This window comes from Phocoena phocoena, chromosome 3, assembly GCF_963924675.1.
Source record: "Phocoena phocoena chromosome 3, mPhoPho1.1, whole genome shotgun sequence".
Taxonomy (NCBI): Eukaryota; Metazoa; Chordata; class Mammalia; order Artiodactyla; family Phocoenidae; genus Phocoena; species Phocoena phocoena.
Genome location: NC_089221.1, coordinates 83,254,675 through 83,378,158, shown reverse-complemented (window position 1 = coordinate 83,378,158; position 123,484 = coordinate 83,254,675). Strand labels below are relative to the sequence as shown.

The 123,484-nt window shown below is 36.1% G+C and overlaps 1 protein-coding gene across 1 annotated transcript; it reads left to right on the top strand.

Annotated features, from left to right (window-relative positions):
- The first annotated feature begins 13,700 nt into the window (after positions 1-13,700).
- Positions 13,701-75,954, top strand: SLCO4C1 (solute carrier organic anion transporter family member 4C1). The gene is made up of 13 exons (XM_065874787.1): positions 13,701-14,046; positions 17,107-17,370; positions 49,453-49,635; positions 55,424-55,520; positions 57,315-57,436; positions 58,601-58,713; positions 60,744-60,888; positions 61,307-61,502; positions 66,939-67,092; positions 70,755-70,945; positions 72,213-72,277; positions 73,667-73,804; positions 75,794-75,954. The coding sequence occupies exons 1-13, from the start codon at positions 13,701-13,703 to the stop codon at positions 75,952-75,954; spliced, it is 2,175 nt and encodes a 724-aa protein (XP_065730859.1).
- The last annotated feature ends 47,530 nt before the right edge of the window (positions 75,955-123,484 follow it).

The following is a 123,484-nucleotide window of genomic DNA, read 5'->3' as shown; positions in this document are numbered from 1 at the left end:
TTATCTTTTAAAGAGATTGAAATAATTTTTTAAAAATCACACATATTTCTCCGTGGGTCTTGAACTCCATCTCCTCATTTCTGGTGTTCTTTATTGTTTTGCATAAATCATTATTTTCACTTGTTATCATTTTCCTTTAGCCTGAAGGACTTCTATAACATGTGTGCAGGTGCTCTGGGTGATGAATTCTTTCTTTTTTTTTTTTTTAATGTCTGAAAACTTCTTTATTTCACCTTCATGTTGTCTTACTGGCCACTGTCCCTCTAATCCCTTCAGATGGTTCTTTCCCTGGACTAGGATAGTTTCTTCCCATACATGTGCTCTCAGTATTCTGCTGAATACTAGAGGGAACCCTCTGCATATCAACTCTGTCCAGCTTTCTCCTCTCCAGTACTCTGTCCTGCACATTCTAGTTGTCTTGTACCTTCAGCTTTGTCTCCTCAACCCAAGAGAGTCTGATGGGTTTTCTATGGATCTCACATCCTGCCCCACCCTACCCATACCATCAGTTGAAAACTCTCTCAAGGCAATAAACTGCTCACCTAGTTTGTTTCCCATCTCTTTGAGATGATTGTCCTTCATTACCTGGTATCCAGTGTCTTAAAAACCTTTTTTTTTTTCTTCATATATCTTTTTCTTTATTTCTTTTTCTTTTGGGTGTTTCAAGTTGAGGTTAAATCCAGTCTCTGTTACTCCATCCTGCCTGAAAGTGAAAGTCCCTTCACTGACTGTTCTTTTAATGCCAGGTTTTTGTACTCCATTTTTCATATTAAAAAAAAATTTGTCTTTATTTCACCATTGCCTCAGAAGTTTTTACTTCTTATAGTTCTTCAGTATTATTTTCTTTTTCTAGTCTAGCAAATTTTCATCTCCCCTGATAAGCTGGAGTATGGAGATCCTTGTACCTCTTCATCAAAGAATAGACAGTTGATTCTGTGAATTTTCTCTGATACTCACTTAAGCAATTCTCTATTTTCATATCTCTCTTGTAGAGTATAAAACATTTGTCTTTGTCCTATAGGAGCATATGCTGAGAGCTTTCACAAGTTGTAAAGTAGAAATGTAAACGTTTTGTTTTGTTTTACCTATGTCAGTAGACTTGAGCTTTGTTCATTAAAGCTCTTATTTACAAGTAAATTATTTTGCTAATTAATAGCAGCCTGCTAGCTCCCTCAGCCTCACACCAGACTTCTCCCAACTCCCAGGAAATTGTGAAAAGATTATTGTGAAAGAATTTATGAAAATTCCTCACTCACTGCTATCGCTTTATCTGTTATTGGCCTATTTTCTGCTTCTGACTGCATTGAGTTTTTGGGTGTATTAATCTTGCTAGAAGCAGACTGCTGGAACAAATGAAATTGGTCTTGTATAGTTTTATAAATCTAAATTTTAGTAACCTTCATTATCTCCTTTCCTTTGTTAAGAAATGGATAGTGGTTAAATTGTGGATGTGATGGGACTATCAAGAGTGGCAGGATGGCTATTTCTCTATTCAGTAAGGTGGCATTTTGTTATGATTATGACATTGTGATTGTGTATATCCTATAGAATCATAGCATGTTGAAGACTGTTTCCAGGCATCAAAATCAGACCTCAAGTAGAAAAGAAATATGTTTTAGAAATAATATCCTAATTACTAATTTACAGTAGGTTAATTTCTTCTAGTTTAAAGCATTTCTTGATATATAAATCCAATTATGCTTTCTTCACTATATCTACTGTTGTGATATTTGATCATAAGTATGCTTTTATAAAGTTCATAGTGTTTTAAGTGAATTATAATAACAATCACTTAGTGAAAAGCTTACCTTGGTACTATATAGTAACTATTATACTAGTCATTCATTTTTCACTTCCTACTGAGTTTGCTTTCTTATGGGATTATTGTATTAAATGTTTACATTATTTTCTTTTTAAAAATTATGATCAGTCATGTTTATGGATGTATCTCTTAATGATTTATGCTTAGTATTACTAAAAGAAAAATGTAGGTGCATTTCTCCTAAATATAAATATATTTTTCTGTGAAACTGCAATTCAAAGCAGTATTAAAAAAATCTGGGGGCTTCCCTGGTGGCGCAGTGGTTGAGAGTCCGCCTGCCGATGCAGGGGACACGGGTTTGTGCCCCGATCCGGGAAGATCCCACATGCCGTGGAGCAGCTGGGCCCGTGAGCCATGGCCGCTGGGCCTGCACATCCGGAGCCTGTGGTCTGCAACGGGTAAGGCCACAATAGTGAGAGGCCTGCGTACCGCGAAAAAAAAAAAAAATCTAGTCAGCATTAAATTTTTTCTTAAGATATAATTTGTGTTTTTTTAAAGTATTTATTTATTTATTTTTGTTTGGTTGTGCCAGGTCTTGGTTGCTGCAGGGAAGCTCCTTAGTTGTGGCTTGCCAGCTCCTTAGTTGCATCACGTGGGCTGCTTAGTTGCAGCAGGCGGACTCCGTAGCTGTGGCATGCGAACTCTTAGTTGACGCATGCATGTGGGATCTAGTTCCCTGACCAGGGATCAAACCCGGGCCCCCTGCACTGGGAGCAGAATCTTATCCACTGTGCCACCAAGGAAGTCCCTATAATTTGTGATTTTTAATTATACATTTTCTAGAGCATTTAAAGTGAAGAATACTAGGAGGATCACTTAGATTGCTTCATTGCTTTTCTGCATTTATTTAGTTAATATAAGATCTAGTGGTGTTAATAAATGTTTAATGTTGGGATTTTTTGTTTTTCAATGCCTCGGTTCTTGCTTTGTTCTCATTAGTAGCACCTACCATCCGTGCCTTTTTTTTTTTTACATCTTTATTGGAGTATAATTGCTTTACAATGGTGTGTTAGTTTCTGCTTGATAACAAAGTGAATCAGTTATACATATACGTATGTTCCCATATCTCTTCCCTCTTGCATCTCCCTCCCTCGCACCCTCTCTATCCCACCCATCTAGGTGATCACAAAGCACTGAGCTGATCTCCCTGTGCTATGTGGCTGCTTCCCACTAGCTATCTATTTTACGTTTGTTAGTGTATATATGTCCATTCCTCTCTCTTGCTTTGTCACAGCTTACCCTTCCCCCTCCCCATATCCTCAAGTCCATTCTCTAGTAGGTCTGTGTCTTTATTCCCGTCTTACCCCAGGTTCTTCATGACATTTTCCTTTTTATAGATTCCATATATTTGTGTTAGCATATGATATTTGTCTTTCTCTTTCTGACTTACTGCACTCTGTATGACAGACTCTAGGTGCATCCACCTCACTACAAATAACTCAATTTCGTTTCTTTTTACGGCTGAGTAATATTCCATTGTATATATGTGCCACATCTTCTTTATCCATTCATCCGATGATGGACACTTAGGTTGTTTCCATCTCTGGGCTATTGTAAATAGAGCTGAAATGAACATTTTGGTACATAACTCTTTTAGAATTATGGTTTTCTCAGGGTATATGTCCAGTAGTGGGATTGTTGGGTCATATGGTAGTTCTATTTGTAGTTTTTTAAGGAACCTCCATACTGTTCTCCATAGTGGCTGTACCAATTCACATTCCCACCGGCAGTGCAAAAGTGTTCCATTTTCTGGACACCCTCTCCAGCATTTATTGTTTCTAGACTTTTTTTTTTTTTTTTTTTCGGTACGCGGGCCTCTCACTGCTGCGGCCCCTCCCGTTGCGGAGCACAGGCTCCGGACGCGCAGGCCCAGCGGCCATGGCTCACGGACCCAGCCGCTCCGCGGCATGTGGGATCCTCCTGGACCGGGGCACGAACCCGTGTCCCCTGCATCGGCAGGCGGACTCTCAACCACTGCGCCACCAGGTAAGCCCTGTTTCTAGACTTTTTGATGATAGCCATTCTGACCGGTGTGAGATGATATCTCATTGTAGTTTTGATTTGCATTTCTCTAATGATTAATGATGTTGAGCATTCTTTCATGTGTTTGTTGGCAATCTGTATATCTTCTTTGGAGAAATGTCTATTCAGGTCTTCTGCCCATTTTTGGTTTGGGTTGTTTGTTTTTTTGTTATAGAGCTGCATGAGCTGCTTGTAAATATTGGAGATTAATCCCTTGTCAGTTGCTTCATTTGCAAATATTTTCTCCCATTCGGAGGGTTCTCTTTTGGTCTTCTTTATGGTTTCCTTTGCTGTGCAAAAGCTTTGAAGTTTCATTAGGTCCCATTTGTTTGTTTTTGTTTTTATTTCCATTTCTCTAGGAGGTGGGTCAAAAAGGATCTTGCTGTGATTTATGTCATAGAGTGTCCTGCCTATGTTTTCCTCTAAGACTTTGATAGTTTCTGGCATTACATTTAGGTCCTTAATCTATCTTGAGATTATTTGTGTGTATGGTGTTAGGGAGTGTTCTAATCTCATACTTTTATATGTACCTGTCCAGTTGTCCCAGCACCACTTATTGAAGAGGCTGTCCTTTCTCCACTGTACATACCTGCCCCCCTTATCAAAGATAAGGTGACCATATGTGCGTGGGTTTATCTCTGGGCTTTTTGACCTGTTCCATTGATCTATATTTCTGTTTTTGTGCCAGTACCATACTGTCTTTATTACTGTAGCTTTGTAGTATAGTCTGAAGTCAGGGAGCCTGATTCCTCCAGCTCCGTTTTTCGTTCTCAAGATTACTTTGGCTATTCGGGGTCTTTTGTGTTTCCATACAAATCGTGAAATTTTTTGTTCTAGTACTGTGAAAAATGCCAGTGGTAGTCTGATAGGGATTGCATTGAATCTGTAGATTGCTTTGGGTAGTAGAGTCATTTTCACAATGTTGATTCTTCCCATCCAAGAACATGGTATATCTCTCCATGTATTTGTATCATCTTTAATTTCTTTCATCAGTGTCTTATAATTTTATGCATAGAGGTCTTTTGTCTCCTTAGGTAGGTTTATTCCTAGATATTTTGTTCTTTTTGTTGCAATGGTAAATAGGAGAGTTTTCTTGATTTCACGTTCAGATTTTTCATCATTAGTGTATAGGAATGCCAGAGATTTCTGTGCATTAATTTTGTATCCTGCTACTTAACAAATTCATTGATTAGCTCTAGTAGTTTTCTGGTAGCATCTTTAGGATTCTCTATGTATAGTATCCTGTCATCTGCAACCAGTGACAGCTTTACTTCTTCTTTTCTGATTTGGATTCCTTTTCTTCTCAGATTGCTGTGGCTAAAACTTCCAAAACTATGTTGAATAAGAGTGGTGAGAGGGGGCAACCTTGTCTTGTTCCTGATCTTAGAGGAAATGCTTTCAGTTTTCCACCATTGAGGATGATGTTGGCTGTGGGTTTGTCATATATGGCCTTTATTATGTTGAGGAAAGTTCCCTCTATGCCTACTTTCTGCAGGGCTTTTATCATAAATGGGTGTTGAATTTTGTTGAAAGCTTTCTCTGCATCTATTGAGGTGATCATATGGTTTTTCTCCTTCAGTTTCTTAATATGGTGTATCAAATTGATTGATTTGCATATACTGAAGAATCCTTGCATTCCTGGAATAAACCCCACTTGATCATGGTGTATGATCCTTTTAATGTGTTGTTGGATTCTGTTTGCTAGTATTTTGTTGAGGATTTTTGCATCTATGTTCATCAGTGATATTGCCCTGTAGTTTTCTTTCTTTGTGATATCCTTGTCTGGTTTTGGGATCAGGGTGATGGTGGCCTCATAGAATGAGTTTGGGAGTGTTCCTCCCTGTGCTATATTTTGGAAGAGTTTGAGAAGAATAGGTGTTAGCTCTTCTCTAAATGTTTGTTAGAATTCGCCTGTGAAGCCATCTGGTCCTGGGCTTTTGTTTGTTGGAAGATTTTTAATCAGAGTTTCAATTTCAGTGCTTGTGATTGGTCTGTTCATATATTCTATTTCTTCCTGATTCAGTCTTGGCAGGTTGTGCATTTCTAAGAATTTGTCCATTTCTTCCAGGTTGTCCATTTTATTGGCATAGAGTTGCTTGTAGTAATCTCTCATGATCTTTTGAATTTCTGCAGTGTCAGTTGTTACTTCTCCTTTTTCATTCCTAATTCTATTGATGTGAGTCTTCTCCCTTTTTTTCTTGATGAGTCTGGCTAATAGTTTGTCAATTTTGTTTATGTTCTCAAAGAAACAGCTTTTAGTATTATTGATCTTTGCTATCATTTCCTTCATTTCTTTTTCATTTATTTCTGATCTGATCTTTATGATTTCTTTCCTTCTGCTAACTTTGGGGTTTTTTTGTTCTTTCTCTAATTGATTTAGGTGCAAGGTTAGGTTGTTTGAGATGTTTCCTGTTTCTTAAGGAAGGATTGTATTGCTATAAACTTCCGTCTTAGAACTGCTTTTGCTGCATCCCATAGATTTTGGGTCGTCGTCTCTCCATTGTCATTTGTTTCTAGGTCTTTTTTGATTTCCTCTTTGATTTCTTCAGTGATAACTTCGCTATTAAGTAGTGTATTGTTTAGCCTCCAGGTGTTTGTATTTTTTACAGATCTTTTCCTGTAATTGATATCTAGTCTCATCGCATTGTGGTCGGAAAAGATACTTGATACAATTCTAATTTTCTTAAATTTACCAAAGCTTGATTTGTGACCCAAGATGTGATCTATCCTGTAGAATGTTCCATGAGCACTTTAGAAAAATGTGTATTCTGTTGTTTTTGGATGGCATGTCCTATAAATATCAATTAAATCCATCTTTTTTAATGTATCATTTAAAGCTTGTGTTACCTTATTTATTTTCAGTTTGGATGATCTGTCCATTGGTGAAAGTGGGGTGTTAAAGTCCCCTACTATGAATGTGTTACTGTCGATTTCCCCTTTTATGGCTGTTAGTCTTTGCCTTATGTATTGAGGTGCTCCTATGTTGGGTGCATAAATATTTACAATTGTTATATCTTCTTCTTGGATCGATCCCTTGATCATTATGTAGTGTCCTTCTTTGTCTCTTTGAATAGTCTTTATTTTAAAGTCTATTTTGTCTGATATGAGAATTGCTACTCCAGCTTTCTTTTGGTTTCCATTTGCATGGAATATCTTTTTCCATCCCCTTACTTTCAGTCTGTATGTGTCTGTAGGCCTGAAGTGGGTCTCTTGTAGACAGCATATATATGGGTCTTGTTTTTGTAGCCCTTCAGCCAGTCTGTGTCTTTTGTTGGGAGCAATTAATCTATTTACATGTAAGGTAATTATCGATATGTATGTTCCTATTCCCATTTTCTTAATTGTTTGGGTTTGTTATTGTATGTCTCTTCCTTATCTTGTGTTTCTTACCTAGAGAATTTCCTTTAGCATTTGTTGTAAAGCTGGTTTGGTGGTGCTAAACTCTCTCAGCTTTTGCTTGTCTGTAAAGGTTTTAATTTCTCCATCAAATCTGAATGAGATCTTTGCTGGGTAGAATAATCTTGGTTGTAGGTTTTTCTCCTTCATCACTTTAAATATGTCCTGCCAGTCTCTTCTGGGTTGCAAAGTTTCTGCTGAAAGACTAGCTGTTAACCTTATGGGGATTCCCGTGTGTGTTAGTTGTTGTTTTTCCCTTGCTGCTTTTAATATGTTTTCTTTGTATTTAATTTTTGACAGTTTGATTAATATGTGTCTTGGCCTGTTTCTCCTAGGTTTTATCCTTTATGGGACTCTCTGTGCTTCCTGGACTTGATTAACTATTTCCTTTCCCATATTAGGGAAGTTTTCAACAATAATCTCTTCAAATATTTTCTCAGTCCCTTTCTTTTTCTCTTCTTCTTCTGGAACCCCTATAATTCGAATGTTGGTGTGTTTAATGTTGTCCCAGAGGTCTCTGAGACTGTCCTCAGTTCTTTTCATTCTTTTTTCTTTATTCTGCTCTGCAGTAGTTATTTCCACTATTTTATCTTCCAGGTCACTTACCCATATTTCTGCCTTAGTTATTCTGCTATTGATTGCATCTAGAGTATTTTTAATTTCATTTATTGTGTTTTTCATCATTGCTTGTTTCATCTTTAGTTCTTCTAGGTCCTTGTTAAATGTTTCTTGCATTTTCTCTATTCTATTTCCAACATTTTGGATCATCTTTACTATCATTATTCTGAATTCTTCTTCAGGTAGACTGCGTATTTCTTCTTCATTTTTTCGGTCTGGTGGGTTTATATCTTGCTCCTTCATCTGCTGTGTGTTTTTTTGTCCTCTCATTTTGCTTATCTTACTGTGTTTGGGGTCTGCTTTTTGCAGGCTGCAGGTTCGTAGTTCCCGTTGTTTTTGGTGTCTGTCCCCAGTGGCTAAAGTTGGTTCAGTGTGTTGTGCACGCTTCCTGGTGGAGGGGACTAGTGCCTGTGTTCTGGTGGATAAGGCTGGATCTTGTCTTTCTGGTGGGCAGGTCCACGTCTGGTGGTGTGTGTTGGGCTGTCTGTTGACTTGTTATGATTTTAGGCAGCCTCTCTGCTAATGGGTGGGTTTGTGTTCCTGTCTTGCTAGTTGTTTGGCATAGGGTGTGCAGCACTGTAGCTTGCTGGTCCTTGAGTGAAGCTGGGTGCTGGTGTTGAGAGGAGGTCTCTGGGAGATTTTCACCGTTTGCTATTACCTGGAGCTGGGAGGTCTCTTGTGGACCAGTGTCCTGAAGTTGGCTCTCCCACCTCAGAGGCACAGCACTGACTCCTGGCTGAAGCACCAAGAGCCTTTCATCCACACAGCTCAGAATAAAGTAGAAAGAAAGAGGATAAAAGAAATTAAAATAAATTAAGATAAAATAAAATAAAATAATTAAAATAAAGAATAATTATTAAGAAAAAAAATTTTTTTTAATTAAAAAAAATACAAAAATGGACGAATAGAAACCTAGGACAAATGGTGAAAGCAAAGTTATACAGACAAAATCTCAAACAGAAGCATACACATACACACTCACAAAAAGAGGAAAAGGGGAAAAAATAATAAACCTTGCTCTCAAAGTCCACCTCCTCAATTTGGGATGATTCGTTGTCCATTCATGTATTCCACAGATGCAGTGTACATCAAGTTGATTGTGGAGCTTTAATCCGCTGTTTCTGAGGCTGCTGAGAGAGATTTCCCTTTCTCTTCTTGTTAGCACAGCTCCCGGGGCTCAGGTTTGGATTTGGCCCCGCCTCTGCGTGTAGGCCGCTGGAGGGCATCTGTTCTTCGCTCATACAGGACGGGGTTAAAGGAGCAGCTGACTCGGCGGTTCTGGCTCACTGAGGCTGGGGTGGGGGGGGGAGGGAGGGGCACCGAGTGCGGGTCGAGCCTGCGGAGGCAGAGGCCGGAGGGACGTTGCACCAGCCTGAGGCGCGCTGTGCGTTCTCCCTGGGAAGTTGTCCCTGGATCCCGGCACCCTGGCAGTGGCGGGCTGCACAGGCTACCCGGAAGGGAGGTATAGATAGTGACCTGTGCTCGCACACAGGCTTCTTGGTGGCGGCAGTAGCAGCCTTGGCGTCTCATGCCCGTCTCTGGGGTCCGTGCTGTTAGCCGCAGCTCGCACCCGTCTCTGGAGCTCCTTTAAGCAGTGCTCTTAGTCCCCTTTCCTCGCACACCAGGAAACAAAGAGGGAAGAAAAAATCTCTTGCCTCTTCGGCAGGTCCAGACTTTTCCCCGGACTCCCTCCCAGCCAGCCGTAGTGCACTAACCCCCTGCAGGCTGGGTTCACGCCGCCAACCCCAGTCCTCTCCTAATGTTGGGATTTAAAAAAAATTTTTTTCTGGTGTTGCTTCCTTCTGTTTTGTCTTGCATTGTTTTATTCTTTTAAAAAAATTTTTATTGGAGTATAGTTGATTTATAATGTGTTAGGTTCTGCTGTACAGTTATACATATACATATATATATATATATATATATATATATATATATATATATATATATATCTCCACTCTTTTCCCATATAGGTCATTACAGAGTATTGAGAAGGGTTCCTGGACTATACAGTAGGTCCTTATTAGTTATCCATTTTATGTATAATATTGTGTATATGAATGCTGAAATTTTAAATTATCTCGAAAATATCTGTGTTTGACAATCTTTCCATTCAGCCTTCCTCAAGATCCCTCCAATTTTAATATTCTATGAGCCTCATAGTGTTATACTGGTAAAGATTTCACAGCAGTCTGAAACTGGAAGGGAACTAATAAGGAATTAAAAGCAAACAGAAAAGAATATGATAAAATACTCAAATAGGCATATAAGTACATTTTCACCCTATAGGCATACCTACTTGGAAGGCAAAAATATAATCCTTATAATGCTTTTCAGCATGGAATCAGAGCAAGGGGAGTTGGTAGGATAGTCTTGGAAGCTTCTCTCATTAAGCCACTTTACCTAGGTTCATCCAGTTCCTGATAGCGAAGACCTGCTGTACATCCCAGAAAATGAAACCGATAGGCAGGGACATCTGCTTCTGTGTACATTGGTGGAATTCTACTTTAAAATCTGGATACTATTCTTTCTCCCATTCTCCACAGTTTAAAAATATAGCAAATGAAATTTGCTAAAAGAATAGCAATTTATTAATTACTTCCTGAAACTTAAGATGGTATTTTGACTATGCTCATTAGATTTACACTAGGTTGAACAAAGAATTTTAAAATGACAATTTCCCACAGATTTATCACAGACAAAATCCATGAAGTTGTTTTGTTTTCTTTGTTGTAAACCTGAACTTAAGGGAACAGGAAAGTAGTGTTGATAACTATTTCATGAAGACCAAGAAGTACTCAGCACGAAGCAATAGAGCTTTTGCTAATCTTTCAACAAAATTCTACTCTTCCTCACTGCAACAGTGGAGATTTCTCCTTAGACACTATGGATTTAGGTGCATAAAGATTATGCTACTTTGATTTTGATAGTTTGAATTTGTTCATTCAAAGCTGCAAAATAGTCTTAAACCATGAATGTATTTACATCTCAACAAAGCACACTTTGCTGATTGGTTAATTCATGTTTCATAGATAAAATGGTGATCATATCTATTTACACATTTAAACACCACTGTAAGTTTATTTTTGTCGAAACTTTTTTTGATAGAAGGCCTAGGAGGATTACATACCAAGCCTAATTTGAATACCTGCCAAATCTGGGGAATTCAGAGCAGCATTAGTCTTCTAAATCTCATCAATACGAGATAAATAGGAGTTTTGATCTCTCAGAATTGCTATGCAATAATCCTAACCACAAAGACAGGCTGTAACAATTATAAGAGAGAAAATGCAAAGTCCAGGGAAGATACCTAACTGAGAGAACTAAGTTCAAATCCTTAACAAGGTTGGCTATTTATTAGCTATATGACATTGGAAGAGTTGCTAATCCTCTCTGGAATGTAGTTTCTTTAATATGTAAAATGAAGATGTTAATAGATACTGCTTTTGTAAGGATTAATAATGGGATATATAGCAGACATTTAAAAAATGTTAGCTCCTACTTCTGCTCTTTCCTTAGGTTCTAGGCCAGTCTAGACCTTTTTTGACTGTGAGGGAATAAAAAACAGAATGTATGTCTGTTCAAAATAAGATAAATGTTTTATATCTTAATCCTCAACTCAGTAAAATAGGTGTATATAAGTGAAACAAAATTTTCACAAAATAGTACTTGTGAAAATGTACTATGTCATACACTGTGTATTTTTTTTCTTCTGAATTCTACTTTATTTCATTAAAAGGTAATAGTCTTTGGAAAACATTCCTCTAGGCCACTTTAAGTGAGCCTACTGTCTACAGTTATAAATAAAAACATCTTGTTTCAGGATGAGAGGTAAACTTTCCATCACCATACTCTCTTCTCTGGGTTTAAGGCTACACTTGGATATGACCATCACATGCTACCAAATCATTGCTATTTGAGAGGTATTAGCACTGAATCTAGAAGTAGCTTCTTGGCCAGGCAACCAGCCAGGTGTTAAATGCAGATAGAAAGACTAGAAAACTATCTCTAGAACTTGATAGCATGATCAATTAATATTTAGTGAAGTACTCTAACTTTCGATGAAAGGACCCTTATAAATGAATAATAGTACTAACGTGCTGAAAATATCATATACCAGTATAGTATCCAGTAATATGAGACCTCTATTAACTTTGCTAAAGGTAGTTCAGACATATTCTTTGAGAAGTTTTACAGCCAACAATTAGATTTGAGGAGGTAGGTTCCTTAACAATCTGCAGTCTTATGAAGCATAACAGCTTTGTGTATGTAGTCCTGATTACATAGCAAAAAGAAAATATTTGTGGTTTTTATTATGTTCCTTATTGGAATAAATAGTTCATTTAGGGAAAGATAAACGTTCCAAGACTGTAATATATAGTTTTCAAAATGTCTCTGTTTAAAATATATTACTTTGGGATGTATTAGTATATCTTTAGAAGGGGACAGAGAATGAGTCCTTTGAAAATCTAATCATACCATGATCATGTCACTCCTTAGCTCCAAACCTTCCTATTTTAATCACAATAAAAGCTAAAGTCCTTATAATAGCCTACAGGGTCTGGCCCCAATCACTTCTTCCTCACCCCACCTGCACCCCTTTACCTGCCTTCAACTCCCACTGCTCTCCAACCATCTCATTCCACCGCAGTCACACTACTTCCCCAATATACCAGGCTCCCTCCCTTAACTTTCTTCAGTTCTTTGCTCAAATATCACCTTCTCAGCGAGGCCTTCCCTGACCACCCTCTTTAAGATATTGCATCAAATTCTCCCCCTTCCCCTAACACACACGCACACTTTCCAGCCTGTCCTTGCTTTACTTTTCTCCATAGCATTTGTAGAGATGTACTACATATTTATTACTTATTTTCTGTCTCCCATTAGAATGAAAGCACCATAAGGGTAGGAGTGTTTGTCAGTTTTTGTGCACTATTGTACCCCAGAACTTAGAACAGTGTTCGGCACTCAGGAAATAAATATGCTTTGATGAATGAATGAAAGGATGAATGAATGAATTGTAACTACAATTAGCATAATGGTTTCAGTTCTTCAAAGTGTCTTTCTTATTTATTCCACAGGTAGAAATTATTTACACGACTATCACTATTGTTAATCTTAAGATAGGCAATGTACCGCAGAAAGAATATTATATATACAGCTTTAAAGTTTCTGAGTTCCTATTCCTTCAGTTTGGGGGAAGTGAAAGCTAAAACAAGGGGTTCTGTCGTGATGCTAATGGCTGCGGTGTTGAAGGGCGGCTGGGGATTTCGTTTCTAGGGAGGGGTTACAGGTGAAAGTCTTACCACGTGGCTCATGGAATCCAAAGTATTGTACCTGCGGCTGCTTGATTCTTGGAGTCCAGACCTAGCCTGGTTTGGTAAGCAGCAAGGGAAGAAAACCGCCAGATACTTTCTTGAACGATCTCCTGATGCAACTGTGTTTACAGCCTTCCCGGCAGCACCCAGGGGGAACCTTAGGGCCAGGAGACTCACAGCCTTTATTTGGCTCTCAGTCCCTGGGCTCTGGGAAGCAGCGAGGTGGGCTGAGGGCCCTCTCCCCTTCCCGTGGCGGCCGCCGGGCCGCACGCCCACGCGACAGGTGAGGCGCGGCGGAGCGCCAACTACACAACCGCGGGGCCAGACGCCCGTTTTCTGCGCCGCAGGCGGCCGCGAGCTGGCGGAGGAGTCTCCCGGCGGCGGCGAGAGCCCTTGCAGACGGACGCCCGGTAGGCGGGAACTCTTCCCGCACGGGGGCGCTGCCACCTGCCCGGAGGAGGAGCCAGAGCGGGACCTAGCTTTTTGCGGCTCCCGACGCACGAGAGTGGGGAGAACCCACCCTGATCATGAAGGGCTGCAGAGGCATCGAGAACCCGGCTTTCGTCGCCTCCAGTCCATACAGCCCGCGCCGTTTGTGTCCATCGCCCTCTTCCGTCGAGGTCTCTGTCTTGTCCACCAATCCGCTGAGAGAGGGTTCGCAGCCGCAGGAGCCTCAGGAGCCCCAGAAGTCCCCGGAGCCACCTCTTTCTTCAGTAACTCCTCCTGGCTCCCAGGAGCGGTCCGGGCCAGAGTCACTGTCAGAGTATGAGGAGGGGCCCTGCGGGTGGGGCAACTTCCAACCCCAGTGTCTCCAGTGCTGCAACACGCCCCAGGGCTTTCTGTTTCACTACTGCCTTTTGGCCCTCACGCAAGGTAAGGTCCAGAGCCGGCTCGAGAGGGCGGTGGGCCTGCGCGGGGCGAGGGTGGCGCGGAGGGCCGGTGGGGAGGAGAGGGCAGATGCGCCGCGAGCCCGAGGGGTCGACGCGCCGAGCTAGGTGGCCCCAGGCTTGGGACTTGGAAACGCTCGCACCGACGTCAACCAATGAGGTTCAGGCATCTACATTTTAGCTTCTCTTTTATGGAAACATTTAAAACTGGCCATGCAAGCTTTTTCTCTTTAGTGTGCTACCTCAGTCTAGAAGATTCGATTCCTACAAAGATGAGTGGAGCCTTCCTTCGGGAACCTTTTGCTGGGGGCTGGGGCGGGGGAGATCCACTGTACGTTACAAAAACATACATTTTGCTAAATCCCCTTATTAAAAGGATTTTTTTTACGTTGTTTCTGGAAGAGAAGAATTAATAACTTTGCAGTTGAGGTAGGGTGGTTCTTGAAGGAGAAACTTGCTGAAAATATATGGTATCGGTTAGATCTAGGCATTCGTGTTTTGTTGAGTATAGTTTGAGTGTATTGGATGCACACGTGGGGCCCAGTGAGTAAATCCGCAAAGGCTTCAGGCGTTGTTAACTGGTAAGGTTGTTTGTTCAAGGATCTCTTTTATATTCTCTTGGGAGTTACTGATAAAGTCCAGGTTTATACCCTCAGGAGTCTGCAATCTAAGCTTGATTTGGAGGAGTGAGTAGAAGGGCAGAGGGACTATGACTCTCCTGAAAGAAAGCATACAGGGAATGAAAGAAATGGGAAGTTACACTAAGGCGACAAATTAAGGAGGGGGGCATTAAAGTGTAGCATCTTCAAGGACATGCTGATGGTTAGCTAGAATTTGATAGTATGTAGATATTTTTTGGTCACTTGAGTCATAGTTTCAAAATATTTTGTAAAGAGGCAATCAAGGACTGACTGAAAGAAATCTAATCCAAAAAAAAAATGGGGGGAGGAGGTGGGTTGAAATTGCTCTTTTTTAAGATTAACAGAAGACTATATCTAAATATATTCTTCCTGTTCTTATTCCTGCTCCACTGTCTTAAAGCAACTCAGTGACCCTTGCACAGGTTAGGTACTGAGTAAATATTTGTTGATTGTGAGTCTGAAGCTCTTCTACTAGGGACAGTTTTGTGCTAAAGAGTTACTTCTTTAGCACCTTTCTTGTCCCCAGCAAAGTTGGCCTTCTCTCAACATCTTGATCTCAGTTGTCCAAAATCAGTGATTGTGAAGCATCTTAGTGTCAAGGGAATGCAAAGTTCAAAGAAATTGGGCACAAGTAAAAAATTCCTTGTTTTGTGTATTATCTTAAACGTATTCTGAAATTTCAATATTATTCCAGAATATATCATTTTACATTTAATATAAAATATTGTTTAAAATTATTGAATATAATTGAAATTCTTAGAGAAATGTGTCAAGTTTAGCCTGGAGCTACTCTACCTAGAAATCTCTAATTTCAGAAGCATAATCTGAGATGAAAGGGACCCAGTAAGTTCTTATTTGGGTTTAAGTCTGAATGACTGAAAACATTATTATTGTGTTTTTCAAACAAGATCCTTGGGAAGACCATTTCCATGATATAGTAATAGGTGATTAATTGGTAAAAAGACCCAAAACTTGTAAAGTGAGTTTACTTAACCCAGCACTTCTCAAAGATAAACAGGATTTCTCTTAGCACTTAATTTCCTAATGTACCTCATAGCTTCATGCATTTACAATAGACATAGTATGCAATGTTTCATGAAATTTCTTTTTTTTTAAAAGCAAAGTTCTTGGAACTTGTGTAGCATAGAATTCACATTGGGATCATAGGCTTAAAGTGCTATATTTCCACAAGAGTTTGCAAATTTGCTTTCTTAGAAAATTTTTTACCATAAAAACAGTGAGTTCTAATGACTGACTTTTAATCAGTATGGCAAGGAAAGTTGATTTTAGATAGGAAATTTTCAAATTCTCAGACAACCTTATCTCCTTATAAATGTGTCATTCCTAGGTACCTTAGAAATTTTTTCTTAAAACATTAAGAATTATAAATTGGCTTATAGATTTATTAAACTGGCATAAAAGTAAAAATCATGTTAGGATTTGTAAAGCTTATACAAATTTTCTTGAAATACATTCCTAGTTACAGTCTTGATAAAGCAAAATTTGAAGAGATTATAGAGGTCATGACTTGGATATACTCTTTCTATTAATTAATTAATGAAAACAATTCATGGCAGCCTCTTAAGTAAAAGGAATAATCAGTTAAAAACTTTGTAATTTGATCAGATGCTTTTTATTTTCACTTTATAGTAATATTTAAACTTCTGTATATTTAATCTATATCCAAACATTTTCGTTGTGAGTCAAAATTGGATTTTCAGCTTTTCCTTGTTTATCTTGTACTCCTTCATCATGGTTATAATGAGCAGATGAAGTATAATGTTTTTTTATTTTTCTTTTTTCTGTTACTTTGCCTTTTATTTAGAATGCCAGTGGTGAAAATAAGACTTTCAGTTTGTTATTTTTGCTCCAGGAACTTTTAAATGATAACTTTAAAGAGTGCTAGAAGAAAATAGAGGTTTGAGAACTCAATTTCACCTTTCTTAAGACTAAGTCAAGGATCTCATGTTATAAATATGTTTAAAGATTGAGTAATTTGAGCAGTTTTAGTATTTGACCTCTCAATCACCTCTACATTTTGTACTCTTCCAAGCGAGGTCCATGGGACTGTGCTATACCTGGAACTCTCTAGCAAACCAGCCTCATGAGACTTTACCGGTCTTTTTGTCATTTAAAGAAAAATGAAGTTAGTTATAATTCAGTATGTGAGAAGCATCAATTTTATTTAACCTCTGAAAATTCACAAGTGTATAATTTAAAAGCGAGCTGATTTGTAGAGGAAATATGTTTGGCTTGCTTAGCTTTGAAACTTGGAGATTTTAAAAATTGGTACATTTAAAAATATCAAAAGAAACAAACAATCAAATTTTAGTATGTCGTTAATAATCATAATCTATATGGTAAAGTTGTAATAATGCACTTAAATTTCCTCTTCTCTCTTTTAGGTATGGTGGTAAATGGCCTAGTAAATATTAGCATTTCCACTATTGAGAAGCGCTATGAATTGAAGAGTTCCCTGACAGGCTTGATATCATCAAGCTATGATATCGCATTCTGTTTGTTGTCTTTATTTGTATCATTCATTGGTGAAAGAGGACACAAACCAAGATGGCTTGCATTTGCATCCTTTATGTTAGGATTGGGAGCACTTGTATATTCACTGCCAAAATTTTTTAGTGGAAAATACCAATTTGGGTCCCTTTTTGAAGGTAAGTTTCTGTTGTGTTTTGCTTATTTTGACAAGTAGTATGAAACTATGTTATACTGCAACTCTATATTGCAGCTCACTTGTATGGGTAAATAGGGTAAGGGCTAGTCTCTTCCACTGCTTACTGCTTTGTTATGATGTGAATTGTGTTAGGAGATTCCTGAGACAGATTGAGCATTATTCATCCCTTCAGTGGTTCTCCAAGTTTTTAATCCTCTAATACTCATTCCCCATATTATACACAATCTTCCTCAGAAAAGACATGACTTGTTTTGGTTTGCAGGTGGTGTGACTTCACTGGGGTTCTAAGATCTAGTTTTTCCCTTAATGGTTTTATTTGCTGTGCCTATAGCTCTGCACCCTGGACATGTTGACTCCTGATTTGAGAAAGAGAGGTAAAACTTGTAGGAGTGGGGCTTTTCCTGAGAACTGAAACTAGCTTTATTTTTGACTCTAGTTTAGAGACACAGAAATTCATGAGTTACCTAAAGTGTTGCTCTGGTCAGTACATTATTTAAAGGCTCAGAAAGGAAGTTTGATTATTTATATTTCTTCCCTTTTTTTTCTCCAAATAATCCTTTTTAATGGAAAAACAATTATGGTAGAGCCCAAGAAATGTGCTAATGAAAGTAGACCTTAACGTTTTTTGTCCTTCCTGAGATTTTTAATAGCAAGTATTGAAATAAAATCAGAGGGCTACAAAATCTGAAGTTTTGATAGGTTTGGTAAGTGAAGAAAAGGCTTATAGTAAGAAGAAAGGAGAACTGGGGCCTCCTGCACAATAGGCATTATTTTTAAAAAGTTAAGATTGTTATATTTGTATTAATTTTGAAAATTCATATTAAAGTGTTAACATTTCCCAAAATCTATTTCCCAATTATAGAATGACAACAAATGGGAAAATATTTTCAATAACAAAGTATATATCTTGCAGTGTTTTAGGGGTGCACTTATTTAGAAAGCAGACTTCATTTTGGAAATAAAAATAGAATATGCAAGCATATGGACCAAGAGAGGATGTTTTAAAAATGTGATAGAGTTTGGAATGAATTGGATAAGGTGAATGTGTTATCAGTAGAAAGAACAATTACTAGATTCTAGTATATTAACTAAGATTCCACAGGATTTTATCAGGCCAACTTCACATATTTTCTCTGGGGGTAGATTTGGGAAAAACACATGTAGACTGTAGTATAATACCTTTGAAATCCTAATTTCAAAGAGGAAAGGAAAAAGCTAATTTTAGTCTGTCACACAAGAAATACGAAACTGATTCTATGATAGCAAAAATATTATTGTGTCTATAGTATTTAGGTGTTGATCTTTCTTTGTACTGAATCTAATCCCTCATTTTTCCAGTTGATCAGATGCCCTGTTTGTTCTTAAAGTATACAGACTTTGTTAAAAAAATCTTTGACTCTCTAAACTAAAACATAAACACCTAGTACAGTGCAAAAGCCTGATTTGTCCTCAGCCGTCTTCTTAGCTTCTTCTCTTGCCATACATGTGTTGAGTTGCAGCCAGTCTGAATAATTTATATTTACTAAAGAGAAATGGCCACAAATTAAGGTGTGTTTGTGGCCAGAGATGAAGCCAAGAAGGTTGCTGAAGCCAGGTTATAAACTTTTAGTACATTATTGTATATTGTGCAAGTTTTCACCAAATTCATATTGATATTTTTCATTATTTTAGTTGAGGTAGATTAGGTAGAGGAATTGGCTGATCTGTAAAAGTTTTACTCTAAGACTCATAATTTAAATAATAGTTTATCTGTGGCAAATAAAAGCAAAAACTCAGGTTGCCCTTACATTATTCTGCCATTCCTATGAGGAATATTTATTGATATGGACTGTACCTGATGCTGAAATAATAGCAGTGAAACTGTTTCATGCCCTCAGGATTTTATATACTAGTGGGAGGAAATACAAAATAAACAAACAAGATAACTGAAGATTGAGGTGAGTGTATAACAGAACAAGTAATGTGAAGTAATAGTGTACAAAAGGGAAAATTTGTGGGCAAGGAAAGGCTATTGTGATTGAAAACTGGTTTATGAGGACCCAGCCAAGGAAGATGATATCCAGGCAGGAGAAAAAATGATCACGGGCTTTGGAGCAGGAAACAGCTTGGCTGGTTTTAGGAATTGTCAGTTTTGGCCAGCATGATCAAAGCGAGAGAGAATGTGGCATGAGATGAATTTGAGAGTCAGGTAGACCCCAGTGTGAGGCATTTGGATTTTCCTTCAAGTGCAATGGGAATTCATGAGAGAGTTTTACACAGGGAAGTACATAATCTTATTTATGTTTTTAATTGATCATTTGGCTTCTATTGTTCTGAGGGACAAGAGTAGATGGGAGGAAATCACCCAGGAGGTTTTTATTGTAGTTCAGGTGAGCAATAAGGGTGGTTGGGATGGGGTTGGTAGCAGTAAAGATCTAGAGGAGTGATTGATTTTCAGTGTATTTTATTTTTTATTTTTTAATGTTTATTTATTTATTGTTTTTCTTATTAGTCATCCATTTTATACACATCAGTGTATACATATCAATCCCAATCTCCCAATTCAGCACACCACCACACCACCACCCCCCTCGGTGGCCATATGTTTGTTCTCTATATCTGTGTCTCAATTTCTGCCCTGCAAACCGGTTCATCTGTACCATTTTCTAGCTTCCACATATATGCGTTAATGTACGATATTTGATTTTCTTCTTCTGACATACTTCACTCTGTACGACAGTCTCTAGATCCATCCACGTCTCTACAAATGACCCAATTTCGTTCCTTTTTATGGCTGAGTAATATTCCATTGTATATATGTACCACATCTTCTTTATCCATTCATCTGTCGATGGGCATTTAGGTTGCTTCCATGACCTGGCTATTGTAAATAGTGCTGCAATGAACATTGGAGTGCCTGTGTCTTTTTGAATTATGGTTTTCTCTAGGTATATGCCCAGTAGTGGGATTGCTGGGTCGTATGGTAGTTCTATTTGTAGTTCTTTAAGGAACCTGCATACTGTTCTCCATAGTGGCTGTCTCAATTTACATTCCCACCAACAGTGCAAGAGGGTTCCCTTTTCTCCACACCCTCTCCAGCATTTGTTGTTTGTAGATTTTCTGATGATGCCCATTCTAACTGGTGTGAGGTGATACCTCATTGTAGTTTTGATTTTCATTTCGCTAATAATTAGTGTTATTGAGCAGCTTTTCATGTGCTTCTTGGTCATCTGTATGTCTTCTTTGGAGAAATGTCTATTTAGGTCTTCTGCCCATTCTTGGATTGGGTTGTTTGCTTTTTTAATATTGAACTGCATGAGCTGTTTATATATTTTGGAGATTAATCCTTTGTCCGATGATTTGTTTGCAAATATTTTCTCCCATTCTGAGGGTTGTCTTTTCGTCTTGTTTATGGTTTCCTTTACTGTGCAAAAGCTTTGAAGTTTCATTAGGTCCCATTTGTTTTTGTTTTTATTTCCGTTACTCTAGGAGGTGGATCAAAAAATACCTTGCTGTGATTTATGTCAAAGAGTGTTCTTCCTATGTTTTCCTCTAAGAGTTTTATAGTGTCTGGTCTTACATTTAGGTCTCTAATCCATTTTAAGCTTATTTTTGTGTATGGTGTTAGGGAGTGTTCTAATCTCATACTTTTACATATAGCTGTCCAGTTTTCCCAGCACCACTTATTGAAGAGGCTTTCTCCATTATATATCCTTGCCTCCTTTGTCATAGATTAGTTGACCATAGGTGCATGGCTTTATCTCTGGGCTTTCTATCCTGTTCCATTGATCTATATTTCTGTTTTTGTGCCAGTACCATATTGTCTTCATTACTGTAGCTTTGTAGTATAGTCTGAAGTCAGGGAGTCTGATTCCTCCAGCTCCATTTTTTTCCCTCAAGACTGCTTTGGCTATTTGGCATCTTTTGTGTCTCCATACAAATTTTAAGATTGTTTGTTCTAGTTCTGTAAAAAATGCCATTGGTAATTTGATAGGGATTGCACTGAATCTGTAGATTGCTTTGGGTAGTATAGTCTTTTTCACAATATTGATTCTTCCAATCCAAGAACATGGTATATCTCTCCATCTGTTGGTATCATCTTTAATTTCTTTCATCAGTGTCTTATAGTTTTCTGCATACAGGTCTTTTGTCTCCCTAGGTAGGTTTATTCCTAGGTATTTATTCTTTTTGTTGCAGTGGTAAACGGGAGTGTTTTCTTAATCTGTGTTGAATAATAGTGGTGAGAGTGGACATCCTTGTCTTGTTCCTGATCTTAGAGGAAATGCTTTCTCTTTTTCACCATTGAGAATGATGTTGGCTGTGGGTTTGTCGTATATGGCCATTATTATGTTGAAGTAGGTTCCCTCTATGCCCACTTTCTGGAGAGTTTTTATCATAAATGGGTGTTGAATGTTTTCAAAAGCTTTTTCTGCATCTATTGAGATGATCAAATGGTTTTTATTCTTCAATTTGTTAATATGGTGTATCACATTGATTGATTTGCGTATATTGAAGAATCCTTGCGTCCCTGGGATAAATCCCACTTGATCATGGTGTATAATCCTTTTAATGTGTTGTTGTATTCTGTTTGCTAGTATTTTGTTGAGGATTTTTGCGTCTATATTCATCAGTGATATTGGTCTGTAATTTTCTTTTTTTGTAGTATCTTTTTCTGGTTTTGGTATCAGGGTGATGGTGGCCTCATAGCATGAGTTTGTGAGTTTTCCTTCCTCTGCAAGTTTTTGGAAGAGTTTGAGAAAGATGGGTGTTAGCTCTTTTCTGAATGTTCAATAGAATTCGCCTGTGAAGCCATCTGGTCCTGGCCTTTTGTTTGTTGGAAGATTTTTAATCACAGTTTCAATTTCATTACTTTTGATGGGTGTTGTCATATTTTCTATTTCTTCCTGGTTCAGTCTTGGAAGGTTATACCTTTCTAAGAATTTGTCCATTTCTTCCAGGTTGTCCATTTTATTGGCATAGAGTTGCTTGTAGTAGTCTCTTAGGATGCTCTGTATTTCTGCGGTGTCTGTTGTAACTTCTCCTTTTTCATTTCTAATTGTATTGATTTGGGTTCTCTCCCTCTTTTTCTTGATGAGTCTGGCTAATGGTTTATCAATTTTGTTTATCTTCTCAATGAACCAGCTTTTAGTTTTATTGATCTTTGCTATTGTTTTCTTTGTTTCTTTTTCATTTATTTCTGCTCTGATCTTTATGATTTCTTTCCTTCTGTCAACTTTGGGTTTCAGTGTATTTTAAAGGAAAAAGAGATGGGTCTTTCTAATGGATTGATTGTGAAGAAGGGGTGACTCCTTCATATTTGGTTTGACCAACTGGAGCCATTTACTCTAAATTGGAAGACTGGGTTAGAACAGAATTGGGAGTGGAAATCAAGAATTCAGGTTTGGACTTAAGTATGAACTGCATACTATATATCCAATGTTGTGACGTGTATTTTTGGACATGTATGTTTATGTAAATGTGCAAGTTGTTCTTTAGTCTTCATTCCTTTAAATGAAAATACTGGTTTGAAGGGCTTCCTCATTCTAATTTTTGATAGATAATGTCACACTGACTTTTTGGAAGGGATATACCAGTTACTCTCCCACAGTCAATATATGAAAATGCCTGGTTGCTATTTTGAAATTTTTACATTATTTTATATACTTGTCTGCTCACGTGAATTAACCCACTTTTGCAAATATGGGATTCTGTAACCAAAAATCTGAGTTATTTATCCAACTCTAAGGAGAATATAGAGGAAAACTGGAGATTTAAGTGAGAAAAGGAAAACAAATTAGTTGAAAGCTTTTTGTAAATAAATTAGAAGCAAGGAAATGTATAATCTTCTTAGGTAACATTACATAAATAACCTAAAGAGTATAACATTAAGAAATAATATTATTAATTGAAATCATACATGTAATTTAATTTGAAACTGACATTGAGAGAATTAACATATTCCCTTGTGTGCTTTTTTTTGTTGCTGTTGTTTTTTTGAACTTGAGGTAAACCAAACTCAGGCTCAGTTTGGATGAAATAATCTCTGTGAGAGGATATTAAAGTAATGTAATATATTTTGTAAGTAGAAGAAAACAAAATATGAAATATGATAAGCTTGTATAATTTCCCCAGGTGTGAGAATTACACAGAAGGAGGTTAAGAGTTAGCAAAAAGGTAGAAAAATGTGTTTGGAATCAGCTTGAATTTTCTATTCTATAAAAAATAAATTTAAGTAAGTTTGGGAAAGTATTTTCTTAAGGGAAGTTTTAATGGACACATAAGGTTTAGAGGTGATTATCTGTCTTTGAATGGAGATAACATTTATCAAAGAGAAGTTTTGCTTGTTATTGGACAAAGGAAGAATTAAATTTAATGGAGAAAAATGCTTCTAAGGGCTAATTTTGGTATGTGTTAACCTGAAGATAGAATAATGTCATAAAACATTTTCAAGTAAATCATATTTGCCACTCACTTTTGATATATTTTAATAGACCATTAACATAACACATCATATTTTAATATAACTTTTAAATATTTTTAAAAATTTAATAAATAAATAAGTCTTTACCACATAACATTTTGTTTTCATTCAAGCACTTTTTAATTTCCTTTGGATGAGTTAATTTAATGTTGGTAAACAAAATAATATTTTCTTCTCTTTGAAACTTTGTGACAGGGGCCATTAGTAAATAGCAATACTTAGGAATTGTAGAGAAGTAATTACTAAATCCAGTAAAGCTCTTTTTTTTTTATTGACCAATAGTTGGATAAATTTTCCTAAGTTATATTATTTTCTTGTTTCTCTTTTCCATCCCTTTCTCTGAAAAGAATGTAAGTCTCAACACTTCCCTTTTGCTTCATCACTAAATTTCTAATATTTTAGAAATGGTATTTCAGGGAGAATGCTGCATTAAAGGACTATGGTTACACAGGCTGACTACCTAAAAATGTTGAACCAGGAAAATGATTAGAGTGGGACTCAAAGTCAGACTTAATTTTTGGTTACTGTTTTGTCTTTGTCTTGTATTCTTAAGGTTTTTTTGTTTGTTTGTTTTTTTAATATGGAATGCTTGCCTAGATTGGAGAAGACTTAGGGCCAAGAATCTTAGTTTTTCAACCACCAGTTCAATACAGGATGCTTTAATTTTGCTTGGCATCTGGGAAATATGTGTCCAGTTTAGTGTTTACTTATTTTGTAAAGTCAATTGTGGACATTTCAGGATTATTGCTTTATATTTTCCTTAAAATAGGAGTTTCACAACCATCATGAAATACTACATACCTTACTGTAGCCAGTTTTGTTGAAATTCAAATGACCTAACTTTTGAAATAGAGGAAACTCACTGAGAAAAATAAGTACGAAAGCATGTGTCAATGAGATGTTAGCACAAACTCTGTTCTGCCCACAGTTATAATTTGCAGATAGGTATAAATTTTAAAATGAGTGGCCTTGAACAAGAGAAAGTAAACATCCCAACATTTCTCAAAATATGATCTGCTGAGCAGAGTTTCTGAAGGTATTAAGATATACAATGGAATATTACTCAGCCATAGAAAGGAATGAACTTGGGTCATTTGTAGAGACGTGGGTGGACCTAGAGAGTGTCATACAGAGTGAAGTAAGTCAGAAAGAGAAAAGCAAATATCGTATGATAATGCATATGTGTGGAATCTAGAAAAAATGGTATAGATCATCTTATTTGCAAAGCAGAAATAGAGACATAGACATACAGAACAAATGTATGGATACCAAGGGGGAAAGGAGTGGGGAGGGAGGAATTGGGAGACTCGGATTGACACATATACATTATTGATGCTATGTATAAAGTAGACAAATGATGGGAACATACTGTATAGCACAGGAAACTCTGCCTAATGCACTGTGGTGACCTAAATGGAAGGGAAGTACAAAAGGGAGGGGATATCTGTATGTGTATGGCTGATTCATTTTGTTGTGCAGTGGAGGCTAACACAACATTGTAAAGCAATTATACTCCAATATAAATTACTAATAAAAAAAAAAGAGTATGTTAAACACGGGTTCCGTAGTTCAATGAGTTTGGGAAAAGGTGAAAGTTAAAGAGGCGTCTCTATTGCATCACTGTAAAAGTGAATGCATTGTGTGCCTCTTTAGTTAGGGAATATGAAATGTATAGTTCTGAACTTATTGACCAGGAACTCCATTGATATGCTTGTCCCTTTTACCCTGCTTCAACTACTCACTTTACATTTTCTCCTCCAGATTAGTATTTCAGTGAACAGGCTTTGGAAAAATCTGCTCTATGCTGTCTTATGTCTAAGTATGTGATTTTGAAGCCCTTGTTGAATTTAGAAACTTCCTTATGGCCAGCACCTAGAACAGCGTGTGATAGATAGTAGGTACCTGAGAAATGTTTGTTGAGTTGTCAAATATATAAATGAACGATTGGATCCCTTCAACGGAGGCATATTAGGAGTCTGATGAATTGTCCTTCTGTAGAAGGCAGTAAGAGTAGGTAATGGCAGATAAAGGCGATCTGGGATTCTCTGTTCACATTTTCCATAAACTTGGCTTTATGGAATAAACATATTCCATAAAGAATTTTCTTTTGGCCACTGACTTGGGAAGAATTGTAAGTTATCAGAGGCAAAAATTATTTGCCATAGATGATCTTTACAGGTAAGATTTTGGATCTGAAAAATTTGCAGTATGAAAAAGGAAGCTAAAATGAGAAGCATATTCAGAAATAGAAGCAAAATGCAGTGATATTCTATTTTTGGTTTTCATCTTAATTACTTGATAAAATATTGATTTCACTATGTATCTACTGTACTTCTAAAGTGGTGATAAAATGTCAGAGTTATTTTTTCATAGACTGTTAGTAGTGATTACCCTTATTTGTCTTCATGTATGAAATAAAAAGAAATGCTCTGGTAGGACATTCAAGTGGACCATAGGCAAAGTTGTGTCTAACCAGGTATAATGTATGGGAGGTAATGATTAAGTAATGCTTTTTGCTTACATCAGAAAGGTTGGTAAAAATGAGGTTTGTGGTAAGAAAGAAATGAGGAAATTCTTTTTTCTTAGTCACTGTTCTTAAAAATGCACAAATAACCAACGTGTGTTTTAATGTATTTTTTCTCTTTTATTTTAATGCTGTTAGCACATTACACTGAGTGAAAGTATGCAGCAATATAGCAGGGATATTAAGATCAGACAAAACAGTTTAAATTTTTGCTCAAGCACTGTATGATAGAGCTTTGTGACCCTGGACAAGTTTCTTCAACTGTAAATCATGATGGGGATAGTAACTGCTACTTCATAGGAAATTATACACAAATAGTGATAAGGCGGTGCCTGGTGTGAGTAAGTGCTCATTAAATAGTAGCAATGAATAAAAATGATGTTCATGATAATTAAGTAACAGCTATATTAATGTAAAAAAACTGCCTTTCTCGGTTTGTTTACTTATTGTCAATGATAGTTACAAGATAATATGAACAACTAAAAATCTTTCAATATGATACATACTTTTTTTTTGGTGCCCCTTGATATTGACTTATCCCAAAAGTTTGGCTAAACACTTTCAAAGTAATATATTAGAAAAGGTTTTAATTAGCTATGTTTCCAAGATTGTATTCTTTTTATGAGATAAGAAAATAAATTTATTTGCTGTAGCTCAGATTAATTGGAGCTGCTCAATATGACATATTAAATATTGCCTTTTAGATAGCCAAGTTGACTCTTTCTAAATATTTAAAATTTTTTTTCCTAATTTTAAACATGATATGTCCCTTTGCAAGCCAATCAGAAGCTAGAAAAATACAAACAAAAATGGAATAGAAGGAAAAAAAATGGAATATATGGAATAAAAAAGTAAGGAAGTAAAATTTGTTTATAACAGAGCCTAGATAACACTGTCAGTATTGTTCAGTACACATTCACACATGTATTCACAAATAGTTATGCATAATTACACTTTTACATTACATAGTCATTAACACACACTCATGCACACACATTCTCACACCCTCTTACTAACCTTTATACATATTCATACATCTTTACATCACATTTTCACATATACGTTCAAATGCACATTTTTAAAGAAACAAGATTTTGAACTTATGGATATCTACTTTTTTTTTAACTTAGAATATATATTGGATATTGTAAATATTAAAAAAGACAAAACTGCAGAATATTTGTTTTTATTTTATTTCATTTTATAGATAATATGTTCAATCAACCCTCCTTTGTTGTGATTTTTATTAATACATTTTATTTTTCTGATTAGAAAAGTTCTACTGGTCATTGCAGACAATTTGGATAATACTAAGAAGTACAAAGAGAAAAAAACCCAATTCATTATTATTCTTTTCTCAAGGAGAACAACTTTGAGATTGTCTTAATATTTTTATTGTGCCTATTTCTTGTAGAGTTAGTATAATATTTTTCAGAGTTTGCAGCATGTGAGCACTTATTCTTGCATAGCATTCCATTTTATATTTTAATGATTCTCATAAATATTTACATTTTAAAAGTTTTCCATTATAAGTCATCTCATGATAACATTTTTCTGTTTCAAGATTTTACTATATTTTGGGAGTTACACAGTATTTAACATTTTGGAGTTGGCTTTTTTCATTCAGAACAATTCTGTGAAGACTCATCAGGGTTGAATTTATCAGTTGCTCATTCCTTTTTATTGCTAACTAGTAAGTATTCCATGGTATGGATTTACCATAGTTTGTTCAACCATTCACCTGCTAAAGGACATTTGGGTTGATCCCAGTTTTTTGGTTATTACAAATAAAGTTATGAACATTTGTGTACAGATTTTTGTGCAAACATACTTTTTAATTCTCTGGGATGGATGCCTAGGAGTAAAACCAATGGGTCATATGATAGTTCTCTACTTAGTTTTTTGAGAAACTACTGTTTTCCAGAGTGTACCAATTTATATTCCCATCAGCAATGTATGAATGATCCAGTTTATCTGCACCCTTGCCAGCATTTGGTGCTGTCATTATTTTTTGTTTTAGCCATTTTGATAGGTTGTAGTAAAATCTTATTATGCTTTTAATCTGCATTTCCCTAATGGTTAATGATGTTGAGAATCTTTGCTTGTGCTCATTGGCCATCTGTTTGTCCTTCATGTAATATCTTTTCATGTTTTTTGCCCATGTTCTAACTATATTGTTTACCTTTTACTGTTGAGTTTTGAAAGTTACTTCTGTATTCTAAGTACTAGATCTTTGTCAGATAGATGGTTTGAAGATATTTTCATCTCGTCTGTAGCTGGTCCTTTGCAACATCGTAACAGGGTTTTTCACAGAGCAAAAGATTTTAATTTGGGTGAGGTTCAGTTTATCACTTTTTTCCTTTTGTTGTCGAGTCTAAGAATTCTTTACCTAGTCCTAGATCCCGAAGAGTTTCTATTTCTTTTCTTCAAAAAGTTTATCGTTTTCCATTTAAATCTGAGATACATTTTGAGTTGATTTGACTCTCTTTATATTTCCAAATAACATTCTCTGTTTACTCCTTTTAAAAACAGAAATGTATAACTAATGTATTTGTCACAATAATCATTACGGGTTGGAAAGGGGAAAATACACAGGAGTCACTGATTCAGAGAAATCCTGAAATCCCACTGGGAAGCTGTCATGCTTGTTCCTTGAGTAAACTCTCCTTCTGCTTCTTGGGAGGGGCTTCATAGTTCATTGTTCTCTGTTGGTCTTTTTTAAAAATTATCCTTGGCTATATTTAAAGAGGGCAAATGGAGAATATATTACTTAGATGCTTAGAAGCTGTATCAGCCTGTTTCTTGCCTGTAGAAATTTGGGAACTAAGGGACATTTTAACACTCATTCTGTCATAATCTCTCCTAGAAGAGGTTAATGGTTCATCTGATAGTGCAGATGTTTCAAAAACGAATTGATTCAGATATATGTGCCAATAACCACACACTTAGTTTTGCATTATATCTTGTCTTAACCTCCTGTCTCTCTGAACTTAATTAAGCTTATCAGATTAATGGGAGAGTCATACCCTTAGGTACTTTGCCTTGAGCCATATTTTCCAATTAAAAGTATTTGCTTGGGGCCACCTTAATCCATTCAATGGCATTAACAGGGAGTGGGGCCATAGCCTTGGTTTTATCTACATCACAGGCTGTTTTAATTAACCTTTGCTGCTCAAAGGCTTTCTGAGTTCTGAGTTCTGGAACAAGATAAAGTTCTTGCAGCAGGTATGGACAGAGTTTATGACAGTGTTTATGGCAGACAGGGAAGATGTAGGAAGCCTCGGGCAAGTCTCCAATAGGGAAATCCCAGTGAGGACACCTGGGTTTCTGTAGTAAGACCAAGCTTTTCTGCCTAACTATTCTCCTTTTGAAAAGCAGCTATTGGTTTGCTCTTTAATGCTGGTAAACAGGATTATGAACACCGTTCAACCTGGACTCCCCATCATGAAGTGTATGTTATCTACTGTAACAAATCATAAAATTAGACGTGAAAATTAGACATCTCATTGTTGGTAGATGCAAGCAGATTTGGAAGGCACAAATAACTATATAGGCAGGTATCTCATACTACTATCCTGCTTGTTTTTATTGACTTTCACTTCCTTCTTTTTCAATAGAGAAAGGTTATTATAGGCAGAAGTTAGCATGGTCTTACTACAAAAACCTAGATGTCCTTATTAAAAGGATCTCACAGAGTTCCTTGTGGCTGGCTAACAGAGGAGGAAGAGGTTTAGCCTGGCTTACAGTGGGTTTTTGCTGGCACCCACCAGAGATGAACATTTTGAAGAAAAACCCCAGTCAGGCATGTCCCTAAAAGGCAATGGTCAGTGGAAATTCTCTTGACAGAAGGGAAGGCCTGAGGTACAGATTTATATTGATTCATGCACAACACTAATAGATAAGCTGGCCAGTCAGAAGCTTGGAAGAAAACAAAAATGAAAGTTGTTTACAAGGTACGAGGAGTTCCAGCCAAGAGATTTGTAGTATGCTTCTGGGCATGGGCCTAGAATGTAAAGCTATTTTTTCCCACATGTTAATACTCACTTGAAGGCATCCTTTGTAGAAGAGGCTCTCAATCAGGAAGAAAAGATGGTCTGTACAGTGAGTGTCAATCAGTGTTTTTCCCCAGCCACTGTGGTGCTTGTGGAATTGTCCCATGTAAAAAAATGGCCATATAGCATAAAAGGAAGCTAAACACGGGTTCCAAAAATGCCCTTTCCCTCATAATGGCTGGTCTAACTACCTGTACTGCAGATTGGTTGCTCAGTTTACCAATTGCAGGGGTCAGTCCTGAGAGCAGTGATTTGGTAACATTCCCTAGGGCAACCACTATACCCCAGGGCAACGAAAAAATATATATCCTGGTTGCAATTTGTCCTCCCAAGACAAGTAAATCTTCTAAATATGAATTTATTTTCACTGCCTGCAATACTTCTACCAACACTCAATGTTGTTTGACTTACAAAATGCCTTATTCATTATTATAACCTATACAGCATCACTTCTGATGAAGAAATTCATTTGCAGCAGAATTATGGTAACAAACTTCTGCTCATGAAATTCACTTGTGTGTCTTACTATGTACCTCAACACCCAGAAGCCGCTGACTCGGTAGAATAGTGTCTGTTGTGTTAAAACTTGCAGAATAAGATTTCCTTCTCTACAGAATATGGTATATGCATTAAATAAGGCAGAAACCATTCTGTGTTGCTGAGTCCTCCATAGCCAGCATACACGGGGTAGTGAACTAGGGCGTGGCAATGGATTGGAGCCTCTTGCTACTGTACCTAAAAATCCACCTACAGAATTTTTGTTTCCTGCCTTGGTCTTCATACTAAATAATCAACCGGAGGAGAAGATGGTCACTGAACTGACAGAAGTGATGGATCCTCGTTACGAAGGGGAAATTGGGTTGTTTCTAACAGAGGCAAGGAGGAGTGTATTTTGGACTGAGGGAATTCACTCCTGTGCCTCTTAATATCCCCAACCCGATAGTACTTGTTGAAAGGAAAACTGTGGCAATCCAATAGAGACAGAACAGCTGAAGACTTGTAAGAACTTTGTAAAATCCCTCACCAGCTAAGGGATAGGCAGGAGGTAAAGGAAACATGATCTGGATGATAGAAAAAGAAGTGATTACAGACAGGAGCATTATCAAGCTTGTCAGTTGTCTTACTGCTTTATTAGAATAAGCCTCACGGACTATATTGCCGTGCACTTTTGCCTTCCAGCTTCTAGCTGGGTTCAGCCAGTGGGAGTTTGCATGTGGGGAAGAAGGAGGTTCTTGTGCTTATTTCCCTGGTATGCTCCCCACAAGACCTAGTGTGGGAGTTGCTGTGTGTCTCTACCTAAGGCCACGTTGCTGCAGGGTTTCGGTAATTGCCTAGTAGCACCCACTGTTTGTTCCCTTAACTCTGCCTTTGTAAAAAATCCACCCATAAAACAATCCACATCCATACAAAACTTTTAAATTTGCTTCAGTTATCTCTTTTGTCTGTGTCCTACTGCAACCTTAACTAATACGTAAAAATATCCATACACATATTCTAACTTGAGTATTTTAACAAATATTTTGATTTAAGTAAGTTCCTCCTTACAAATGACTGCTGTTTTTGTTTTTATTTTTATTATTTTTATTTTTTTTGCGGTATGCGGGCCTCTCACTGTTGCTGTCTCTCCCGTTGCGGAGCACAGGCTCCGGACGCGCAGGCTCAGCGGCCATGGCTTGCGGGCCTAGCCGCTCCGCGGCATGTGGGATCTTCCCGGACCGGGGCACAAACCCGTGTCCCCTGCATCGGCAGGCGGACTCTCAACCACTGCGCCACCAGGGAAGCCCATGACTGCTGTTTTGAAGTGAAATTGTGCTAATACTTCATAACAAATTGGGAAACTTTTTATTTTCTTCTCTATATTGGAACAATTTAAATAACACACAAGGATTGATTTTTTTGATGGAGCTTTGATATAACTTCTCCAGAAAAACCATTTTGGATATGTTGATTTTGAGGTACACTTTTGATTCCCATTTTAATTTATTCCAGAATCATATCTTCATTCAAATTTTATATCATTTATAGTCAATATTTTTAAGAGATTTTCAAATTTCTTGGTATATGATTATACATAGAATCTTCTAATGTTAAAATTTTTTTTATGCATTTGTGGTCATTCCTATTATATTCATGATGTTGGATTCTGGTTTTCATATCTTTTAATGGGTTAATAGCCTGGTAGGTCAGGAGTTTGTATTTTAGAGACCATAAGGAGGTTGACTGTTAGATCTTATATCAAAAGTTTTTGTCTATCTTGATAGTCAGAAGCTCTTACAGAAATGTTTTGAATTTACGTCCCAAATTATTTAAGTAACTGATTAATTTTACTTTGTCACTGTTAACCATGAGATGAATCTCTTAAATACATAGGCTCTTAAATCTTAGAGATTTTGAAGTTAATCCAATCCTGACTTTACTCATGGTTAATGAGGAAAATAATAGTATCTCTTTCATAGGATTTTTTCTGGGGATTAGAGAAGATAATGTATGCCAGTGAAGGACCTTGTATAAGATAAGCACCCCATAAGTATTACTACTATTATTATTGCTATTAACATAAATGAGGATAAGGTAAAAGTAAGGTATGGTAATCAAGAACCTAGTGAGTCATACAGGCTTATTGTCACTGAATGAAGAAAGATACTAGTAAATGAAGAAAGGGTTTCCTTTGGACAACTCAGGTGAGAGCTTTTAATAGGAAGTGGAGTTTTAGCTAGACTTGAACAATGGGTATGATATCAGTAGGAAAAGCATATGATATGGTCATTATAGACAAGGAATATATTATTGAATGCTTTTTGTGTTTTAAACTTGACTAGAAAATGGATGTTATGAACACATATGGGAAAATCAGGTAGAGAAGTTGGTTTTATGGTGAAGATTGTGAATTTTGTTTTAGATTTTGAGGTAGAAATTTGGCATTAGAAATATAATGCTAGAACATAAGACATTGGACGTTCAAAATTGAGATTTGGAGCCATCCTCACAGTTTCTGCATCTGTGACAGTATATGTTCACTCCAAAGGAGATGGGTAGTAATAGAAAAGGTGGGAAGCAAAATCCTGAATCTTGACACTATGAATCATTAAGCAATCATTGATAACACTAACCCTTTAAAATTTATGTCTGTCTATACAGGGGTTACATTTAAATTTTTTAATTATCTAGGATTGTTTTGTTTTACTTGACACCTTTGTCATACTTCAAACCAGTATTTTTCAAAGTGTGTTTTATGGAACACTAGTCTGTGAGCTGCTAGACATCAATGGAGGAAAAAAGTAACTTGAATATACAATAAATAATGTATAAAACTTTATCATATTACATATAAATGCATGCTTATTAATCTAAGAGGAGAAGTGCTATAATAGAGTGTTTCCCAAACTAATTTGACCAAAGCATCATTTTGTTTATGGAAATTCTCAGAAGCCTAGGGTTCTATAAATTATACTTGGGGAAATCTTCCTTTGTACCTCTTTAGATGATGGTTCAAGCTCATTAAATCATAGCTCAAAGATCATGGAGTATATATTGGAGGATCAGAAGAATAGGAATCAGATTATTAGGCTGTGTTGCAAAATCTGACTATGCATAGCATGTGATTTCGGGCTTCAGTTTCTTCACTGGTAAAATGATTGCAGAAAGTTGTAAAGATTAGGCTAGGAAGTGTATGTGAAAGCTTATAGTTTTTTTCCTCTGGAACAATACAATGTGAGTAAAATAGGATAGATTTAATTGTAGTTAAAGATTAATATGTTATTTGGCACAAGGTGTTATTCATTTTTGTGACTTCACTGTTTCTCTTTTTTACATTCGTAATTTGATCATTGCCTTTTAGGGAATTTCTTATCCATTCTTATATTATTTAAGTTCTCAGCAGCTTTTTTCCACCTGTGTATTCTGAAATCATTTAGAAGTGCTTGTGACACTGGATATATAATATACTGCTCATATTTTCTACCAAGAATATTCTCAAGGGTCCATATGTCTATGAAATTTGGAGTCTCCTCAAAGTCCAGTTTAAGCTCTATCTTGGTGATGACTGTTGATGTCATGTTTCCCTGGCACCCAGTTATGCAGATTGAAGTATATACATTTACATGCATATTAGCATTTTAGGGACATTTTCTTAAACTATTTATCTGAGTATTTTGTTCCATGATGTTAGTTTTTTTTTTTTTTCCTCAGATACTTCAATTATGCGTATGTATGATCTTCTTTGGCCACCTTATATCCTTAGCATTTCCTCTGCTTTTTTTCTTTATCATTCATTTTACTCACTTTTCTAATTTCTGTATTACGTGCCTGTTACTGTGTTTTCTCAATTTGTTCACCCTTGTACCCCTTTCAATTTTATCTTCCTTTCTATGAGATTTTAGTTTTTCCCTTTTCCTTTTTTCTCTGAGTTCTACCAGTGCAAGCTTCATATCCTCTTTCTTCCTCTCACCACTTCTTTTCTAAGTTATTTCATTTCTGCTTTGCCATTATGATGTGTTCACATTTTTCACCTGCTCCATGAAAATATTTCTATGGTCCGTGTCCTAATCTTAATTTTAATGAAAGTATGTTGGTCTTTTTTCTTACAACATCTTTGTATGGATGCCGTGATAGGTTTTTTTTCGAAAAATCACTTTATTGGTTGAGTTAGGTTCCCATGGGAGGTGAGTGATCAGGTCAGCATCCCAGGTGGGTTAGCTGCACAGGCAAAGGCTCTCAACTTTTTATCACCCATAAATATAGAGTCCTAAATTGTCTGTGAGATTCCTTGTGCTGCCTCTTCCCACCCACGCTATCTATTTTTATGAACCAAAGCAGCCCAAGAATTCCCTGCTGCCACCTGGCCTATCTCCTGTTCCTGTATCAGTTGTCTCAGGCAAGGGAAGTCTGGACTTCTGCGTGTTGCTCCCCACCTTCAAGAAGAGTATTTTTTCCCCCCTTTATCAAAGCTGCCACCAGCTGCCTGCCCTTAGGTCCGGACAAGAAGGGTCTTGCCCTGAGCCCTGTGCTTAGAGGGACCCATATCACAGACACTGAAATTCAAAGATAATTTGTTCTTCTCTTAAAGCTTTGTGAGAAAGATTTTTGCAAGATTGGTACACAGGATAAGTGAACAGAGGTTATAGGAGAGGGAGGTAGGGATGAGCTACCATCCCCAGGCCAGAAGCTGCTACATAGACTTGGGGACGGTCAAGTTTAAAGAAAAGCAGCAGCTCCTTCTCCCTTTTCAGGGCTGGGGGTTGAATATGGGAAGTGGAGCCAGGGGGAGAAAATTACAGTCACTTCCTGGGAAGAGAGAAAGAGAGGTTGCTTTTCATTAAAGTTAGCCACCTCAAAGTACCTGATGCAGGTAATTAGGCAGACCCGGTTCCCCAGAAAACAGTGCTTCTCAGGAGGCACGGGCACCTCCTGGAAATACTGTCAGAAAAGTGTGGCTAGGGGAGTGAAATACCATATCAAGACTGCAACATCCTTCCCTGCCCCTGGTAGCAAGATGGGCCAGAGGAAAAGGTGGTCTCTTTAAACTTATAGGTGTTGAAGGTAAATGCTTGGCGGGGAGCAGGCTGTGGACCTCTAGGTGAGGGTGAGGACTGCACTGAGCTTGATATTTAACTTCTAAATATTCTGGTATATGGATTTTCTTTTGCCGTTTTGCCTTTTTGCCTTTAGTTCCTGCACATGTTACTGGGCAGGACTAGACACTGGTTTGTTCATTAAGTAAAATTCTAAGCCTTAATTTTATTGGCAACACTCCTCTGTGTTCATAAACAACATAGAAGCTCCCTCTTGTGGTGTATTGTCAAATCACATGCCTTTAATTTAGCGTTAAGTATTTTGTCAGAAATTTTTTGATTTCACGTTAGAAGTTGAAATTCGAGGTTCAGATAGTTTCCTTAAGCAATAATACCTCAGAATTCATATGGGGGTAAATCTATCTATCTTGTAAAGCTGTATTATAACAGACACAATTTAATAAATTATTTAATATTACTTAAGATGAATAGTCTTCTTTAGGTCCCCATGATGCATCTCTGAATGACTATTTCGTGGTAAGCTGAAATGTACCCTCTAGTAAGTGTTCTTTTTGTTTGTTTTTAAAGGAAAGGTTAATTCCATGAGATTTTAAATATGTTAAATATTTGTTTTTTGCCTTTATATTTGGATAAGAGTGTGGCTGAGTGTAAAATTTCTGAGCCACATTATCTTTCACTGATTTTTTTTGTCATTCCTTTACTGCCTTTATGGGATTAATGTTGCTTTAAAGAAGTCTGATGCCAGCTAAGGGTTTTTTTTTTTTTTTTCCTCTGCCTAAGTGACTATCTTTTTTCCTGCCTGTTCAAAGAAGTCTTTCTTCATCTTTAAAATTCAGTGACTTTTAGTGTTGAAAGTTCTGCATCAAAATTTCCAGGGTTTTTCTATGCCTTTTAAAATTATAGATCAGTCTTCATTTATTGTTTTACCTTTGAATATATATAAATTTTTTCTATTCTGATTGATTATGCATGTTTATTTTCTTTGTCTGAATATCATTTCTATAATTTTCTCTCTAATCTTTTAAGTCTTAGGTTTTGTTCATTTAATTTTGTTTGTATTTCTCAAGCCTTTTCTGTCTGTCCTTGTAATTCTCACAGTCTCTAGTCTCTCTTGTCCATTGCAGTGTGACTTTTATTTCTGTTTGGGGATGTTTTTCCAGAGTTCTTTCAGCCCATTTTTTTTCCTTTTTTTAAAATCCCTTATCTCACCACATTCATGAGTTTATTAAATCCCTGTTTTCACCTTTTGATTTTAGGAAGCAATTGTTCCTGTCACTTTAAAGGATGGCAATATGGTAATTGTTCTGCTATGCATTTGCTTTTCTTTTTTGGTTATTATTTACCTTTGAATGAAGTGGATTATTCCTTGGCCAGCTCTTTGTAAGATGTTTGTATTAACTTTCTTTTGCTGCATAGCATATTACGCAAACTTACCAACTTGAAAAAGCACAAATATGTTATCTTACACACTCCATAGTTCAAGAGTCTGGCATAGCTCTGGGTTCTCTGCTTAGAGTCTCAAACTCAGGGTGTCAGCTGGCTGCATTCTCATTTGAGGCTCTAGAGAATTCTTTTCCAAGCTTATTAAACTGTCGTGAAATATCAGTTTCTTGTAATTGTTGAACCGAGATCCCCATTTCCTTGACGATTGTCAGTGGGGGTTGCTGTCAGCTCCTAGAAGCTCCCCACATTCCATCTTCAAAGGCAGCAAAGGTTCACAGAGCCCTTTTGCTTTAAATTTCTCTCATTGCTTCTGCTAGCCACAGAAAGCTTTCTGCTTTTAAAGTGCTCATGTGATTAGATTGTTGAGCACAGCCAGATAATCTCCTTTCTGACTAATTCAAAATCAACTGATTAGTAACTTAAGTTAGTTAATTAGTAAGGTGAACTTACTCTGCAGAATCCCTTTTGCCACTGTAACAGAATTAGGTGTGATGTTGTCATATTCACAGTCCCAGGAATTAGGATGGGGAATCTTGGGGACCATTTTAGAGTCCTGCGTAACATAGTATGCATGCAGAAGAGGGACTGGAACTCTGTCTGGACAAGTGGGGATTTTCTCTGATTGAGACAGATGTTCCTTCTGAATAAATTATTTAGCTTTTATTTCTTCCCCACATAGAAAGATTGCTGTTCAGATTTAGAATTTTTCTCTGGCACCATGCCTCTATGTGACATACTGTTCCTTGTTCTGTCCCACCTTGCTTGCTTCTCAATGATGCTAGGTAGACAAGTATTCTTCATATAGGATGTTCACATTTATTTCTAAGTGTATTTAGTTGATCTTTCTTACTATACATTGGTATTTCTACCATCATGTCATCTAACTTATGCATGTGAAGCTAACTTATTTTTTTGTATATTCTTTTTTTATCTCTTTCAAAATTAATTTTATGTTTTACTACTTTACTAAATTCCTTTATTGTTTTTAGTAGTTTTTCCATTGGTTCTGGAACCAATTAAGTGTCCCAAAAAGACAATTATAATTTCTGCAAATAGAAATTGTTTTACCTCTTGATTTCCAATTCATAGGCCTCTAGTTCCTTTCTCTTTCCTTCCAATACAATATGAAAAGTTGCAGAGTTAGGGCACATCCTTGTCTTACTCCTGATTTTAGCAGTCTATGTGTGCATATACATACACGTGTATGTATACACACTTATATGTTTGATCATGTTAAAGAAATGTCTATTCCTATTTTATGTTGACATTTGTCAGTTTGTCAGTTTTCTACTTGAAATCTATGAAACTGATCATTTGATTTTTCTAATTAGATCTAATATGTTAAATTTTAATAGACTTCCTAATGTGCTTCTTTAAAAAGACATGCTGTATTTTTCATATATGTTGTTGGATTTTGTTGCTAATATTTTGTTTATGATTTTTTTGCGTTGATATTCAGGTATGAGATTGGTCTATGGTTTTCTTCGGTGTTAATGTTTTTCACATGTTATTATCAATTTGTAATCAGTAAAAATATTTTGGTGATTTTTATCTTGTTTCTATGTTCTGGAATAGATTAAGTAGTGTTAAGTTTATCATTTATTATTATTGTCATGATTATTATTTAATGTATAAAGTTTTGGTAAAAATCATCTCTGAAACTATCTGGGCTTGGTAATTAACCATTTTAGATTTTCAAATTAATATGCTAGTAATTTGTTCTAAGTAGTCTCTTGTGATTTTTAAAAAATTTCTTCTCTTCATAGTTTATTTCCTTTTTTCATGTATTATTTGTATATATGTAATTTCTCCTCATTATGTTAGCTAGTGGTTTATTTTACTGAATATTTCAAAGGATTTATTTTTGTGTGAATTTTATTATTACATTTTATTAATCAGATTTCTATTCCTTTGTTAATTCTTTCTTTTTTTAAAATAACTTTATTTTGTTATTTATTTTTGGCTTCATTGGGTCTTCGTTGCTGCACACGGGCTTTCTCTAGTTGTGGCGAGTGGGGGCTACTCTTCCCTTGCGATGCGCAGGCTTCTCATTGCGGTGGCTTCTCTTGTTGTGGAGCATGGGCTCTAGGTGTGTGGGCTTCAGTAGTTGTGGCTCATGGGCTCTAGAGAGCAGGCTCAGTAGTTGTGGCACATGGGCTTAGTTGCTCTGTGGCATGTGGGATCTTCCTGAACCAGGGCTCAAACCCGGGTCTCCTGCATTGGCAGGTGGATTCTTAACCACTGCACCACCAGGGAAGTCCCCCCTTTGTTAATTCTTTATTGCTTTTTATTAGAGATGCCTCTTAATTGCTTGCTTTTTTCAGTATTTTTTTTTTTTAACATCTTTATTGGGGTACAATTGCTTTACAATGGTGTGTTAGTTTCTGCTCTATAACAAAGTGAATCAGTTATATATATACATATGTTCCCATATGTCCTCCCTCTTGCGTCTCCCTCCCTCCCACTCTCCCTATCCCACCCCTCCAGGCTGTCACAAAGCACCGAGCTAATATCCCTGTGCCATGCGGCTGTTTCCCACTAGCTATCTACCTTACTACGTTTGTTAGTGTGTGTATGTCCATGACTCTGTCTTGCCCTGTCAAAGCTCACCCTTCCCCCTCCCCATATCCTCAAGTCCATTCTCCAGTAGGTCTGCATCTCTATTCCCGTCCCACCCCTAGGTTCTTCATGACATCCTTTTTTTTCTTAAATTCCACATATATGTGTTAGCATACGGTATTTGTCTTTTTCTTTCTGACTTACTTCACTCTGTATGACAGACTCTAGGTCTATCCATCTCATTACAAATAACTCAATTTCGTTTCTTTTTAAGGCTGAGTAATATTCCATTGTATATATGTGCCACATCTTCTTTATCCATTCATCCGATGATGGGCACTTAGGTTGTTTCCATCTCCGGGCTATTGTAAATAGAGCTGCAGTGAACATTTTGGTACATGACTCTTTTTGAATTTTGGTTTTCTCAGGGTATATGCCCAGTAGTGGGATTGCTGGGTCATATGGTAATTCTATTTGTAGTTTTTTAAGGAACCTCCATACTGTTCTCCATAGTGGCTGAACCAATTCACATTCCCACCAGCAGTGCAAGAGTGTTCCCTTTTCTCCACACCCTCTCCAGCACTTATTGTTTCCAGATTTTTTGATGATGGCCATTCTGACTGGTGTGAGATGATATCTCATTGTAGTTTTGATTTGCATTTCTCTAATGATTAATGATGTTGAGCATTCTTTCATGTGTTTGTTGGCATTCTGTATATCTTCTTTGGAGAAATGTCTATTTAGGTCTTCTGCCCATTTTTGGATTGGGTTGTTTGTTTTTTTGTTATTGAGCTGCATGAGCTGCTTGTAAATTTTGGAACTTAATCCTTTGTCAGTTGCTTCATTTGCAAATATTTTCTCCCATTCTGAGGGTTGTCTTTTGGTCTTGTTTATGGTTTCCTTTGCTGTGCAAAAGCTTTGAAGTTTCATTAGGTCCCATTTGTTTATTTTTGTTTTTATTTCCATTACTCTAGGAGGTGGGTCAGAAAGGATCTTGCTGTGATTTATGTCATAGAGTGTTCTGCCTATGTTTTCCTCTAAGAGTTTTATAGTTTCTGGCCTTACATTTAGGACTTTAATCCATTTTGAGCTTATTTTTGTGTATGGTGTTAGGGAGTGATCTAATCTCATACTTTTACATGTACCTGTCCAATTTTCCCAGCACCATTTATTGAAGAGGCTGTCCTTTCTCCACTGTACATTCCTGCCACCTTTATCAAAGATAAGGTGTCCATATGTGCGTGGGTTTATCTCTGGGCTTTCTATCCTGTTCCATTGATCTATCTTTCTGTTTTTGTGCCAGTACCATACTATCTTGATTACTATAGCTTTGTAGTATAGTCTGAAGTCAGGGAGCCTGATTCCTGCAGCTCCTGTTTTCGTTCTCAAGATTGCTTTGGCTATTCGGGGTCTTTTGTGTTTCCATACAAATTGCGAAATTTTTTGTTCTAGTTCTGTGAAAAATGCCAGTGGTAGTTTGATAGGGATTGCATTGACTCTGTAGATTGCTTTGGGTAGTAGAGTCATTTTCACAATGTTGATTCTTCCCATCCAAGAACATGGTATATCTCTCTATCTATTTGTATCATCTTTAATTTCTTTCATCAGTGTCTTATAATTTTCTGCATACAGGTCTTTTGTCTCCTTAGGTAGGTTTATTCCTAGATATTTCTTTTTCCTAGATATTCTTTTGCATGTTATCTTCTCCATTGCTATTCTATGATAAACTCATCTAGTGCCAGTGGTGTTAGTGCTGGGGGCAACTCATTAATGTGCAATTTATTTTTATATGTTTTTTATTTTGACTTCTTTTTTTGGGGGTCTTTTTTTGTTTCAATGAGATGGTTTTCTTATAAGAACTACTTTAGTTATAGCGTATAAATTTCGATGTGGTTTGTTTCTAGTATCATTTCTGAGAAATTTTGTAATTATAATTTTTTGATCAAAGAATAGTTTAATAGAGTTTAATTTTTTTGAATTCCATATAGAAGGGTCTTTTCATTTTCTGTTGTCTTAAAAGTATCTAGCTTTTTTTTTTTTCCATTTTGGTCATAGAGTATTACTGTTATTTACTCTTTGGATTGTATACTGATATTTTTGTTGCACGATATTTGGTCAGGTTTTTTTAGAATTGTCCATGGTACCTAAAAATGGAAGACACAGTTTTATAAGAAAGTAGAATTTGACATGTTTTCCTAAATTCAGTGGTACTAATTATACTGTTTAGGCCTGCTCTATTGTTGCTTATTTTTAACAATTTGCTGTCTTGGACTGGGAAAGATGAAAATTAGTCTGCTGTTTTAACTTTTTATGTCTATTTTGGCATTTCTGGTAGTATCTGCTTAATAAAAATTGCTGCTGTATATTTATATTATTTATTATTTTTTTTAATTTTTATGAAAGTTTAAGTCTTTATCTGTAATTGGCTGTTTTATTCTATACTTTAAAAAATATTAATAAACTTGCCTTTTTAGAACAGTTTTAGATTTACACAAAAATTGTAAAGATAGTATAGTTTCCATATATACCACAACCATTTTCCCCTATTATTAACATCTTACTTTGTATGCTACATTTCTTATGATTAATGAATTAATATTGGTACGTCATTTATTAAATTTTCTACTTGTTAACTGAAGTCTAAACTTTATGTAGATCTACTTAGTTTTACCTAGTTTCCTTTTTCTATTTTAGGATCTGATCCAGTATACCTTATTACATTTAGTTGTCATGTCCCTTTGGCTCTTTGTGGCTGTGATAATTTCTCAGATTTTTCTCTTTTTTTTGATGACCATAGCAGTTTTGAGGAGTGCTGATCAGATATTTTGTAAAATGTCCCTTAGCTGGGATTTGTCTGATGTTTTTCCTGTGATTAGACTGGCTTTATAGGATTTTCAGGGGGAGGACCACACAAGCAAAATGCCATTTTCATCACATCATATGAAGGGTACATGCTATCAACATCACTTATCACTCTTGATGATAACCTTGATCACCTGACTCAGGTAGTATTTTTCAGGTTAATCCATTGTGAAGTAACTCTTTTCCTACTTTCTATACTATATGATTTGGAAGAAAGTCACTATGTGCACCCAACATTTCAGAAATGGAGTGTTATGTGCCATCTCTTTGAGGATGCAGTATCTACATAAATTACTCGGAGTTATTCTGCATTAGACATTTGTCTCTTCTCCCACATTTATTTATTTATTCAATTATTTTTTTTCAGTGTGGCTGCATGGATTTATATTTTACATTAGATTATAATCCAATGCAACTTTATTTCGTTGCTCAAATTATTCCAGCTTTGTCTACCTGGAGTTTTTTCGGTTGGCTCCTGTGTACCTTTGACATACCTCCATCATTGCAGATATTTTTGTTTGTTTTCCTTATTTTCTTGCACTCTGAGGTGCTGCAGGCTCATCCTATATATTTCCTGCTCCAGTCCTAAAATCAGCTATTTCTCCAGTGGGCCCTGGTTTCTTTAATTACGGAATGGGAAATAACTTTATCATCTAGAAAACAGTGATTATATATAGTTACTTTTGCCTTTAGTCTTGCAGACTCCACTCATTCCAAAGTTACTTAGGTCAGCACCCTTATCCCCACTCTCCTTAGTGGGGTTGTTTCATATATTTGTATTACAGTTAGATCCTTTTGTCACATTCTGCCTTTCCTCCTGGAAACTTTTGGCCTCAAATGATTTTTTTAAATTTGTGTAAAGTTCACTCTTTGTACTATAAAGTTCAATGTATTTTGACAAATACTAGTCAAATATATGACTAGTGTCGTATATCCACAATCAAACCATCATATAGAATAGTTTCACTACCCTAAAAAAAATCCTGTCGTGGTTCATCTGTTCAACCCTCCCTCCCCTCTTCCCTTGGCAACTATTTCTATGGTTTTACTTTTCCAGATTGTCATATATTTGGAATTATAAAGTATGTATCCTTTGTGGACTGGATTCTTTCACTTAGCAATAAACATTTAAGATACATCCATGCCTTTCTGTGGCTTGACATCTCATTATCAATTTTTATCAATTCTAGGAAAAGTAAAAGAAGGAAATTATTCAGAAGTAATGCAGAGAGAGTAATATATTGGATACAGTAGTTTTCATAAGTAGATCTTAGGCCTTGTTTATTTGGGAAAAATGATAAAATAAGATCTGTTAACTGTTACAGCCTTTCATATAGTACTGTAAAATGGGATATAGCCGGGCTAAAATATTGATACTCACAAACCTTAGACAGCTGAAGTACTTAAAACAGATCTGTGGAGAGGGACTGCAAAGATCAGTGACATGAAACTGATTATCCAGAAATAAACCCATACATAGGAAACCTAACAAAATATGTACTCTTTGGTTAATCCAACACAATGCTATAATCCCTATCTTTTCCCACTAAAATATATTACATATGAATTAAAAAATAAAGTAGTAAAAATGCTAGGATAAAGCCCAACATAAATAACTTTATATGTAATCATGGAGAAAGGGAAGACTTTTATAAGTCAGATATCAAACTCAGAAGCTCTGAAGTAAATTTGAGAAGTTAGTTCACAGAAAAACATGCAGGTGGCCAATAAACATACAGAAAAATGCTTAAGTTCACTGAAGATTTTTTCAAAAGTGTTGCTGCATTGCTAATGGGAATGGACATATTTATAACTCTTTGTTATGGCAACTTGGCAAATCAAATATAAATATTTATACACGTTGACCTGGCAGTTCCACTTTCTGGAACCTGTCCTACGATAGGCTTGCACAAATATGCCAAGATAAATTTTAAAAATATTCATCACAACATTGTTTTGACCTAAATGTATGTATAATATAATATTAATAATATATGTTACATTATTATTAAATAGAAGTTGGGAGGGAGATGCAAGAGGGAGGGGATATGGGGATATATGTATGCATATAGCTGATTCACTTTGTTATACAGCAGAAACTAGCACAACACTGTAAAGCAATTATACTCCAATAAAGATGTTAAAAAGAAAGCATACACGCAAACTTAAAAAAAAAATAGAAGTTGTGGACTTGGTAAATAAATCACATTTATGCTGTGGAATATTATAACAGTGCCAACAAAGAAATTTAAATACAGCTTTAAGTTCCAACATCAAGGATTTCTAGGACATAAGAAGTGAAAACTGGAAGTTGTTGAATATAAGGATAGTATGTTTCATATGATCATACATATGTAAAAATGTAAATGGATATAAAGCATGTGAATGTGTGAGAAAATGTCTGAAAAATGATCAAAGGAACTGTTAACAGGGGTTATTGCCTTCATCTAAGTGACATGTGAGAGCATAAATAGAGGCAGGCAGAGGTAAGGGGGAGCTTGGATTTTTTCTTGGTATTCTTCTGTTTTATTTAAAATTTATTTAAACAAGCAGGTTGAAACCCATTGATTACTTCCTCTGGGAGAAACAAAAAACACCAAAACCCCACAGAATACTCTTATAATCAAAAAGTCTACCAGATTACTACAGAAAGATATTTTCCTAAAGGCAATTTACCTATTATAAAAAGGAAATAGGAGAAAATAGTAAACCAATAATGCATGTACGTATGTTCAGTTTTGCAAAATGAACAATTTGCAAATAACAAAGCAAATAATAAGAGATTGTTAGTCTAATCTACTACCTCCAGGAAAGTGAATATTGAAACCAAGAATTATAATTCAAATGTTTGACATGACCAGGGAAATATCACAAATAATGCAGACCTAGCCCAGTTATAAATATAAATAAATTTTCTGCCAAAATATCCATCAACCTCTTATAACATGAATATATACAGTATTATAGAGTATATTTTAAATACAAAATTAAAAAAAAATATTTTTATGCATAGAATTTGCATCTGAAAATTTGATGACAGTGAACCAGTTAAAGAATATTCAGGATTGGTGCTTTAGGGGCCTTATGTCTCATCAGTCAGGAAATAATAAATTTTGATCTGATATCAAGGAAATGAAAATAGAATTAGCTGAGGCCATTATTAAAATGAAAATTCCTGGATACTACACCATATTCAAAGGGAAAGTGTTGGAAATATATTTTTAACAAATCTCTTAGTTCATTAATATTATATGATGAGTTTAGGAAATATGGATTTACTTTAATACCCAGGCTTTGAATGTGATTTTTTTTTTTTTTTTTTTTTTTGCGGTACACGGGCCTCTCACTGTTGTGGCCTCTCCTGTTGTGGAGCACAGGCTCTGGACGTGCAGGCTCAGCAGCCATGGCTCACAGGCCTAGCCACTCCGTGGCATGTGGGATCTTCACGGACCAGGGCACAAACCCGTGTCCCCTGCATCAGCAGGTGGACTCTCAACCACTGCGCCACCAGGGAAGCCACTGAATGTGATTTTTAAAAAAGATTTTAATCAAATCCTAAAGATAACTATTTCTCAGGTATCTAAATTGGAAAGGAAGAGGTAAAATTATCATTATATGCAGATGACATGATATGATATATAGAAAACCCTAAAGACTCCACACAAAAACTGCTAGAACTGGTAAAAGAATTCAGCAAGGTAGCAGGATACAAGTTTAACATACAGAACTCTGTTGCATTTCTTTACACTAACAATAAAATATCAGAAAGGAAAGTAAAAAGACAATCCCTTTTAAAATTGCATTAAAAAAATATAATACTTAGGAATAAACCTAACCAAGGAGGTGAAAGACTTATATGCTGAGAACTATGAAACATTGATAAAGAAAACTGAAGATAATTTAAAGAAATGGAAAGATATCCCATGCTTTTGGACTGGAAGAATTAATATTGTTAAAGTGGCCATATTACACAAAGCAGTCTATAGATTTAATGCAATCCATATCAAATTACCCATGACATTTTTCACAGAACTAGAACAAATAATACTAAAATTTATACAGAACCATGAAAGACCCAGAATTGTCAAAGCAATTCTGAGGAAAAAGAACAAAGCTGGAGGCATAACTCTCGCAGACTTCAGACAATACTACAAAGCTACAGTAATTAAAACAGTGTTGTATTGGCACAAAAACAGACATGGATCAGTGGAACAGAAAGGAGACCCCAGGAAAAAACCCACACACCTAAAGTCAATCTTCGACAAAGGAGGCAAGGATATACAATGGGAAAAAGACAGTCTCTTCGGCAAGTGGTGTTGGGAAAGCTGGACAGCCACATATAAATAAATGAAGTTAGAACACTCCCTCACACCATACACAAAAATAAACTCAGAATGGCTTAAAGACTTAAATACGAGACATGACACCATAAAACTCCTAGAAGAGAACATAGACAAAACATTCCCTAACATAAATTGTAGCAATGTTTTCTTAGGTCAGTCTCCCAAGGCAACAAAAATAAAAGCAGAAATAAACAAATGGGACCTAATCAAACGTATAAGATTTTGCACAGCAAAGGAAACCGTAAACAAGACAAAAAGACAACCTACAGACTGGGAGGAAATATTTGCAAATGATGTGACCAACAAGGGCTTAATTTCCAAAATATATGAACAGCTCATACAACTCAATAACAAAAAAAACACCCCAATCAGAAAATGGGCAGAAACCTAAATACACATTTCTCCAAAGAAGACACACACATGGCCAATAGGTTTATGAAAAGATGCTCAATATCCCTAATTATTAGAGAAATGCAAATCAAAACTACAATGAGGTATCACCTCACACTGGTTAAAATGGCCATCATTAAAAAATCTACAAATATCAAGTGCTGGAGAGGGTGTGGTGAAAAGGGAACCCTCTTACACTGTTGGTGGGAATGTAAATTGGTGCAGCCACTGTGGAAACAGTATGAAGTTTCCTTAAAAAACTAAAAACAGAGTTACCACATGATCTAGCGGTCCCATTCATAGGCATATATTCAGAGAAAACTCTAATTTGAAAAGATACATGTACCCCAATGTTAATAGCAGCACCATTTACAATAGCCAAGACGTGGAAGCAACATAAATGTACATTGATGGATGAATGGATAAAGAAGACTCAATACATAAAATGGAATACTACTCAGCCATAAAAAATAATGAAATAATGCCATTTGCAGTAACATGGATGGACCTAGAGATTACCATAGTAAGTGCAGTAAGCCAGAGAGAGAAAGATGAGTACCGTATGATATCATTTATATGTGGAATCTAAAATACAATACAAATGAACTTACTTATAAAACAGAAACAGACTCACAGACATAGAAAACAAACTTAGGGTTACCTCCCTTAGGGAAAGCGGGTGGGGGAGGGATAAATTAAGAGTTTGGGATTAGCAGATACAATCTATATAAAAATAGATAAACAAAAAGGTCCTACTGTATAGCACAGGGAGCTAAATACATTCAATATCCTGTAATAAACCATAATGGAAAAGAATATGAAAAAGAATATATATATATATATATATATATATGTGTGTGTGTATAACTGAGTCACTTTGTTAAACACCAGAAACTAACACAACATTGTAAATCTACTTCAATAAAAGGAAAAAAAGAAAAAAATAGATAACAATTTTTCCTTTTAAAATATTCAAAAAAACATCCTATGGACCCAAAGATTGCTTCAAAATATAAATGTAATTGTTTGACCTGTAAAAATGAAGTAGACATAACTTCTAAATATTACTGCTTTGTAGTGAATATTTTTAAAAATTAATTAATTTTTGTCTGCGTTGGGCTTTCTCTAGTTGCAGCGAGCGTTGGCTATTCTTGGTTGCGGTGCACAGGCTTCTCATTGCAGTGGCTTCTCTTGTTGCAGATCATGGGCTCTAGGCTCACGGGCTTCAGTAGTTATGGCACGTGGGCTCAGTAATTGTGGCTCACGGGCTCTAGAGTGCAGGCTCAGTAGTTGTGGCGCACGGGCTTTGTTGCTCAGCGGCATGTGGGATCTTCCCAGATCAGGGCTCGAACCTGTGTCCCCTGAATTGGCAGGCAGATTCTTAACTACTGTGCCACCATGGGAGTCTCATGTAGTGAATATTGAGAATTACTGTTTTGGCCAAAATATCCTATAGTCTACGTACACTTTTCAAATGTGTTTAAGATGCTGATTGATAAAATCAATATGGTGGTAACAAAAAAAAATCTTTTTAAAGAAAAAATCAATACGGTGGTCATATTGTATTTATGACTTGTAAAAAAATCAAGTGTAGTGGTTTTTTTCCCTTCAATTTGAAAACTGTCCTTCCCTGGCACCACTTAATTCACTTGTGTTTACACAATTTGTTAATTTTGGTTCTTAAGTAATGTTTCTCAGTTTTGTTCTGTATTTTCTAAATTTTGATGTAATGTTTCATAAATTTTTTTAATAATGTATGTATTTTTAAATGTTTTAAGTATAATCAAAGTGAAGTGATTGGAAGAAATAGGAAGGTTATGTTAGGCAAGTATAATTTGTAAGATATTTAAATTATTAACTAAAATTTTGATAAATTCACAATTTTTTTTCCCCTAAAGATACATGCTTAACAGCAAAGAATAAAACCACCTGTACTGCTTCAAGTTCTTCACTTTTCTACTACTTGTATGTCTTTATTTTGGGACAACTATTGCTGGGAACAGGAGGAACTCCTCTTTATACCCTAGGAACAGCCTTTATTGATGATTCTGTGCCCACCCACAAATCTTCTCTCTATATAGGTAAGTTTGCTCTGTAATGTTAATGTCTCGGTGTCATTTTATCTTATTGCTTGTTTAATTTATAAGTAAAGCATAACATACACTTATTAAGAAGTTATGATTTCATAGTTATTTACATTTGGTAAATGCAATATTACTTTTTTTGTTTAATTATATGCTGATGTATCATGTCCTTTATTTGAATGCGGTTATGATTTTTATTGACATCCTGCTCTGTTTCCTGTGGGGGGCATGCCAGCCTTCCTGGAAGTGCCATCCAAGCAGTAGGCTGTCTAGATTGCTGGAATGTACCCCAGGCTAATTTACACAGGTGTGGGGATAGAGCTCTGCTGTTCTACTGACTTACTTCATCCTACGTGGACTTGACTAGAGTCAACAAAAGAAACCACACAATGGTACTCAGAAACTCCTGTGGAGTTCTCTATTTCAGATTAATGCTGTTTATGTATGACTCAATTTTCTTCCTTTGTGAACTAATACTTAGCAGTACAAGTTTCTCTTAAATTCCATCCCTGAAGTTCCTGGAAGGTAGAGTTAACTAGACCATGCATGGCCCTACATCCAAATTAATGTGTAATTTATTTGCACATGAATTTTCACTTTATCAGTCTATTATTCTAATGTAGGGGACTTAGTCCATTTGGACTACTATAACAGAATACCATAGACTATTTGGCTTCCAAGCAAGAGAAATTTATTTGTCACAATCCTGGAGGCTGAGAAATACAAGATCAGAGTGCCCATAGATTTAGTATATGGTAAGGGCCCATTTCTTGGTTCATAGCTGACTTTTAGCCATGGCAAAAGGGACAAGGGAGCTCTCTGGGGCCTTCTTTTAAGGGCACACTAGTCCCTTTTTGAGGGCTCCACTCTTATGACCTAATCACTTCCCAAAGGCCCCACCTCCAAATACAATTGCATTGGGAATTAGGTTTCAACATACGAATTTTGGGGTGACACAAACTCTTAGTCTATAACAAAGACCTATTGCTGTAGTCACTGGAAGCCAAGTGTGTTCAGTGCAGCCCTGATAGAGGGTACTAATCTCTTAGGCTCATCTTTAATATGGAAACCACTACACTTCTACCTGTTTTCTCTACTTGCTTTGCTTTGGTCTCTCCACAAGATCTGATGCTCTCATTACACGTTCTGGCTGATCTGTACAACTTCTCCATTTACTAATTTAACAGTGCTTTTATTTCAATTAGCTACTAGTTATGCTTTTCACTCTTCCAGTTCACAGATTTTCTTTCTGAGGTCCTCTTCTAATCAGTACTTCTCATAAAACAACTTCAATCTTTATATTTTAGTAACACACAAAATATGAAGTTATTCAAAAATTATTTAAGCATGGGAAGGTGGGGTGAAGGCCCACGAGACCATCCCAGATTTGAAATTCTCTATGACGTGACAGTTCTCAGGGCTATGCTTTATCACAGCAGACAGATACAAAGCAAAATCAGCAGAGGGAAAAGGTACATGAGGTGAAGTAGAGACAACCAGCTGCAAGCTTACATGAGTCCACTCCCTCCTCATGGAGCCCCCTACGGATTGAAATTAATTCCCCCAGCCAGGAGTTGTGACATGTATGAAATGTTTTCTACCAGCTAAGTTCATTAGAGATTCAACGCCCAAGGATTTTATTGGTAGTTGATCATGTAGGAACCCTCTGCCTTGCACATAGAAAATTTCTAGACTCTCAGAAGGAATACAAGTGTTCAACAAAACCACATTGTTTATACGAACAGTTTGAGCACAATGAGCCACCTTTATTAGTTAGGGAACTGTGGCATCCTTCTGGACATTTAAGATCCCAGGTGCCAGACAAAAGCCAAACTTGCAAGCAGGTCTTTCTAAAGATAGCAGCCACAAGGCCTGCTACCTTATCTTTTTCTTCTACTGTAGGAATTCATTGAATGGTATTTTTTGAGAGTAAAGGAAAAAAACAAAAAGTAACAAAACTGGGAAACTCATTTTAGTTTTTTTCAATTTCAGTTAACTGATACTTTTCATTGGGTAATTACGTTTTGTTGATTGAAATCCTTTTGTATGCTTTTTATATTTGTATACATTTCCCCATTTCCAAAATCTTCCTCCCTTCTTTATTTCTTTTAAAATAGTATATATTACTGGTAGCATGCCTTCCTCTATGTGAAACAATTTTATGTAACAAGGCAAAAATGGGCAAAATGAAAACAGTCAAAATTTGCTACCTATTAGAATGAAGGAAAAGAGTGGTTACACAGCATCTCTAGCCTCACAACCTTTTCCTCTTTAAATGCTTTTTTGGGGTTTACAATTTTTGTCCTTTAATTGAACTTTTAAATTCATTTAATGTTATTTTGTGTTTAAATCTTTCATCTTAATATGTGCTTCCTATCTGCTCTACACTCTTATTTCTTGCCCTTTTTTCTTTATAATTTAATATTTATTATTTCATTTCTCCCCTCCATTAACTTCCTAGGTATATGCTCTTTTACTATTCATCTGCTAATTACCTTATATGCAAACTTGATTTTATGAAATTCTAATGTTAATTGATACTTTTACCACATTCCTAATCATCACATAGGTCTTAAAACTCTTTAAATTTATTCCTTTCCCAACATTTATTCAATTATTTCTGTGTACTGTAATCCCTTCTATATTTAAATTCCTGAAATAAGTATTATTGTTTTATTTAAAAATATTGATCCACTTTTATAAACATGTTTACCTTTTTTTATTGCTCTTCTTTCCTTTGCTACTCTGAGTTTCAGTCTGGGATCATTTTCCTTTAACATGAAGAGCAGTGTTGAGTTCATTTATTGGAACAGTCTGCTTGTGATGAATTCTCTTAGTTTTTCATCTAGTTTTTACTGGGAATAGATAATTAGTTGGCCATTAATTTTCTTTCAGTACTTTAAAAGTGCTATTCTACTGTATTCACTTCCACTGTTTCTTATGTATGTTTACCATTTTTAAGATTCTTTTCTGGTATTTGATTTTCATTTGTTTTATTTACTATGAGTGTATAGGTGAAAGATTACATTTATTTCATCTGTTTTGAACTTATATGACTTCATGAATATATTGCTTGATACTTTTCATTGGTTTTGGAATATTTCCTATGATTATTAATATAACTTCTGCCCTATTGTCTCCTCTCCTGGGACTCCAGTTACTCCAATTACATGTATGGTAGGCCTTTGTGGGTTTTGTTTTTTTTTAATGTATTCTTTCTCCTTTACTGTCTTTTCTGTATTTTCTATCCTGTATTTTTTCTGTGCTTGTTGATAAATATTTACTGATTTAATAATATATTTTCCAGTTTAGTAATACTCAGTTCAGTTCTAAGTAATCTGCTGTGGATCCATTTCATTTTTATTGTGACAAATGCATTTTATAGTTCTAGAATTTTTTTTCAGAATCACTCTGTGTGTCTTTTAATAACTTCCCCACCTCTGTCATACATGGGAACACTACAGTCTGGGATGCCCTTTATCTAATTTCAGGGACTGAGTAAGTGCTAGAGTGCACTTACTCTGTGAGCCAGTCTACTTCTAACTCATCCTTGCTTTTAGAGTGTAGCCTCGTAGGTGCCAACTTAAAATGTAGGACAGGGTAAGTTTATAAGCTCTACTCCCTAAACTGCAACTTTTGTTTCCCTACTTCCTAGAGACTAGCAAAAGACAGTTTACCCTCCCAGTGCCTCTTATAGAATTAGCCAACATACCCAGGAAAAAAAATCAGTCCCAATTTTTGTTAAATCTCTCTCTTCTTAAGAATCTTAACACAGTGGTCCTTCACTATTTTTATCTGCCTTATATTTAAAAATAATTTTTACAGTTTTTAAAAGTTTTTCTTAGTGGGCAATTTGGTTGGAAATGCTAGTCTACCATAGTCCATCCACCATTACCAGAATTTTTAATTTTGGGGTCATAGCAAATTCACCTTTCATCAATTGAAAACTTTAAATTCTTTGCTTTCTTGATATATTTCTTTTATGAACATATTTGTGAACATATGCAAAGCATTCTTTATTGTTAACCAAGGAGTAATTGCTGAGGACTGAGAAAGCAGGTGATATAGATAGTGCTATTCAGTGTGAATTACATAGATCCATGCCAACATGAAGAAAGTCAAAAAATGAAAATAAACTTTTAGAAACTTTTATAGCAATTTTTAAAATAGATCTATATTTATTTATTTAGGCTGTGCTGGGTCTTCGTTGCTGCTCGTGGGCTTTCTCTAGTTGCGGCAAGTGGGGGCCACTCCTCATTGTGGTGCACAGGCTTCTCATTGTGGTGGCCTCCCTTGTTGCAGAGCATGGGCTCTAGGCGCACGGGCTTCAGTAGTTGTGGCCCGCAGGCTCTAGAGTGCAAGCTCAGAAGTTGTGGCGCACAGGCCCAGTTGTTCCACAGCATGTGGGATCTTCCCGGCCCAGGGCCTGAACACGTGTCCCCTGCACTGGCAGGCAGATTCTTAACCACTGTGCCACCAGGGAAGCCCTATAGCAATTTTATACTTCCACAAAACTTATAAGGTATTCTTACAAATGTATCAGTCTAAACCCTTTTGGAAATAATTTATAAAAGGATCTATCACCAAAGATAATTTGGGAATCATTGATTTCCAGATTTCCAGCATTTTTAATCATGTACTTTTAGCTATAAAATTTTTTGAACATGAGTCATATATATATATATATATATATATATACTTATTTATAAATTATATACTTAAAATTTTTTACCAATACATTTTTTACATTCAGAAATACAGTTATGGGCTTCCCTGGTGGCGCAGTGGTTGAGAGTCTGCCTGCCAATGCAGGGGACACGGGTGCGTGCCCCGGTCCGGGAGGATCCCACATGCCGCGGAGCGGCTGGGCCTGTGAGCCATGGCTGCTGAGCCTGCGCGTCTGGAGCCTGTGCTCCGCAACAGGAGAGACCACAACAGTGAGAGGCCCGTGTACCACAAAAAAAAAAAAAAATATATATATATATATATATATATATAGTTATAATATAAATTAGGGTAGTTGATAGATAAATAAAAGTTCTTATAGTTTTCAGATCATCTTGAATGACCTCTACTTTGGAGCCTTGATCTAGTACATAAGTCATTTTTACCATTGATGTATGCTTCACTTTGTGTATGGTATATTCCTTTTCTATTGTGTATGAGAACGAGAATCTCAGTAATTAATAAAAAAACTCAGAAGGTGGTAGTATATGAAGATACTGATGTATGCATAATTTTTTAACAAAAAGTAAAAAGTTATATATGGCAAAGTTTTAAATATCAGAGAAATAAGGTCAGTTTAATTCTGTTGCAAGTTAAAATGGGAGATTCACTAAGAGAAGGAGTTTAATGGTTTACTTTTAAGAAACAGACTAATGAACCAGATCCAGGTTTTAAATCAGCTGCCATAGAATGCTTTTGGAATGTGTATAGAATATAAAAGCCTTCTCATTTCACTTTGTTTTCTTCCGTAAGAATTGTAGCCAGTAATTACTATCACTGTTCACAAAGGGTAATAGTAGATGAACTACCCCTGCTGTGAGTTAACATGATATAACTTTCATAAATTTATAATTATTGGATTTGTTGCCATCACTATTGTAGTCTAAAAAATTTGACATTGAATTATGTATTTTAAGCTCCTTGACAAATATGTGTAATTTTCATATAATTCTAATCATTTTGTTTTTCTATAGTAAAATATTTCTCTTTCTTCACTTGTCAGACATTCAAAGCAAAGTTCCACAGATGACCATTTTCATTGTCTTTGTTCTTTTTCTAGGAATTGGCTATTCCATGTCAATTTTAGGCCCTGCTATTGGCTATGTGTTGGGAGGACAGTTGCTAACCATGTACATTGATGCTGATTTGGGACAAAGGCAAGGCAATATCTATTTTTCTTTTATTTAGATTTATATTATTTGAATCATGTTAGTACCATAGACGGAATATTTTTATAATATTTCTTCAGAATATCATGAGGGATTTTTCAGGAAACAAAACGGAATACACACAATTTTTATGTACTATTTTGGCTGCATTGCTTCACGAATTAATGCCACACCATCTCTTGGTATAGAGTATTTCTTTACAAATAAGGATGCTTAATAGTTAGATGGTGAAAATTTTCAAAATACATAACCAGTACCCTGTGCATTGTTCAAAAATAATAGTTTAATTAAAATTAGTTGTGCTTTCAGTAGATTTAACTGTAGGTAGATAGCCTGAAGAGTCTCGAGAGTTTATGATTCTCAGACTAAGTGCTATAGTAGCTCTGATAATATAGAGATCACAATTGTTCAGCTTTAACAACTGTAACACTGGAGGATAATAATAATAGGTAATGTTTGTTTATCCCATACTGTGTTCTAGACAACATAGGTTTTGTGTGTAATGTAATTTTACACGCCATTTTATTTAATCCTCTGAATAATCTTATAAGGTAGTTGATACACAGAACTTGTTAAGTGGCCAAGGCATGAAATGAAGTAGATCTTTTTGACTCCAAAATCCCCTTCTTACCCACTGAGTTACCATCTCCTTTTCCTGAATAGAGAAGTTAGTGGCCTTTGCTGAGGCCATATTTTCTCATTTTACTGTAACTTCACAGTCCTTTGCATGACTGTGAGCAATGAATAAGAAAATGTGGTCACAGTATGTGATTTGTTAGTCCCAGGTTAATCTTTTAGAGACTAGGTTAATCTGTTTTTTTTTTTTTTTTTTTTTTGGTACGTGGGCCTCTCACTGTTGTGGCCTCTCCCGTTGCAGAGCACAGGCTCCGGGCGCCCAGGCCCAGCGGCCATGGCTCAGGGGCCCAGCTGCTTCTGTGGCATGTGGGATCTTCCTGGACCGGGGCACGAACCCGTGTCCCCTGCATCGGCAGGCAGACTCTCAACCGCTGCGCCACCAGGGAAGCCCTAGGTTAATCTTTTAGAGACTATAGGTTAATAAAAAATTTCAGAAGGTGGTACAATACAAAGATACTGATGTTTGTAGCCCTAGGTTAATCTTTTCCAGACTGTATAAAAAGGTGTACAGAGGAAGCCCTTGAGCAGAAAGCTGGGTTTTAATTTCAGTGGAGTGAAATGAGTTGTAGAAATGATGTGTTTTGAGGAAGAGCCTGTTGATATAAAAATATGACAACCATTATAACAAACTGTTAATATATTATCACTTTAAGAAGAATTTTACATTCAAATGAATGCCACAATTGGGGCATAGTGTATGGGCGTTTAACAAAAATCAGTGATTCGCTGTGAGATGTATTTAGTATTCTATATATATACTATATATTATAATATTCAGAGAAGAAAAATGTAGCCAAAGTCAAAGAGTGTTCAGAAATTCCATGCATGCTTTCAAATAGTCAACATACATATATTTACTATTAAATATTTAAAACTTCTGTTGTATTTGCCATGTGGAATACTTTATAAATCATTATTCTTAGAGCTCTCACTTATGCCTGCTATCCATTGTGATTCTTCAAAATTTTGGATAGAAAATTAGAAATTTTGGATAATTTTGGATAATATAATTATACTAGAAATTTTGGATAATATAATTATATTTCTCTATATATGCATTTGAATGATAAATTATATAATTATCGTGACTGAGTTTTAATTAACAAGATAGAGTTGACTTTTACCTCCTGTTTTTCTGTCATATAGCATTGATATCACTGAGGATGATCCACGATGGCTGGGGGCATGGTGGATTGGATTTCTCATGTCTTGGCTCTTTGCCTGGTCTTTGATAATACCTTTTTCTTGCTTTCCAAAACACTTACCAGGTAAAAATATTTTCTTTAAAACCAGGGAGTTTTATTCCAATTCTAGGCCAAGTGTGGCTTTCTACATTATTACTGAGAACCCTAGAAAATTCACTATTTTTTTTAATAGAATCTCAGTTGTCTGCCTATGCAAACTTTTGAATATCTGTCTTTATTTTAGGAAATATTGGGTAACAATCTTAATATTCATGGTTTTTCTTTATTTTCATTTAATACCCAATAAAACTGTACATATTCACCTCTTTATTAAATTTATATCTTATGTGTTATCTGGAATCTTGCTTTATGTTTATGTGAGATATAATATCTTTTAAGCTATTAGTTTGTATTCAGTTAGTAACTTCAAGAGCCAATCGACTTTAAATTATTGATGTTAATTATTTGTTAATGATAGTACAAGTACTTTTTTTTCAATTGTCACCGAAGTCATGCTTTTGTATACTTTTGTTTTTTTTTTTTGCGGTATGTGGGCCTCTCACTGTTGTGGCCTCTCCCGTTGTGGAGCACAGGCTCCAGACGTGCAGGCTCAGTGGCCATGGCTGACGGGCCCAGCCGCTCTGCAGCATGTGGGATCTTCCCGGACTGGGGCATGAACCCGTGTCCTCTGCATCGGCAGGCAGACTCTTAACCACTGCGCCACCAGGGAAGCCCTTGTATACTTATTTTCACCAAATTTCAATACTAAAAATCTGTCCTAAAAGAAAAGATTAATAGAAAAGAATATCTATTCCTTTGTCTGTGAGATTTTCTTTATAATCATGTGGTTCATATATGTATCTATAGAAGTATTTTTCTCCAGGCTGAAGGCATTTAGTTGTTTCTGTTATATGTAACAGAATAGATGTAACAGGATAGATGATTAACTTCTGGAAATGGGCAGAAGAAAAGTAGGCAGAGTAGAAGTAGATGGACTCATTGATTTCTTTCTACCTTGGGCCATCCAACTTATGAGTCTATGTATTGACTGTTTTCTCAGATTTATTCACGGTACTATTATTAAAAATTAGACATGATAATAGGTAGTAAATATTATTTCATCTAAAAACATGTTAGAATTAGAGTAGAAGAGAAAAGCTTTAAACATTCTTTGTTTAATGCATAAAGGATGAGAAAGAATCATTAGAAAGCAAGAAGATAGAGCGGGTAAATTTACTATATTTTTAGGTACAGCAGAAATTCAAGATGGAAAAACTTCCCAGATTCATCAGAGTAATTCTTTACAACATACAGATGGGAATTTTGGACAAAGTTTTAAAGATTTTCCAGCTGCTCTAAAGGTAAAATAACACTGTACACACACACACACACACACACACACACAACTATACACACATACATATGTAGATATATGTATATATTACAGATATATGTAAACAGTATATCCATACACACAAATATTATCATAATGCACTCTTGCTGGCTTATTTACTATAGTTCTAGCTCTTATAAAAACCTCTTTAGATTTAATTGTATTGTGCTTTGAGTAAATGAAAACTATTCCAGAGTAGATCGGTTGGAAGAACATGAGTTATCTTATTGGCAATATCAATATTCAGTGGTTCCGCGTTAGCATGTAGTCCATTATCCCATGCCATTTCCCTTGTGTAATGGATGGATCAATTGTCATTGAATTGTAAATGTTTTTGAGAATGCCAAACCAATATTTTTCCCTTGTGAAAGAAGTGGCGGTTAGTGGTTACTTGTTTTGAATTTGAGGTTAAAGAAACAAAAGTGTTATGGTCTGTTTTATTGAACTCGGCAGAGAAGTATTCTTTCTATTTAGCATCATAAAAGTTTTGTACTTTAAGGGAATTTATAATTTTACCTTTTCAAGATTTGAACTTATTTACTTTTCATTATTTTTTTCCCTCCTCAAATGAAAGCCTTAACATGTTTTTACTCCATTCATCCTACTTTTTAACTCTCCTTCCTCCTCTTCCATACAGGCACATTCTTGCTGAGATTGTTTATAATTTTTAATTCTAATTACTGTTATTTTCTTTTATAGTAGTTCTGTTCTATTTCATATATTACTATTTATTTTATAAATTCTTATATGTATCAAGAGTCATTACTCACCAATGCTTTTTTTATCCTTATGTTCTCATGCTTTGAGATCTTGATTCTGATTCAGATCTCTATAGATACAGCATTTTATTGCTGGTTTTTCTCAGATAGGATGCCATCTAAGTATCCTTGAATGTCAGAATGATATTTCTGACTGGATGGATACTTTCAGATCATACTCCTTTAATTCTAGTAGTCTGTAGATGTTGTTTGGCTCTTTTCTAGTTAAATATGTTGCAGTTGAGAAGTTTCAAGTTAATGTGATTCTTAGTTATTTCTATCTGCAAATTTGTAAATTTTTTCATTTCTCTTTGATTTCAGGAAATTCATTAGTTTATTCCTAAATATGTATCATTTTTCATTAATCCTTGCTTGGAGTCCATTATCTTTTTCAATCTGAAAACTTAAATATTTTCTACTCATTATTTTTAAAAATTATTGCATTTCTTCATTCAGGTACTTTTTTTCCTTTTGTCACTATTGTTATTCTTATGTTCGATCATCTGGCTCTGACTTCTAAATCTCTTATCTTGCCATTTTGTGACTCCTTTGTGTGTGTGTGTTGCTCAGTTTTATTAAATTTTTTTGCATTGAATATTCTAGAACTATACTTTGTAGTTTTTCACTTTATGGTTAAATATTGTGAAATAACTGAATCTCTACACTCCCCTCTGGTAGATTAATAAGGTTCTGAGAACTCCAGCAATATAGACCCTTATTGAAAATTGCTTAACTCTATACCTAAGGTTCTTAACTACTGAGAGCAATACTTGTGGAGCAATAGCAAAAGTTTGATACTTAGAGACCACTCTCATCTTTGCTCACAGTCAATTCTTCATTTACTGGACATAGGGATTCAAAACACAATTTTAAAAAATCGAATATGGGGTAGATTTATTGTATGGAGATATATAGTAAGACTAGGGAAGAGAACTTTCCAAGCCAGCTTCTACCTCCTTTCCCTGGTCCCTTGCATATGATCAAGGCACATTCACCCTACTGATTAATCATCTGTCAATTTTCTAGGTGCTCCATGTATAAATTTTCTCAACATTGTATGTATAAAACTATTAGTGATCAGTATTTATACTTTTGTGCTAAAGAAAATGCTGAAATTTTACAAATAATTATATTGTGTGTATTTAAAATGTGCTATTTCATCATGGTACCTACCATTCTAATGCTGCATTTTGCAGTATAATCATAGTTATTCATTTGGTGAACTGTATTTTTTCTTTAGAATTTGATGAGGAATACTGTCTTTATGTGTTTAGTTCTATCAACTTGCTCAGAAGCCTTAGTTACTACTGGATTTGCTACATTTTTACCTAAATTTATAGAAAATCAGTTTGGATTGTCTTCCAGCTCTGCAGCTACCCTTGCAGGTAAAACATTTTCTTTGTTCTAGCTTAATCTAATAATCTTACTTTACCACATTAGATATTTATTAAAATAGCATAAAATTTTGGATAGCCCACTCCTTGAAGTTTAAACTTTACACTGATTTTTATAAATGTTTCCAATTTTCTGACATTAGACAATCTATTGTATGAATTTGAGAGATACAAATGCTATATACAGAGGTAAAGCGAATATATATTAATCTTAATATTCAAAACATTAATTTTATTAATCTCTTACTTAATATAGCCGTTAACTCATTTACTCATGTTGTTTCTAAATCACATGAGTGCTTTCATATGTTAAAACAATAGTACTACTTGTTTTTGATGTTTTCCAATTGTTGGTATAAATTACTGAGTATACGTGTATGTTTTCTCACTGTGTCTTCTTTCTCATTAGGGACTGTTTTAATTCCCGGAGCTGCTCTTGGTCAGATTTTAGGTGGTATCCTTGTTTCGAAATTCAAAATGACGTGTAAAAACATAATGAAGTTCGCTTTGCTCATGTCTATAACTGCACTTACGCTGACTTTTGTATTTGTTTATGCCAACTGTGAAAATGAGCCATTTGCAGGTGTATCTGAATCATATAATGGGTAAATATATTTCACTGCTTTTTGATATTAATATCAGAGTAATAAACTATGTGTGTATTTCCAAGTATTTGCTTTCTTAAATAAAATGATAAGAAATTGGCTTTTTAAAAAAAATTGGAAGGTTGCTTTTCCTATGTAAGAATATGTAGTTTTTACTACATATATCATATTAACAGTTGGATATTTTTTCAGAAAGAATTTAAGAAACAACTATTCTGTACTGAGTACTATTCTCGGGGATACAAAGATTAATATTACAGAATTTTTGTCCGTAATGGATTTCAACATCCTAGGGAGAATTTCATATTATATGTTCCTATTGATTTAAATTTTAAAACTCCCTATGGTGAAATTCTCCTATTAGATGGATTGAAAATAGGCTAGTAGAGAAATTAAAATGAAGTTAAACTAGGTGATACTAATCACTGTTGTGTTTACTTTAGAAGTTCATGTTTATTATAGAGAAATAAATAACTTCTTGTTGTTATGACCTGTAAACATATTTCTACCTATAACTGGTTTGACCATTTTATCTTTCCTTGCCTTGTTTGTTTTGCTTTGAAATCCTAAGCCACAACAGAGGATCAGGCTGTAGGACATTGCCCAGCAGTGTGTTTTATGGCCCACGGTGCTGCTTTAATTGTTTGAATATATGTGTTTGAGACTGTTGAAGGGGATGGTGCTCCAGGTCAAGGACTCTCTAATTTTGTATTAATATGGTATTCAGATAACCTAAATAAAGGGAAAAGTTTGTTTTGAAAAGTTTGCCAGTAACAATTATCATGGTTTGTAGCTACTGTTCATGTCTGTCATTCTTTTATATTAATGAAAAATGTTCGAAAGCAATGTTTAATCCAGCTCCATTACATTTGTTCAACAATTCATCGACTGCTTCCTCTGGCAGACTTTTATGGCAAAATTCCTACTCTAAAGGAGTTTCCAGGGTAGCAGGATAGATTGGGAAACAAAACAGTGAATGAACAATGAATTAGGTGGTGAGAGATATAAAAGGCTATGGAATTAAAAAGAGCTTTTCAGTTTCTTTAATTAGATTTAGGAATGGCTTCATGGCATAATAGAGAAATAGGGCTAAATTATCCTCTAAGTATACAAAAAGCTTGAGAGAGAAAGATTTGGGAGAGAGGGAATGGCAAAGGAATATGTTAAGCCAAAGCATAAATGCTAGAAAGTGAAGGTACCAGTTTGAATGGCGCTTAGGTCATGTGTCTGGAAATAGTAGAAAGATACCTGGAAAGGTCGAAAGATAGATAGAGGTAAGTTGTACAGAAACTGACTGACACCTATAAACTTTACCCAAATGTACCCCAAGAAACCACTTTTTTTGTATGTTCCTTTTAGAAGTACAGAAACTTCTGGATAGTTTAATACTACTCTATCACCTTGATGCAGAGATGATGTGGATGTGAATCCATCTGATATTTTCTACCTTAAGCAAGAGTCACTACCAGATGAGTGGCCTTAGCCTAATCAGAAGGGAAAGCAAGTGAGGTGGTGTCAGTTTGAGGTGCATGTGGGGGCTGGTCATCGAGAGGTATCAAGGTCTGGGACATAGAGACAGAGCTTAATTACATACACATTCTCAGTGGTGAAAAAAACTGAAAGTGAGTATACACACATACACACACACATTCACACACACGGGATGTGTGTGCGTGTGTGTGTAGATTCTATTAATAAAGAGAGAAGGCTTGAAGTCACAGTGGAGGTGTGAAATTGTCAGATCTTTTTTTTTTTTTTTTTTTTTTTAGTGGTACGTGTGCCTCTCACTGTTGTGGCCTCTCCCGTTGCGGAGCACAGGCTCTGGACGCGCAGGTCCAGCGGCCATGGCTCACGGGCCCAGCCGCTCCGCAGCATGTGGGATCTCCCTGGACCGGGACACGAACCCGTGTGTCCTGCATCGGCAGGAGGACTCTCAACCACTGCGTCACCAGGGAAGCCCTGTCAGATCATTTTTCTCTGTGGTCCCAGATTCTTAATTTAGCTATGTGCCCTGCATATTAAAATGTCCACATCATGGACAGCTTAGTCATAATAACCTTATGCAAGAAACACGTGTATAAGAAAAAGTACAATGAAAGAACAGACTAAGAAGCTCAAGAGGGCTTCCCTGGTGGTGCAGTGGTTGAGAATCTGCCTGCTAATGCAGGGGCACATGGGTTCGAGCCCTGGTCTGGGAAGATCCCACATGCCACAGAGCAACTAGGCCCGTGAGCCACAACTACTGAGCCTGCGCATCTGGAGCCTGTGCTCCGCAACAAGAGAGGCCATGACAGTGAGAGGCCCGCGCACTGCGATGAAGAGTGGCCCCTGCTTGCCACAACTAGAGAAAGCCCTTGCACAGAAACGAAGACCCAACACAGCCAAAAATACATAAATTAATTAATTAAAGTACCCTTAATTTAAAAAAAAAAAAGAAACTCAAGAAATACCTCCTTAGTGAAGTGGGAGAAAGAGAGGTTGTGAAGATGCAGGGTTTGTAGTAAGTACACACAGTATTTTTTCCCTATCTGGCCTATAGCTAGAGTTTCATTGCTTATCTGAAACAGCGCCTTAAAGAGGCATGTCTATCAAGGAGTTGCAGTAGATTTAGGGAAATCTTTGCTTATTGTAGAAACATAATTATAGAATAATAGTTTGGATTCAAATAAGACATTAATGTTTAAATTCAGCTATTCGTGATAAACATGTTTCTCATATATACATATATGTATGCATAAACACACATTTATGTGTATTTTTAAAATTATTATATATATTTTGTATATAATCAAAATGATATATTTTAAATATTTTTAATATTCAATTTTTAAAAATTTAAGATATTTTATATATTAAAAAAATATGTATATATTAAGAAAATTTAATAAACTTCACAAACACTGGCTATTTTCCTGGTAATAGTTTCCCCTTTACTTTATGAAATAAACCTTTAGAAAATGTGTAGGCTAAGGTGATTAACCCTTGATAATAAAGAATATATTCTATAGTTCTTTGTTTCTACTGTAGTTTGCCTCAGACTGTCTTAAACTTTCATGTTCTTAGTAATCATTTATCAATAATATGGGGATTATATATTGGAAATTTTTAATTTAAAAATTATTGTGTTGAGGCTATTTCTAAAGTTGCAGGGATAGTTTTTCTGTCACCTTATTTCTACATCTATATTGTAAACTCGATGTGGGCAGAGACTATCCTGATTGCTTTCATGAATGGAATCATGCTTGATAAAGACATCTAGCAGCAGCCTGTGGAACAGATTTGAAGACAGAGAGACTCTAAGCAGAGAGATGAATTACTTAAAATTTACTCTTTGATCACCCTTTCCTTCAAACTCCCTACTGATTTGTTCCCCATTTGTTTTATATTCTTCTCTTTAATCTGTTTCCTTCATGAGCTGCTTGTTCTCCACTTACTCCTTAGGTATCATCATTTTGCAACATAGCAGTTATTATCTTCTGATACTTAGATAAATCGCTCATTTACTGTTTTTGATCCCCTTTGCAAGAAACTTGGCTTCATGGTTGCAGGGAATTTTATTCCTTCTTCCCTCCCTCTTCCCTTCCTCCCTTCCTTTCTTTCCCCCTCCCTGCCTTCCTTCCTCCCTCCCTCCCTTCCTTCCTCTATCTTTATCTCTATTTCTTTATTTATTTTAGATACGTTTCCACCACTTTGAGTCTAGCACATGATTGGAGCTCACTACGTATTCATGAAATAAATGAACTCCCAAGACCTCTCTGTACTCTTTTCGACTCTTTATATGGTTGATCTTATCACTCCCAGAGTTTCAGCTACATCTATATGCAAATGGATATTAAGATACCTGGCTCCAGGCCAGATTTCTTCACCAAATTTGAGACTGTTAATCTCAATATGTATAAAACCATACCCATCACCTCTTCCCCAGAACTAGTTCTTCTCCACCAAAATGCCAAGTTAGACACTAGGAGTCACTCTTGACTTTTCCATCCTGTTCCTATCTTCAGTCAACCAAACACCAAATCTTACTGATTCTACATCCAAAATATTTCTCAAATCTGTTTTTTTAAATCAAAATTCTATTTTAGTTCTCCTACACATTATCATAATTTATTGCCTAGGGTATTGTAACTGGTCCCCTTCCTCCAAATTCAAACTGTGTATAACTCCTAGGGTTATTTCTTTAAAATGTACTTTTCACATTGCCACTTTTCAGTCTAAAATACTTGATTACTTTTTCAAAATAAGTTAAAGCCCATTGTTTTTTAACAAGGCCCATGAGGCTTTCAACAATCTGGTCCATGACTCTTTTCCAACTACATTTCCTATCACTCTCTGCCTCAGACATCATTCATATTTCTCCATATAGAATGTTGTTTCTCACCTTTTGACTTTTATCAGCTTCTCTGAAGTACCCTTCGCCTTCCCCATTTACTCAGCTAACTCTTACTCATTCTTTAAGAGTCATCTCAGACAGATGCTCCTTCAGACCCTCTTATCTAAACTTTGGCTTGTTTTAAGTGTCATTCCTCAGTGCAGATATATAAAATACACTTTGTTGATATCTATAACCACAGTCTATAACCATATTAGTGTATAAATTTGTGTCCACTCTACTCCTAGACTGTGAAATCTTTGAGAATGGTGACTGTCTTATCAGCTTTGTAGTCCCAATACCTAGCATAGGGCCTAGCACTTGCTCAATATATATTGGTTTAATGAACAAATAAATAAGGGATTGGAGAAGTATTGTTGCCTAGGGTAACCCTTTATATTTTAAAAGATGTTCTTCCTATTAAGAGGCAGCATGGAACAACACTGAGCCTGGGAACCAGGAGTATTATATTTGGAAAAGAAAGAAAAGTAAATTAATTTCTCTGGGACTTAGTTTTCCCATTGATAAAGTGAGTATGCTGAAGATTACAATTGTATTCATCCTTCCAGGTTTAAAATTTCACTCACATCCCAGGGAAATTAGGCAGTGCCTGGGTACATTTTGGTTGTCACAACTAAGGGGATGCTACTGGCATCCAGTGGATAGAGGCCAGGGATGCTGCTAAATATCGTACAACCCACAGAACCAGCCCTCCCTCACCCCGCACCAAAAAAAAAAAAAAAAAAGAAAGAAAGAAAAAAAAAAGAATTATCTGGTACCAAATGAGAAACTGCTTTATTTGCTTACTCTGCCTATGTTTTTTAAATCATTGACAGACATTATATTATATAGCTATTGTTTCTACTGCCTGTCTCTTCCACAAGAAGTTAATTAAGCTGTATGTGAAAAGGCAGACATTCTGTTTGTTTTATTTGTTCAGTAATTAAATGAAGTGTTGAGTAAGTGAATAAATGATTGAATGGCAAGATATAACAATGCTTCTGAACTGTTCATTAAAAGTTATAACATAGATAATTTACCCATCTTTTATTTCTTGTTGACAGGACAGGAGAACTGGGAAACTTGATCGCTCCTTGTAATGCCAATTGTAACTGCCTGCGATCATATTATTATCCTATCTGTGGAGGAAATGGAATCCAATATTTTTCTCCCTGCTATGCAGGTTGTACAAATTCTGTTTCCAAAAGACATCCAAAGGTAACTTGGGTCTTTACCTTACTTTACCTTACTTCCTTTACCTTAATGAGGCAGTATGTTTATTTCTGATGCCCTTCCTTATCCCTCTAGTGGTGTTATGCTGTGCCTAGTCTTTCCTTCCTGGCCCACCTCCTCCATTCAGAAGCCAGGCATAAAGTTTCAGTCAAGTAAAATGAATAAGTTCGAGAGATCTGCTATACAACATTGTACCTGTGTCAACAATAATGCATCGTACACTTAAAATTTGTTGTGTTCTTACCTTAATTAAAAAAAAAAAAGGCCCCTGACCACTCCATATGAAAAAGATTCTTCTTCCTTTATACCTCACATTCCATTACTGTTGAAAAATCAATTTAGCAGCTCTTCACATACATCTTTATAACATCACTTCTGTTATAGAAGTGAAATATTATTTACCTTTTTACATTGTTTTATTTTTTCTCAACTATACTTTATGTTGCTGGAAGTCAGGGAACTTCTCTTATTCTTACTGAGTACAGTGTATATAATAAAAACACAGTAAATATTTGTTGCTTTTAATTGATACACCATGGACACATTAAAAATATATACAGATCACTAATCTGTTCTCAAATGCAAGTTTACTTTTAGCTGTGGATTAGAATGCATATCAGGACTTCCCTAGTGGTGCAGTGATTAAGAATCCGGCTGCCAATGCAGGGGACACGGGTTCTATCCGTGGTCCGGGAAGATCCCACATGCCGCGGAGCAACTAAGCCTGTGTGTCACAACTACTGAAGCCCATGTGCTCTAGAGCCCGCATGCCACAACTACTGAGCCCATGCACTGCAACTACTGAAGCCTGCGCACTCTAGGGCCCGTGCTCCACATATGAGGAGCCACCGCAATGAGAAGCACGTGCACTGCAATGAAGAGTAGCCCCCGCTTGCTGCAACTAGAGAAAGCCTGCGTGCAGCAACGAAGACCCAACACAGCCAAAAAATAAATAAAATTAAAAAAAAGAATGCATATCAGTTTACCTAAATATGATTTCTTTTTAATACAATTAAATGGTTTAAGAAAATCCAATAGAATTTTGTTGTACTGCATCTACACTCTAAAGATTTTATCTTCGTTAAATTTAATAGCCTGGGAAGAAATAATATTCACATTACTAGTAGTACATAATAGGTAATATTATGCATTAATAGATAATGTGATAACTTTAAAAAGACCTGAGGGAAATATGTAATATAAGAGACTACAATGAATAAGGTATGTAAGAATTATATGACAAAACAGCACAATCTTGGATATTTGAAATATGTATTAGTGAAATGGCATTCCTTTTCCTATATAAAGATAACTTTAAGATTGCAAGAAAAAATTTTTACATAAATAAATAGAAATCATTAATTGAAATAATCTGTAACAGTACTTCAGATTTCTTTTAGAACTAACACAGATGTCTGTATGTGTGTGTGTGGTTATACACATTTATATGTTCATATATATGCACATAAAATATATGTCTGTACATATGTATACATATCTTTAATGATTTTGTGTGTAATAAATACATCAAACATTTATCTCAACAGAGATGTAGGATTTCATCTTTCTGCTAGTGGTAAACCAGAATGTGAGAAACAGTATACATTTTTTTTCATATTACCTAGCTTATAGACTTAAAAATAGTTGTCTAAGAACATTGAAAAATATGCCAGAAAAAATGTGGTGAATCATAGCAGACTTAATAGACTTGGTTGACGTGCAGTTTTAATCCTTGGAGTAAAACTAACTAAATAACTACCATAAAGTTCCTGTGAAAATTTAATGAACGATTACCATACCTTCAAACCAGTGGACATCTGGGGTTGCTTTAGTTTCAAAACAGGTTGAGAAAATTAGGTGTTTGTGTCAGTTATAAGGAATCAGATTCCACAAGTGAGCATAATACATATCATAGGTGAAGGTAAACTATTCCTTTGAGAGGGAGATAAGCAGGTAGCATTTTCCTGTATATAAAATATCATCAATCAATAAGTGCTATTGACTAACTCTAATTAGAAGATTATGACAAGGAATTAAATTAATGGAAAGGTTTTACTCACATAGCAAAATGTATAGACACAAATACCATCCTGCACAAGGAAACCAAAATAAATGAATAAATAAGTAAATAAATAAAAAATCTAATACCCAGAGCACACTTGAAATGGTATTGGTTATTTTGACATGGTTAATTCGATATTTATATTTGTCACCAAATATTATCATCACCATTTTAAACAATAAATTGTCTTCTAGGGATTGTTTCAGAAAAGCAAGTTATTTTGACTTCCAAATTTTCTTTTTGACCTGGCTTTTTTATGTCCAACTAGTCCATGTAACAACTCATTTTTTCGCAGGATCTTTTTATGAAATATATCAGATAGGCAAAATGCATTGATAATAATGTAATAAATATCTATGCACATTTGTTCACAGAAATAGAATATATTTCCTACCAGTGATCTGAACTACAAAAACAGATGTTGACTAGCAGCTATCTATATTATAGGCAAATGTATACTTTTTTATGTAAGAGAGTTGTAAAGCTTCATTAAGATACAAAATACTGTTTTCAGTTTTCCTTCTTAAAAATTTTAAAGGCTACTTTATTTCATTACTTGACATATCGGATTGCTGAGTATGTAATATTTCATTTTAGGAATGTCACTTGCATATTTGATTTTCCTGAATCAGTACCAGTGGTCTCTGGCCTTTGGGACAGTAAAAGCACCACTTCACTTTGACTTCTCTAGCTCTGCTCTGACTTTATTGAGGCCTTAAACATATAAAAAGATTTGTAGTAAGGATGGGCTTGAGATGTAAAAAGCCTTTAAAAAATGATTATGCCTAACTTTTCAAATACCTGAACTCTTTTCTTACAAAAGTAATACTTGTGATTTTTAAACATGTTACTTTCCAACATTTCATATTATTAATTTATATGTATACATATAGGTGCATATATATGTGTATATATATATTAAATAGTTAATATGTTAATAAAAAATAGCCTTCAGGATAACATAATAACTTCTAGTTTTTGATTATCATAAATATGTCATCTTAAGAAGGATCCAGTTTGCTTTTGGTAAAACAATTCAAAAAGTTCAGAAAATTATAGTAAAAAGGTTTAGTTGAAAGTAGTTTTTTTTTTCCCCAAACTCTTGTAATGTATTAGTTAATTTACTGTGGCAATTGTTAAAATTAGAGTGTTAGTTCTTTCAAACTAGCATAGATAGTGAGATTGTCACTATGCATGCTTTTCTTTGTGTCCTAATAATGGAAAAGAAGAAAATTAGGAAAACTATTTGAACAATTGTGATCTATTGAAAGCAGCCTAGAATGTGTGAGATCATCTAATTGTTATATTCTTGTCAATTTGTTTTATAAGACATGAATCAATAACAGGTTACAAGTTAAAATAATGGACACAAAAGTCAAATACAGATTATTCTGCTTTGTAACTATGGCCCCTTGTTTTCACTTGCTTGATTTCTTAAGGGTTATTACTGTTTCTTATCACTATTTGATGTGTATGAATTAAGACTGTGTAAGTGTTTGCCATGTCTAAAACTCACATAATTTGCAATGATAAAATATGTTTTGAAGATAATCACTTTTAGTATGTTTATGTCTAATATTTCCAGGTATATTATAACTGTTCATGTATTGAAAGAAAAACAGAAGTAACACCTACTCCATCAAGTTTTAGTTTTGAAGCTCAAGCTGGGAAGTGTTCAAGTCAATGTAAAAACTTGCCTGTATTCCTTGGCATTTTCTTTGCTGCAATTGTTTTTACTTTCATGGCTGGTACTCCTATAACTGTGTCTATCCTAAGGTATGTGTTATATTGTGAAATTTGCCATCCCTAAGCCAACATGTTGAATGAAAAAAAATGGACTTAGGGATTTATTTGGGGTTTATATTGACTGTTGGTTCCAATACTAATTCAGCCCTTACAAGATCATTAGTTCTGTGGCATTGGGAATGCTACCTCATTGAACCCAAGATGTTTGAGGCTTTAACAAGATCATGGTTGTGAAAGTGTCTTAACATTGCCTACTTGGCATGTACTCGATGCTAGTTTCTCTGCTTCTTTCATGAGACTTCGGTTGTAAGCTGGAGTTACAATCATTTGCATTTGAGTGTGATGGAAATAGCAGTGCATTCCACATGTGTCAGAATCAGAATGATGTGCATTCTGTCTTATACAGTAGGTGCTGTGATATTAAACCTTCCTGTAAACAGTAAAATAGCTGGCTGTCCCCTGGCTCTTCAGTGTTTTGTGCTTTCATTGGCTCTTCTTCCTTCCACACCACTTTGTAAAAATATTTCCTATTTGCCCTTCCATAAGCTCATCAGCCTTTCGATATCTTTCCTAACAAACTAGCTTTTTCCGTCTTCAATTTTTGTTCCTTGATACTCACTGCTTTTTCACATACTTTTTGACAAACAGAAGCTTCAGAGATTTTGTCTAAAAACATTAAGTCTGTTAACATAACACCTATTACATCTATGTCACTTTCTACCTACATATATTTTTTTTAAAGACTACTTGATCTATCTCCCATCTAACTCTCTTGTGTGCCAACATCATGTCTCATTCACCTCTAAGAGTTATTACTTAAAGAATTATTGTTGAATCAAATTGAGCATCAGAAATTGTTTTACACTACCTCAAATTTGTAACTGTAACTCACAGGTATGATTTCTGTCTCAAAGTTAATAAGAGAACAAGAATTATTTGCTTGCAGCTTAAGCCATATGACTTGTAACTTATGGGATAGTCGAATAGAAGTCTTGTTAATGAATGTCCTTTCTTCTTTACATTTGCTAAAATTCATACATATTCAATACATTTGTTAAAACTCATTTGACTCCTTTTTGGTATTATTTGCAGTATTTTAGTTGAGATAACATTTTTCTTCTCTTATAATTCCAGAAAGGTTGAACTGTATGTAAGCTGTTATGAATAATTTGTTTATTTCATGTGTATAGTATTTGCTTTAATCTAGAAATGCTAAGCTGTTACAAAAATGAATTTGCTCAAAGAGTAAATATACTATACTACCATTTTTTGTCTTATATGCATTTAATATATCCAGGTGTGTTAATCAAAAGCAGCGGTCTCTAGCATTGGGAATACAGTGTGTGTTGCTTCGATTATTAGGTATGCCATTTTTCTTAATGCATTGGTAACTGTTGGTTATTTTTATTCATTACTGTTATTGATTTATTCACTTACAGTATGTGCCAAGAAAGCAATTAGTTTAACTGCAGTTCAACTGCAATTAGTTTCTGCAATTGTCATTGAACAGAGCTGTTTTTCACTATTTAAGATGTAGTATTATTTATATATCACATAGGAAAATAATGACTTTACTTTTCACCTACCTGATTGGTTAACTGTTGTTTCCAATTCTGTTGCAAATATAATCCTAAAGAGTATATTATATTTATTTAAAATATAACATATTATCATCAACACATTTCTAATAGAGCAAGTAAAAGATATAATTTTTTTTATTCATATAAAACCCATCACCAACATAAATTATGATAAAATCTTATTTATAACTATTGTAATTCCTTTTCCTCTCTTTATTTAACTCCATTTAGGACATAATTATGTTACATTAGCATTGAAAAATGATGAATTTATATGTTTCAATAAAAACTGTGCTGTGAATATTGTATCTAGTTAAGAATTGATGGAAGAAATAATTTATGCCAGAAAATTTTTAAGGTTCCAGATGTAGGAAGAATAATAAGGCAGAAACATGTCTTACATGTAATTATATGTGTGTATAATTTTACGTATAATATTATACCCATAATATTAAGATTATTTATAAAAATAAAAAGCAGGAAACATTAAGAGATCCCCTAGACCAACTTTTCAGTTTTTTAGATGAGTAAATTAAGGACCTGAGAGATTCAGGGATTTGCCCATAGTTGCACAATTAATGGTGAACTAGGCATGTTAGTGTGAATGTTTGTGTGCATGTACATATGTACATTCCCATGCACATTTATGTCACCGTATGTATGTATATATATATATAAATATGTATACTCACACACCCACATTAGTTTACATGCACATGCACACACACCCGCACACACACGTGTAATATATATGCTGTAGTTTAGGAGACTTATTCTGTGCATCAATAATTTATTTTTTTTTAAAGTATAATAGCTAATTTCAAAGACATTTATTAAATTAGAAAAGCAGTGAATTAGAATATTTACTTAACTAAATATTAACCCAATACATGACAGAGATGTTTATTAAAATAATTTCTTGAATTGATTAGAAATATATAATATGTATAATTATTTTAGAATGTTTTATCTGCGTTTCTTTATATTCCTATTACTTGTACATGAACTGATTGATTTGCATATGGGCAGATTAATACCTATATTTATATAAAATATATACATAATCATATATAAAAAATTTGTAATTATAAACTATAATCTTCACTTATGTGTATATATATATATATATATATAAGCACTTATATATAATCTTCACATGTAATTCTTCTAGGCACAATACCTGGGCCTATTATATTTGGCATCACAATAGACAGCACATGTATTCTCTGGGATATCAACGAATGTGGAATTAAAGGAGCTTGCTGGATTTATAATAACATCAAGATGGCCTATATGCTAGTGGCCATAAGTAAGTGTGACTTTTTGATATCTTTAGAATAAATGGATTATGTCAAGAGAAAAAAATCTTATTGTTACTTACTTAGGTTTTGAAATGTTCAGTCCATGCTTTTGGATTATCCTATAGTCCTGAAGCCGAGATCATTTATCATAGCATATTATAAAAGTCTTACCTGGAGTCGGCGAGGCTCAGTCTAAAATAGAAGAGAGTAACATTTTAGCTTTCATCATATCACATATCATATAATTTTCTTTTAACAACTTCTCTCAAACTTTTTTTGGAAAGTATAACAAAAAGCTAAAAGAGAATTCTAAGAAACTGAAACGATTGTCATTTAGGCACCTGGGCTTTGGAAAGCACACAGAGCTGAGGTAGGGAAGTATTTTCTGGCTCTAAGGCAAGTTGTAAAAAACCTTTTTGTGGTTTACAAGGTTAGCCATGATGTTTAACCCTTTTTGCCTTTGGTAGTCTGTCTTCCATAGTCTTGGTTAAGCAATCAATGAAAATTAAGAATAAGGAAATAGATCAATACATCTAGTTTGAAAGAGTATGATAAAATTTAAAATTTAAAAAAACAACCTAAGAAATTAGAGTATTTAAAAATAGAGAAATTCTAGATATAAATACACACACATACAGAGTTGACCCTTGAACAACATGGGTTTGAACTGCTCGGGTCAATTTATAAGCAGATCTTTTTCAATAAATATGTACTACAGTACTGCACAGTCTTCAGGTTGGTTGAATCCACCATCTGGAACTGCAAATACAGAGGGCAGTCTGTAAAGTTATATGAGGATTTTTGACTGCATGGGTTGCCGGTGCCCCTAACCCCTGAGTTGTTCAAGAGTCAACTGTGTGTGTGTGTGTGTGTGTGTGTGTGTGTGTGTGTGTGTGTGTGTGTATTTAAAATAATGTGTGATTTTCATTGTGATTGTGGTGTGATTATTTTCGCACATGTATCAAGATAGCTTGTTTCTCCTACATGTGTTTAAATCCATAGTATGCTGTCTGAATTTATAATGACAGAATAATAAATTATCCATTGAAGAAATAAATATATAAATCTAGCAAAATAATGAGAAGATAAATATTGACTAGAATAGGCAAAATTAATCTTCCCATCACTTTTACCTGTTAAAAAACATTTTTATTCAGTGTATTTTTATGCTTAAAAATTTATTTAATTGGTTATGTTTGTACTTTTTGTCCAAAAAATATAGATAACGAATTGTTCCTTTACCTACTCTGTAGTGAATATGAGACTTTTTTTCCCCAAAACATATATACCTTTAAATATTCCAAGAACATTGTAACAGTAGTACCTATGTAATTGTTCTTCTTATAAATCTAGAAATGCTTAGCGCAGTGAGTATTCCTGTTTTTCAAATACACAGTTTGAGTAAAATATTAATGATTAACACAAATTAGCTACTGCAAAAACCTTATTGTGAGGTCATTTAATTTATTTGGCTGGCACTTTGATGCTTGTACTGTGACCAGAACTAGTTTTTCTTCAAATAACTGAGCTTAAAATCAGAGTTCTTTGAAGACAAATTGAAGCCTGTGAAGAGCATTGAATGTTATATATTCCCATAGAGGCTTTCTTTTAAGAACTCCAAAGCCTTTTTTATTTTTAGAATTACTTTTCATCATGGACATGAAAATGTTGCAACTTATTACTCAGGTTCAATGATGTCATAAGCTATTTTTCCTTGGTTAAGAATGTATTATTGTAACCAAAAATAGAATAATTATTGTACATTTTCATTGTTTAGAAAGAAAATAAGGACTAGTTCATTGAATTATGGGCAGATGTTCTATTGAAGAATAGCAACTTTCTCACTAAAGTTTTAAAAATTTAAAACATAAAACTAATTGCTTATATACTTCTCTTTAAGTAGTGAGTTTCTACTCATGAAGAATTTTTCAATGAGAATTAATTTTTGTAATAATTAAAGGCCCAAATGCATGATTAATATTTGTTTCTATATTTAGGTGTTACTTGTAAAATTACCACCATTTTCTTCAATGGGCTTGCAGTCTTTTTGTATAAACCGCCACCATTAGGCACGGATGTGCCGTATCAAAATCAGGATTCAGTTGTGACTGCGGTTTCATTAGAATGTGATCTCAGCAAAGCAGGGAATGATGGGTAAAACAGCAAAAAAGAAGATTGAAAATTGGCCTCCATCTGTAAGAATACACATTGTCACTGCAGCATTAACTATACAATATGGACAATCATATTTTAAAAATTGATATTTTATAATTAAATGTGTTTTTTGTATATGTATGGACTCTTAATTTGGTTTTGTTTTAATATAAGAAACAGACCTGTGCCTTCAAGGCCCATCAGAAGCCTCAAAACACACACACACACACACACACACACACACACACACACACACACATATACACACAGAGATACATCTAGGTACGAAATCCCCAACTAATAAACTATACTAGAAACATAAAACCAATGATTAGTTAAAAGTTTACATTTTAAAAACAAAGTGATGTTTCTATCCCTCTTACAACTTGTCTTATCTTAATTATCATTGCCAACAGTTTGGGCTTTTTTAGAAAATTTATGGTGTAAAAATTTAGGTTCATCAAGTTTATGTTCGAAGTTTCAAGAACTGTTATTGAAAGACCATGAATTTAAAACCATCTAAATAATATTATTTGATTTTAAATATACATATACTAATCTGTCCTGGATTTATTACAGAAAGTTACTGAACTATTAGAATATTGGTTAATTACCTTCTTTGTGTCCCAGTACATAGTGAATTCAGAAATATTAGCATTGTATGCACATATCTTCACTTTAACTCAAGAATTCCAGAAAGTGATTTGTTGATATTGCTGATTTTTAACACTTACCTCTTATTACTCTATGATAGTTTTATTCAATAACATGTCTTCCAGAGGGATGTGCCAGCTTCAGTAAAGAAAAGTGCCAATTAGACAGGAAAAGATCTCTTTTTTTTTAATGGCTTACATGCATTTTATTGATATTCTTTGAAAAGATTTCTTAATGAACTACTGATCAATGTTTGTATACTCAGTACTTTAACTTTTCTCATTTTCAAAACTGATCACCTTTAACTTTTCTCATTTTAAAAACTGATCACCTAGTACATTCCTTATAGCACTTCAGTAGTGCTTTGCTCATAGTAGGCACGTATTATTGTTGTTTGATTAAAACATTGAACTCTACTCTTTAACTGATCCACTTATTTAAAGATTAAGTATTTCACATATATGATAACATTATAATTCCATTTTTTCAGATCAGACTTAGGCCAACTTTGTCTACTCAGAATGTGGAGGAGATAGATCAGTGAACATCAATAAAAATAACTGCTACCTGGTCAAGAATTTTACTGATTAAGAGAAGTGCTGAAGTTCATACCCATTTGAAATTTCATAAAATATGGCTACTAATTTAATAAGATTCATTATCAGCTTTTTCCTAGGTTAGCTTTTTACAAGTAGTGTTTTATATACACTGTGATCAGAATAACAAAAAGAGTAAAGGCCTGATAGGAGACCAGGATCAGAAGCATTAGTACTTCACAGAGTTTAGGAGATTATGTTTGGTGGTAATTAGTGGCCAGTGATGATTCAAGAAATGAGTAGCATTTATAAATTGAAATGCAAGAAGGAATGCATTAGAGTTAGGCAAGCAAGCACACTTGAATATTAGAGAATTATAGGAGCAGTGGGTCAGGAATCAGAGGGACAGACCTACTTAAACCAGGAACATATAAACGCCAGAGATTGAAGCCAGATGGGTGGTCAAAAACCCAGGTATTTGAGAAGCAGGAAATTCATAACAACCAAAGAGACAGTTCAAGGTAGGCAGGGGAGCAAACACGTGATACCTCAATTCAGAAGCAGTCTCCCTCCCACCCAGACGGACACATTTTAAATTCCTCTTCGAGCCAAGGCTAAAAGGAGATTTTAGGCTTTCTATATCCTATACGTAGAAGTAGGGAATTGAAACATTTTCTAGCTGTAAAATAATGACAAATCCTCAGGAACTCATTATTAGAGATGTGAAACAACAGAAAGAGAGGAAACAATAATTATAAAACATATTAGTCTAAAGCCACTTAATTTAGAGAAAAGAAAAAAAATCACCCCACTCATAGTTCGATGAATAAGTCACTAAATAATTGGCATTCATAATGATTTTTAGTTATCAAGGCTTTCACTGTATTCAGCATATGCAATTTTAAAGATGATAAACATTTTTACAAAGCTTTAAATGAAAATGATTAAAGTCAAAATAATTTTGGCACTTGAAAGAAGTCAGACTTTTATTTATAACATACATATTTACAAAGAACACCTTCTCTTATGATAGGGCAGTATAGACACTACTGTAATTTATAAACATTGTTTATACTTTTGGATTTACCTAGATTATATGAGTTGGTATTATGCTACTCTTAGAACATAATTTTTCATAATATGTATTTTTCACAGTTTATAATGATTTTTAAGTAAGTCTGAATCTGTAAGTTGACTATGGTGATTTTTGTACATAATTGGATATATGTCTTAAAATTTAACATTTGGATTTTCTTAATTGTAGGAAATACAAATGTAAAACTCTTATACATGGAAATAACTGTATATAATTGTTTAGCTATGTAAAGTGACAGAAAATACAAGTAAAATTTTGGCTCTTATTTTTTTCAAGATTTTCTTTATTATAAATAATTATGTAAAAAATATATATATTTTTAAAATATCAAAATGTTTGTATTAGTTTGTTTTAAGTGTTTAACCTTATTAAATGTCACAGATTATGAAATATGATTTGTCTCTGTTTATGTATACACATACATTTGATGGCTGGGAGAGGGAAAATCAGTGTACTTTTGAAGTCGGTGAATGTAATTTAATTAATCCAGTGATTTCTGCTATCCCAATGGATGTATTTAATTCAATATAAGCCATTCCTTATGAAATATAGTCTAAAATTCTTTCATATAACATTTTCCATGTAAGACAGATGAATATATAGGATTTATATGAGTAGGATATGTGTTACAGATGGTTTATTGTGAAGTATCTGACACCGAAAGTAATATGTCTTGGAAAGGTTATATTTAATTCATCTTGGGTTATCAAAATTCTCAGTACAATATCTTTAAAGAAATCAAATTGGACATTAATTTGAGATGTAATATCTTTTCCCCTCACTATAGCACATTCAGGTTCCTTTAGCCTTTTTTGTATGTACCCCAAACAATAAACATATGTTACATGTGAGTGATGAAAAATAACTAAGAAATCAAAAACAGATCTGGTAAATTGGATCAAAACATTTTAGAATTTTAACTAAAATGAATATAGCTTATAAAGATTATCAAGAATTGACATTCTAGTTTTTTCTTTTTAGATTTAACTTGTCTATTTTTAAAATTTTATTTTGTAATATTTTAGACTCTTAAAAAGTTGTAAAAATAATACAATTCCCCTATAAGCTTTACTCAGCTTCCCCTAATATTGACATTTTACATATCCATAGAACAATGACCTAAACCAGGAAATCAGTTAATACCACATCTGCAAAAGGGCGTGGCAGAACTATTTACTATGATGGTAGTTTTATTTTTGAATTGTTGAACTATGCACATTAAAATGGTACATTTTGCCATATGTAAATTATGCCCCCAAAGAGTTGATTTGCAAAGAAGAAATGATATTAGAAACAATGTTAAAAAAACAACTATTGCTGGGTGTTTCGAAGTCAAATGAGAAAGCCTAAGAGAATCACGCTAGTGATGAGGGTATTTCTAAGAAAGGAGGCTGGTATCTCCTCCTTACTTGGATGTTTGCTGAGTTCAGTCCCTCCCGTCAGAATGGAGTATGTACCCCAACATGTTAAGGCAGGACAGGAACACAGAACTGGGTTCCTGGCTTAAGCTGAGGGATCACAATGCAAAGAGAGGAAGCCTCAGAGGGTTAGATGCACTCATAACATCTGAAAATGAGAATTTCCCATGTGCCATGAGATCATGAGATGCCATGAAATGTGACATTCTCGAGCAGCCCTGATGGGACTCTGCCCAAAAGAGCTGCCTGCTATGAGGGCCTACTACAGGAAGAAAGTAAGGTGGGTAGGTCTGTAAGAAATCAACTCAAGGGAGCGTCAGCCTGCCTGGGAATTGATAATTTCAGATGTCAGTATTGACCCACAATTGCACCCCATTGTTAAACCAGCTTTTATAGACTTGCCATAATGGAGGGCATGGAGGTCAGCCAGGGCTAGTCAAGAGAAAATTATGTAGGTCCTGGTGGTGTCAGGTTTTCGCCTCTCTTCCTCTATTCCTTCCACCCCTTCCTCAGTGCACAAGAATACAGAAGATGAAAAGTCAAGATCTCCCTTGACTTACAACAGGGTTATGTCCTGATAAACCCACTGTAAGTTGAAAGTATTGTAAGTCAAAAATATGTTTAATACACCTATCTATCAAACATCATGACTTAGCCTATCTTAAAGGCACTCAGAACACATATTAGCCTACAGTTGGGCAACATCCTGTACACGAAGCCTATTTTATAATAAAGTGTTGATTTTATTGAATTCTGAATTCCACAAAGTGAAAACAGAATGGTTGTATGAGTACAAAATGGTTGTATCGTTTACCTCAGTGACCACGTGACTGGGAGCTGTGGCGGCTGCTGCCCACGTGGCAGCAGAGTATCTACAACATATCGCTGGCCTGGGAGAAGATCAAAATTCAAAAGTCGAAGTACAATTTCTACTGAATTACTATCACTTTCCCACCATCCTGATCTCAGAGAGACGGCAGTGAGTGGTCCTGAAAAGAGATCTTAGTTCCCTGCCCAGGAATTGAACCTGGGTAGCCTGGATGAAAACCAGGAATCCTAGTCACTAGACCACCAGGGGCTGGAGGCTAGAAGCAAACTGGCCCTGGCTCTTTCCCCTATTTGAAAGCAAGAATGTTTCAAGGAGGCAAAAACTGTAAAAACAGGTACAAAGTTTATTATTAAAGACACAGCACAATGTATGGGAGAGCACACAGAGAAACAGTTTAGGACTGAAGCTAGGCAGAGATACACACCCGGAGAGAAAGGGTGTGGGCGTCTTCTCTACTGAGGAGGAGCTCAGTAAGTCAGAAACTAGGCAGAGATACACACGCGGAGAGGAGCGTGGGCGTCTTAAATGAGGAGCGCAGGAAAGAGGTGATTTAAATCACTTACATAGGACAGTCCTTCCGGGTCTTTGTTTACTTTGGCCAATTGTTTGTTTCTTTTTTCCCACATGTGACCTGTTCTAGGATCCTCCCCAACATGCGTGCGCAAATTTTTGCTAAGATGGATCCCACCACAGAGGCCTGTGGGTGCGTATCCACACTTATTATGGGGTGGCGGCCCCTCCCTTTTTGACCCCCAGGGAGCCTTCCTGCGCATGTGCAGACAGGGAAGTTTTCCTTGACCTCAGGAGTGGTCATCTTATCTCTTTACTTGAGCAGAGCTCAGCTTCTGCGACTAGCTTTGTCTTGGAGTGTCTGGGTGAGAACAAAGCTTCAGTTTTACTCCACCTGACAGGCACCAGCTGTCCAGCCCAGGGGCCCATCTATCTCCTACCTCAGTCCTAAAGTTGAAAAAACGGTAAGTGGAACCATCGTAAGTTGGGACCCGTCTGTAGTGAGGAATTTAACCTACTGCTCTTATTAGGATTCTTTTCCACAAGTCAGTTCTAATTCGAGGGCCAGAGAGAAATGGAACCTTTCTGATACCTAAAAATGGCCACATAGCTATGGAATCTATCCAAGAATGTTTTCAAGGGGTAGAGCTAGCAGATCCTGCAGAATGTACTTGAAGGTAACAATGGGATTAAAATGTTTTTCATGAGTTTCACCTTTTTGAATTACTGTACTATTTTTGTATCCTTTTACTTATTCAAAGGAAATAAACATTATGGGTTTAGTATATTTCTTCCTCTCTAACCTGTGAAAATATTTATTTCTTAACTTTTTGAAATTCATTAACTAGTGTTTGGATTGAGTTGTTGGCTAAGATGACTATAATTGAAGTCACCTGTGGAACTTTAAAACAATGTTCAAGCCCCATCCAGGACCAATTAAATTCGTTAAAAATTTCCTAGGTGATTGTTAAAGTGAAATCAGGGCTGGAAACTTCTGAATATGAACTAACACATTGAGGAAGATGGGGGAAGAGCATGAATCGCATTTTGTGGTCAGTGATTTAATTATGTTTTCTTATTTCTAATTTTGGTCTCTAAGAAAATACAAGTTTGGTTTGAAAGTAAAGGAGAAAGAAGAAATAATTGGGTAATTTTGCTGCTGGGGCTTTCTTCTCAAAACACAGAAGCAGGGACTTCCCTGGTGGCACAGTGGTTGAGGGTCCGCCTGCCGATGCAGGGGACCACGGGTTCGTGCCCTGGTCCGGGAAGATCCCGCATGCCGCGGAGTGGCTAGGCCTGTGAGCTATGGCCGCTGAGCCTGCGCGTCCGGAGCCTGTGCTCTGCTGCAACAGGTGAGGCCACAACAGTGAGAGGCCCGTGTACCGCAAAAAACAAAAAACAAAAAAACACAGAAGCATGTCTTCTCTGGGATGCAGTAAAGTGAGTTGTGGAAGAAAGGGTGCCAGTAAGTTGGAAAGCAATGGAGAGAAATTACCTGTTCTAAAGTTTTCCCAGGGCTATTCCTTTCAGAAATAAAAAATTAGAGACAGCACTTGATGAATTCCTTTTCTTGTACTAGCGAGGTACTTCAGTAATAATGTGGACCTAACATTTACTACAGCCTGTTTCATGGAGGGATCCAAGAATAGTGGGGTTGAGTGCATGGCATCATGTGGTGATGGGACATGAGAAATTCTGATAAATAAAGTAAAACAGAGCAGATTTGACATAACTAAGTGGAGAGGAGAAAGACAGTGACAGACATAAAACAAAGACATCCTGGCACATGCTCCTCAGCAATATTCCTGAGATCCTTTAAAGAATATGGAAAAAACGGATCCATCTGGTTTCCCAATGACAGGACACTGACTGGTCTTTGCTACTTGTCAGCAAAGCAGAACCTTGCCCACGGAAAGGAAAAATACATCACTGATTCAAATGTATCTGAATTTTTTTCCTTCTGCTCTCTCTTTCCCTTGCTTTATATACATCCTGCTTTTGCCTTGGTTAGACTAAATCAGGTTATTGTTGGCTTTCTTCTTTCTATAAGTAAGTGGTGTAATGATAATTACCATAGGTCTTTGACAAGGAATTTGACGTTCTGAAAATCATAAGCAGCAAACCTGTTGGGTAACACTACTCATGAAAACACTTTAAAAAAATATAGCAAAGATCAGGTAAATTCTAGTGAAAATGAGGCTGCTTTTGCTTATTGAAAATATCAGTTTTGTTTATCTCTTGGGTATGAGGAAATGAGCTGGACATGTTACACATTTTATACTCACTACAGTCCTATCAATTGTTTCACATGTGAGACAACTAAAGCCTAGGGAAATTAAGTTTTCAAGGCCACAAAGCTAATAAGTGTCAGAGCTAGAACTTGAATCCAGGTATCTTTGGCTCCAAAGCTTAGGCTTTTTCTTTTTCATTGGAACATGCTGAGGTTATTAGATTTAAACAAACAAACAAACAAAAAACCTCAAACACATATTTTAGTTAGGTGATTACCCAATATAATAATAGAATAATAATTCTAAAATTATATTTTATGAAGTTATAGTCGGTAAGCAAATTTAAGGCACTTAGACATGAAAATAAGCTGGTCTCCAGAAAAAGTGTTAAAATCCTTTCATAGCCTTTCCAGGCTTGCAATTTATATTTTTACCAGCAGATGGTAGTGTTGGCTTGGCTACCACAGTAAAGGTGGTTTGATTTTTGAACCTTTTCTTAATTTTCTTTTTTTAACATCTTTATTGGAATATAATTGCTTTACAATGGTGTGTTAGTTTCTGCTTTATAACAAAGTGAATCAGCTATACATATACATATACATATATCCCCATATCTCTTCCCTCTTGCATCTCCCTCCTCTCACCCTCCCTATCCCACCCCTTTAGGTGGTCACAAAGCGCCTACCTCATCTCCCTGTGCTGTGCAGCTGTTTCCCACTAGCTACCTATTTTACATTTGGTAGTGTATATATGTCCATGCCACGCTCTCATTTTGTCGCAGCTTACCCTTCCCCCTCCCCGTGTTCTCAAGTCCATTCTCTAGTAGGTCTGCGTCTTTATTCCCATCCAGCCCCTAGGTTCTTCATAACCTTTTTTTTTTTTTTTAGATTCCATATACATGTGTTAGCATATGGTATTTGTTTTTCTCTTTCTGACTTACTCTGTATGACAGACTGTAGGTCCATCCACCTCACTACAAATAACTCAATTTAGTTTCCTTTTATGGCTGACTAATATTCCATTGTATATATGTGCCACATCTTCTTTATCCATTCATCCGATGATGAACACTTAGGTTGCTTCCATCTCCTGGCTTTTGTTAATAGAGCTGCAATGAACATTTTGGTACATGACTCTTTTTGAATTATGGTTTTCTCAGGATATATGCCCAGTAGTGGGATTGCTGGGTCATATGGTAGTTCTATTTTTAGTTTTTTAAGGAACCTCCATAATGTTTCCATGGTGGCTGCATCAATTCACATTCCCACCAACAGTGCAAGAGGTGAACGTTTTCTTGATGGAGGATTCTTTCTGGCTCTTTGGTAAAAATTACATTTTCATTTATTCATTTCCTATCCTTTTAGTAATTTTGCCAGAATTCTTTTCTCATGCAGATCATTGGAAATATTTCCAGTTGGAAGTGACACTATTCAGTAACTAACAAGAATTATTTGGCAAATGCAGCAGAACGGTTTTCACTATGCTGACTTTACCCGGTTAGAAATACGACGGCACATATTTCTGATTTCATGGGTTTTGTCTCCAGATATTGACCAAGAGTGAATTTTTCATATTATTCTATATTTTATTTTAAAATACCAAAAAGCTATTTAAATTATCTTTCATAAAAAGAATTTGATCCTTAAAAAGCATAGAAAAAACCCCCCAAAATAATAAATTTCAAAATTTTGTTCAGATTGTCTTTCCATGGGTAAGCATGAATTCTGTACATCCTGAAATTATTAACATTCTTTTACTGTTAGGCTGGCATTTCATCCCATCAGTATCTGTAAGACCTTCTCCAAATCGAATTAAAAAGAACAAGTCTGAGATGAGAACATAAATAATATGCTCTCATACTTTATACTTGCTATTAAAAGGAGATATCAGTTGTGTTTATAATGCTCAAACGCTTTTTGGCTAGCCAAGAAATGCATTATGTTATATGTAGTTTTTTTACAAAACTGCCTCTTAAGGTTTTCTTTTTAAGCCAATAGGGGCTTTAGTATGCAGTTTTGTGACTGAAGTTACTCTCCTCAAAAGTAAAGCAATTAGGGCTTCCCTGGTGGCGCAGTGGTTGGGGAGTCCGCCTGCCGATGCAGAGGACACGGGTTCGTGAGTCGGTCCGGGAAGATCCTATATGTCGTGGAGCGGCTGGTCCCGTGAGCCATGGCCGCTGAGCCTGCGCGTCCGGAGCCTGTGCTCCGCAACGGGAGAGGCCACAACAGTCAGAGGCCTAAGTACCAAAAAAAAAAAAAAAAAGTAAAGCAATTAAAGGTTTAAACGAAAAGTCAGAACATTCAGCTTCCAGAAACGTTTATTGACAGTTTACTTAATGCCAGGAACCCTAAAAATTGGGGGTTGGGGTGGAATGAGAAAGAGAAAGAGATTGAGAGAGAGGCCATCTGTCTGTATTCCTTAGGGGCTTGTGGACTTTAGTAAATAGAACTGTATTTAATCAATTATATTAAAATACAGTTCAATGTTATTACCAGGCATTTTTTGTAGAGGAGATTGATGTCAAGCATAACACAGATAACATGGAAGTAGAGCCCCTCCCCTCTCACCCGCCATTCGCAAGCCGGTGCTTACAGTTAATAAATATATGGGAGTGTAATATGGTGTTACAAATTGTTACCAGAACACACAATGGGAGCGACACAACAAGTCATGCAGGGCAGTGACAGCTGTGTTAGTGATTCAGAAGGTGATGGATTGATGTAACGTTACAAAGCAATGCCTGATCACAAATGATTTGCACTGCTCTGTGCCCCAACTGGTTCAGTCAGAGCTGTCTCCATAAAGGAACATACATTTCAAAGCCCTGATTATGCATCCTAACCTCATTTTCCACAGGTGATAGTGCTTTTTGCTTTTCAGAGTAGACAGAGACTATTAAATAGGACTGTTCTCAGCTTCTGTTTACATCTCGTTACACCCTGTTTACAAATTAACGTTTATCTTTCATTCCATTTCAGTGGAAAAGAGGTCGTTTTTAAGTTATCTACCAACCTAGTCCCTTCATTCTATTCTGAAGGCCCCCTGATCTTCTTAGGACATTGCTCAATTTTCCTCTGTTCTGTGGAATATATTAATCTCTCTCTGTTCCATTTCTTTCACATCTAAAGAGTTCAGAGTTTCCCCTTCTGTAGGACATTATCTTTCTCCCTCCTGCTTTCCAAATGTCCAAGTCCAGCCCTGATCAGCCATTAAATATTTAGGGTTTTAGTGGACACCTCTCGGGCTGAATCACAGGCATCATAAACTCAATTTGTCAGCTGCCGAACTCACCATCTGCCCTGCCCCTCCCTCTTTTCTTACCTCTCTCTTTTCTCTATTTTGATTGATGACTGGATCCAGCTGAATCCCAGACACCTGCCTTTGCATTGTAAACCTGTCAGCATCCTTTTCTAAATCCATAAACAATCCCTATCTCTACAACTGATTATAAACTAGCAACAAATAGTGCATATGACTATAATTTCAAGGAAAAAAAATAACATACAAACACAGTTTTAAATTTCTTCAATAAATATGTATTGGGTCATACTATGTGAAAGTAGAATAAACAAAATGCCATGTCTACATCTAGAGTAAATTTTTATTTCTTCATTATCTATATGTATTGTCAAGAGACAATTGAATTTTAAACAATCAAGAACGATAATACTAAATTTAATTTCTTGGCTTAATTTTTATTTTCAAACATTATTTCATGAATGTATGATAATTTAATAATCTGAAATATGAATTACTTGATGATATAAACTGTCAGTGGAAATGCTTATTCTCTTAAATTCTTATTTCCCAGCTCCACAGTACTCAGCTGATTGGCCAGAGGTGGGAAAAAACTATGAAATAAAATCAATGATTTTGAATATTTTTTTAATAATTTTATCAGGCATTAGGGTATCAAAGCAAAAATTGCTCTAGCAAAGTTAAACAGGAAAGGAAGACTTTATTCAAGATTGTTGCAATAGGGGAGAGACAGACAAATACCAAATTCAGTCTGAACTCAGCTCTGCAGAAAGAAAAGGTGGTGTGGTTTGTAAGAGGTGGGGTGAGGGGAAGATATAGGCCACCTGTGTTTGCCAATGGGCTTTATTTAACCCAAGGAAAAGTAAACTTTCTCTTCATGAGTGAGATAGTTTTACAACTCAGAGCAAGGAGCCCACTGAAGTTAATCTCCTATCCTTACACAGAAATGGGTGAGGGAGGGATGAATAGGGATGTTATCTTCCTTGATAATGCATTTCAAAGGAAAGGCTCCTAAATCCTCGAAAAAGACATCCCTAGGTTGTAAAATAGGCAAGAACCTTTTTAAAAAGTTTACATCTCAAAGGGGCAGAGAAAATGTACGCTCACCAGTTTTCTAAAAGTAAATATTCTAAGAAAAGGGAAATCAGGGCCTGGAGTCAGGAAGAAGTTTTTTTAAGATCAGTCAAGCAGAGGGAAATGCTGAGGATGTATTTGTCAAAAGGATACAGATTCTTTGACTTCATTTCAATCTTCCTTAAATCCTCTCTGAGCACATTTTATATAGCATATTTTTATAGTTGCTTGGTATTTCATTTTGGACTTAGGGACTCTGTAATAGAGTAGCCCTTCATACATTTTAGTCTGACTTAACCTTTTAGTTTTTAATTAAACAATACATCTGTCGATGGATTTGTGTTTTTACTCAAAGAGTGTAACAGAGCAGTTAGCTGCTAGGAACTGAAAAAAATAGGACCAATGTCTGCTGAGGACACTGTGGCTTATTTTGACTCTTTAAAATTCTGATATAAGAAGAATACACATAAAAGACTGCTGTGAACAGAGCAGGCATAGATAACACAGGCTCAGACACACTAAGCTAATTACTTACAGTAAGTGGTTTGAATGTGTGCCAGTAAGAGACTGGGGAGTAAGCATATTAAAGCCCCTTATAGTAGAAGACATGAAATGAGACAAAAGAAATGAGGGATGAAAATGTAACACATGGAAGGAAAGTCACATAGGAGATTAAGAAAATTACATTGCTATTGTGTTTCATTCCAGTTGAAGTGAATGACCTTGGTTGGCAATAGTTCATGAATCCAGTATTATAAGAGAACACAGACACATCAGTGGTATACAGGTTAGTCTTTTTTTTTTTTTTTTGGTCTTTCTCTGTTTCTTTCCTTTTCCTTTTTTTTCTTTAATGCTTAGATAATTAATTACATTGCAGGTTTACAATCTGTACGCATGAAACCTTAAAGCACTAGGCTATGCTTATCCAGGTGAAGACAGACTTTTCCAATGTTATATCCTCTTCACCAATCAAAACACTGCTGGATTTACACATTAATAACTGTTTAATTGATGAAATAATGCGTTGTCAGGGCTTTTTCTCAATTTTCAGTGAATTGTTAGGCCCAAGAAGTCTGGCCCTCTGTCGGGTGGATGTCTCCATTTTGGTGGAAAGTAATTTTTTCATTAATTCATTCTCATGCATATATAAATGTCAATAATATGCTTTATTATTCCTATGACAAGATAGCAGTGGGACTTCCCTGATGGTCCAGTGGTTAGGACTCTGTGCTTCCACTGCAGGGGGCACAGGTTCCATCCCTGGTCAGGGAACTAAGATCCTGTATGCCTATGCTACATGCACAGTGTGGCCAAAAAAAAAAAGGATATATATATAAAGAATTCATTTAAAAAAAAGGAAAAGAAAAAAAGATAGCAGTGGATCCTGTCATTAGTGAGGGGAAATAAAACTTAAATTTGGTGCCATCTCTGATCTGTCCTAGATAAAGAAATTAAGATTGTCTTAGAATTATTCCTATTTTAATGAATATGGACTTAACTCTCAGAGAGTGGGAGGGAGCAAATATCTTCCTTTCTATCATTTAAATTATGAGGAAAAGAGGCATAGACTGAGGTGAGTTTACTGTACTCCTGTATTACACAGTAATTTTGCAGAGATTAGGTACTGATCCAGAGGTTCCCAAACTTTCTTAGTTCACAACAAACTTAGCATCTCAGTAATTTTTTTCATGGCTCATCTAGACCCAAAGAAACAGCTAACAACTGTGTTTATTAACTAGATAGGAGGATAGGTCCAAAATTTAATAACTATTTATTTCCTAAAAGTTTAGTACTTATTTGAAAAACACAACACACATAAATTTAAAGAACAATTATAATTTTATTTCATTCTTCAGTAATCACAATTACTAATGTGTGCACCTGTTGGACACTGCATACCTTCTCAAAGCTTGGAATTGGATTGGACACTGTCATCCTTGTTTCCTTTCCTACACTGATATTCACAGGTACTTGCTTTTATTATCATAGTGATTGCTGAAAACCCATCTTTGCAAATAACATCATCTAAAGGAATATAGTACAATCAAATATTAAGACTTTGAATTTCTCAAGCTGGCAGCTTGTACAGAGTACAACAGATACTGAGTAGTGCTGTTTTCTTAAAAACTTTAAATATCCCACTGGGCCTTTGTGAGTTTGCTGTGGCATACTGGGATGTAAAGAGCAAATACAAATTAAAAATTAGATGCTTAATTCTCCCTGTGGGAATAAGGAAAGAGACTTCTTTTCCCTCCCTTTTCTAAGAGCATTTAATCTTTAGAAAACTTGTACTTGTAGCTTCCTTCTGTCTTCTCCTGTAGGGAGGAGATTTTTAATTATATTTCTCTAAGATCTTGGGCTTAGTTTCAGAATATGATCCTAGATGCAAAGGTTGTAGTCTTCCATGTTTTTACCTGGTTCAAATATTACAAACAAGTTATGATTATCATAGATTTATACTTATAGACATTTTCACTTTTTTATATGTTGAAGAGATCATTTGTATCCCATAACATTACCACAACCTTCTACAAGTTAGAAGGCAGATATCACACTCCTTTTTAAAAACTGATTTTAGAGACAAAGAAGAATCTAACAAGGATTATGTGAGTTGCCAGGAAAAGGACAAGGTTAGTATCTAGAATGGGTATGACAGCTATTCTTTTACATTATTTTAAAAAACTCATTGTATATGGTTTGCCTGAGAGTCTAATTCAGCAACCAAATTTCAGTATCTCATCACACTTTCCACAACTTCATGAAAGAAGGGTTTTTTTTTAAAAAATGACTAACACATGTACCGCAATGTTCATTGCAGCTCTATTTACAATATCCAGGACATGGAAACAACCTAAGTGTCCATCAACAGATGAATGGATAAAGAAGATGTGGCACATATATACAATGGAATATTAGTCAGCCATAAAAAGAAACGAAATTGAGTTATTTGTAGTGAGGTGGATGCACCTACAGTCTGTCATACAGAGTGAAGTAAGTCAGAAAGAGAAAAACAAATACCGTATGCTAACACATATATATGGAATCTTAAAAAAAAAATGGTTCTGGAGAACCTAGGGGCAGGACAGGAATAAAGACACAGATGTAGAGAATGGACTTGAGGATACGGAGAGGGAAGGGTAACTTGGAATGAAGTGAGAGAGTGGCATGGATATATATACACTACCAAATGTAAAATAGATAGCTAGTGGGAAGCAGCCACATGGCACAGGGAGATCAGCTCGGTGCTTTGTGACCGCCTGGAGGGATGGGATAGGGAGGGTGGGAGGGAGACGCAAGAGGGAGGAGATACAGGAATATATGTATATGTATAACTGATTCACTTTGTTATACAGCAGAAACTAACACACCATTGTAAAGCAATCATACTCCAATAAAGATGTTAGATAAATAAATAAATAAAGCTCTAACCCAGCCAGGAAAAAAAAAAAAAAAAAAGACTAACAAAGAAGAAATATGCTTAAATTATGAGAAAAAAAATCTTCCTGCATGTTAAAATTTGTAAGACATTAGAAATCACATTCAAGTAAGGTCCTGGAACTTTTCTTTCAGGAGACTATGCTTTATTGATATTTTCTGTTCTGGTTTAAATTATAACATTTTTATATGGCTATAGACACAAATCAAATAATCTTTCCATCCCTTCACCATTCTTTTCTCGATTTTCCCACCCCTCACAATCTAACTCCCCTAATTAATTAGTGTAATAGGGCATAGGCTTTCTAATTTTTTCCTACATGTAGGCACACACACACATTCACAAGGGTTTTCTTATTTATTTGTCTATTTAATTTTATAAAACTGTAAAACGAATCTTGCACTATTTCTCCCCCCTTTCATTTACTATATCATGGGCAACGTCAGTACCTCTCTAGATAGATCTAACCTAGTTTTTAAACAACCTCATAGATTTCTAATGTATGACTATCATGATTAATTTACTCTTTCTTTCCATATTATGAAAAATAATATGACAGGCCAATATCTTTAAATGGATTTGAATGCAGTAGAAGTTGCATCAGACATAGGAGATAAATTTGATGAGTCTATCAGTTACCAAGAGAGAAACAATTGTGGTATGCAATACAGCCTTTCTGGTAGACGTGGTACTTATGTGGTACTTAAAGTACCATATTTGGTAGATGTGGTACTTTATGTAGGACATAAAGTGATTTTAGAACATAAAAATGAAAGAAATCAAAAGAAAATTAAAAGTTTTCTTTGCCAATATTTTTGAAACCATGTCATCCAACTTCATAGACCTGAGATTGAAATCTTAGAAAAATTCCTAAGGAATAACAAATTTTGAGCAGAACCTTAAGGGGACAAGATTATATTGGAATAAAGACTAAATAGTGGCATTAAAAATCATCCAGTAGTAATCACGGAAGAACATACTAATTTTTAAAAAGCATGAAAGATACTCTCCCTTGCAGGACAGTGTTTGCCAAAAACTGACCACAGAGCATTTTAAAAAACATAACACAGGTGGAGCCCCATAATGATTTTACTTACATCATGAAGTGATTATCACAAAAAGTTTAGTGAGCATCCATCATCTCATAGAAACAGAAATAAAGAAATAGGAAAAAAGTTTTCGTGTTAAGAACTCTTAGAATTCACTCTCTTAACAACATTCAAATGTAACAGTTGTGTTAATTATATTTATCGTGTTGTACATTACATCCCCAGTACTTATTTATCTTATAACTGGAAGTTTGTACCTTTTGACCACAATCCCCCTCCCCTAACCCCATGCCTTTGGTAACCACAAATCTGATCTCTTTTTCTGAGTTTGTTTGCCTGTTTGTTTTTGAAGTATAATTGCCCTACAACACTGTGTTCGTTCCTGTTACACAAAGTGGTTTGGTATTTCTGTACATTTCAAAATGATCACCATGATAAGTCTAGTTATCATCCGTCACCATATAAAGATATTACATAGCTACTGACTATTCCCCAACTGTACATTTCCTACCCATGACTCATTTATTTTGTCACTGGAAGTTTGTACCTCTTAATCTCCCTCATCTATTTCTCTCCTCCTCCCAGCTTCCTCCCCTCTGACAGCCTCCTGTTTGTTCTCTGTATCTATGACTCTGTTTCTGTTTTGTTATGTTTGTTCATTTGTTTTGTTTTTTAGATTCCACATATAACTGAAATCATACAGTTTCTGTCTTTCTCTGACATTTCACAAAAACTCTTGTTTTCATTTAGCTTTCAGCACTATTTGACCTTTCAAACTCTGTGTATATATTATGTATACAAAGATTAAAGTTAAAAACCTCTTGATTCATACAGGAAAACAGATTGTTTTTGAAAAAAGTTGACCTACAAAGAGTTTTGTGGGTTTTTCAGTGGAATGTCTAAAATTTTCCTTCAGTACAATTGCCTAAACTTTGATAGAACTTTCATACTCTGTCTTCTCATTCTGCTTCTCCTATGTGTTTATGAAAAAGATGCACAGAGACTGATGGATCTCAAAGTAAAACACACAGTTTGAAGATTTTCTGAAATTTGTTATTTGTCTAAAAATTTGGAATAGATATATTATGTCTGCATAGGATGCCAGAATAATCAGCTAAAAAGGGGAAGAATTTAGTCAGTCAAGGGAATGCAAAAAGGCTTTTGACTCTTTGCCAAGTTTTTTCCATCTTGTATAGATACAAATTCAGTGCTTTCTAGCATTTATGCTACTGAGTTTTAAATGTATTTGCTATGGAATGGTTAAATAGACCTCCAAACTTTTGCGCGCACATACACACACACGTACGCACACCCACTTTTTTTCTTTCCCTCATAGAATTCAAATCCTGAGTTTTAAAAAATTTCTTGACCACAGTAATAGAAATACATGGAAATAGAATACTTCATTTTTATGCTCAGAAGCATAACCTGAAGTTTATTTGATTGAATACTGACAGCTTATGGCAGGAAAATAATCAGGAGTTGGTGAGAAAGGCAAGTTTTGTGATTTTTTCACATGGGATACATTTTAGCTCAATGTGTGCATTAAAGTTATGTGTTCCACCACTTTGTTAATTTAAAAAGTGTGTAAGTAACGTTAAAATTGAAAATCAAAGTAATCATTTTTCTTCGTTACTGATAAGCAGCCTTAAGCTCTAAGGCTGAGAAAATGAGAATCTACTAAAATCATCACTGAATTCACGTAATATCTAGATATCAGAAGATTTATCATTAAACTAATAAAAAGAAAACTGTTCATTATGCTTCTAAGAGACTATCATGTGAGATAATAAGCCTAAAGAATCTCCCCAAAAGGACCTCATAGTCTTTTTTCTCTTTCCTCCTGCTGGTACATTTCTGACATGCTTTGATTGCATCATATTTTCTCTAGTCACAGAAATGCGAGGCATCTGGACTTGAAGTTTGATCCTGATCAAGAGAGCAACCCTTGCAATCCCAACAGTGGCCGACTTTGCAGTGGCAATGTTATTACAGGTTATTTTTGAAGAAGGAACAATTGGAACAGCATTTTTATTAAACAAAGACAGGGGAAAGTCATTTGGACCAAATGACTGTTACTCTGGGGTATGTGATAATGAATACAATAACTAAGTTTACAAACTAGCTTTCAACAAAATAATTATTTTCAATCACTTGGAATTAACTAAAATAAAACCTAGTTTTGACATAACTTTTTCACATTTGTTCTAAGGCTTTCCAGAGGGTATTTTTTCTGAAAGTTGAAGAAATATTTCTTCAGCAATCTTTGAAAACTCAAGTCTCAGGAAACAATGTCTACTTTTGTAAAAATTAGTCCGCACATTTCCTCTTCTAGCCAATCCTATGCATCAGTGATGGATGAAAGTTAATATTGCAAAACCAAATATTCCATAAACTTTTGTCACATCTCCAAATTAATATTAGAAGCAAATTATCTTGGATAAAAAATTCTAATATAGCAAAACTGGCATAATACTATTATGTTTTATGCCAATAGTTTTATGCCAATAAAACCCAATTCATTAATATCTGGTTCCTCCTCAACCTTTAAGCTTGTTCTTTTTTAAGGGGCAGCTCTTTTTGTCTCCTAGATGCCAATTTTTCTCCTGTTCCTAGCCTTTTTTTTTTTTTTTGGCTGCACCACACAGCTTATGGGATTTTAGTTCCCCGACCAGGGATTGAACCTGGGTCCTGGGCAGTGAAAGCGTGGAGTCCTAACCACTGGACCGCCAGGGAGTTCCCCCCAGCCTGTCTTCTTGTTTATGCTGTATAATACCCAAATCAGTTCTCAAGTCCCAGACACACATTTTCGATTGTTTCATTAGCATCACAAACCCAGTGCTACCAAAACTGGGTTTAGAGTCTACACACTGCTCTTTTTCTGACTATACTTATTCTATTACTTGCCTCAAGTCACACAAGTTCAAATCATCCTAAGTACTTTGGACTCTACCATCCTTACCAGGATACTGTCAGTGCCCAGCCACCTCCCTCAGCCTACCCCGAGGAGCTTACACACAGTCTGTTGTCTTACTTGCTGGCATCCTGAGGGAATTCTCTGGTCACGGAAGCAGGTTTGACCCAGGTATGGAGCAGGATGGAAGTGCCAGGAAGTTGATTGCTTATAATTTAAACTAAAATGTGTAAAATATACAGACTTTTGAAAATCCTGAAGTTAGTCACCTAAAGAAGTTTTTCTCCGATTTTGCAGACTATGTAATCACAATTTTATATACTCAGCTACTGATTTATGGAAATATTAGAGAGAAATTTGCAAAACATTTGTCAGGAAATGAAAAGAAATGTCAAAGTGTCCTCATAGTGCTAGCATAAAACATGCATTTCTTTGATCATACTGTTCATTCTTTTAAAGAAGATGTGAAAATCCCTGCCTTAAACCATAAAAATTACATTTCTTGTCACAGAGATCTAGTGAATGGGTCCCCTATCCACCTACTTCCCATACCAGGGCATTGTCTGCCAGTGATTTTGTTCCACGGCATATTTATTATGAGCTTGCTATTTTCTGTACAGCTTATCCATGACCTGTTAGTAATCTTTCCCTAAGCAATAAAGCAAGGTCATGACTAGAATGATGATGGAGCACCATGCACTGAGAGAAGGGAAGCATGGTGGAACTTGATGCAGGTGCCTTACACAGTCTTCTAGCCCAGGTGACTTTGAGTCTTCCTGAACTGAAAGAACACTGCTGTTGCTGGCCAGTCAGTGCTGAAACAGTTCTGGGTTCCTGGTGGAAAGTCTCCCCATGGCCCAGACAGGAAGTATGTAAGGGACCCCTCATAAATCATTGTCAGGGACAGAATGCTAGTATGTGCCAAGTTTATTGGTCATGTTTTAAGTTCTGCAACTGACCCAGTCGTGAATGTGCCTCAGAAATTTAGGGCAGAGAACGCGTCATATATTTCTTTGCATGCATTCAAATCACTTGTCTCATAGTTGCTACTTAATGAATCAGTAAAGTTTAGAAAAATTCAGAACCTGTACGTTCCTGAAACCAATCCAAGTGTCTTCACGTATATTAACTCCTTTAGTCCACAGAACCTTTTGAGATGGTTTTTTCTTTTTTCTTTTTTTTTGCGGTACGCGGGCCTCTCACTGTTGTGGCTTCTCCCGTTGTAGAGCACAAGTTCCAGACGCGCAGGCTCAGCGGCCATGGCTCACGGGTCCAGCCGCTCCGCGGCATGTGGGATCGTCCCGGACCGGGGCACGAACCCATGTCCCCTGCATCGGCAGGCGGACTCTCAACCACTGCGCCACCAGGGAAGCCCCTGAGATGGGTTTAATAAATGAAGAAACAGCGATTTGAGAAGGTTAAACGACTATTATTCAAACTAATCACTATAAAATGAATGAATGAATACCCTTTACAGCTGTGTCGGCACAGTAACATGAAGACCTCACTTTCTCTTCCCTGCACACAACACACATGAAAGGTATCTTTTATGGGGCAGCCTTAAATCCAGTAAATAATTGTTCTGAACAGCTCTGTAACTAAGCATGGTTCAGGAAATGAGTTTCAATACTTAGAACTAGTAGCATCCATCATAGAATTTACTGCATACTAACAGAAACCCTGGGTAAGTAGAAGACCATAGGAAATCATTTAGGTTATTTCACAACATTTGACATTTTTTTCCTGATAAACTGAAAGAAACAGCAACATGAGGTACATCGATTGTAATCACTATTTACCTTTTATAACTTTCACTTCTCTTCACAAAATTAATCCAAAATGAAGTTGTGTTACATCAAAGATAACTAACCCAGCCGTTGCCACACACAGGGAGTTTAGAATGGAAATAGGAATGCTGCTTTCTCTGCCAGAAGCCTTTTCATCTTCCCCTAATCTCCAAGTGACCTTTTCCCTACCCTCTCAATCCATTCTCTTGGCTTTTATTGCTTCATATGACAAATGTGAAGGGCTGGAAAATGTTGAAAATTCTTAGAGGTACTCTGCAGGACTGTTGTCTTCTCAGAGAGAAGAAAATTCCATTACTTTGACTTCTTTTTCCTTCTCGTTATACTACTTAGGTTTACTTCTCATTATACTACTTCCCGATATTGAGGGTCGTAGCCCTCTGGAAGATCTGGCTCTTTCTCTCCCTACCTCATCACACTTAAAATAGTCTCTTTATGAGACTAACATTTTTCAAAGGAAAGAGGAAAGGCTTGGCTTCAACAAGATTTTGTCTTCCTACCCTGCAAAACTCTCTTAGCAAGAAAATACTAAAGATCTGGCTACAGCCTTGAAATTGGAGAAGCATCTGTTTTTCCTTATCCCTGAAAGCAAAATTGCTTGAAAATTCCAAATTTAAAACTTGAAAAGAAAGGTCTGATGATTTGTCTTTCATTTCTCATGATTAGACACATTATCCTCTGTGGAATTATGTAGTTAAGAGGAATAAATATGAGGAAATGGAGATCTTGATTAAGGGTACTCTTTTATTTTTAATTAGCTATGCCTTAAATAAAAGGAATTCTTTTTTTTATTTTAATTTTTTATTTTTGGCTGCATTGGGTCTTCATTGCTGCATGCAGACTTTCTCTAGTTGCGGCGAGCAGGGGCTACTCTTCGTTGCAGTGCACGGGCTTCTCATTGCGGTGCCTTCTCTTGTTGTGAAGCACGGGGTCTAGGTTTGCAGGCTTCAGTAGTTGCAGCACACAGGTTCAGTAGTTGTGGCTCGCAGGCTGTAGAGCACAGGCTCAGTAGTTGTGGTGCACGGGCTTAGTTGCTCTGCTGCATGTGGGATCTTCCCAGACCAGGGATCAAACCTGTGTCCTCTGCATTGGCAGGTGGGTACTTAACCACTTGTGCCACCAGGGAAGTCCCTAAAAGGAATTCTTAAATGCAGTCATCATTCTTGATTTAATGGTGAGATTTAAAGGATTTGTTAAGAGTAGCCATAGATCAGAACCTAGATGCTTGCATGCCACTCACCCTTCAATTAGGCTGAAATTATGAGAAGAGATATGGATTTATATAACTAAATGTGGTATTAGCATAACAATATAGTATAAATTTTTGTTTGTAATAATAATTACCATAATAATATGGTATTTATTTTTTGTTTTGAATATTTAGTCCTGTTCTTTCATATACTGTTAGTTACCTGTAAGTTTAGGGATCCAGGGATCTGTTACTTTTATTTTTCATAATATTCTGGTGGCTTAGAAAAATCAAGTCAGAATCTCTGCTTTCAGGAATGAGCCATCTCTTCTGTGGCCAAAAAAAAAAAAAAAAAAAAATCAATAAGTAAATAAATAGCAGGGGTCTTTGCAAAAAGTTTATTATAGTCATAAAATTACAGGACATGGGGTTTCTGGGAAGTTCTTGACATCATTGACTAAGCCTTTAAAGGTACATCTTAATAGAGAAACTTTAGAAATAATGAAAAAAATAAAACAAAATTCTAGCTCTAAAGCATTGCCATACTTCCAGTTTCTTGTTGCTTATCTCTGTCATTGATATTTTACAAGTCATCTGGGAAAATGGATCTTAATTTCTATCTTCAGTTATAATATTTTAGAAACTGGCCCATCGATGAATAATTAAAGGAAGATTGCCTTTAGAATGATATGAATCAGCTTTGTATTTTCTTCCATAACATCACAATGGTACAAAGATGACATGGGAGAGCCATCAGGAGTGAGGACCAGACTCGCTTAATCTAAAGCAAAGGCCAAGTGCCTTCTTAGTGCAGCAGGCAGTACATCAGTGTCATAAAAGCAAGGCCAAGCCTGCTGAGAAATGGAAAAGCTACTTTCACCAAAGCAAACTTTGGCTTTCAGTTTAATGTATCATCTAGCTTTGATTAGAGTCATGTACTTTAAAAATCCTTTTGATCTTCCCTAGTATTCCTAAGTTTGCATTTTATCATTTGAAATTTAGAATGGAGAAGCTAGTATTAAGAGAAAGTAAATTCCTAAGCGTGCAAATAAATTGAGCTATTTGAATATTTTTTCTTCTTCTGTGGCTCACATTGTTTGTTCAATTTTTCTACTCCTATTAGAGGGAAAAAAGCCCTGTATCTATATAAGCCTTGTATCAGTCTTTGATCTAAAGATGAAAAGTTGCTTAGGGATTATTTTTCTATGTTGATACGTAGGCAGGATGCAGAATTGTGAGGATTAGGCATTGGACTAACATCCTTTTTTCACAAAATAAATTTTCAAGGAATAAGAAATTCCCTGTGTGAAATTGTATAATAGGGTGGAATATTTATTTTTGATAATGATCTGCTCAACTTAAAGTGTCTCTTTTCTTCCTGTAATTTGTCTGGCTTTCCTTGCAATGCCTTGACTGTAGGGTTGAACACAAATCTCACGTCCGCCCTCTCCTCCCTTACTATTATTAATTTACAATACAGTAAACTCATTCAAATTCAGCAATTTAACAGTTTCTCTACATAATTTGGTAACATTCTCTTAGAGATGATTTGACATTTAAAAAAAATATTTTTGTCATCCCCAGCTGTTTGCCAAGATGCCTTCTGGTACATGCGACGTGGGGCTTATGTGACCTTATGGTGATGTCAGGAGACAAGGTCTGTGGAAACAAACGATTCTTCTCTTGATTTTCTCTGGTCTCTGCTGTGGAGTGACTAGTCCTATATATTCCTTGAGTTAGTGATCGCTGTGGTGGATCCATGAATGTTTGGGCTGTTAAAAGATAAACTGAGGCATAATACAATTTTTCAGACTTTATTTGAGCAAAAATTGATTCCAACTGGGCAGCTCCAAACCAGAAGTGGTTAGGAGTGCTCTACTGACAGGAGCTTGGGGAAAGATTTTTATGGAGTAAAGGTGGACACAAAGAAAGGAAATTATTGATTATCTGTAGCTTAAAGCCCATTGTCTCTTTGTGATTGGTTGTTCTTAAGTTTCAATTTTGTAACCTTGAGGCATTTATAGGCTTAAATTTTGGTTTGCTTACATAGGCGGCCAGGGCATTAGAGCCACTTCAGTCTAATGGCCTCCTTGTTTAATTAATTTAACACGGCATTGTGCTGAAACTTCCTATTGGGGTGAACGGTCCCATGAAGTCCCTACACATAGCATTCTTTTGATCCCAGTCCCACATGCTTCTGATGGTACCCCGTGTCTATCTCTTTACCAGGGTGTAACAAAACTGACGTCCCTCCACAGCACCCCAGCTGGAGGCGATCCAGAAGGGGGCTACCTTAGGCTATCTCTCTAACTGCTTCCCTCTGCCAATACTGACATAGGATTCCAGACATGCCAGGTTGAACATGGCCACATGCAAAGTTTCCCTCGAGCAGATATATCCAGACTACAGCCTTAGGTCTAATCCACCTGCCACCTGATACTGTAAAGAAACTTATATTGGTCCACGACACTTATTCATTTATGTGCTATCCATGGCTGCCTGCATGTTACAAGGGCAGAGGTGAGTAATTGCAGCAGAGATGATATAGTCCACAAAGCTTAAACTATTTAATATCTGGACCTTTACAGAAAAGATTTGTTGACTCATGCCCTACAGCCTTGCAGCCTTTCTCTGAGTATCCTGGGTAAACATGTCACCATCCTCTCTCCCCCTCTCCTACTCTCAGGATCTACCATTCCCAGCAGGAATTTTCCAGAAAAATGAGGGCATAGGTTGACCTTTCTTACCACCTTCATGTCTCCTGTTTTTATCTCAAGAGACTCAGGGGACTTGGGGGCACTTCCCATTCTCATCTTGTCTTCTAGGAATTCTCTTAAATCAATCTCTTCTTTCTGTAATCATATTTAATTCTGTTTCCTTTCTTGAGATCCTACTGGCAGGTTGGCCTTGGGAGGAAGAAATAGGCTTACAAACAGGAGAGTGTAAATCAGGAGGTATTCAACAAACATTGTACTTGTTTCACGTGGCTCACTTTTCCTACTTGTGTAAATAAATGACAGTAAATAGGCATTTGAAGAGTCGAGCGTTACATTGTTTTTCCTAGTAATGCTAATATTCACATGAATTATTTCTCTTTTTCTCAAATTAAGTAAAACATTATGATTATGAATGATCTAGATAAGCGAAAAATAAATCAGAAAGACATGTTAAGAATAATACTGTGGGGCTTCCCTGGTAGCGCAGTGGTTGAGAGTCCGCCTGCTGATGCAGGGGACACGGGTTCGTGCCCCGGTCCGGGAAGATCCCACATGCCGCGGAGCGGCTGGGCCCGTGAGCCATGGCCGCTGAGCCTGCGCGTCTGGAGCCTGTGCTCCGCAATGGGAGAGGCCACAGCAGCGAGAGTCCTGCGTACCGCAAAAAAAAAAAAAAAAAAAAAAAAAAAAAAAAAAAAAAGACAAAAAAGAAAATAATACTGTGGTATTAGCAACCAAGTAGACTGCGCAAACTCTGTTTCTACCACACATAGACTTCTATCAGCTCCTTTATTTCCATTCTTCACATGTTTGGATATATATTTATTCTATCTTTATTTCTATCAACCCTAAATTCTATAGTTGCATACAATCTGGGAGTGGACATTCGACTACATTTAGGGTCATTATATAATAATATAATATATGTCAGTGCTCAGAGGATAGTAAATATCTTTATTCATGTTTGTTTTTGACTCAGAACATTTAGGAAACATTTGAATTAGTTTTCCTAGTAGCCACGATATGTACTTATTTTTCACTATAATTTTATGTTACTGTGAAGATCAAAGCCACCATCCACAGATATTAGGTCTAAGCCACATTCTTTAAATTAAATACATCTTTAGCTAAATACATCTTTATGGAATTCTTAGGAATTTTGTGTAACATTATATTTTTAAAATCTGAAATTTATATTCTCCCATAAACGTTTATATATTAATATATTTCCTACAAAAGTAGATTCACTGATTTTCTATCCTTATTTATAGGCATAGGGTTTGATCATCGTTTGTGCCTCAGAAATTATTCACACAGCATCTTCTTCGTATGCTTGAAATTATATCTGTTACCTGGTTTCTAGAATTTCCATGGGCTGATCAAGAGCTGTTTCAATTTGTCAGCCAAATGTTGTATCTTTGTTTCCTTCATGATAATTCAACTTACAAAGATTTAAAGACTTTGAGACGTTTGTACTCAGTAAGGGCGAGTGTGCAGCAAATTTATGAGGATTCTGATGATCCCTAAATGTGTGTGTGTGTGTGTGTGTGTGTGTGTGTGTGCATGCTCGCATGTGTGGGAGCATCCATGCAGGGAGCTCCAAGGATAGCAGGAAGTATTGGTGATGATTAACTGAGAGGCCCTGATGCAGAAGCCCACCTTCCTCCCCTGTTCTTCTCTTCACAGTTGTACTTATCTAGCCAAATACTAGCCTTTTTAAATCCACATTTCTACCCAGTCAGTACCTGCACCCAACCAGCTAAATGTAGCTGGGGAAAAATATCCAACTTACTGGTCTTGTTTTTAATTTATGACCATAAATCTCAAGTGAGTCCTCGGGACTTTCCAGCAAAACTATTACCTAGGGGGCTTCCCTGGTGGCACAGTGGTCGAGAGTCCGCCTGCCGATGCAGGGCACACGGGTTCGTGCTCCGGTCCCGGAAGATCCCACATACCGCGGAGCGGCTGGGCCCGTGAGCCATGGCCACTGAGCCTGCGCGTCCGGAGCCTGTGCTCCGCAACGGGAGAGGCCACAACAGTGAGAGACCCGCGTACTGCAAAAAAAGAAAAGAAAACAAAACAAAACTATTACCTAGTAGGGAAAGAGAAGTTGAAGATGTTGAGGAGCTATGGTATAATTGGTAGAGGTTCTTGATATTAGAGTAGATGGTATCCCTGGGTCATGTGATGGGCAAGATGTGGGCAGGAGCATGGATTCCTCAACCATATTTACAGAAGAGTAGGTAGGGTATCCATGCTGTCTCTTACTTCCAAGAAAACTGTTTCCCGTATCCTCATCTCACTCCAAACCTCTACTCACTCTCCCCATTCCTAATCTCAGCTAATTTAATCTCTTATTTCCCTGAAAAAAATCTGAGCAATCCAAAGAAAACTGTCTTATCTTCCACCTGCAAATCTGCACACATATTTGTCACTATGTATTTACTCTGCTTTCTCTCTTGTTACTTTGGTTGAATAGTCTGAGCTCCGAACCAAGTCTGCCCGTGATGTGACCAGTGGCTACTATGCACTGGGACATCAAGAACCTTCTGTAATTATCCCATAACTCCTCAGCATTTTTGATTTCTTCTTCTCTACTGGGTAAATATTAGCTATATATTATACAGTAATTATACATATGCATATATATATAAAATATATTATTTCCCATTAAAAATAATCCTAAATCCACATGGCCCTCTAGCTACTTTTGCTTCATCCATTTATAGCAAAAGTCCCCCCTAAGACATTATATATTCTCATTCTCTCCCTTTACTCACTTCCTATTCCCTCCTCAGTCCCCTCCAATCAGAGTTTCACTTCCATTTTTCCACTAAAATTGCTCTTACGTAGGTGCTCTGTGATCTCCATCTTTGAAGCCCAATGCACCATCCACAGCATTCTCTTACTAGACCTCTTAATAACATTTAACACTGTTGATCTATCTCACCCTTTTGAAATATTTTCTTTCCTTGACTTCTGGGCTGCAACATTCTTCAGAACCCTGCACACTTTTCTTCTTACCCCCTAGTAGCTCCTTTTCAGACTCCTTTTCTGATTTCTTCCTCTCCTGAATCATTAAATATTGGAGCACCTAGTACTCATTCTTGCACTTTTTAATTTTTTTAATTTACACTCAGGTCCTGGATGACCTGATCTCATCGCATACATTCAAATACCATCTCTATACCTGTAATTCCCCACTTTATATCTCAGGCACTCATTGTGTTACTGAACTCAAGCTTCAGTAACTATAAATGCCTTCTTGACTTCTGTACTTGAATGTTTAATAGACCTCTGTATCAAACTTCATTATCCTAAACCCCTTTTTTCCCACAAACTTGATAGTCACTCAGTCTCAGTAAATGACACCTTCCACATCACAACCAAACCATGTCCAAACCACGAGCAATACTGTCCTCTTAATCTTCAAAAATATACCTTGAAGTTGATTAACTCTCAAGTCTTCCACTACTGCCACCCTGGCCGACACAACAGAGCTTCTCACCTGGAGCAGTATTTCAGCTCAATTTGGTTAATTCACTAAAAAAACTTCAAGTAAATCTGCTAGCTGAGGAGTAAAGAGTGAGGTGAAAGCAGGAAAATAAACTTGGAAGGGACAGTCATTTGTGATGACATTTATTAACTTCTGATGTTATACATATGAGAACTCACCAAACAAGATTGTTTTTATGACTTGGTGACTATAGATTGAAAACTTTTGGGTATTACCACAAACCCTAGTAGGATTTCAGACCACAATTCCATGCAATAATAATTTTCTGTGTTCTAAGTGATTTAAGTTGTAGAGTTGAGGGGAAGAAATACTACTTCATCTATATTACACTGGGGAAGATAAGACCTCTAGACCTAAATATAACAAGTAAGATGCAACAGTGGGCTATATCACTTTAAAGTTTGTATGAATTGTGGGCCATCAATCTATGCATTTAATGAATAAATTTCTACTTTTTTAGGATAACTTTCCCACTATAAAGAATAGCTTCACACGATTACACCCAGTGTGTAACACCTGCATTTTATGAAAAGCTCTGATATACTAGGCTACCCCCTCACTCTGATGACAGTAATGGTTCTGATCCAATCTACTTACATTCTCATACTTTTATACATGTCAGTTTATTCTGGATGATCTGTCTCTCTGCTGGAAATGAGTCAAGATAATGAGAAACCCAAAGCCCTCTTTATTAGATCTCTGATGAAGTTTTGGATTGCTGAGGTGAATCATCCTGATGTCTGGCCCCAGGCAGAGGTGGGGAAATCAATGAAGGAGAACTTCTGAGAATGTCCTGAAGACTCTCAATCCCTTCCAGGTATATGGTCTGCTCTGAGAGCAATGAGCTAACAACTCTGACTTTCTTTCTTGACTTTATTTTCTCCTATAATCTTAAATGATGTGACTCATTTAAAACTATTTCTCTTCTCATATATTTCTCCTTGACCTACTTAGACTAGGAAGTGGGAGGCAAGCAGCATGAAAGAAATAAAACTGAAAAACAAAGTATCTGTTGAGAACTGAATTGCAGGTAACAAACCAGTATCTCCAACATTGTGAAAAATGAGTACATATTTTGCTCTAAAAACTAAAGAGGAGGAAATTTCATTATTGTAATAGCTCATCCCTGTGGCTATTACCATATGTACTATAAAAAGTAACTACTTTAACCTCATATCTTAATATTATTTCCAATTAAGAAGCTGCTTATAATCATCCTCTGTGTAGTAAAGTACTGTACTCTTCATTTGTCCAGTAAGTACTTACTTATACATCATTTTATTTCACTTTAATATTTTGTTTTATATCATTTAACACACAAGAAAATTTCACTGTTAAAGTAATTCAATCATAATTTATAATGGAAAGTGCAGAAGTCTTTAGAAAAATATAAATAACCCTATTTGGTGAATTCAGATTTTATTATTTAGAGTTTAACATAGTGGTAAAGACCATGAAAGGTTTTCAATCATTAAATCATCCCTAAAATGGAACAGTAATGTTCATTTTCCTTTAGTGATCTTTTTCTTTAGTTGTTTAATTTTGGGTCCTCATGATCTGTATTTTTAATCCTTTAGCTCCCATAGAGCCTCTCATGTTGTCTTTTGCAGGTTTTCATGGTCTCAGGTTATTCCTGCCCAGAACTGTGCAAGGTCAAAGCTCTTTTGTCTTCATAGACTCAAATGAGGAAATGTATGTAACAAAGGTTCTCTCTTTGCATCTCATCACTTCTTTTCTCAGAGTGCCACCTTCATGCCCTCAGGCTTCTTCCTTTGATGAGAGGCCTGGCCTCAAGCATGCCTGGGGTTGTGTCCTTTTAGTACAGGTCCTGAGAGGAAGAAGCTTTTTTCCATCAACAGCAACAGAAAATTCACCAGGGAGTGATTCCATTTAACCTGGTTTATGCTCCTTGCCCAACTCCTGGCTGTGTGTGAACTGCAGGGTGAGGTGCCTTGCTCATATCTGTCCTCCACGGACCATCTGCACGATAAGAACTCCTGCTGCTACACAAGTGTCATTACGTGTTTATGAGTAGCTTCCTTTGACCCTAAGGTCACCCTGTGTAAGCGGGACAAACTTCTTCTTGAAGTTCAGCTTTGGTTTCTTTATGTGCTATAGTTTAGAGGGAGAGGAAGTAAAGGATGCCTGTGGGTGTGTTTGAGGGGTAGGGGGAGGAAGAGAGAAGACCAAGGAGGAAGAAAGAGAGAAAAGACAGTATGGCAACACCAATGAACTGATAAAGCAATAAGGATCGCTATGGCAGCAAAGAAAGAAATGATGGAGAGAGAAAAAATAGGAATTGTTGACAGATTCAAGATATAGGCCCCGGGCTTCCCTGGTGGCACAGTGGTTAAGAATCTGCCTGCCAATGCAGGAAACATGAGTTCGAGCCTTGGTCCAGGAAGATCCCACATGCCGTGGAGCAACTAAGCCCGTGCGCCACAACTACTGAGCCTGCGTGCTACAACTACTGAAGCCCATGTGCCTAGAGCCTGTGCTCCACAACAAGAAAAGCTCCCTCAATGAGAAGCCCGCCCACTGCAACGAAGAGTAGCCCCCGCTCGCCGCAACTAGAGAAAGCCTGCATGCAGCAACGAAGACCCAATGCAGCCAAAAATAAAATAAATAAATGAATTAAAAAAAAAAAAAGATATAGGCCTGCCTCAGAGCTCTGTACCTCGGCAAAAACTTAGATGTCCCAAAAAGTTTTGATTCCATTTTGAAAAATATGACTTTAGATTAAAATCATTGCTTATTTGGAAGAATAGGAATGAGATTTTACTAAAATCATTTTTGAATATTGTTGCTTGACTGGGTGTAATTGAAAATGGTTATTATCCTATAAGTGTTTCATAATGTGTAGTGAAATGAGCCATGAACCCTACCCCTTCAGCTCAGTCTTATACCTCTCTTAGCTATGAAAAGCAAAGCCCCAAGTGCACTTTGTGCTGTTGGTTTTAAAACCACAAAGAAAGAGGAAGAAATGGTCTGCAGATCTGATACATATGACATGACAACATATAAATCAATTATCCCGCTCAAATTTAACCCAACTGTAAAATCAACAAAACCATTCAAAGGGGTTGAGGCCAGGCATCACTTAATTGACTTCATTCCACCTATAAGTGGGTTCTTTGAGAAGCTAGTAGACACATCCTTATCTGGTGGTTAATATGAACTCAGTTTCGATAACTGTAAATGTGTTGCCTCATAGAAGGGAGTCTGGGGGTTGTGTGGCATTTGGCTTTATTGACATATTGACAATGACATATGATGTACCCATGTACTGTGAAACATATTGCAGTAAGTAAGATTTTTGGCAGAGTGTTCCTTTCTAAATATCAAGCTGAAGCTTACAATGAAGTTTGCATTACAACATTCTGTGGTGACACATGAGCACTGCTTAGTTTAGGACTGCTATAAAACAGTCAGATCTAGGATATGAAGGAGGAAGCGTATAAGACAGTCATTTCAATAGCTTATCATTTGATCATTCAATTATTAAAATTTTTAAATTTCAGGACAGTTTTAGATTTACAGTATTTTGCACAAAGTAAACCAGAGGGTTCCCATAGATCCTCCATTCACTCTTTCCTATTAGTATTTGAAACTATTAAGGTACATTTGTCAAAATTAATGAACTAATATTGTGACATTATTACTTATTAAAATCTATATTTTACTCAGAATTCCTCAGTTTTCTCCTAATGTTGTTTTCTTTACCAGGATCATCCAGTAGTCATGTTTCCTGAGGATCCTCTTTTTTTTTTTTAACATTTTTATTGGAGTATAATTGCTTTACAGTGGTGTGTTAGTTTCTGCTTTATAACAAAGTGAACCAGTTATACATATACATATATCCCCATATCTCCTCCCCCTTTCATCTCCCTCCCACCCTACCTATCCCACCCTTTTAGTTGGTCACAAAGCACCAAGCTGATCTCCCTGTGCTATACGACTGCTTCCCACTAGCTATCTATTTTACATTTGGTAGTGTATATATGTCCATATATACACTACCACTCTCTCACTTTGTCACAGCTTACCCTTCCCCCTCCCCGTGTCCTCAAGTCCATTCTCTAGTAGGTCTGCCTCTTTATTCCTGTCTTGCCCCTAGGTTCTTCATGACCATTTTTTTTTTTTAGATTCCATATATATGTGTTAGCATACAGTATTTGTTTTTCTGTCTGACTTACTTCACTGTTTATGACAGACTCTAGGTCCTTCCACCTCACTACAAATAACTCAATTTCGTTTCTTTTTATGGCTGAGTAATATTCCATTGTATATATGTGCCACATCTTCTTTATCCATTCATCTGTTGATGGACACTGAGGTTTCTTCCATGTCCTGGCTATTGTAAATAGAGCTGCAGTGAACATTGTGGTACATGACTCTTTTTGAATTATGGTTTTCTCAGGGTATATGCCCAGTAGTGGGATTGCTGGGTTTTATGGTAGTTCTATTTTTAGTTTTTTAAACAAACTTCATACTGTTCTCCATAGTGGCTGTATCAATTAACATTCCCACCAACAGTGCAAGAGGGTTCCCTTTTCTCCACACCCTCTCCAGCATTTATTGTTTGTAGATTTTTTGATGATGGCCATTCTGACCAGTGTGAGATGATATCTCATTGTAGTTTTGATTTGCATTTCTCTAATGATTAATGATGTTGAGCATTCTTTCATGTGTTTGTTGGCAGGATCCTCTTGATTGTGATATTTTCTCAGAATTTTTCAGAATTTCCTTCTTTTGATAACTTTGACACGTTTGAGAATTAGTGGCCAAATATTTTGTAGAATGTCTCTCAGTTGGGGTATGTTTATTTTTTTTTAAATCAAGATAAGACTGGGGTTATGGGTTTGAGGGAGAAATACCACTGAAGTAATGTGACATTTACTTCACATCTTATCAAGATAACATTACAGTTGATGTTACCTTAATGTTATTTGTCACATTTCTCTTTGTTTTATTTTTAATGCACTCTACTAATCTCTATCTTTTAAATGGTGTATTTAAGTCATTTACATTTAAGATAATTATTGATATGTTGGGGTTTAAGTTTGCCATTTATTTATTGGTTTTCCTTTTCCCATTCTTCTATTACTCTTTTCATTCCTTCTTGTGAGTTAGCTGAACATTTTTTAGGATTCCATCTTGATTAATTTATAGTGTTTTTGAGTGTATAGTTTGTATAGTTTTCTTAGGGGTTATGCTGAGTGTTACAGTATGCATGTCTGACTTATCAGAGTTTACCAGTATCAACGCTCTACCATTTCAAGTGAAGGGTGGAAAACTTACTTCCACTGAGGATGTTTACTCTTTCCATTTTTAAGCATCACTGTCCTGAGTATCAGTTGGTGTTAAAATTTGTATCTTAGTCATCACATATGATTTAGAAAAACTCATAAGAAAGATAGTCTATTGCATTTACCCATTTTTCTGCACTTTCCACTATTTTTTCTTTCCTGTTGCTCCAAGATTCTTTCTTTTATCATTTGCTTTGTCTTTGAAGAACTGTTATAGCCATTCTTTTGTGTGTGTGTGTGTGGGATTCTTGTGACTTTTAATTCTTATTATACTAATGTTTTACATAAGTGTGGGGAGTAAAGATCGGAATGGAGTAAGGGAAAGGAAGAAGTGAAAAGCATCTTTCAAGTTCCTTGAACTATTGAAGCATGTGCTAGGGTAAGAAAGTTCAATAAAAGCATCACGACCTTATCACCACAGAGCTTTTAATAGAGATGTGCAACAGACACCTGGCAACTCTTTAGCTCAGGTAGAAGTGACTCTGACAGAATTAATCCTGCGTCAACTTGGCATACTTGGAACACTGGGCACTGCAGCTGCTACACAGTTGGGCAGATGAAAAGTCAGCTGTCCAGAATCTACTTCCTAGCATGCAAGTAGGAGCATGTGTGTCTCTTCTCTGGTATCTCTGGTATCTCTTCCTCTCCAGCAGAAAAGAGACACTCCACCAACTTTGTAGCAATGAGAAAACTGTTGGGCAAGACTCTTAGAAAAGAGAAAGATTTCTTATTTTGTATTGAAGTATAGTTGATTTACAACGTTGTGTTAGTTTCTGGTGTACAGAAAAGTGATTCAGTTAGACATATACATATATATATTCTTTTTTATATTATTTTCTACTATGGTTTATTACAGGATATTAAAAAGAAAGATTTCTTTTTTATATTTTCTGGTGATGTAGACTGAGAGTGACATGCCCCCTGTGGGTACTGCGCATGCCCCTGCACACAACACCACTTAAGGGGTGGGCAGACCACCTAAGCCACCCTTCCGGCTGACCCCTTAGACACACCCCAACCCTCACCCCATATAAGGAATAAGCTCCCCCAGGGGAGCCAGGCAGCAAAGGAAACTGTTTCTTGTTCTGCTCCCCACTGCTGCAGCAGGGGCCCCAATAAAGCTTTGCCTGAATTTCTTGCCCAGCCTCGGTCAATTTCTATTGATTAAGGAGGCCAAGAATCCTGTCAGTAACAGCGTCAGTCGTGGATGATTGGTTTATCCTCGGTAGTGAGATTATACAGCTGAGTAAGGGTTGGGTCTAGTGCATGAATATAGATTTTAATTTTAATTCACAGCAAATGATGATGAGCACAGATTAAGCACCTTAGTTTGCGCTTCCCCTGTACCTGAATCATCTATTGCTGGGAAGCTGAGCTTTAGAGGAGAGAGCTGAATCCTTAGGTAACTTCTCTGATTGCCCTAGAACTGCAGTTTGCTCCAATCTAAGGTGTGGTTTTCTTACTAGAGAAAGTAAGTATTCAATGCTAACTTTGAGACTGAAACTTTTAAGACATAGTGGTGACAGGTGTTTTGGTTCAGGAACAGGCTGTTTAACAAGTCAAATGCCTATCATTCCATCTCAAGCATTAACTTGTTTTAAGCAAGAGAATTCTATCTTGTTTTTTTTTGACTTGAAATGGTGCTTTCTTCTATATTTGATTTCTCGGTTTTCTTCGTACATACTAAGATGTACTAAGTACATACGTCTTCAAAACTTTCCCCTTTTCTGGGAGGTTTTCTCAGAGGCAACTTTTAACGTTCAGCATCTCCAGGTGGTGCAGCTTCTCCGGGCGAAGGGAGGCGGAGGCCCCGCAGCTGCTCCTTGTTGCAGCGGATGGTCTTGTTCCCGTCGGCGCACGGCGCGGAGAGCTCAGATCCAGCCTGATGGACGCCGGCGGCAGGCCGGGCCAGGCCGAAAGACGAGGCCATGTTGCAGCGGGACAGCGACTGCGACCGCGCCGTTGGCCCCGGAGAGGCGCGAGGGCAGGTAGGAGATGGGCGAGGCGGGTGGCGGCGCTGGGGCGGGAGCGCGGGGCAAGGGGCACGGGGCTCAGGGTCGCTCCTGGGCGCCTGGGAGGCCTCGCCGTTCTTTGGTGGTCGGTCTTCTAGTGATAAATTCTTTTAATTTTCCTTTGTCTGAGAATATATTTCTCCTTTCTGGTTGAAGGATAGTTTCACTAGACCTCGGTTTTTGTACTTTCCTTTCTTCCAGGATCACACTAGTAGCAACTGCTGTGAAACAAACCACACCACAAATTAGCAGCTTAAAATACCAAACATTTATTTAACGATGATTCTGTAGGCTTGCAGTTTAGGCGGGACTCTGCCGAGGACTTCTTTTCTTTGAGCTGGGTTTCCTCGTTTATCTTAAACAGTTACAAGTAACTAGACAGTTGTGCTTCTGAAGGTTGGTTGGCTGAGAGCCTGGGCACTTTAGCTGTTCGCCACATGTCTCATCTTACGTGTGTGTCATTCATTAAAGACGTTAACGTGGCAGTGGTGGGCACCCATGAGAAAATTTCAAAAGCTTCTGGAGGATCAGGCTTGGAACTGGCACAGCATGTCTTCAGTTGCATTCTCTTGGCCAAAAGCAAGTCCCAAATCCACCTCTATACCGAAGGGTGTGGGACACCATTCCACCTTTAATGGGAGGGTCTGCAAAGTCCAAATGCAAAGGGAGTGGGTGCGCACGGGAAGAGTGGAAAACTGGGGGCATTTTTGACATCGGTCTGCCACAAATATCTTAGAACGCCGTCTTGCCCGCAATTGTAGGTCCTTGATGTTGTCAGAAATGTTTTACTCATAGGGAGGTTGACCTGATACAACTTAATCCTCTGTAGTTGGAGGTGGAAGTCCTACGATATTTTTAAAGCATGAATTTTGGAGGAGGTGGTGTCAAAAGTTCAGAAAAAAACAACAGTAAAACCAGCGAATCAACGAAGTAGTACTTAATCAAAGCTTATTTTGCACACACCGAAAGGCAGTTTGTGAATCAGGAGCAAACTAAAAAATGGAATGAGGCTGAAGGGTATATTGTTATAAAGCAGCATAGTGAGAAGGCTGTGACTTTGATTATTCACAGTGATTGGTTATGATATTAGAATCTTAAATGACAGGGAATTGGTTAGTGGTTACCTCATATCAATCTTGGGAAACTGTTTAAAGTTTTGCTTATGATTTCCAGAGGGACAAACAAGTAATGACTCAGTTTAAGGTAGTCTTGCAAAATAAGCTAAATTAAGCTGTTTATATGACTAAACTCGTTTTGTCTGCTCAGGGAATTTTCGAGGCTGGTCTCATTTGTTTTCGATTTTAACAGTGGAAAGATGATTTGCACTTGTGGAAAAGGTAGCCATCTACATCATAAGACTGTAAATGATATAAACTGCTTGAAGTAAAGTTCAGAGCACTGTTGATTTCCTTTGTGTAAGATGACAGTGAGAATTAAGATAATTTAGCAACAGTTGCCTAATCAAGATAGAAATAGAGAAGTCACAAGGATGTGGCAACCATTGTTGTGAGAGAGAAGTAAGTATACATGGGGAATCACGATGAAGCCATAGATCTGTGTCCAGCGTCATGACTAAGTAAATAAACTTACCCATCAAAAAACATGGTAAACACAAGGGGGAGGTAGAGTTCTTTGTAATGCTAATGCACACGTCTTTTGCTATTGAAATGGAATTGTTTTCTAAGGGTAAAGATCAATGACAATGCATATCACACAGTCTTAAATTTAGTCAGCCTGAATTCAACACTATATTTCTGATGACATTTTTGTTATAATATGTGACAAGACAGTTGTTTTTTTGAATTTTATTTTATTTTTTTATACAGCAGGTTCTTATTAGATATCCATTTTATACATGTTAGTGTATATATGTCAATCCCAATCTCCCAGTTCATCCCACCACTACCACTACCCCTCGCCGCTACCCCTCTTGGTGTCCATATGTTTGTTCTGTGTCTCAATTTCTGCCTTGCAAACCGGTTCATCTGTACCATTTATCTAGGATCCACATATATGCGTTAATATACGGTATTTGTTTTTCTCTTTCTGACTTCACTCTGTATGACAGTCTCTAGATCCATCCATGTCTCTACAAATGACCGAATTTCGTTCCTTTTTATGGCTGAGTAATATTCCATTGTATATATATATACCACATCTTCTTTATCCATTCACCTGTCGATGGGCATTTAGGTTGTTTCCAGGTCCTGGCTATTGTAAATAGTGCTGTAATGAACATTGGGGTGCATGTGTGTTTTTGAATTATGGTTTTCTCTGGGTATATGCCCAGTAGTGGGATTGCTGGGTCATATGGTAATTCTATTTTTAATTTTTTAAGGAACCTCCATAATGTTCTCCATAGTGGCTGTATCAATTTACATTCCCACCAACAGTGCAAGAGGGTTCCCTTTTCTCCACACCCTCTCCAGCATTTGTTGTTTGTAGATTTTCTGATGATGGCCATTCTGCCCGGTGTGAGATGATATCTCATTGTAGTTTTGATTTGCATTTCTCTAATAATTAGTGATGTTGAGCAGCTTTTCATGTGCTTCTTGGCCATCTGTATGTCTTCTTTGGAGAAATGTCTATTTAGGTCTTCTTCCCATTCTTGGATTGGGTTGTTTGCTTTTTTAATATTGAGCTGCATGAGCTGTTTATATATTTTGGAGATTAATCCTTTGTCCCTTGATTAGTTTGCAAATATTTTCTCCCATTCTGAGGCTTGCTTTTTGTCTTGTTTGTAGTTTCCTTTGCTTTACAAAAGCTTTTAAGTTTCATTATTTGTTTTTTTTTTTAATTTCCATTATTCTAGGTGGTGGATCAAAAAAGATCTTGCTGTGATTTATGTCAAAGAGTGTTCTTCCTATGTTTTCCTCTAACAGCTTTATAGTGTCCAGTCTTACATTTAGGTCTCTAATCCATTTTGAGTTTATTTTTGTGTATGGTGTTAGGGAGTGTTCTAATTTCACTCTTTTACATGTAGCTGTCCAGTTTTCCCAGCACCACTTATTGAAGAGACTGTCATTTCTCCTTTGTATATCCTTGCCTCCTTTGTCATAGAGCAGTTGACCATAGGTATGTGGGTTTATCTCTGGGCTTCCTATCCTGTTCCATTGATCTACGTTTCTGTTTTGTGCCAGTACCATATTGTCTTAATTACTGTAGCCTTGTACTATAGTCTGAAGTCAGGGAGTCTGATTCCTCCACTCCGTTTTTTTTCCCTCAAGACTGCTTTGGCTATTCACGGTCTTTTGTGTTTCCATACAAATTGTGAAATTTTTTGTTCTAGTTCTGTGAAAAATGCCAGTGGTAGTTTGATAGGGATTGCATTGAATCTGTCAATTGCTTTGGGTAATAGAGTCATTTTCACAATGTTGATTCTTCCAATCCAAGAACATGGTATATCTCTCCATCTGTTGGTATCATCTTTAATTTCTTTCATCAGTGTCTTATAGTTTTCTGCACACAGGTCTTTTGTCTCCTTAGGTAGGTTTATTCCTAGGTATTTTATTCTTTTTGTTGCAATGGTAATTGGAAGTGTTTTCTTAATTTCTCTTGCAGATTTTTCATCATTAGTGTATAGGAATGCAAGGGATTTCTGTGCATTAATTTTGTATCCTGCAACTTTACCAGATTCATTGATTAGCTCTAGTAGTTTTCTGGTGACATCTTTAGGATTCTCTATAGTGTCATGTCATCTGCAAACAGTGACAGTTTTACTTCTTTTTTTCAAATTTGTATTTCTTTTATTTCTTTTTCTTCTCTGATTGCTGCAGCTAGCACTTCCAATACTATGTTGAATAATAGTCGTGCGAGTGGGTATCCTTGTCCTGTTCCTAATCTTGGAGGAAATGCTTTCAGTTTTTCACCATTGAGAATGATGTTTGCTGTGGGTTTGTCATATATGGCCTTTATTATGTTGAGGTAGGTTCCCTCTGTGCTCACTTTCTGGAGAGTTTTGGTCATAAATCGGTGTTGAATTTTGTCAAAAGGTTTTCCTGCATCTATTGAGATGATCATTTGCTTTTTATTCTTCAGTTTATTAACATGGTGTGTCATGTTGATTGATTTGCGTATATTGAAGAATCCTTGCATTCCTGGAATAAACCCCACTTGATCATGGTGTATGATCCTTTTAATGTGTTGTTGGATTCAGTTTGCTAGTATTTTGTTGAGGATTTGTGCATCTGTATTTATCAGTGATATTGGCCTGTAATTTTCTTTGTTTGTAGTATCTTTGTCTGGTTTTGGTATCAGGGTGATGGTGGCCACATAGAATGAGTTTGGGAGTGTTCCTTCCTCTGCAGTGTTTTGGAAGAGTTTGAGAAGGATGGGTGTTAGCTCTTCTCTAAATGTTTGATAGAATTCACCTGTGAAGCCATCTTGTCCTGGACTTTTGTTTGTTTGAAGATTTTTAATCACAGTTTCAATTTCATTACTTGCGATGGGTCTGTTCATATTTTGTTTCTTCCTGGTTCAGTCTTGGAAGGTTATACCTTTCTAAGAATTTGTCCATTTCTTCCAGATTGTCCATTTTATTGGCATAGAGTTGCTTGTAGTAGTCTCTTAGGATGCTTTGTATTTCTGTGGTGTCTGTTGTAGCTTCTCCTTTTTAATTTCTACTTTTATTGATTTGAGTCTTCTCCCTGTTTTTCCTGATGAGTCTGGCTAATGGTTTATTAATTTTGTTTATCTTCTCAAAGAACGAGCTTTTAGTTTTATTGATCTTTGCTATTGTTTTCTTTGTTTCTATTTCATTTATTTTGCTCTGATCTTTATTTCTTTGCTTCTGCTAACTTTGGGTTGTGTTTGTTTATCTTTCTCTAGTTCCTTTAGGTGTAAGGTTAGATTGTTTATTTGAGATTTTTCTTGTTTCTTGAGGTAGGATTGTATTGCTATAAACTTCCTACTAGAACTGCTTTTGCTGCATCTCATAGGTTTTGGATCATCATGTTTTCACTGTCATTTGTGTCTAGGTATTTTTTGATTTCCTCTTTGACTTCTTCAGTGATCTCTTGGTTATTTAATGTATTGTTTAGCCTCCATGTGTTTCTGTTTTTACGTTTTTTTCCCTGTAATTGATTTCTAATCTCATAGCATTGTGGTCAGAAAAGATGCTTCATATGGTTTCAACTTTCTTAAATTTACTGAGGCTTGATTTGTGACCCAAGGTGTGATCTATCCTGGAGAATGTTCCATGCGCACTTGAGAAGAAAGTGTAATCTGCTGTTTTTGGATAGAATGTCCTATAAATATCAATTAAATCTATCTGGTCTATTGTGTCATTTAAAGCTTGTGTTTCCCTATTAACTTTCTGTTTGGATGATCTGTCCATTGGTGTAAGTGAGGTTTTAAAGTCCCCCATTATTATTGTGTTACTGTCGATTTCCTCTTTTATAGCTATTAGCAGTTGCCTTATGTATTGAGGTGTTCCTATGTTGGGTGCATAAATATTTATAATTGTTATATCTTCTTCTTGGATTGATCCGTTGATCATTATGTAGTGTTCTTCCTTGTCTCTTGTAGCATTCTTTATTTTCACGTCTATTTTACCTGATATGAGTATAGCTACTCCAGCTTTCTTTTGATTTCCATTTGCATGGAATATCTTTTTCCATCCCCTCACTTTCAGTCTGTATGTGTCCCTAGGTCTGAAGTGGGTCTCTTGTAGACAGCATATAGATGGGTCTTGTTTTTGTATCCATTCACTGAGCCTGTGTCTTTTAGTTGGAGTATTTAATCCATTCGCGTTTAAGGTAATTTTTGATATGTATGTTCCTATTACCATTTTCTTAATTGTTTTGGGTTTGTTTTTATAGGTCCTTTTCTTCTCTTGTGTTTCCCACTTAGAGAAGTTCCTTTAACATTTGTTGTAAATCTGGTTTGGTGGTGCTGAATTCTCTTAGCTTTTGCTTGTCTGTAAAGCTTTTGATTTCTCCATCGAATCTGAATGAGATACTTGCGGGGTAGAGTAATCTTGGTTGTAGGTTCTTCCCTTTCATCCCTTTAAATATGTCATGCCACTCCCTTTTGGCTTGTAGAGAGTCTGCTGAGAAATCATCTGTTAACCTTATGGGAGTTCCCTTGTATGTTGTTTGTCATTTTTCCCTTGCTGCTTTCAATAATCTTTCTTTGTCTTTAATTTTTGCCCATTTGATTACTATGTGTTTTGGCATGTTTCTCCTTGGGTTTATCCTGTATGGGACTCTCTGTGCTTCCTGGACTTGGTGACTATTTCCTTTCTCACGTTAGGAAAATTTTCGACTATAATCTCTTCAACTATTTTCTCGGGTCCTTTCTCTCTCTCTCCTCCTTCTTGGACCCCTAAAATGCGAATGTTGTTGCATTTAATGTTGTCCCAGATGTCTCTTAGGCTGTCTTCATTTCTTTTCATTCTTTTTTCTTTATTCTGTTCCACAAAAGTGAATTCCACCATTCTGTCCTCCAGGTCACTTATCCATTCTTCTGCCTCAGTTATTCTGCTATTGATTCCTTGTAGTGTATTTTTCATTTCAGTTATTGTATTGTTCATCTCTGTTTGTTTGTTCTTTAATTCTTCTAGGTCTTTGTTAAACATTTCTTGCATGTTCTTGATCTTTCTCTCCATTCTTTTTCCGCAGTCCTGGATCATCTTCACTCTCATTATTCTGAATTCTTTTTCTGGAAGATTGCCTATCTGCACTTCATTTAGTTTTTTTCCTGGTGTTTTATCTTGTTCCTACATCTGGTACATATCTCTGTGTGTTTTCATCTTGTCTGTCTTTCTGTGATTGTGGTTTTTGTTCCACAGGCTGCAGTATTGTAGTTCTTCTTGCTTCTGCTGTCTGCCCTCTGGTGGATGAGGCTATCTAAGAGGCTTGTTTCCTCATGGGAGGGGACTGGTGGTGGGTAGAGCTGGATGTTGCTCTGGTGGGCAGAGCTCAGTAAGACTTTAATCCACTTGTCTTCTGTTGGTTGGGGCTGGGTTTTCCCCCTATTGGTTGTTTAGTCTGAGGCAACCCAACACTGGATCCTGTCCGGGCTCTTTGTTGGGGCTAATGGCAGACTCTGGGAGGCGTCATGCCAAGGAGTACTTCCCAGAACTTCTGCTGCCAGTGTCCTTGTCCTCATGGTGAGACACAGCTACCCCCCACCTCTGCAGGAGACCCTCCAACACTAGCAGGTAGGTCTGGTTTAGTCTCCTATAGGGTCACTGCTCCTTTCCCTGTGTCCCGATATGCACACTACTTTGTGTGTGCCCTTCAAGAGTGGAGTCTCTGTTTCCCCCGTCCTGTCGAAGTCCTGCAGTCAAATCCCAGTAGCCTTCAAAGTCTGATTCTCTGGGAATTCCCCCTCCCGTTGCCAGACCCCCAGGTTGGGAAGCCTGACGTGGGGCTCAGAACCTTCACTCCAGTGGGTGGACTTCTGTGGTATAAGTGTTCTCCAGTTTGTGAGTCACCCACCCAGCAGTTATGGGATTTGATTTTATTGTGATTGTGCCCCTCTTACCATCTCACTGTGGCTTCTCCTTTGTCTTTGGATGTGGGGTTTCCTTTTTGGTCAGTTCCAATGTCTTCCTGTCAATGATTGTTCAGCAGTTAGTTGTGATTCCAGTGCTCTCACAAGAGGGAGTGAGAGCACGTCCTTCTACTCCACCATCTTCACGTTTAGTCAAGACATTTCTTTATAGTGACCCTTTATAAAAGTAAATTTAAAGTCATTTTTCTTATTAGATTTTCACAAATATACAACTTATTAAAATATTTGTGAATTATGTGTTTTGAAATTATCAGTAGTAAAGAAATCTAGAATATTTGTGAAAAGTAAAAAGAAATATATATTCTAGTGCATACAATGAGAACAAAATTTTTAAAGTGCCAACATGGAAGGGAAAAGCATCAAATGGGAAAACTGGAATCAATTTTAATGTAATTATTATAGTAATGAGAGTATAAGTGGTCCAGACTTTTTTGCTTGATGGTAAAGAATCTCAGATTTGACTGTTTAAAACCAGTGTATTTCAACAGCATGGCATTTGCAAGCTAGAGATCTTGACAAAAACATTAAATACCAATGAAAGATATAGTGAACTGAATTCAATTAGACTAAAATTAAAGAAAGCATGGATAACAAGTAATAAAGTACAATAACAATAATCATGTAATAACAAATAGAAGTACTAATGTTGAATAATATAAAATAAAAATATAGAAGATGAAAATTTCTATAAGGAAACAAAGAATTTATATAGGTATATAGTTGTATTTGGAGACTAAAAAATTGAATCTGTGACTGGTCATGTAGATAAAATTTGAATGAGAACCTGCCATATAATGAGCACCAAAATAATCTTTATGTAATTAATTTGATATAAATAATTCAGTAAATAAGCAGAACCACTAGCTGTATGTTGTATTTTATGTGGTGTAATCAATACAAATTTCATGTATTCATGGAATATTTTCCCTAAATGCCAAATGTTACATACTAGGCCTAAAAGAAATGTTCAATAAATGATTAGAAAATATTGAAGTAAAATATGAACCAGAAAAATTAAGAAACTCTCGTAAACACATGGGGAAAGATGATGGAGCTGATTAAAGGAATCCTATTCCTTACTTTAATATTTTCCAAGACCATTCCAGATGGCCAGCATTAATCAAAATATATTTTTGATAATAGTGTGAAGGCACCACTTTCCATCACTAATAATTAAAGAAACTAAACTGCAATGAAGATTTTTTGATGGAAATTTATATAAAATCTCTAATTTTTTAATGAAACACAATAAAAAGCAAAAACAAATTTGTGTCTTTAGAGCTCAGTTAAGTACACTTTTGCAGGTGGGAAGTGAAATTGTGATTTTTACAAAGAAAATCTTAGACAAAGCAGCGATGAGGAGGGCTACTGCCATAGAATGAAAAGAAACATGTAGTTTTAATCAATTTCAGTGACTCTATGTCTCCTAAACTACAAATGACTATGATTGTGAGGTCGATTATCAATAACAAGGGGAAATGTGTTATTAAAAAGGTCAGAAAAATCTAACTGGAAAAGGAATAGTTTTTAATATTAGGGGGGATGAGAATTTTTCTGTTTTTTTCCATAATCGTGGAATACAATTTTGACTTCTTTTAGTCTATGCATTTAGACATAGCATAAGACAATTTAGAGGCTTAGATTTTTTTTCTGACTTCCCTGAATTATTTGGTTGAATGGTTCATATTTAAATATAATATGTCTTGAGTAAAATTTGAAAAAGTGGTTGCCTAGTCTATGTGGAATTTGCAAAACTGGGATGGCCTTTTGAGCTTGGGTTGGGGAGAGGGTAGAGGTGAGAAGCAGACTGTTGTTTCAGTCAGGAGTTGAGAATCATAGCAAGATAGGTTTCTGTAGTTTCCTGCTGGGGTAGGTAAATTCACTCTTAACCTTCAATCATACCTGCCTTTGCATGTCATTTTAGTGGTTATCTGTGGTCAAAGTCAAATTTCTCCAACTTGCTTAGGTTGTCATCCTGCCCAGTCTTGGCTTTATTCTTTTTTTTTCTTTCAGTTTTATTGAGATGTAATTGACATACATCACTGTATAAGTTTAAGGTGTACAGCATAATTATTAGACTTAAATATATCATGAAATGATTATCACAGTACATGTAGTGAACATCCATCATCTCATATACATAAAAATTAAAGATGTAGAAGAAAAAATTTTTTTCCTTGTGATGAGAACTCAAGATTTACTCTTAACAACTCTCATATGTAACATACAGGAGTGTTAATTATATTTATCATGTTGTACTTTACATCCCTAATATACTTATCCTGTAACCAGAAGTTTGTACGTTTTTACTGCCTTCATCCAATTCCTCCTCCCCCACTCACTGATGTCTTTTTCTAGGCATTTCTAGGCATTCGTTTGCTTGTTTTTGAAGTATAATTGACCTGCAACATATGTTAGTTCCTGTTACACAATATAGTGATTTGATATTTCTATACATTTCAAAAAGAGCAATAAGTCTATTTAGCGATGTCTCCATGCAAAGATATTACATAATTATTGACTATATTCTCCACACTATTCATTTTGTACCTGTGACACTTTTTTATTTCAACTAGAAGTTTGTACCTCTTAATCTCCCTCACCTATTTCTCTCCTCCCTCTACTTCCCTCCCCTCTAGCAGCCATCTGTTTGTCCTCTGTATTTATGACTTCATTTCTGTTTTGTTATGTTTGTTCATTATTTTTTAGATTCCACATGTAAATGAAATCATACAGTATTTGTCTTTGTCTGACTGATTTCACTAAGCATAATATCCTCTAGATCCATCCATGTTTTCACAAATACAATATTTCATTCTTTTTTATGGCTGAGAATTATTTCATTGTATATATACACAACATCTTTATTCATCTATTAACGGGCACTTATGTTGCTTCCATATTTTGGCTATTGTAAATAATGCTGCAATGAACATCAGGGTGCACATATCTTTTCTAATTAGTGTTTTCATTTTCTTTGGATAAATACCCAGGAGTGAAATTACTGGATTGTATGGTAGTTTCACCTTCAGTTATTTGAGGAACTTCTGTATTGTTTTCCATACTGGCTGCACCAATTGACATTCCCACCGGTGGTACATGAGGGTTCCCTTTTCTCCACATCCTTCTCCAACACTTGTTATTTCTTGTCTTTCTGATAATAGCCATTCTGACTGGTGTAAGGAGATACCTTGTGGTTTTGATTTCCATTTCCCTGATGATTAGTGATGTTGAACATCTTTTCATATGCCTGCTGGCCATCTGTCTTCTTTGGAAAAATGTCTCTTCAGTTCCTCTGTCCGTTTTTTAATTGGGTTGTTTTATGTTGAGTTTTATGAGTCCTTTGTATATTTTGGATATTAACCGTTATTGGATATATCATTTATAAATGTCTTCTCTCATTCAGTGGGTGGCCTTCTTGTTTTGTTGATAGTTTCCTTCACACTACAAAAGATTTTTAGTTTGGTGTAGTTCCGTTTGTTTATTTTTGCTTTGTTTCCCTTGCCTGAGGAGACATATCCAAAAAAAAAAAAAAACTATTAAGATGTCAAAGAGCATACTGCCTATGTTTTCTTCTAGAAGTTTTATAATTTCAAGTCTTATATTTAAGTCTTTAATTCATTTTGAATGTATTTTTTATATGGTGTGAGAAAGTAGTCCATTTTGATTGTTTTGCATGTAGCTGTCCAGCTTTCCTGTCACCGTTTATTGAAGAGATTGCCTTTTCTCCATTGAATATTCTTGCCTTCTTTGTCATAGATTAATTGCCCAAGTAAAGGTGGATTCATCTCTGGGTTCTCTATTCTGTTCTATTGATTCATGTGTCTGTTTCTGTGCCAGTACCATACTTTTTGATGACTGTAGCTCTGTAGCACAGTTTGAAATCAGGGAGTGTGACACCTCCAGCTTAGTTCTTCTTAAGATTGGTTTGGCTATTTGGGGTCTTTTGTGTTTCCATACAAATTTTAAAATTATTTGTTTTAGTTCTGTGAACAATGCCATTGGTATTTAAGTAGGGATTACGTTGAAGCTGTAGGTTACTTTGGGTAGTATGGTCATTTTAACGATATTAATTCTTCCAATCTATGAGCACAGTGTATCTTTCCATCTGTTTGTGTCATCAGTTTCTTTCATCAGTGTCTTACAGTTTTAACTCTATTCTTCATCCTATACTTAATGCTTTTCTCACCCACCCAATTCAGGCTTCTGCTGAGGGAAAGGCAACTTGAGAAGACAAGCAAGACACCAGGATTAAAACTAGACTTTCATGTACTTTGAGAATTTTCTTGGGTAGCTGAGAGTTTACAAACTTTTTTCAGATCTGTGTATCTTGCGACTTGAAGAGTGTAGGTCATCAGTAACAAGGCCCCAAATGGAGCCAGAACACCAGCAGCTTCCTGCTCGTTGTTGTTCAGGGCAACTGTAGATGTATATACTCATGTTATTCTGAGCCTTATTCAAGTTA

Bases quoted from the DNA above. Each gene is read 5' to 3' on its own strand.
- SLCO4C1 (XM_065874787.1), top strand. From the start codon at position 13,701: ATGAAGGGCTGCAGAGGCATCGAGAACCCGGCTTTCGTCGCCTCCAGT. The intron at 55,521-57,314 runs GCAAGGCAATAT...TCTGTCATATAG, and splicing joins GATGCTGATTTGGGACAAAG to CATTGATATCACTGAGGATG. The intron at 57,437-58,600 runs GTAAAAATATTT...CTATATTTTTAG, and splicing joins CTTTCCAAAACACTTACCAG to GTACAGCAGAAATTCAAGAT.